Genomic DNA, 144,179 nt, shown 5'->3' on the forward strand with positions numbered 1-144,179 from the left:
TCTTTCAGATATAGCTGGGTAGTACAATAGAGGGAGCATGTGACTTGGAGTCAGAAAGTCCTAAGTTTAAAACTTGCCTCATATTCTTGTTTGCTATGTAATCCAAAGCAAATCTCTTCACCTCCAGCTGCCTTGGTTTCCTTATCTACAAAATGGAGATAATAATAAGTACTTCCTAGATTGCTATGAGGATAAAATGAGATATGTTTAAAAGTATTTTGTAAACCCTAAAGTGCTATATATATCAACATAAACATAACATATAAATCAATAAAGATAAATCAATTTTGCATAATTTGTTATTAATGTACTTCTAGAGCATTTCATCTTTTCAAATAGTCTACACAAACATTTGTATTTTAAATTGTAAATGTCATCTTTTTGGTAAAAATGCATATTTTATATAGATATCAATAAATCTCTGAAGAATAAATCAGTGCTTAATGAAAAATTAGCGATTTTTTAAAAGGATTTGTCTAATGGTCTGAACAATAGCCTGAAAACAATAGTGTTTCCAAAGAGCATGAAAAAACCTGGAAAGCAATAATGGAATGCTCATAATTTCATTATTTCTGGGTTCTCCCATCCCCTTGGTGTGAGTAGTTCTCCCACTAATACAAGTCACAATCCTTCTCTGTGATGATTTTCTTCTTGGTGGATGGTATTCTTCATGAGTAATTTTGGCTTTAATATTCATCTCCTGGTTACTTCTGAGCTGTTGATTAAGATGGATAATTAGACTTTTAGTGCCATGCATCTGGAAAGAGCCTCTGCTTGGAGTGATAATGATGGTGGTAATGATAGTGGCATAGGGAGGAACAAGAGTGCAATACAAAACTGGCTAGCCCTGGCGACAGAGCCATAAGTAAGGCTAGTGTTGGTCTAACCAGGGAGCAATGTTTTAGTGAATCACAATCACTTTGGTTCTTTACTTCACCCAGGTGTTAAGTTGCCATCCCAGCTTTGTAGTATCAGAAAATGCTAAATAGCAGACAGCAAAGCTCAGATTTGAGATACTTCCTTTCCCTGGAGATCTTCTTCCAAGTACCAAAAACACAGTGCCTGGAAAATGTTTATTGTTGTTCAGTTGTGTTCAACTTTTGTGACCATATTTGAGGTTTTCTTAGCAAAGATACTAGACTGGTTTGTCATTTCCTTCTCCAGCTCATTTTACAGATGAGGAAACTGAGCCAAAACAGGTGAAGTGACTTGCCCAGAATCACACAACTAATAAGTGTCTGAAGCTGGATTTAAACTCAGGTTTTCTTGATTTCAGGCTTAGTGCTCCATCTACTATTCCACCTAGTTGCTCCTGCCTGGCATATAGTCAGTGCTTAATAAATAAATGTTTATTGGATTGGACTTGATCTTGTGTCCCTCCTGTAAAAATGAGGACTTTGGAGTGAGACATAAAAACTGGTTTGTTTTCCAAGAGCAATCCCAAAATACTTTGATGTCTGATCTATAACTATCTAAAAAAAAAAAAAAACTTTAAAAATTTTTAATCTTGGTAATTGTTTTCAGCAGGGGGCAGACAATGTCCAACAATGAGAATAGCAAGAAAAAAAAAAAAAAACAAAAGTTAGAAGAGAAAACAACAGGAAGTTTAGATAATTAGTAATTAAAGAACAATGGAAGAATCACCATCAGAGAGGTAGATAAGTAAAACTAGAGACATTTTAAAATGTAAAATTTCTTGACAACAAATGGAAAGTTAGATTCTGTAGCATGGAGGCAGAAAAACAGTATGAGAGACTCTGTTATCATCAAGGTGTTTAAAATGATAAGATACAGTGAAAAGGTGAACTATTCAGATGTTCATATAGGACCTGATTAGTGATGTGGTACCCATCATAAGGGCAAAAGGATCTTCAAGAGCTGGTATTCTCCCTTGGACACTTTCTAGTTGTGTCACCCTGGGCAAGTCACATCACTTTTTCTTATTTGTAAAATGGGGATAATAATAATATCTACCTCATAGAGTTATTATTAAGATCACGTGAAATAATATTTGTAAAATATTTTGCAAATCTTTAAATACTATATAAATACTCATTTTTATTATTATTTAACATTAAAAATAAGAGTTGACATTTTGAGAGCTCTTAAAAGCTTTCAGAGAGATTTATTTATCTACTGAAATAAATGCCTTTATGTAGGCATTATGGGCATGATTAGCCCCATTTTACAAATGAAAAATTGAGGTTTAAAGATGGGCTGAGTGGCTTCCTTTGGATTTCATAACTAAGTGTAAGAAGTGAGATTTTGGTCTTCCTGAGCCCAAATCTAGAGTTGTACTCACTCTGTGCCATGTTCCTTCTTTTTGAGTCAGTTTCTCCAAATATGCAAACTCATTCTTAAGAATGAACAAAGTACTTCTGAAATATAGATTTTCTTTTAAGGTCTGATCTTGTTCTCATTATACCTGGGTATCTATTCATTCTCTTTCTGGGTTTTTCCAGACTGTTCCCCAGGACCATCAACCTCACCTCTCTCCCAAGGGAACCTTGAACTCTGCCTCACAATTAAAATAATATGTTTTTTTTTTTTTGCCTTAGCTTACTTGTCCCCAGGCTTCCTCAATACTTCTCCTTAGTTTTGTTCATATTGAGGATAACCTCCTACCTTGTTCCTTCTCAGCACTCCAAAATGGACAGTTCCCCCAATCCATTAGAACATAAGCTCCTGGAGAGCTTGGGTTTGTATTCTTAGTATTTAGCACAGAGTAAGATCCTTGTTTGTCTTTCATTCTGGAAGAGAAACAATGAGATAAAAAAACTTGATGTCTCAGCTTTCACATAACTTGGATTTGAGTGAGGCACAGAGTCTTTGACCTCCCTCTCTCTTCTAGAGTCATTGGGATCCAATTGACAAGTCAAAGGTCAAGTTGACTGGTGATGGCTCAGCCATTGTTGAGTCACATCTCTTCATTGATTGCGCCTGCTATCTGTTTCTAACAATTAAGAATGACCGTGATTAGAGCAAAGGATTGGATTCAAATTCAGCTTCTGACACTTACTAGCTGTGTAACCCTGCTCAAGTCATTTAATCCTATTTGCCTCAGTTTTCTCATTTGTAATATATGATAATAATAGCATCTATTTCCCTACATGTTGTTGAGTATCAAATTAATTGATATATAAAATGAATATATGACGGACTGGATTTTCACTCAGTCTTCCTGACTCCAGGCCCACAATTCTATCCATTACAGAAGAACTTTGAGATCCCTCACTTCTCTACATCTATGAAACACTATGTGAGCCTAAGATCACAACTCTGTCGTTGAAAGGAGTTACCATTGGAGGATGATCCTTTTTTTAGTATCACATGGGTTCTATTTAATAATATGCATTACGTTGTGTCCATGTGCAATGGACCAAGCAAATAGTAGCAATCTGGGTTTCTTTGTAGAAATGGGACATAGAAAAATCACAAAAATGTTTAACAAAATTATTTTATTGATAAGAAGAAACATATAATATATAATAAGATAACATGATACAATGCATTTAAAAAATAAAAAAGGACTGTGTTTTTAATAGGCTTTCTATTACTTCCAAACACTTTCTTTCAATCATTCTTACACTAGACATGTATTGGTATATACTCAGTTTAAACACTGGGTGAACAAGTAGCTTTCATATTTCCTGCCACATGAAGTTGTTCTAGAATTCTACTTTTCTGGAACATACTTTCAGATGTGGGCCTGGTAAGTTTTTATTGCAGGTCAAACTTTCCCTTCAAGCTTAGGCTTTGGTATCTTAGAGCCAATGCAGAGTTTTTCTTTAAAAAAAAGTTTGTAAATATTTTGATTTAAAAAAAGAAAATAAAAAATCAGCAATTCTAGAAATTTTAAATTAATTTATTTTGAATTACCGTAGGAGAAGAAAAGTATTATTTTGTGGATCTAAATAGAGATTGATAAAATTCTAGATAAAATATAAAACCAAATTAAATATTAAACGTACAGTGCAAAGAACTCAATCATATAACAAGATGTTGACTGAATATTGGACTCATAGAGGAAAACATATATTACCTTTTGTTTGGACTCAACTTCTCTTATCTGTTTAAAAAAAAAAACAACAGACTTTTGAAATGGACTTCTTTGTCTTCCATCTACTTAGTTAACTAAGATTTCCAGATTGGTCATGATTCCAGACAGGTTACCTTGCTGACTGATTTTGTATTTCAAATGAGTCAAGACTTCTTTCTTTTAAACAAATTGAAACAAGTCAATCACCACAAACCTATCATTTAAATTTCATACTCTTTTTAAGTTGCACCACTAGTTTGAAGCAAGAATAAACAACTTATTCTCTCAGCAGGTGTTGTGTTCCTATGACCTTGAGCAACACAGTAATTTTTCAAATAAATGCAGTGAGATTCACAATGAAGGTGTTTTTTAATTTGAATTTTTATGTTATGATTTGTCTTGGGATCTCTTTACAAACATTATCGGAGGTATTACAAATACATTACATTTTTAAGAAAGTGAAACAGAATTAAAATGAGAGAGAGAGCAATGGATAACACAGTGACATTTACATTACTTTAGAAGGGCTTTTTAAAAGCATGAAAAACAACGATAAAACTCTTCTGGAGCTTGTGTTCTTATACTTTAATGCCATGGCTCCAAGTAATAAAAACTAGAATAAAGTTTTCTGGGAAAAACTTCTTTTTGAACCTATAAATAAACATGCATGTATTCAAACCACATCAAATGGTCCCATTTCAATGGTTTTTTAAGAAAACAACATCATTGGACATTAGAACAGAACATTGGCAAATATTTACATAATGGTTTTAGTGAAATATTTTGAAGAAACCCTGTTTATCATTATTATACATTTACACGAATAATATTAAATGGTTATAATGCTGACAAATCTCAGCATGGGTATGATCTAATTTATCCACCCAAAATATACCCTCTATGGACTATAGAATAGTTTCTCAACATATGACTCACGTTTTTCAGGAAGAAAATTCTAAAGGTACTCATTCCTGCCAGGATTTTTTTTCCCTAAAAAGCAGGGAGTGCTGAGCCAGTTTGAAAATTCTGCTACTTTGCAAAGAGTCATTTGGGTTTTGAGAAGCTGACATAATCATTCCCCTTCTCCCCATGACTGACAAACAGAAAACATTCCTTATGGCTATCATCTGAACATGGTCTTCAAATCAGATGTGGGGGCAAACAGAACTGTCAATTTCTTTCTGTTAAATCTTCTAGCAAATAATGACTCAAGGCCTACAGATGGTAAGTACAGAGTTAGAATCTTTTTGAAATCTTTTTGGAGCCTCTTAAGAAAGAGATCATTGACAGCTATCAATGCCACTTTAAGGATTAAAGAATATACCATAAGAAACAATAGCATGGTTATTAGTGGGAGAAAAAGAAAGAGAAGGGGGCTCAGAAACAGCTTTGCATTTTCTAGAAATGCCCAAAATAGATTTTCCAGGACGGAAAAAGTACATGCTTCTATTTTAGCTTCCCAGACCCCAAAGGGATCCAATTTTCCTGCAATAATGAATACATGGATAGAAAATATCTCAACATGAAGAGATGACTAAGTGGGTGATAGATGATTTCCAAAGTCTCCCCAGACTTTTATAATATCCCTTCTGTTTCCAATGTAGCAATTCCTAGAAGGCCCCACTTTTTTTTGTAGACCTATGGGGGAGATCACGAACACGGATTCAGAAATAATCTCGTAAGCCCATTCCTCCAGGTTCTGAATGAGGAATCTGAGGAAATTATCTAATCTAATCAAATGCAATGGACATTTATTAAAGGTCTACCATGGCAAGGTCCTGTGCTAGGCCATAGAGACAAAAACAAAATAGTCTTTTCCTGGGCAGCTTGCCACTGGGGAACATGGTCTTTACAGACACATTATACTGAGGATGAGAGGGGGGTAGCATGCCGTGTACTTCATCTATATAGATGAATACAAACATGAAAACTTGGTGGAGGAGGGAGCAGTAATAACTTGGTTGTGGGGAGGAAATCAGGGAAAGCTTCTAATGAAAAGCAGCACATAAGCAAAGACCCAAGAAGTCTAAGAAGAGGAGATATGTAGGAAGCATTTTCCAGATAATCCACAAATTCTCCTAACTGGAAGGGCTCTTAGGGGCCATTTATTTAACAAAGATTATTTTGAGAGGCAGTCTAGCATAATGGTACTAGCCCTGGAATCAGGGAAGCCTGTATTCAAACCCTGCTTCACATCTTTATTAGCAATATGACCTTAGGGAAATCATTATCCTCATGCCTCAGTTTCCTTATCTGTTAAATGAACACTGGCTTTGATGGCCTCCAAAATCCCTTCTACTTATGGTCTTTCCATGACTCAGCCCAACCATACAGCCATTAGTTCAAGACCATTAGAAACAATCTGAAGGCAGAGTTCTTAGGTTTAAGCTTTGGTTACTCTGACTCTCTATTTCAGTTTTTTCAAATTTAAAACAAAGGGTTTAGAGTAAAGGATCTCTATAACTAAGTCTATGTTCCTATGGCCTCCAAAGAGAATGATCTCTCTGCTCCCTGTGATTGACTATTTTATCCTACTTTGGTAGCGTTCCAATGGTTTGTTTTTCCTGGCTTTATCAATCTTTAATTTATCTCTATATGACTTCTGTCTATTGCTCCTCATTGGAAGAGGAATCTCATGAGCAATATGAGCAGAAAAGATGGTCAGCAATCATCTAGAGACAAAATCCTTTCATTACCACAGGGATAGGAGACGATAGACAAGCCATAGCATTCCCTTCTTCTATGAAGAGCTTTTCCAGAGAGAAGAATTGTGACTGAAGCTATGTATGACTCAAACAGAAATCAAAATCATCTAAGAAAAATCACTGACTTCCAAGTCAGGTGGAGGAGAACATTTGATTCTTGGACCCTAGACAGTTCTTAGCTTCCATTGCCTTCTTCCTCCCGTTTCCTGTAAGCTTTATTTAACAGTTGTATTTCTTCCTGGTAGCCATCTCTCTCCAGATGCTGCTTTTGACTGTTCTGCCTGTGGGCCTCCACGGTGTCTGGAATGGATATATTGATGTCACTGTCAGGATTGTTTGTGGGGATGAAGAGGGAGTAAGAAGCGGTCTCTCCCAAATCGCAGGAAACAAACCGATTTTCTTTGCGAGAATAGCGTAGAGAAGGAGATCTGACTTGGGTTGAGGACTGGCTGATGTTGCTGATGATGGACACGGTGTCCATGGCTTCCTCATTGTCACAGATTTCCAACACTTCCAAGTGGATCTTGACGCTGGTGTCTGGGAAAGTGGTGGGCGAATCCTCTGGGTTTGGCTCATGGCCCACGCTCTTGGATCGATAGACTTCGATTTTCTTGGCCGCCGGGGTTATTTTTTGCCCTTCTGCACTCACCTCATAGGTGGAGAGAGATAAAGTCTTCCCTGTGGGGGCATGGAGAGACACAGTCCCTTGAAATGCACACAGAGGTATAGCAAGAGCACCACCGGATCGCTGGAAAGAAACAAAAATGATCATTATTTAGAGTTATAGCTTATAACACAATTTATAAATCTTATCTCATTTGATTCTCACAAGAACCCCGTCAGGTGAGTGCTACTATTATCCCAGTTTACAGATGAAGAAGCTGAGACTAAAATAACGGTGGTATAATTACTATCTACTATAGGCTTTGAACATAGGTCTTTCTTACTAATTAAAGGCTTCTTTCTGGTTATTCAATCTCTCTTTAGAAGTACAAGGTTTTGGGCTTTGTTTTTGTTTTTGTTTTTGGAAAAGAACATAACTTTATTTTCTAGCTTAGTTTCCAAGGATCATCTGATGACTACTGGAGACAAATTCTGTCATCGGAGTTCCTGGCACGAATACTCATGATCCAAAGCTTGTGCTCGAGAATCATTCTTTCATTGTAAGGAAAGAGAAGAATGTTTTACATTGAGGGACAGGAGCTACTCACTGATAAGAGTCCACAGATATTTTCAAGATTGGTAAATTTTGGTCCTAAAATCCGGTGACCCCTCTAAGGTATTAGTGGAGTTTTAAATGAGTACAAATGTTCTGGAAAGCAAATTAGAATTATGCAAATAAAGTGGCTAAAATGTCCACACTCCGATTTAAGAAGATAACTGCTTGGAAAATATTCTAAAAAGATCAGGGATAAAAAGAAAATCCACATATACATCATCATATTTATAATAGCACTTTTTATGGAATAAAAAAAATAGACACAAAGTAGAGGCACATGATTTAGGAATTTAGTAGCTTAGTAAACACTCTAAAAAGGTGAGGGATAAAAAGAAAATCCAGATATACATCACTATATTTATAATAGCACTTTTTGTGGAATCAAAAAAACTAGAAACAAAGTAAATGCCCATTGATTGGTACATGAATGTAATGGAAAAAGTACTGTGCTGTAAGAGATGAACATTATGAATACACAGAGGAAAGACTGAGAAGAATTGATTTAAATAAATGGGACCCAGAAGACCATACTTGATGGTTACAACAATGTAAATAGAAAAAAAAAACCACTATCATCACATAACAACTGATAATGAATGCATAATTACCAAAAAACATGTTTGGCCCCAAAGGGAAAAAAAAATGATTGTTTGCAGAGGAAAAGTGGGGTGGAATCAATATTCCAGATATTGCCAGATTTTTTTGAAGGTATTGACTAGTTTTGCTGACATCTATATTTTTCTATTCTTTCCCTTTAAAAAAAATCTTTATTATAAAGATTGGCTCTTTGAGTGAAGAGAGGGAGAGGAATAAAGTGGAAAATTTAAGTGATATGAAAACAAAAGATAAAAAAATGTATTTTAAAAAGACAATTCAGGGTCACAAACAAGTTTATTTATGCAAGCTGTCACCTTATTATTCTATTAAAATGCTATACAGGTGAGGAAATGGGATTTAAATTTTATTGAAATTCATTTTTTTTCCCTCTCCTGCTTAATGTGCTAAGGAGGTTTACAATCACAAAACTCTGACTCAGACATGGCACAAAAGATACTTGAACTCTACATTTTAGCATGAGAATCAAATGTCATCAAAGCAGCCCTTACCTTTCCACTAAGAAATCACTGCTGTTAAATGGAACCCAAAAATAGAGAACTCCTCCACAGCAGTGGGAAAAAAAAAAAAAACTTACTTGAAAGTTTGAGCTTTTTGTATGGTAATTTAAATCTCAGGTGTCTTTTCTAGAACTCAATTCACCCCTTAAGCAAAGATGAGCCAATCTGTTAAGAAGCAGGATTTTAAAAGGTTTTTGTTTTTCATTGTGTTTATTCATTTAACTGGAATTTCCTTTTTATTAGGCTGCTTGCTAACTTGGATTTTAATCCCAGGAGATCATATTCCTCATACAGAGATGGAAAAAAAAATGACTCTTCTGTTCAAAAATGTTCAGTGCCTGCCTACTGCCCACTAAAGTCATACTTCTTTCCCCTAGTGTTCAAGTCTTCAATCAATGAATCATCAACAAACAATTTCTTTTAAGCATTTGTGTGAGGCACTGGACTACATGTTAGGAATAGAAAGGCAGAAGGAGAAATGTCTCTCCTTTCAAGAAATTAACATTCTTATTATTGTTATGTAAGAAACGACCAGCAGGATGAATACAGAGAGGCTTGGAAAGATTTACATGAACTGATGCTAAGTGAAATGAGCAGAACCAAGAGGTCATTATAACTTCAACAATGATACTATATGAGGATGTATTTTGATGGAAGTGGATTTCTTTGACCAAGAGACCTAACTCTGTTTCAATTGATAAATGATGGACAGAAGCAGCGACAACCAAAGAAAGAACACTGGGAAATGAATGTAAACTATTTGCATTTTTGTTTTTCTTCTGGGGTTATTTTTACCTTCTGAATCCAATTCTCCCTGTGCAACAAGAGAACTGTTCGATTCTGCAAACATATATTGTATCTAGGATATACCGCAAAATATTTAACATATATAGGACTGCTTGCCATCTAGGGGAGGGGGTGGAGGAGGGAGGGGAAAAATCGGAAAAGAAGAGAATGCAAGGGATAATGTTGTAAAAAATTATTCTGGCATGAGTTCTGTCAATAAAAAGTTATTATAAAATAAAAAAAAGACCAAAAAAAAAAAGGAATTAACTTTCTTTTGGGTAAACAACTTATATTGGTTGTTCATCATTCTCATTTTTTTTTTGCTTGGTTTGTTTTTTGATGAGGCAATTGGGGTTGAGTGATTTGTCCAGGATCACACAGCTGGGAAGTGTTAAGTGTCTGAGGCTAGATTTGAACTCAATTCCTCCTGACTCCAGGACTGGTGCTCTCACTTCGTCATCTAGCTGTCCCTTCATTCTCAAAGAAGAAGAAAAAGAAATTACTATGTTAGAGTCAAGATGTGGTGTGTCTGATTGTGACTGATCAGACCAAATTTGACTTGATACACTTACTAGCTATATGATCCTGGACAAGCCACTTAATCCTGGTTGCCTCAGTTTACTCATCTGTAAAATGAGCTGAAGAAGGAAATGGCAAACAAGTATCTTTGCCAAGAAAACTGCAAATGAGGTCACAAAGAATGACTGAATATCAAAGAATGACTCAATAACAATGAGATAGAAGCAAGGGGATTTTGCTAGGGGGCACTAGTTTCTGGAGGCATCAAGAAAGACTCCACATAGAAACTTGCTTTTGAGCTAAAACTTAGAGAATAGACATTCGAAGGGGCCTAATGCTCCTCTGTGAGTCTGGAACTAATAATCCATGTGAACATTTGCGATTGATTTTCTAAATTTGGGCACCTTCCATTTCCTTGGAGCTACTGCAGTCCTGCTTCACTTAATAGAACACAGAATCTTCTCTGATGTGGGCACGCCATGTTGGGTGGTCCTGTGCCAGTGTCTCTCACATCCCACAATCAATTCTAAAGTTGTTAAGAGAGAGACCTTGAGAGTGTCCTTGCATCACTCTTTCTGACACTTGCTTTGTGTGACTTCTCTATATGATAGCATTTTAGGCAAGTGTATATTTGGTATTGGAACAACATGGCCAGCCCCTTGGAGTTGGGCTTCTTGCTGTAGAGACTGAATGCTTGGCAAGTTAGTTTGAGAAGAGACCTCAGTGTCTGTCCCCTTATCCTGCCAGGTGATCTTCAGAATCTTCCTGAGACAATTCAAATGGAAGCAATTCCATTGCCCTGCATGGTGCTGGCAGATCTTCCAGGTTTCACTGGCATGCAGCCATGAGGTCAGCAGAAGGGCTCTGCAGCCAGGTGGTGCTGAAGTGGATAGAGAGCTGAGGTTGGAGTCAGGAAGACCTGAATTCAAATTTGACTTGATATACTCACTAGCTATATGATCCTGGACAAGCCACTTAATCCTGGCTGCCTCAGTTTACTCATCTGTAAAATGAGCTGGAGAAGGAAATGGCAAACAAGTATCTTTGCCAAGAAAACTGCAAATGAGGTCACAAAGAATGACTAAAAATCTACTCAATAACAATGAGACAGATAAGGAGATTTTGTTGGGAGGCACTAGTTTCTGGAGGCATCAAGAAAGAGTCTACATAGAAACTTGCTTTTGAGCTAAAACTTAGAGAATAGATATTTGAAGGGGCCTAGAGTGACTTTAGACAGCATAAAGACCAAAATAGGAAAGGGAGTGCCATTCATATACATACTATGTAATCTAGCTACAGAAGACTGTTCACTATTCCCGAAATATAATCTGGGCCTTCCTGACAATCTTTTTTTTTTTTTTCATGCTGTTCTAAATGCTTGGAGTTTGCTTTCTTTCCCTTTTTGTCTTTTGAATCCCTAGCCATCCCTTATAGTCCAACTCAACTAATATAAACAGTTATTAAGTAGCTGCCACATGCCGGTGATCTTTTTATGTCTTGGATGCTAATTGCTGATATTTCTATAGCTCTAAAGTTTGCAAAATGTTTTTACAAATCTCATTTTCATCTTGTGGCAGTTCCATGGGTAGGTGTTGCTGACAGAACTATCCTGATTTTAAAGATGAAGAAACTGAGGTTAAAGCAGTTAAATGGTTTGCTCACGTTCACAAAGTTTGTAAGTGCTGAAGGTGGGTTCAAACTTAGGCATCCTTGACTCCAAGTACAGCAATCCATTTCCTACATCATGACAATACAAGTGAGTGTTATCTCCTCCAGGAAGTTTTTTTTTTCTTCTGATCTTTCATTTTGATCCCTTGGAACTCATTTCTTTCTCTTTATATTGCTTATTCGCTTGTCATGTATTATTTTTATTCAAGTCATTTCTGTATGTGTCTTATTGTCTACCAGTCTATAAGACCCATCAAGGCAAGGACCATGTTTTACCCAAATGAATCTCCCTTTGTGCAGTAGCATGGTGTCTCTACATATAGCAAATGATTCTTCAGTGCTTCTGAGTTGAATTAAATAGTACTATAAGGTCATCAGTTCCAGAAGGAAATTATGGAAGGAATGGACACCTTTTCCAGTACTTAATATGGGCTGTCTTCTCTTAATAAAATGTTAACTCCTTGAGAGTAAGAACTGTATTTGTATTTCTGGTGCTTAGCACACTCCCTGGACCCCACTAAGTGTTTAATGAATCTCTTTTTTAAAAATTAATTAATTAATTCATAGAGAATTCTTTGGGTCCTTTCCACCAGGAACACAACAGCAGTCAATTATCAATGATTCTATTAATAAAAGGAAGATGTGGTGATTTCAAAATTGACAAATAGTTCAAAATATTTCTGTTTTGTCTTAGAATATATGACTGTATTTAAATGTGTGTGTGTGTGTGTGTGTGTGTGTGTGTGCACGTGCATGTTTGTGTGTGTGAGATATTCTGGGAATTCATTTCAAAATAGTAATGATTTCAAATTGTGAAGATTAGATTTTAGAGGGACTAAGATTGTGCCCCCTCATTCTCTTCCATCCTTTACTGGTAGATTCCTTCCAGAATTTTACTCTTCTTGTAGAAGAAGAAAATTTGAATTTGAGGATTTAAACTCTATCCAACCTGAATAAAAAGAGCTACAATATTAACAGAGTAAGGAAAGTTTTGCCAAGTACTGTGGATTGTAGTATATTGACTTGAATTTTGAATTTGATTCACAGAAGCTCTGAGTTCCAGTCCCACTTCCAACACTCACTGCTGTATGACTATGGGCTAGCTATGTAATCTCTCTGTAAATCAACTTCTTCATTTCTAAAATAAGGCAAGAGCATATTTGCAAGGTTTGTTGTGAGGTTCAAAGGCAACAGTTGAGTGTATAGAGTACTGGACTGGTCTTGAGATTTGAATTCAAATCCTACCTCAGATACATAGTTGTGTGAATCTGACCAAGTCACTTAAATACTGCCTATCTTAGTTTCCCCACTTATAAGAGGAGATAATAATAACATCTGCCTCTTGGAGTTGTTGCAAGGATCAAATGAAACAATATAAGTAAAGCATTTTGTAAATGAAAAGGGCTACGCAAATGTCAGATATTATTAATGTATGTAAAGCCCTTTGCATACTTCAAAATATTATAAAATGTCATTCATTAGGTATACATAATGGCAAATCCATATTCCAAAGGTCACCTCCACTGGGCTCCACTCACGGGTTGTCGGGTCAAAGCTGAGGATAGAATTGGAAAACTAATTTGTAGTCCTGTATGTCTGCTTCATTTTTATAATAACTTGAGAGCATAAATTGAAAGGGATCCTTAGGTATCTAAATTGTACGTGTAGATGCGAACAAGGTGAATATCATCTCAAATAATGGGACAAATCTAAGTTGTAGAACATAACCTTTACAAGTCATTCAGAGACAAATGACAAATTTATAAGTGAGACACCTTATTTCAATGAAAACCTTCAAAGACAATGACTCTAAATGGTATGGTTGAATAAATTGGGAAGATGGAAAGTGGGAGTATTACCCAAAAGGAACTCCCAATATGAGCCTAATAGAAATATGGAAAACCAGAAATCATTTTGCCAATGACATCATAAAAACTAGGGGTAAATGACATGTTTTGCAATGACTACACTCACTCTACAGATATCCTTTTTCATCTGAGGATGTATAACCAATTTAGAATTAACCGAAGGCTAAGTGTGCCCACATTATAGGAATTTTAAAGTTTACATTTTCACCTGTGTCTTCCTGTCTTCTGTAACGTAAGAATTAAAAGCTCCTGGAGATGACGGGATGGCTATTTAAACTTCCTTATTCTCTAGTAGATAGTATTCAATAGATAGTGTACTGGGCTTGAATTAAAAAAGATTCATCTTTGATCAATTCTGATGGACCTGGCCCTCTTCAACAATGTGATGAACCAAATCAGTTCCAATAGAGCAGTAATGAATTGAACCAACTACACCTAAGCGAAAGAACTCTGGGAGATGACTATGAACCACTACATAGAATTCCCAATCCCTCTATTTTTGTCCACCTGCGTTTTTTATTTCCTTCAAGGCTAACTGTATACTATTTCAAAGTCCGATTCTTTTTGTGCAGCAAAATAACTATATGGACATGTATACATATATTGTATTTAATTTATACTTTAACATATTTTATATGTATTGGTCAACCTGCCATCTGGGAGAGGAGATGGGGGGAAGGAGGAGAAAAATTGGAACAAAAGGTTTTGCAATTATCAATGCTGAAAAATTACCCATGCATATATCTTTTTTTCCATAGATCTTGTAAATAAAAAAGCTATAATAAAAAAAAAAAGATTCATCTTCATGAGTTCAGATCCAGCCTCACATACTTACTGGTTGTATGGCACTTAACTCTATTTGCCTCAGTTTCCTCATCTGTAAAATGAGTTAGACAATGAAATGACAAACTACTTCAGTATGTATGCCAAGAAAAAAAATTCAAAAACTATAAAAAGTTGGTACAGACTCACTGACTTTGAACTGGTTGCAAGCTCCTTAGTGGACTATAGGATGGAGAAACGCATGAGATCTATTTTGTTTTTTATTTTCTTCTTTGTAAAATGATGATAATAAATAGTATTAATATAAAAGCAACAATAATAAATAACATTTATTTAGCATTTTAAACTTTGCAAAGTATTTTTCATATGTGATTTCATTTGGTCTTCACCACAAACCTGGTAGGTAGATATTATTATTATTCTCATTTTAGAAATGAAAGGATGGAGGCAAATTTAGAACACTGAAATAGATGATGTCCAAAGATTTTTCCACTTCTAAATTCGTGATCTTATTACTGACCCTATTTTTTGATAAGCATGAAATACTGTCAATCACCATAGCACTCAATCTCTCATGAGAGTTTTGATGCGCAATGAATAGTTGTAGAACCAGAGAATATAAGATTTTGCTCCCATCCTATCATTGGCAATCAATTTTAAAGTTCCTACTTTAGAAAATGCTTCCAAAAAAGTATACTAACCCTCCTTTCTACAAAGAAATGACTTAAAGTCTGCTTTGTCTGAGAAGAGAAAGATATTCATAAACTTTCCAAATGCTTAAGTTATTGGAAGGGGATGCTATAGGAAAGCTATTGATTCAAAAACTATAAAAAGTTGGTACAGACTCACTGACCCTGAACTGGTTGCAAGCTCCTTAGCGTACTACAGGATGGAGAAATACATGAGATCTGCTTTTTTTCTTTGCTGATATGGTACTTTTATGCAAGGTGAAAAATTGGGTCACTCTTGGAATTGAAGCCAGGAAAAAGAAGAGTAGTTTATGGGCACTTGACATAGAGTAACGTAGATACTTAAGAATTCAGATCAAGTGAAATTTCTGAAAGCTTCCTGCCATGAAGTTCAGCATTCAGTCAAATAAACCACATGTTCCATGAGGCTGAAGATCTTTTCAGAGGTAAAAGGGAAAATAGATGCATATGAGGGTAATTTTGTTAAAGAAACTTAAGCAAGTCCTTCTCTTCCTGGTTCATGTTAGTCTTGAAGCAAGGGACACTTGGGTTCAAGATTTGTTTCTTGATCATATGACCCACGGCAAACATTTAATCTCTCAATGCTCTAGTCAACTCTATAAGATTCTAAGTTATAGAAAAGGTATTAGCCAACATTGGTAAACAAGAGTTTTATAGCCTAGTAGTTTCCTATACCAATTAAATCAAAGGTCCAATTCCCATCCTTATTCCTATGAAAAAAGGAGGAATCCTCACAATATTTATGAGATTAAGGTTTTGTTAATTCTTCTGTAGATTAGATACAAATCAAATCAGCTAGCTATCAACACAGTACATGTGTACTCACATGTATAAACATGTACTTCCCTATGTGTTTCATATGTATACTATGTATTTCTTTCTTAGATATGTAGAAATCTATTATCTATGTATCTCTAGCTCTATTATTATTAAATCTATATTATTTTTCTCTTGAGAAATAATTTCTCTCTCAAGATACATAGATAGATAAGAGATAGATTAATAGCTATGTATTATATATATCACCTATTATATATCCATATATCCATAGATTATGTATATACTATCATATATGTGTTATGCATATAGTACCTATATTATATATATTATCTACATAACATATAGTGTACATACATAGTAAAGGAAATATATAGGAAAGTATATGTGTAGATATTTTTCTTCCTTTCTTTCCTCCTCTCTTGATATTTCAGAGGCAAGACTTGAACCTAAATTTTGCTGACTCCCAGGCTAATTCTCTCTCTACTCATTATATTGTCTCTGTCTATAAGTATGTTCCCCGGAAAACTCTGGTCCTTTATTTCATAAAGGTGCAGTTTTTGCTCATACACTCGACCCACGCATATTTTTTGAAGAGCACAAACTTATCTTCAGCACTAAGGAAAATCGTTGGCTTTCTCTTGAATATTTACCACTTTCAATGAGATCTTTCTCCAGCCACTCAAAGAAAAAATGCCTTAAAGAAATTTTGATATGAAGATTGTTCAGTGGAGAAATTGGTTAACTTTTAAAATTTCCCCATACTTGGAGGGTATAAATTAATTCTGTAAGATTTTGCTAACACTTGAGAAGACTGTGACATAATGACACTATCCCTGATAAAAGGAAGAGCTGATGTGGAGTCCTAACTTTAATGTATGCTGGCTGACCCTGATAAGCTGCTGAACTTCTCAGGACCTCAAGCAACTCTCTAATATTCTTTTTTTTTTTATTTAAAGCAAAAATTATTTTTTCCCCTTCAGAATCAGTGGAAAACATTTCTGAGATCACCAAGTAAAGTACTACGGAGGGAGAAAAAAAGAAGGGCCAGAACCAAGTCGTGTGGGACAATAATAGCACTTACCTTGAAGAAGGGATGTTTTAATATTGGTGTTGTGAGCATCAAATGAGCTAATGATTGGAAAATACTTAGCATAGAGTATGGTATATAGTAAGCTCTATAACAATATAAGCCATGATTTTGATGATGATTATCTGGATGAGGGTCCAGCAAAGGAAACAGAGAACAAGTGATCATATTGGTAGGGGAGAACAAAGAGAGAGAAGAGAATATTAAGGAGTATTAAAAGTGTTAATAGTGTCAACGATTTCAATGAGATCAAGAAGAATGAAGATTGAAAAAAATGTTACCGGATTTAGCAATTATGAAATAATTAGAAACTCTGAAGAAGGGAATGTCACAAGAAAAAAAAAACTGAAGAGATTAAAAAGAAATATTAAAGTCAACTAGCAACAAGATTAGCAGAATGTTGAAGCTCTCTAAAAATCAGTTGAACTTGTAAGTAGAGCTGCGTAATGTTAATGTCACTAGTTTTCCAGAAGACCATAATGAAATCAAGCCTGAATAACTTATTTTTAAAAAAATTGTATTTCCTATAAGCAAAGGAAAAGCATAAATAGAGAGAAGTGATCTTGGAGTCAGGAATATGCAGGTCTAAGTTGCAGGTCTGATATATAATAGCTATGGGACTCTGGGCAAATCACTTCATCTCCTAATTCTCTAGGCAATACTCAAAGATTATAAATTGTAGAGAAGGTGTCAACTTGAGGAAGTTTCCTCACTTGGGAATTACTTTATACCAATTAAATTACATATCTCTTCCTTAACCGCCTACCTCCCTGGAAATATTGGACTTAGAAGACAAATGACAGATGGCTAGAACCCACAAGATGTCATCAGAAAGAAAACCCAAATCCATTAACCCAGGAATGAAGTTACTAAGATTTGAGTTTGGGATTATGTATAAATGAAGAAGAAATGAAAGAAAAAAATGGAATATGATGCAAAAAAATAAAATGATTTATAACCAAAGATTACTTGTTCTACAGAGTGAACTTAATCCTTAAGGGAAAAAAAATAGATCAACAGAATCAATTACTTCCAATAATTCTTCTTGAGAAAATCATAATTGAATAGAGTTTTTAAAATTCAAATTTAATAGAAAAAGGTAACTTTACAAAAAGTTTACAAGTTCATAAAATATGACAAAGATGAGATGATGAGATAAATGATTATTTATATGTTGTAAGAAAGAGACAAACCATTGCCCTTAGGACTCTCATATTGTGTAATAGTCACTGAAAGAATAAAGGGAGAACAATGATGAGCATGGGAATGAGATGACTTATCATTCCTTGAAATAATAGCACCGTAGGGGAAGTTTATTCAAATTAACAATGTTGAAGAATAGGGCTGTGAGGAGTATATGAACCATACTCTTATATGGAGCTGAGCAGTGATGATGTAGAAAAAATAATACATATATATTTTCATATATATATATCAATTATAGTAGGATCAAAAGAATCAGAGCTATATGAAAAAAAGAAAGGTAAATGGATGTTTGTTTTTGAAGTAATAGTGCTGTTTTTAGATTAAGCAATGATAAAAAATAGATGTTGGCAAGAGAAATGTAAATTTTTTGCAGAAATTTAATGTCATATATATATATGTATATATACATACACACATATATGTGTATGAATATGATGAAGAAAAGACAAAAACTTCAATTTTTCTTCCTTAGTTATCAAACTAGTTTAATAAGCTATTGATGGGAAGAATTGTGTACCAAAAAGATTTCAACGAGGGTTGGAAAAGTCCTAACTAATGTTGGCAAAAGCTTCATCATAAATTTTCTACATCAGCTGGTGGGCCAGACATGTGGGCTGGCAACACAGATGGTCTTGCCATACTGTGTGTGGACATTATTTATCTAGATCAACTCTTGCAATGTAATTTGTTCAAACTAATACACAGACAATACACTCGATTCATAGGACCCTACATTACATTTCTAGGTCACTGCTTCAGACAGTAGCCCTTATTTTATGTTGAATTCGAGAAAAAGAAATCTATGGCTCTGTCTATCCTCTGACATTCCAGATAAATAGAAGTTTTATTGATCACCTAACTAGCAGCCAATCCAATTTCTTCTTTTAAGATAACATGAAGTTATTTGAATAAGCTAGAATGGTTTAGTGCAGAAATAGTGAATTAATGAATTATAATTGTAGTTTATAGTTACAAAATATAGCATCCTGGAGCATATTGAGGTAAGCAATGGAAAATAGCTTTACCTCCATTGTACAGATGAAAAAAAAAAGGATTAAAGAATTTACTTGACTTGAATAATAAGTAGCAAGATTCACATTGAATTAAGGTCTTTGGACTTTAAGATCAGTAAGTAGGATTTAGAATGTGAAAAAATCTTTCAGGATATCTAATACAACCTTCTCTTTTTACAGATGAAAAAACTGAATTTACAATCTTTATCCTTGGAGGGATTATCCACATGACTACACTAGAGAATATATGAGCAGCTAGATCTCAGTAAATTGAGTACAAGATTTGGAGCTAAGACTTGAATTCAAATCCTTCCTCTGACACAAGCTATATGATCCCAGTCTCGATTTACAAAATGGGGTTAATAATAGCATACATATAAAGGGATTTGCAAACTTTAAAGTATTACATAAATGTGAGCTATTATCATCACCTTATTATTTCAATACTGTGATCCTAATATTTGAAATTTTGGAAAACATCTAAAATCATTATGCTAATGCTATTTTTTGAGGACAAAGTTTATACTATTAGGTTTTATATCTGTATTTATTTTATTTCTATTGGATTTTATGCTCTCTAAAGTTCTTTACAAATATTTTCTCATTTGATCCTTCCAAACCCTGGAAGATAGGTATTATTTTTATCCCCATTTTCCAGATGTGGACATTTGAGGCAGAAATGGGTTAAATGACTTGCTCAGAATCAACTAGGGTCTGCAGAAGAATTTCATCTCAGGTCTTCTTGACTTCAGGCTCAATGTTCTATCTTCCACTTCATCTTTTTTGTTTGTTTGTGGTTTGTTTTGTTTTTTGATTTATTGTTGGAATACATGGGAGCCACCTGACAGTGGCTGCTGGAGATCCAACCCAGACCTGCAGAATGGATCTCTTCATGTGAGAGGATGATACAAGGAGACTGAGAGGCTATTGCATTTTTGACCTCTCTCCTCTTCCCTCTGCCTCCAATTTATCTCATTCCCAGTCTGCAACACCTATCTCAGCAAAGGCTGCCTTGCAACTCCTTCAGATGTTATGATTCACAGCTGTGAAGGCTCTTGGAGAATTGACCTGTCCCTTAACAGTTTATAATAATAATAGTATCCATCTGGATACTCACTTGCTTCAACTAGATTGTAAACTCTTTGTGGACAGGACCACATCTCATGTAATAACATGGCTTATATCTGTTTATTGCTTTGAGGTTTAGAAACTGCTTTGCATATATTGCCTCATTTAACGTGTGTTGTGAGATAAAGGAAAGGGAGTTACATTTCTCTTCACCATAGAATAATATGACATATTTTCTCTATTGTTTTCTGAATCTTAGAATACAATCTCTATTGCTACTATACTATTTATACTTCGGATAAATGTTTCTTACATCAAAAATTGTCACTTGGGTGTATCTTCTTTATTAGCACGAGTTTTATAACATCTTATGTGTGTAGAATGTAGGTTAGAAACTAGTTTATTTTTTTCTGCAACAAAAGGATTCCTACTTCTCTGAGTTGAATGAAAATGCAATTTTATTTTTTAAATGCTTTAATCAATGTTTTATCCAAGTGTCATGGGATGATAGATCCCTCAATTCCTACACAGGTAAAGAAGGCAGAAAACTTTTCAAGCTCAATTCTTATATAACATGGCCTGATGAAAGATGATCAAGACTTAGCATGAATCCCTATTATCAAATGCAGCTTTGGGCCTCCAACTAAGCTTTTGAAATTAATACATCACTGAAGTGAATTTTTTTTCATCTTTAAGGTGACTAGTATTCTCACATTTTCTCCTGATACTTTTTAGCTCAGAGATGATGATTTATGTATTTCCTCTCTCTTGGCTTAAATGTTTCCACAAAAAAACTTCAGTGGGAATTTGCAGTCTAATTGTGTGATGTTGGGTTAATGGGCATCTTCTGACATTCTCTGATCTAACAGAAAGCCTCATCTTTAATCATGGTCTCACTTAACAATGAATGAGGCTTAGAAGATTTGACTACATTATTACCTTGTCTCAATAGCTTCAGGTACTCCCTGCTTTCGTTGAGATAAAACACAGACTTCTCAGCTCATCATATAAAGGCCTTTATAATATGGCTCTGACCTTTCTAGGCCTATTTCATATTACTCTTTTTCACAATCCTATGTTACAGCTAAAATAGTTGAATCGCTATTTTCCTTCCTTCTTTCTTCATGGGTTTCCTTTACTGACGATACCCTCACTCCTCCATTACTTAGACTCTTTCATTTTCTTTGAGGCTCAGCCTTGGTGCCTTTTCCTATAAAAAAAGACTCTCTAGAACTCTAAATCTTGGTGTTCTCTCAGACCCAAATAATCTTGGGAATACTTATTTATGTATTTCTTCTTCTTCTTCCAGTTGAATGTAAACTCTTTGAGGGAAGAGAATGTTTTCTGTTTTTTTTTTTTTTTTTTTTTTTTTTGCCTTTGCATCTCCAGTGCTTAGCATAGTGCCTCACATAAATTAAGTGTTAAATATCCATTGGATTAAATTGTTCTTCCTTATTTTGGTTGATGATACCATCAGAAAAGGGTAATAATCTTTGAGTCATTCTCCATTCTTTGCTCTCCCTCATCTTTCATTTTTATTCAGTTGCCAGTTATCCCACTCTATTTCCAAAACATTTCTCCTATTTGGCTTCTTCTATCCACCTGAAAAGGCCATAACCATAATTTAGGTCCTTATCAGTTCTTTCCCGGTAATAACTTTTTAACTTGTCACTTTGGCTCAAGTCACTTTGCTTCATTACACCTTATTCTACTGACAACGTGATGTCCCTAAAGTCCAAGTCCTACCAGATTACTCTCTTGCTCCAGAATCTCCAATGACTTTCTATTGACTCTAAGATAAAAATAAAAATTCCTCCGTTTGACATTTATAGTCTCTTACTCTTTTGCTCCAATATACCTTTTCAGTTTTATCTGAAATAGTATTAGTAGAATCAGCTAGGTGGCACAGTAGGGGGAGTCCTAGATGTAGAATAAGGAAGATCTGTATAGGAATCCCTTTTCAGATATTTAGTAACTGTATGTTAGGGAAAATCACTTACTTTCTCTCCACCTCAGTTTTCTCACTTGTAGAAATGGGACTAATTATAGAAGCTACTTCACAAGGTTGTTGTGAGGATCAAATATGTTAACATTTATAAAACACTTTGCAATCTTCAAAGCACTACATAAATGGTTTTATAATTATTTTATTATTATGAGATACTCTGTGTCATTCATGGTCAAATTGACCTTGCTTTTTCTGACATAGTGCTCTCTCTCTCTCTCTTTCTCTCTCTCTCTCTCTCTCTCTCTCTCTCTCTCTCTCTCTCTCTCTCACTTGTTGCTGCACCATTTAAGTTTTTTGAAGCAGACTGTTTTGTTATTTTCTTTAGCACCTAGCCCCACTGCCTGGAACAAGACAGGTGCTTATTTAGTAGTGATTGACCAATTTTCAGACAATAAACAACTATAAAACAATAATATCTTAAAGTAGAGTTCTTGGGCTAAATGTACTTGTAAAAGAAGATGAAAACTCATCAGCAATAAATTGATCCAGAGAATCAGAGTTGTGTCCTCCTGTACACTCCAAATGGAATGATTGGAGTTCATTGTAATAGGTTTGATGACAGAAAATCATTCGAAATCCATCAGATTTTTCACTCACTGCCCAATCTCAGGAAGCATGCTGAATGATTTTGTTGATTCAGGGACAATTCAAAAAAAATCAAAAGCTCATGGTGACATGCTACTTGGAATTTTTCAAAGAAAAATGTCCTGACCATTGTTGTAAAGACTAGTAATCCACCTTGGACACAACTCTCTCTTTGATAAAGATCTAAGTAGACATGTTATGCTACAAAGCCATAGAAATTACATCTATCTCCTTAATGAACTTGTCAGAGTCAATTATGGGTCAGTGATATTCCCAGCATTCATTAAACAACAGTGCCAAGCCATCATTGTCGATGACATGAAATTGAATTTATGGTCTGTATAAATATGGAAAACCTCATGATTTTCCCTCGGGGAAAATTCCTTTTGGCACATTGAAAATGTCAGGAAGGGAAAGTCCAAAGATGCTGTAATGGTAAAAATGAAAATGAATAATAAATTAAGATTTATAAATTATAAATTAATTTTTAAATTACTTGTACATGTCTTTTCCTTTGAGGTTGGAAACCTTTATGGAAGGATCATTTGATGTTTCTACTTTCTTAAATGCAAAACATATTCACTATTTATCATTATCATTCTTGAAAAACATTTACTGAATTATCGACAATGTTCTAGGAACTCTTTAGAACCCTCTTTAAAACAGCATAAAACATGTTTAGAGAGCAAACATATGAAAGGTTTAGACAGAGCAATTACCAGGAGGAGCAAATATAGACTATGAGGGCTTACAGTGCTGGACTTAGAACCAAGAAGAGCTGAGTTCAAATCTTGTCTCAGACATAGTACTCATTCAATAACAGGTGCTTAATGGATGCTGACTGAATTTGAATAAAAACTGTTTACACTTATTTACTGAGGTGATCACATGATGGGCAATGGCTAGAGCACTGGGTCTTGAGTCAGAAATACTGAGGTTCAAATCTTGATATTTACTTAGCTATGTGATCCTCAATTGCAAATTGGGAGAAAAATAATATCAATCTCAGGATTGTTGCGAGGATCAAATGAAGTAATAATTGTAAAGGAGTTCAATTCTGTGTTAACTTCACAGAATACAGTATTGTAACTGAGAGGATAGATGATCAAGGAGTAGGATTGCTATCTTAAGAGTAAAAGAGGATGGAAGAACTGGAAAATGTTCTTCCCCAGAGACATAAAAGAGTCAAAATCATGGCAAGGAGTTCACCTGGGTTCCAATGACAGCCATGTTTCTTGGAAACTTAGGAAACACAAGAATTTTCTGGAAACAGATGCAATTGATGCAATCCAGATGTTGCTGAAGTTTTTTTGGGTACAGAATGGTGTCCAAGAGAGAAAGAAATGGGCAGTATCAGAAATGGCCTAAAAATCAGCACTATCTGGGGAGACTATGAACAAGTTTTTGGTCTCTCTTTAATACAGTTTCCCCATCTGTGAAATAGGGCAAATAACATTTTGATTATCTACCTCTAGGGGTTGTTGGGAGAAAAATGTTGTAGACCTAAAATGTTCAAAATAATGCTATGTAGAGTATTGTTTTTATCATTGATTTTAGCTATAAAGTTGTTTGGTGAACCAAGAGGTATAAGGAAGGAAATCAAAGTGACAAGAAGGAAGGGCTTAGTAGCTCTAGTTCCAATACTGAGCCTTCAACCCTACTTCTTTTAGGTAGCAATGCTTTTTTAAAAAGAAATTTACTGATAATTTTTTTTAACCAATGAATCATTTCTAGATACTTTTTCTGACACCTGCTCCATTAATTAAGAAAAGTGGCTAAACAAGCCAACCAATCCAGAGATAACATAGCTGATAGCATATGCAACATTTTGTATCTACAACCCTTTTTTTATTTCTCTTTTGAAAGGAAAAAATTGCATCCCATTATCTCTCTGCTAAAACTAGGATGAATCTAACATAGTGCAGCTTCCTAATAGTATTCTTTTGTTTTCCATTATTACTGTAATTAATCAAGCAATCAGCAAGCATTTATGAAGAGTTTGCTAATGTTAGGCATTGTGCTGGGAGCTGGATATGTAAAAGCAAAGAATGAGACAATCAAAACTCTCAAGAAGCTTACATTCTAATTGGGGATCCAAGAACATAGAAGCTATAAACAGAATAAATATTATATACTATAGACAGAAATAAATATTATGTGTATTGTAATATACACATACATATATATGTATGCATATATATATAGAGAGAGAGACAGATATGTGGCTTAGTGGATATATTTTATATATATATATGTATATATATATATATATATTAAATATGAGGTAAGTCTATTATCCATCTATGTGCTTATTCATCCATCCATTCATCCTCTCCCATCTATCTATCTATCTATCTTTTGCCATTAAAAACAGAGTAGTACTGGAAGTCATGGGCATCAGGAAAGGTTTTTAATACAAGCTGGTTTGGTAAGAAAAAAAGATATTCTATGAGATGGAAGAAAGGCAATGAAAAGCCTCAATGATGGATGTGAGGAACAGAGAGAAAGTCAAATTACAAGACTGAAGAAAGTCAGAGGAGGAGTAATAACATACAGTGAGACAGAAGATGGATTAGACCAGGTTGTCAAGGGATTTCAATGCTCATCCCAGGAGCTTATACTTGACCCTAGAGGCAGTTGAAAGGCATTGTCATAGTTTTGAACAGAGACCTTAATGTGGTCAAATCCTTGCTTAAGGGGGAAAAATAATAGCAGTGTGTAAAATAGATGAAAATGAAGAGTCTTGAGGCAGGTAGAACAATTCTAACGCCATGGTGATAAACTAGGTGAGAGTGGGTAGGCACATAATTAAAAAGAAAGACTTAAATGCAAGAGATATTAGAGAGGTGGAATCTTGAGATTGAACAACCGATTGGATGCTTGGGCTGAGGGAGAGGGAGGAGTGGAATATATCCTGAGATGAAAGGCCCAGGAGACAAGAAGATTGGGTGGTGCCTCTGACAGAACCAAAGAATTTTGGAAGAGGGCTTGATTTGGAGGGAAAGGTAATGAGTTCCCGGTTTGAAATTTGGAATGCCTCTGGGGATCCAGTGTGAAATGTTCATTAGCTAACTGGTGAAGCTAACTATAGTCAGTCAGTCAGTCAGTCAAGCTTGGTTATCTGTCTCTGTCCAATTAGTGCTTCCTTCCTCCTTCATATCTGTGTGTGTGTGTGTGTGTGTGTGTGTGTGTGTAGGAGGAATGGGAGTGGGAATGGTAGGTGGAAAGTGAGTTTCTGAGCCAAGAGGATCCAGATTTATGTCTGACTCACAATAACAGTTGGGTAATCCTAGGCAATGATTTCATCTCATAGTGTTACAGGAAACTCTCCGAGACTAGAAATAGCAAAGATACTGACCAGCATTGGTAGAGGGAGTTTGTTTATCTGGGAATTCCCCATACCAATTAAATCACAAGCTCAATCCCCAGTTTATAATATATGTATGCATACATGCATATATATTTTTTCTCTTGTTTCTGTTAACTTTAAATTTATGCAAGTCTTCCCACATTTCTTTGAATCCCTCATATTCATTGTTTCTGAAAGGAAAATGGCATTCTATTACACCAATATAGTATACTAAAGCACTTCCCTAACCAATGGACATCCACAGAACTTCTATTTTTTTCCTACCACAAAACGCCATATAAACAATTACCTGTACATATACGTACCTACACATATATAATACATTGGTATGTGTTTATACAAATGTGTACCTGTATATGCATATGTGCATGTATATTGGATCATTCCATCTTTGACCTCCATGTGATATTTTTCAGTAATAAAAGTATCACAAGACAAGTCTGCTACCACCCATTATTGATGAGTGGGAAAAGGGACTCTAGGGAGGAAATCAAGTTTAAATCTACAAATGAGTTTGGGGAAAACATTTTGATTTCTAGTCATTCAGGTTTGCAAACTTTGTGCCATGTCCATTTTTTCCCTTTCTATTAACCCCTTTTGCTCACAGTTAATCAGGTGCCAGGCATTATTACCTGTTTGATGTCCATATCTTTTCTCACCTCTTTTTTTTTTTTTTTTTTACTCACATGGCATTCTAATTCAAGCTCTCAACAACTCTTGACCAGGTTATTTATTTTTATCCATTCATTTATTTATTTATTCATTCATTCATTTGTTTATTTACTTATCCATTCATTCATTCATTCATTCATTTACTCATTTATTTATTTATTTTTGCTGAAGCAATTGGGGTTAAGGTGACTTGCCCATGGTCGCACAGCTAGGACGTGTTAAGTATCTGAGGTTAGATTTGAACTCAGATCCTCGTGACTTCAGGGCTGGTGCTCTATCCACTGCGCCACTTAGCTGCCCACCTCGACCAGATTATTGTGGTAGCCTCCATACTAGAGCTTCCACTATTTCCCTCCCTTGATCCAAAAAAAACTCTTAGAAAAATTTCTTGAAAGCACAAGTGTGACTTTTTCTCTTCTGTTCAACAGCTTTCAGAGGCTCCCTCTGACTTCTAAGAAACATGGATGTCTCCAGTGTCCTTTGGGGAATCCTCAACTTTAATTCTCTGCAAACTTTAGCATTCCATGACCCACAGCCAAATAATACTATCAGAAAAAAGTCAAGGTTAAAAAGAAAGGCCTTAATTATAAGGAGAAGCTTGTAGTCGGGCACTTTCTCAATATCCATTTTCATTGTCCGCCATATATGTGTGTGTGTGTGTGTGTGTGTGTAAATATACACACACACATATATATGTACATTATATATATATCCATATACACATACATCTTCATATACCTTCATCAGTATATAGGAAATGTGTCTCACACACAAGAGATATACATCCATATATACATGCATATGTATTCATACACATGAATATATGTGTACACATAAATTCTCTGCATATAAACATGCATGTAGATATACATTAATGCACTCACATATGTATGTACACTTACATACATATGAATTAATTCAATAATTCTACCCAACTGTATATCTGTCTACTACATTATTCACTTCCACATGCACACTGAATAGTTCCATGAAACTCTTGCAGAATTATGAATCTCATTTTGGAGGCTCTACAATAACTCAGGACTTGATGTCATTAATACAATTTCATTATTTAAATAAGAGCATCTAAAGATCCTTATTACACATTATTCCCTTCACAAGCTCTATTGCAGTCAAACTGGCTTGCATGTTGCTCCCTTCTGTCTCACCAAAGTGAGGACATAGAGTCTGGGTCTCAGGCTTCGAGTGTGCTCCTTTTCTCCCCCTGCCTCCTACAAGTTCTAGTTTCCCAGTTTATGTGCTCTCCTCCTCCCCCCATCTCACCCCCCCCCTGCTCCATTGGAAGGCTTTCCCAATATGTCCTAATTCTTAGCACTGTCCCCCTTCTCTTCAAATCACCCTGCAGAATGAATTGCTGTTTATATGTTGTAAATTCTCAGATGAAAGCAGACAGACAGGAATCATTTTCATTTTATTTCTTTTATCTTTTACATTTTGTCAATATCTCCTATTCATGTTCAGTCATTTTTCAATCATGTTTGAGTCTTGATGGCCCCATTTGGGATTTTTAGCAAAAATATTGGGGTGGTTTGTCATTTCCTTCTCCAACTCATTTTACAGATGAGGAAACTCAGACAAACAGGGGAAGTGACTTGCCCAGGATCACACAGCTAGTGAATGGCTCAGGCCAGACAAAAACCTAGGAAGATGGATTTTCCTGACTCCAGGTCTAGCACTCTGCTCACTATGGCACCATGTAGTTGCTCCTTATTATATCTCTGATGGCTGATAAATACTGCTTTTCACAGAGATCTGCTTCCCACAGATACTTGTAGATTGGACTTGATTTGACCTCTTGAGTGGCTCTCCTCCATGGCAGTGATAACCCCTCTGCCGAACTTATTTCTCTTTTATTCGTGCCTTGTTTGATATCAGTAATCACAGGGTTATTGGACCATGTTATCTTAGATATCTTAGATAATACACTTAGATAATAAACTTTCAAGATATCTTTTAATATTTTGACATATAAACAGAAGACAGCTTGTTGAAAGAAACTTAAACATTGCCTCATTCCTCTAAAGCCAGTAGTTTTTGTTTATTTATTTGAAGAAAACAAGTAAAAAGCTCAATGAGATCTTGCAGTGTCCAGAGCTTTCATTCAACTCTGTAATTGTAAAGATTCAGGCTGTTCCCTTCAAATCTTCTTTATTTCCTGCTAAATTCTTCATCATGGAGGCCCACGTTCTATGTTTAGATTATTCTCATTAACAATCCACATAGATGAGCAAGGAGACATATAGCTCAATAATTATTGTTATTTACTTGCTCTCTCTCTTCCCCTTCCTCCTCTGTCCCTCTCTTTACAGTAAAAATCTTTAACATTTTTTACACACTTTAGGTATCTTCCCCTCTGTCAAATGCCTTAAGTAGTGAGGAATCACTAGGAAATTTAGGAAATGCTTTAGATTAGATTGGATTAGAAACAAAAAACAAATCATCAAGTTTCTTTCCTAGTATTTGTATTTCTTTATTGTTGTGTCTCACTTATATACTATTTATACCATTTTATACTATACTATATTATACTATATATAGATCATAATCTATAATATATTATACTATATTATCTACTATTTATCCATTTATACATTGAATCTATATGTGCTTAATAAAGAGTTGTATTCTAATAGAAAAAGCAATGCTTACCGGTGCTTTCTCCTAAGTGTTGACCTTTGAGTTATGAGATCTGAGTTTGAATCCAATTTATGCACCTTACCACTTTTGTGACTTGAGATATAGCTGGACCTCAATTTCTTTATATCAACCAGAAATAACTATTTATCCATTTGAGAAAATCTACAGGGGCAGCTAGGTGGCACAGTGGATAGAGTACTGGCCTTGAAGTCAAGAGGATCTGAGTTCAAATCTAGCCTCAGTTACTTAATACACCCTAGCTCTGTGACCCTGAGCAAGTCACTTAATTCCAATTGCCTCAATAAAATAAATAAATAAAAATGTAAAAAAAAAAATCTACAAGGAAATGCCAATTCACAATCCCCAAACCAGAGGCCCAGAATGCAACATTCCTGGATCTTAACTCTTAATTTCTTTTTCTTTCCTCTTCTTCTATGGCAAAGAGACATGATGCTGAAAAGAAAATGGTATTTTCCAAAACTGATTTAGGAGGCAGCCGCCTCTTCCCATCCCACACAGTAAATGCTATAGCAACCCTTAAAAGCACCATTACAAAGACTCTTTTTCTTCTTTTAAAGTAACTAAAAACCCTATTGAGGATACTGAATCTCAGAAAAGGAGCTTCCTAAACCAGTATTAGGCTTAGAGCGTTGCCCTTCAGAATTCACCAGGGAAATGAATCATTTGGCTGCCCAAGAAATGAGTGCTGCAAAATAGCAAATGTGTCTTATTCCTTGTGAGACGTGAATGTCCATTGAGAATATAGATAGATTAATATCCAAGATAGCCCCAAATGCTTAAATGAGACTTAAAAGATAAGAGAGCTGAAGGAGAACCTTTGTTAGCAGAGAGTCTCAGGGTAGTTTCATATTGAAGATTCCTTTGAATTCAACTCCTATCTAGGACACAGGAGGGGAAAGCCATTGTACAGGGGATGTGGACTGAATTAAGGGTTACACAATCTGGCTCTGAATCCAGACTCTGCCCCTTATTTCCCATATAACCTTATGGAAGCCATTTAAATCTATGACCTTTTGAATCTGTGATGTATTCACATCCATCAGTCAACATTTATTTGGCATTTACTATGTAAAAGACACTGTGCTAAGCACTGGGGATCACATGTTGGAGAGATGACTCTAATTTTATTGGTCTATCCATAGTAAATATGCAAACAGATATATATATATATATCCTTACTTTACTTCTTTATCTTCTCTTATAGCCCTTTCTCTTCCCTTTTCACTTCTCCCATCCCTTCTTCTCTTATTCTATCTCTGTCTCTGACTCTGTCTTTTACCTATTATTTCATCTTCGTAAGAAAACTATCAATGCAGTTTTGGCAATTGTTCTATAGCTTCAAGTCTTATCAATTTGTCTAGGAAACCTGAGGCTACATCCTTTACCTCGTGTCCCACAGTTCCAAAATAAATGTAAATATATGGGATCAGACTTCAGATCCTCCCAACTCTGGACACGTTTCTCTTTCCACTGTTCCATGTTATTCTGATGCTTCTCATTCAGTTAATCACATGAAAAGAACAAATAAAGAGTTGACCTGTAATTTCACTGATAGAAGGATTTCCCAGATAAGGAAACTCCCTAACTCTTAGGGGGAGGCTTAAAATCCTAAGAAGGTAAATGCATTTCCAGAAGCATGTAGCCATTATGCGTCAGACATAGATTTGAGTCCATGAAATCTTGGCCTAAACCAGGCCCAGAGCCTTTATGATCTGAACTGTTAGAAGGACTTTTTGAATCAGTGAGATCCCAGTTCGTTTTGAGGATTTATATTGTCAGTGAGAGGTTAATGCCAAGAAGCAGTTGTTGAAGGCTCATCAGAAAAACCATCAAACAAATGGATAAAGATTTTACCCTCTAAACCCCATCCCTCCCTGTTTTATGAAGGTAGAAAAAATATTTTGATACACTCCTGGACCTGACACCTTTCAGATTCTGTCAGTTAGTTCCTTGCAAAACTGACAGAATCTAGTATCTGCCTTTAGGAGCTAGTATTATATTATCTAAAGCCACCCCAGTGATCTGATCTTTGACCACAGGGATCTTTCTCCTCCTCAACCTTCCTGATCCTTAACTTCCCATGTGAAGCACTGAGCCCTCTCCATGTTTCAGGCTCTGGAGCCAGCTTGGGCGTACTGTATCTAGGAATCTTCTGGACTCAAACCCTAATTGCGAACCCTCACCCAGCATCTCTGAATACCCTGTCATAGGATCCATTACTATTTCTTTCATGTCTTTCTATCTATTGTTTATTTCCAGATATTCTAGACTACAACATTATATTTTCTAGGGTTTGTGAAAAAAAGAGAAAAAATAGACTCAAATTTGGAAATAATAAAATGAGGTAAACTGAGATATTTATGTAAAATAAATCAATCTAGCCTAAAATTATTGACTTACAAAAAAAACCCTAGCTGAACTCAAACACAAGAACCAATTTTGGTCTGGAAGAATAGTTGATAGAATATACTGTCCTCCTTTTAAGGAATAGATTTAAAGATTTAAAGATGAAGGGTGATGTATATCTTGTCAGATGCACATGTTTTTATTTCAATTTACTTTTTTTTCTTGCTTTCTGAACGAGGAGTTAATGTAAATAGTGGGATATAGGGATTTTTCTGTGATATAAGAATCAAAAGGCCTCATTTTACTTATGGGGACAATCTGATATATTCGTTAAAGTATACTAAATTTTCCCCAGGCCAGTTCCCTCAGGCACTTTGTAGTACTTAGTAAATACAAGTTGACTAAATGACTCTTGATCCAAAGTGGCATTCCATTGTGTCTACTGTACCCAAAGATGGCATCTTCTCTACCATTTGGGGATTCTCCCACATGGGCTCTTCCTGTTTAATCAGGAATCCTTCCCATGTCATGTTTCTACCTATAAACATTACATAATTCCCTCTTAGCTAATAGAATATTTGATTAGACATCATATGTTAATAATATATGTATATGTGTATATATATGCATATATATATAGTGTAACTGGACATCATATAATATAGTGGAAAGAGTTAGTTTGAAGGCTAAGGAACAAGGTTATGATGTTCATTCTAATGCTAAGTTTTAGCTGAGTGGTTTTGAACAAGTCACAATTTTCCTGGGCCTCAGTTTACCCATCGAACTTATAAGTATTTAAAAAATCATTTGTGGCAGACACTACTAGGTGCTGCTGTTATGTAATCAATTCATAACAGTCCCTACTTTCACGATTGAAGGTCAATGACACCTTTCAATCTGTAGTTTGGCCTAGGGGAATGCAACTCTGGACTCTGATGTCAGAGGAAATACATTCAAATTCCACATCTGACTCAACCAAGTTCTTTGACTTTCCTAGGCCTTAGTTTCCTAGTCTGTAAAATGAGGAGATTTCTATAAATGGGCTCTTTCAATGCTAGGATATTTGCAGAGTGATCCTGCACAGCTAGATAGACTAGCTTAGATAAAGGACTAAGCCTAGATAAAGACTAAGATAGACTAAGACTAGTCTAGATAAATTTAGAAAGATTAACCATGAGGGCATGATCTAAGGGGAGGGACTTTTCCCTCTGGGTGTCCCCTACATTTATGAAATAGCAGGTTCTTTAGAGTTGAGAACCAGACCTTTATCTGTTTCTATCAACACTGAGTTTTAGAAAATTGATTCCTTTATAAAAAGACTTTCTTTTCTTTTCAGCAATTTTTATTCCATATCAACATCATATTTTTGGTCCATATTAAATCTGAATAAATTTCTCTCTAGAATGTCCTCCAGCCATTTTGTCTAGTTGAAAGTAGGACATCATTTTCACAGAAGGACTTGATGTGCCGAGACATTAATTTTTAACATGCTGAAAGACTCCTAATGCTAAAAGTTACCACGAAATAAATCACATTATTCTCATAATTCACGTACCATCATGGCAGTCAAGCTAAACAAAGATTTTAAAAAGATTAATTATGCAGTAATTGCTTGTGCATTCAATTAAATCACTCAATGTTCCCTATTATAAAAGTAAACAATGAGACCCTGCCTTCATTATCCATACTTGGGCTTGGCAACCTTTAGTTGCTGAAAGTGACTTCTGCCACGATTCCCATCTGGTGGGTTGCAAAGACTTCCAAGACATGTTCAGTCTTCAATTCTCCCAAAGTGATTCATTTTCTCCATTACCTGTTACCACAAAGTTTCCTAGAACATAGCTCTTGTACCTTTATAAGAATATCATTAAGTTACTTGGGGACTGGATATGGCCAAAAAGAACAGAGTGAGACTATCGAGATTCAACCCAGAGGCCAATAAACCTCCCTAGCTGAGTATCAGAGAAATTCACAAGAAGAAAACAATATACATAGAGATAAAAATCTCCGTAAGTTTTGCTTTCAGGATAAAACTTTAATTTCAATCAATGAGATATCTTTATTCAATAAATGCTTTTTCCCCTGTGTATACTATGTAGAAGGCACTGGGTTTGGGGCACAGTGAATGGAAAGAGAAACTGAAAAATAAGTAAGACACAGTCCCTGCCCTCATGGAATTTATAGTTCATGGGGAAGCTGAAATGCATACAGATGATTGTAATGATGTAAAATTAGAAAGTGATTCAAGAATTATCCATTCCAAGTACATGCAATATCACTTCAAGGGAATAAACACTTATATAGAGCCTACTGTATTCTAGAAATTGTGTGAAGCACTTGGTGGGAAGAACACAGAGGGGAGCTTATCTAGGGGATGGGCATTTGTCCAACTCATCTGGATTGTGGAGACTTGGACACTTTTTACCTGTGGAGGGTCTTCTAATGCATTTTAGATTTTTCCCTGAGTGCCACATGTGAGAAAGGATCATGATAAACTGGCCAGTATCCAGAGGAGGTAATAAGCTTGGCCAAAGGCTTAAGGATTGGGTGGAACAATCAAGGAAAGGTTCAGACTATAAGATAGAAGCCTGGAGGGTGAGAAAGACAGAAACGTCTTTCACATATCTAAAAGGCTGCACTCAGAAGAATATTTAGATTTATTTTGCATGGCCCCACAGGGCACGGAGAGCAAAATGTTGGGTTTAGCAAAGACAACTATTTATGCAAGTAAAAATGCAGAGCAATCAGAGCCAACCAAAAGCAGAACGAGGTAGGGACTTGGCTTCTTTGTAGGATGACTTTAAGTAAAGGTTTAGCTGGTCACTTCCATGTATTATAGAGAGAATTAGGGCTGACATCTGACAATACCAGATGGTTGGACTATACTGCCTGCAAAGTCTCTTATAACTCTGTGATTCAGCAGACAATATATTTTGAGTGGTGGAATGAGACATGGTCAGAATGACACATTGGGAAGATCAGTCCAGGAATAGGATGGAGGGTGGATTGGTGGGGAAAAAGATTGATTGTAGGAAGACAAGTGAGGAAATTATGCCAATAGTCCATATAACAAACGATAGAAAAAGAAAGGAAGGGATGGATGTAAGAGATTCTGTGAAGGCACAGAATCAAAAGAAGCTTTGTATCTGATTTCATTTAGGTATGGAACAGGAAAGAACATGAAAGGTGTCATTCAGATTGCAAATACAAGAGCCTTTTTCTTTTCCCTCCCTTCCTTCCTTCCTCCCTTCCTCCCTCCCTCCCTTCCTTCCTCCTTTTCTTTTTTTTCTTTCTTTCTTTCTTTCTTTCTTTCTTTCTTTCTTTCTTTCTTTCTTTCTTTCTTTCTTTCTTTCTTTCTTTCTTTCTTTCTTTCTTTCTTTCTTTCTTTCTTTCTTTCTTTCTTTCTTTTCTCTTGCCATTCACAGAATAAAAGGTTTGAAAGACAGAAAGGTTTTTTAGGGAAGATAAATTTTCTTTGGCTTCATGAGAAACTCTTATGGAACACCCATTTTGAAATATACAGGATACAGTTAGAAACATGAGCTGGAGCTCAGGAAAGAGTCCATGGTTTAAGAAACAGGTCTGGGAAATAGAAACTAAATTTGAAATAATGGGAAAATGAAATTTGTGGAATGAGTACAGAAAAAAATACATTCAATGAGCACTTATTAAGTACTTACTATGTGTCAGGAATTGTTCTAGGTGCTTCTGACTCAAAGAAAAAAAAAGAAGAGAGTTCTAGCACGCAAATGATCTAATGGGGGAGACATAAGTAAATACATAGGTACATGCAAGATATATGCAGAGGAGATGGAAGTTAATTTAAGAGGAGTTAGGCACTAGTAGTGTGTGTGTGTGTGTGTGTGTGTGTGTGTGTGTGTGTGTGTGTGTGTGTGTTTGTGTGTATTGGGCAGTGGGGTGGTGAGAATGACCAGAAGAAGCTTATTACAGAAGGTGAGATTTCATTTAAGTCTTAAAGAAGCCAGGGAAGCCAGAAGGTGGAGGTGAGAAGGTAGAGTATTGAAGGCATGGAGGATATCTAGCTCAAAGGCACAGAGACAGGAGCTGGGTTTTGTGCTTGAGGAATATTAAATGGCCTGATTAATCAGATCATGCAACATCTGAAAAGCAGGAAAGTGAAAGAAGACTAGAAAATTAGGAGATTGTGAAGGGTTTTTCAGTCCGAAGAGGATTTTATATGTTAGCTGGCATTGTCACATTTTATATCATATCAATATAAACCGGAATGGGCTCAATGGAGTTTATTGAGCATAGGAGATCAAAGTCATACCTATGCTTTAGAAAAATCACTATGATGGCTAAGTGGAAAATTGAAATGGAAAGAGATTTGGGAAGGGGAAACCAGTTAGGAAACTTTTGCAATAGTCCCAGTGAGATATGATGAGAGCTTGAACAGAGCTTGCTGTATTAGTAGAGGAAAAGGGACAAGTAGAAGAAATGTATAAGCAGATAAAATTTGGCAATGAATTGACTATGGGCAGTAAACGAGAGTGAGAAGTTGAAGGTGATAATGAGATTGTGAGTTGAGTGATTGGGAGGATGGTGATTCTCTTGATAGTAATTGGAAAGCAGAACAGGGAATGATTTGTCAAGGAGAAAACCATGGGGAATACCAGTAAAGGAGAAAAAAGGAGCAGTTAAAGAACTAAGATTGAGTAAAGAATATTGGATTTGGCAAGTAGGAGGTCAGTAGTGACTTTTGAGAAAGGAGTCTAATATGTACTAGATAATCAAATATAGATAATGGTTGCACACACATACACACACACACACACACACACACACACACCTGCCTATCTATAACTTGCTTGATGTTTGTTGCAGGAATGATTTTTTTTTTTTGGAGGAGAAGGAAGGAAGCATATGAACCATAAGGCAGTGACATAAAGACATTGGAAAATGTCTGAAGAAATCCCTCCAATCTCTCAACTTTCCATTTTAGCTATCTGAAATTATTGTTTAATAAAACATATGTAGCAGAAGAAAATATAAAAGCTGATATTTATATGACACTTTAGAATTTACAACATACTTCACATATATTTTCTCATTTGAGCATTAGAAAAACAAGCCTGCAAAGTAGCTGTCAAAAAGATGAGGAAAAAGAGATTCAGAGAAATGGTCACACAGAATGAGTCAAAGATGAGATGTGAACAGAAGTCTGATATCAAACTCTGTATTCTATTACTCCACCACTTTATACATTTATATTATAAAGTCATGGAAAACAAGATGTAAACATTTGAATGTTGACAATTAGAGAGGACTAAAGTTGAATTTGGAAGATAGGCGATAAAAGGTGAAAACTGAAATAATAACAAAAAAAATTATTAAGCATTTTCTACTGTAATAAGTACAAAAATGAGTTTGAAGAAATTCACATTCTGAAGAGAAAACCATTCAAAATGACATGGTGACTTGGGAAAGAATATTTTCCTCTTGGAAGTTAAAACCATGGGGATTGTAACAATGGAGCAATTATTTTGACACTTACCAAACTAAATACTTGACATGGTAGTTACAGTGCATGTCAAAAGAGAAGAGAAGCTTATAGCAGAAAGAAACACACAGAAGGCAAGTTATGAGGAAGAAGATAGTCACAAAACTTATGATCTATCAATAAAGGAACTAAATAAGGGTAACAACCAAAATGAACTAGAAATCCTAGGATCACAGATTTATTGCTAGAAGAGATCTTAGAAGATAAGGAAATGGAGGCTCTCAGAAGGGAAGTATCTTGTCCATCGATACATAACCAATAAGTGTCTAAGATGGCATTTGAATCCGGTCTTCCCAATGGTTTAACCTTGTTGACATCTCTGTATTTCTCAAATCTGAGTGCACAAGGAAAATTTGATTTTAAGGCATAACTGACAATTGATGGAAATATTTATGTAATGTGTCTCTGGTTGTTTATATTTGGAAATATATAAATAAAAAGTGTGGGCATGTATGTGTAATGTGTGTATGTAAGATATAGTGCATATAGCATGTACATAATATATTTACACTCATACATATGCAATATATAATAAGATATAATAGCCATTTAAGAAATCTTAAGAATTGAATGGGCCAAGTATATTAGAAATCGTGCACGTGGACAACAATAGAAACAGATCCAGAAGCTGGCAATATTGCTTTGAGGCACATTACAGACCCAAAGGACAAAAAAACAAATGAAGAATTCAGGAAATTGATTAGAAGTCTAATTCCAAGGCATGATGTTTAACTGATTAGCAATTATCTAAACATCATTGGGTGTTCTAGCTTTGTCTAAAGAATAAGAGCTAATAATTTTTGACTCATCTTAATTGATGATTTCATCTTTTAAAAGATAAAGGAGTTGATCAGAGAGGAAGTCTCATTCTTCCTTTGATTCTGGGCAACAAAGTGAAACTGGTTACTGAAGTGGATTGATGAGACCTTTGAAGGGAAATGATCACTATTCTATTTTGAAAGAGAGGAAAAATGAGCATAGTTTAATTTTTGGAAGTGAATTTATTTGAAAGTGTTCAAAGAAAGGATGGCTAGGATCCCACAACCTAAAATTATACAAGAAAAAGATAGATTGGGTGGAAAGCTCTCTAGAATAAAAAAAAATCTGAAAACACAAAGAGAAACAATTTAGATAAAGAGGAAAATGGGAGTTAACAAAAGACTGTTGCAGATACATAAAGCATCAACTAACTCAGATGTTACATATCTATGTAAAGAGAATAAAAATGGAGAAGGTAAGAAAGGTTGAAATAACAATGGTTCAGTACTGTAAAATATATTATACTGTAAAAATAAGTACAATCAGAAGTTGTACTTATCAGAAGTACAACCAAAAATGTAGGATAGCTAGAAATGAAAGTTAAGACCAAACAAAAAGATTCATTTTAAACTATATTGGTGGGGGTAGAGTAACACTAAAGAAGAGAAAGGATTTTTGTTTGGGATACATGGAATGATGATAATGACTGATGGGTGATGGACGTGTTCACTTTTTAGTTTTCCTGAGTCTTATTGGAGGCCCAACATCTCAATGCAGCCTCAAATCACAGATATTTCTTTTTTTTTTGCCTGTCATATCAAACTGTTATCCCTTTTTGAGTATTCAATTCCCTAAACCTCCAGATCTTTTTCAGACACACTTATTTTGCCATACTTTCCTCACCTGGTAGTCATTTAGATGAATCTTAAAGCCGAGGGAAATACTTTTCATTTATTCTGATTGACTTTCTTTTTTCTAGACTCAGAGAAATGATCTAGATTGACAAGATTTTTCTGCATTCTGTTTCTATTAATGAAAGTGTTACCCATTAATATGCTCAAGGCCTGTGTGAGAAATAGTTGAAAGTGCTTAAGATATAGAGTCTAGAGAAAAGGAAACTCAAGAAAAAGCCCTGGATGCTGGTTTTCAGCATTTATGTCAGGGAACATCAGGAAGAAAGCTGTGCTATTGGGACTCAGATGGTCGAAATAGGAGCAATGGGTACAAATGACAAGGAGCTAGATTTAGACTTACCGTTGGGAAAAACCATGACAATTCTAGGTGGTAATGTATTGGTAAATGTTTAAAGTCCAGCTTTTAAGAAAATGTATCTCATGATATGCTTTAAGTTTAATCTACATTACCAACATCTTCTTTATCACTTCATTAAGTCCAGATGATCAACAAAACATTAAGTCCCACCCTAATTTGTAATGTGGCTGATTTTTGTGATGAAAATTTAACAATTGGTTCACATGAATCATTTTAAGTTAACCCTACCACATGTCTGACATGTATCCTAAATAATACCTTGTCTATAGGTTGGGTATGTATTTTTACTTAATATATTTTTACTAATTGATTGGTTAATGATGTTCAAAAATCAAAAGGAGGATCAAAATAGAGAGGGCCAGTTTTCTAACTGAAAAACAAATACTGTGGTGAATGACACATGATCCTTTTGGAAGGTCATTGGAGACTCATCCTGATCCTACTATTGCCCATCTCTTGTTCACACTTGGGTGGGCTGGGAATTAATGGGAATAATTGGGATCTATGATTTATTGTTTTTGTCTCTCATGTTTTTGCTTTTCAGATGATCTGTGTATGAGGTGGATGGGAATAAGCACACGTATGGGGATTTATAAATTGGAGATTATCAGTTGAATTGGAAGATTTCAGAAAGGTAGAACTGCTCTTAGTTGGTAACCAGGGCAGTGACACAAACAAAAACATGCTTTATATTCTTTGCCATAGATTTCATAGAAATCCTTCAAGCTCTTTTGGCTTTTGGTGTATTATGCCTTTGGTTATTCTTAGGAACAATAATTGTCTTAAGACGTGTCATAACACACATCTTTTATTCAATTGTCTGAAAATATTTTGCACAAAATACATTATGGGGGAAGGAACATGTTGTAGATGTTCATTGTAATATGAAGTTAATAACTCCTACAGACTAACCCCAGGTATAAAAGTAATGATTCAGGGTCCATTTGCAAAACAGTAGGGAAGATGTCTCAGTAAGTTATAGTGCTCCAAATTGGACTTGGGAGTGAATAGGATTTGGGGAGCGGGGGGTAAGAAATACAACTACCAGAAAGGACAAGTGTTCACAAAATGTGTTTAGCAAGATTTCCCTACTTTGACAAGGCCTTTTCATTCTCAGAAAAAGCCAAGTCAAAGGAGGGAGTAGAATGCTAAACTGTCTTGTATTAAAAGGGTTGACTATCTTTTAACAAAATGCAAATAACAAGACTTTCACAAAATATGAAAATTCTTCTAGAATGAGTCATACACCTCTTTCTTCCATCACTTTCTCTTTCCCTCCCTCTCTCTTTCCTTTCTTCCTCGTTCCTTCCCTTCCTCCTTTCCTTTCCTTCCCTATTTCCTTTCTCCTTCCTTCTCTCTTTCCTTCTCTTTTACTTCCTTCTTTCATTTCCTTTCTTCACTTCCTTCCTTCTTTCACTTCCTTTCTTCACTTCCTTCCTTTCTACTCTTCTTCCTTCACTTCTTTTCTTCCTTTCTACCTTCCTCCACTTTCATTTTTCTACCTTTCTTCCTTCACTTTTTTCTTCCTTCCTTCCCATTTCCTCATCTGCAAAATTAAAAAGGCTGGACAAGTTGGTTTCTGAGATCTCTTCCAACTCTAGATCAGAAGTTCTTAACATAGGGTCCATGATTCCTATAGATTTAAGGGGAATGTGTTTTTGAACTTGGATGAGAAAAAAAAATCACATCTGTATTTTAATACAATTGGCTTCTTTTGTAGTCCTCTGTATTATATATTATACATTTAAACTATGTATGTTACTGATATGTTTTTGTTTTTACATTCTCTATATTCCTTACTATATCCTCTCCCTTCCGGGGAGGTATCCCTTATAAGAAATGATTAAAAAAAAAAGAAAATGACAAAGAAAAGAACATTTCAGCAAAGCTGACCAATATACTGAAAAAAAAATGAACACACTTTAAAACAGTTCCATGGCCAAGAATATATGGTAGGAAAATATGATTTCTCTCTGAAGTCTCAACATCTACAGCATCTTTTCCCCCAGCTACATCAGCTCATTTAATTTTTCTGGCCCTTCTTGTTTCTGATTTGTAAAATGAAGGGGCTCAATTGGATGATGATGATCCATGAGGTCACGTCTCAAACTACTATTTACTTACTCCTTGACTTAGGGAAAAAAATCACGTTAGCACCCTGAGTCTCATTTGTCTCATCTGGAAAATGAAGCATTGTATACAGATACTCCTTTTTTTCAGTATGATTGTTAAGGTGCAGTTTTGCAGCTCTAAAAGTGCTCCCCAACAGTGAGTATATTGTTGGTATATATGTTACTTCAGACATGTAGACTTTTAAAATCATTGGCGCACAAAGAACATGTCCCCCCTCAAGTGATATAGGATTTCTCATTTACTCTTTCAGGGATACAAGAGTCTTCAAGGTCATCAGTTCCAATTTCTTCATCTTATAAATTGAGCATAATGAAGCCCAAAAAAGTCTGGTGATTTGCACATATTAGGAAACAGAGAGCTGTTTCATGATAACAAATGGTTGAGATGGGACTTGAATTCAGATTTTCTAATTCCATTTTGTTTCTTTGAACTTCAGTTACTTCACCTGCAAAGTGAAAGGCTTAACCAAGAAAATTTGTGAGATCTTTTTCCCACTTTAATATTCAATGATCATTGAAAGCTAAATTGACATATCAAGAAAATAACATGCTGGAACTTTGGAGGGAGTTTAACCTTTGACAAAATCCCTCATGGTGTTCTTTCCAACAAGATGCACAGACAGCTCTCAGATGTAATATTCTTAAATGTCGTGTCACATACCCCTTGGACCATCATCTAATACAGTTTATGGATCTTTCTTCAGAATTATGCTTTTAAATAATCGAGAAAATGTCAAATTTCAGTTAGAAATTTAAGATTTAATGTTTTTCTCCTTCAAATTTATGGGCCATTTGAGCTCTATCCATGAACCTGGTGAGTCCCTGATTAAAATTCCTTATTTGCATGATGTAACTTTTGGTTGGATTGGAGTTTAATGATTGAAACCAAAGTGTAGTCATTAATGGCTTAATATCAACTTGGAGGCAAATCTCTAGTGACGTCCATAGAAATCTATTCCTGGCTCTTCCGTTAAGCATTTTTCATCAATGACTTAGGGAAGAGATGGAATGCTTGTCAGATTTGCAGATAATATAAATTGAGGCCATTTATCTAGCATATTGATTGACAATGAAAAATTAGATTTGAAATGTTTATCAGAATGATTGAATAAGATGGATCTAATAATATACAATTTAGTGGTAGTTATTTTAAAGCTCTATATTTAGGTTTAAGGAGTAAAATTCCCAGATATACAGCGGGAGAGGTATAACTAGGAAACAACTTATATACAAACAAGGTCTTAGTGGACTATCAGCTCAAAATGAGGCAATGATATGATGGCAGTCTGCAAAATTGGCATTATCCTTAATATCATCAAGAAGCATAGTATCTACTGGGCTTATATCCCAAAGAGATCATAAATAAGGGAAAGGGATCTGTATATGCACGAATGTTTGTGGCAGCCCTCTTTGTAGTGGCCAGAAACTGGAAACTGAGTAGATGCCCATCAATTGGAGAATGGCTGAATAAATTGTGGTATATGAATATTATGGAATATTATTGTTTGGTAAGAAATGACCAACAGGGATGATTTCAGAAAGGCATGGAGAGACTTACATGAACTGATGCTGAGTGAAACGAGCAGGGCCAGGAGATCATTCTATACTTCAACAACAATCCTATATGATGACCAATTCTGATGGACCTGGCCATCCTCAGCAATGAGATGAACCAAATCAGTTCCAATGGAGCAGGAATGAACTGAACCAGCTACACCCAGCGAAAGAACTCTGGAAATGACTAAGAACCATTACATTGAATTCCCAATCCCTATATTTTTGCCTGCCTGCATTTTGATTTTCCTCACAAGCTAATTGAACAATATTTCAGAGAACGATTTTTTTTGTACAGCAAAATAACGGTTTGGTCATGTATATTTATTTGCGTATCTAATTTATACTTTAATATATTTAGCATCTACTGGTCATCCTACCATCTAGGGGAGGAGGTGGGGGGAAGGAGGGGAAAAATTGGAACAAAAGGTTTGGCAATTGTCAATGCTGTAAAATTACCCATACATATAACTTGTAAATAAAAGGCTATTAAAAAAAAGAAGAAGAATTAAACAAAAAAAAAACAATCTAAAAAAAAAGAAGCATAGTATCTAGAAGATGGAAAGTACTGTATCCTGGTTAGACCACGGCTGTGATGTATTTCTGGTGCCATTGAATCCATTAACCTCATTTTACAGATGAGGAAACTGAGGCTGAGTAATTTGGTGACTTTCACACAGCTAATACATTTCAGAGATGGGATTTGAATTCATGACTTCATAACTCTGTACTCTATTTGCTATACTACTTAATGACATTATTTTTCCCTTTAGTGCTTTTATGTTATCTTCCATGCCTGAAATATGTTTCCTCTTTATCTCTTCCTCTAAGAATCTCTAAATTCTGTCAAAGCTCAGCTTAGCTATCACCTTCTCTGTAAAGTATTTCCTAATCTTTCTAGCTGTTCATTTTCATTCTTTTCTTAAAATTAACTTAAATTATTATTCTAAAATTAAATTATTAAATTATTCTTAAACTCATCCACTTTTATTCACTCCCTGTTACTTTCTAAAACAAAATATGTTTTCCAGGTTACCACTTCCCTATATGTGTTATCTCCCCTAAAAGAATACATGCTCCTTGAGGGCAGGGACTATCTTCTAGATATTACTGTAGAATGCTGAGTCTGGAGTCAGCAAGATCAGAGTTCAAATTTGATCTCAGACACTTATGACTTTGAGCAAGTCATTTACTCTCTGTCTCCATTTCTTCAACTGAATGATAGGAATAACAATAGCACCTAATACCTAGGATTGTTGAATGCAAGAGATAGTATCTGTAAAAGGCCCAATACATAGTAGATACTTAAATGCTTGTTATCTTTCCTCCCTACTTTTATATCACCTTCCACACTTAGCATAGTATTTTACACATAGTAAGCATTTAATAAATACTTTTCTATTCATTTTTTACTAATCTGTTTACATGTTGCATCCTCCTAACTATGTAAAAAAGTAGATAGAGGGGCAGCAAGGTGGTACAGTGAATAGAGCATCAGCCCTGAAGTCAGGAGGACCCGAGTTCAAATATGATCTCAGACACTTAACTCTTCCTAGCTGTGTGACCCTGAGCAAGTCACTTAACTTCAATTGCCTCCTCCCCCCCAAAAAAGAAAAAAGTAGATAGAATATTGAGCCCAGAGTCAGGAAAATTTGCATTCAAATTTGAGTTCAGATACTTATTTAGTCTGGAGCACACTTCCACCGGGCTGGCCACATGGTCTGAATGCCAAATATATGCTTGCCAAAAAAATAATTTTATGGAGAACTCACATAGGGCAAGTGCTCACAAGGGGGTCAGAAAAAGCAATCCAAGTTCACTCTCAAGGTCTCTCTTAAGAACTTTGGAATCCATGGTAGGCCATGGGAGATACTGGCTCAGGACCACCCAGCGTGGTGATCCCTCATCAGAGAAAGTTCTGTGTGCTCTCTGAGCGAAGCAGAACTGAATTAGCCCAAAGGAAAAGCAAGGTGCACAAAAATTAGAGAAGTTACCCTAAATGTTCAAATGAACTATTCATGTTCGACCTATGGCAGAGCATTCTGGACTTGTTTTGGTCTGATCGGCCACAGTTGGATCCATTGGAACTCGACTCGAACACTGTAATGGTCTCTCTCTCTCTCTCTTTTTTTTTTGATCCTTTTTAAGAACAAAGGACAACAACCAACCAATCTGATTCTAGCTAAATCACTTAACTTTTGTCTGTCTCAGTTTTCTCAACTATAAAATGGATATAATAATAACTCATAAAGTTGTTGTGAAATTGATGAAATAATATCTGCAAAATGCCTGGCCCTTAGCAGGTGTTCAATACACATTGGTTCCCTCTCCCCCAAGTAGATTTCAAGCCTCTAAGAGGAAAGGATAGATTTTAGTTTTATCTTTCAATCCGTACTGTATGCACTCAGTGAACCTGTATAAAATTTATAGAAATAATTCATTCATTCAAAATCTATTAAATACTGATTACTCACAATGTACTGTGCTGATTGCTAGAGGAGGTGGAAAATAAACAATCTTGTACAGATTCTACAAAAGAACAGTATGAGGGCCAAACTTCTTAGTTCACCTCTAGAAAACCTGCACAGTGGTAGAGAACATGCTGAGAATAACAGAGGAGTTTTCTGTTTGTTTCCAGTGATTTTTACAATCTGCCTCAGGGGCTTTTTTTTTTTTTTATAAGAAGAAAGGAACACTTTTTTTGGCCATTTCTCAGGTACAAGGAAAAAAAAAGTATTGAGGTGACAAGCATACAGTTTCCAAGAAAATAAGATTTATGAGCATTATCAAAAATCCAGCTAATTTTACAAACCTGTTTTACATAACTGACATCTTTAGCCCCAACTGGCCAATTCTTATAAACCTTTTATACCGAATCTATGTGGGTGATATTCTAAAATCTTGTATTAGATAATTCTGCTTTGATACTTGGAAAGGTTCACGATTCCTTCTGGGCAGGTGTTCTTTTCCCAACTCAGGTTGTTTCACTAGCAGCTATGCTGAAAAATTTATTGACTGGCTCAGTCTTTTGCTGCTGAGTCTCTCTCCATCAATCTTAGCTGAGCCATAAATGGCAGACACATGTTCTATCCCTAGCCTCCCACAACTGAAGCCCTTCCACCTTGGTCTGAGCATGTGGTCAGCTCACACAGGCTGGAAGAATCCAGGGTCATCTTTATGCCATGATGAATGATCAAAGGAGAGCTTTAGTGGAGGAAGAGCATTCTAGTTTTTTAAACTATCTTTGTGTTTTGATAAAAACACCATGGCCTGGGAGAATAAAAAGATGAAAGGGAATATAGTAAATACAAATGTAGCCTTAGCCAGTGACTCCATGATTTATGTTGTGTAGGTCATAACAGTTTCAAGACAGCTTTCTCTTATTTACAAAATGAGCAGTGTAAACAGCTAATAACTGCTAAATAATTCATGTAGATTAGTGTGAAGTAGTAATAGATGAACTCTGAGTCAGAAAATCCAGGTTGAATACTGAGAGGCAAATGCAAAGATTAGGATCATTTCTCCATCCCTCAAAAGAAGCAGAGGATACTTTCCCCTGACAACTTTCTGCATTTAGGAAGAATTAGACTCCTTGTTAATGAAAAAAAAATAGATGATGATATAAAGTGATCAGACTTTTCCTTTTAATTTGGAATAAAGGTAGGAGAGGGGTGGAGATCAGGAAATGGGAAGTGGTAATGTGGGGGGAAAGGTAAAATAAAAGAAAACGAAGAAAGGATCCTGGATTCTGAAGAAATCAGTCTGAGAAAGAATGGCCTAGCTCCAGGTTAAGTCCATTTCAGAAGAAATCCAATAGCCTGAGAAATAGCCTCCAACTGCAGAGCTGTAAACATAAGGCTGTAAAAGTCCCCAGTGTTGCTGAACCAGATTAAATGTAATTGGGAATTGTTTAACAAAATAAATAAAAATACAATAAAACATAAATAATGTTAATTTGTCATGCTTTAAGTCAATAAGCAGCCTTCACGGATCTGTTTGAATCGGACACCACTGGTCTAAGACATTTTATAAAGAAATTTGCTAACTTGGATCCACGGTAGATCTGAGAAATGCTGAAATCAAATCAGGGAATCTGAGTAAAAATGAACTGTCTAATCCAATTTATTCCTAAACCATAATTCACCCTTCACAACATCTCTGACAAGTGTTAGTTCAATTGAATTCAATTCAAAATCAGTTCATTTCAATCGAATTGCACTGTCATTCTATATAGCTTCTACTTTGATTAATGTTCAGTAGAACCCCTTTTCTATCTCTGCTCTGTTTTAAAAAAATGAAATTCATTAAATTGATAAAAACTATCTCCAGGTAATTTCAACTTGTTACAACTTGCTTAGTTTGTAAGAATTACTTTTTTATAGATTGTAAGCAAACAGAAATATATTAGAATGAAATAGTGAGTAACTCAAGAGACATACTCTGATGAAAGATTTCTCTTATACACATATAGATACACATACTATGTGTGCATTTACACATATACATAGATACACATATATGTTGTATATGCATGTGTGTATGTATGTATGTGTGTATATGTGTATATATACACAGAGTTGAGCATGACCACATTTGTGTGGCCACACTTCTGGCAAAATCTCTTTTCTCTTCATTCCCATTCACTGCTAGGGTCCTTGGTACCTACTTCTATAACAGAGTCTGAGTCAGTAAAATCCTCTCATCTCTTTCCTGCCCCAGAAGGCAGACTAGGTACCTCACATGGTCAAGAACTTTTGCTGAATCTTTATGGGGTTGAGTTTGAACAATGCACCAATGCTCATTTCTCCTTGCAATTTCCTTGTCAGAAGCCAAACCTGGACCATGTAAACTGCATTAAAGCTCCAATAACCTCTAGATGGTACAATGGATAGAATGCTAGGCCTAAAGTCATGTTGTGTGAGAGATTTTCTTGCTATATGACCCTGAGCAACTAAATTAACTCTGCCTCAGTTCCTCATCTGTCAAACGAGCTAGACAATGAAATGGCAAACAAGTCTAGTATCTCTATTAAGAAAACTTCAAATAAAAATGACAAGTAAACCTCCATGAGGCAGAACATCCAATGTGAGGGACTAACTAGTGACTTTTGCTTTTCATTTCTGCCATTATATCAACAAGTCTCTGCCCTGCTTACACTGTGACTGATTGGCTTACATGGCAAAAGTGATCAGTGGTGGCCACGTTTATGGAAAATTGCTTAGACAAATCTTAAAACTTCTGACTGTTTTGTTACTCAGCAGGCCATTCTTTTCAAAACAATTTCCATCATGATGGTTATAAGTTTAAGTTGAAGAAAATATTGATATTCTCCAAAGTAAAGCTATTATATAAATGAAATGTTATTTAACAATGATATTAATAATAATAATAATAACTTGATTTGTGAGACAAGAACACAGAGGTAGAAAAGCAAGAAGCAAATTGAAAGAAAATTTCCTTAGCAAAATGCTGCCCAAAGCTTTAAAATATTTACTCGGTAAGAAAGATGTGTATTTCTTACAATATTAAATATTTTATTATGATCCTCTTGAATCAGGTAATGACAGTTCCTATCAAGAATGACAAATGTACCAGCATTTTCTAGTCGGGAACATAAAATGTGGGAAAATATCAAGGTACAGTCTATGCTCAGGAAAGTTCTTACCAAAACATTTAATCACAGACAAATACTATGTATACTGGTAGAGACTGAAGCCCATAGAAATTATGCTTTAAATGATAACTGATATCTTTTTTCTAACTGAAAAATCATAGATATATGTGTTTACCTTTAGAACATTACTTTTAAATAGAGAACCCACATAACCACTCCTATTTTACAGAAGAAAACAATTCATGCAATCAATTAATTTGCCTTGGAATAGTATCATTAAAACAAATGTCTAGACTCCTAAGAAAACTTATGCCAAGTAAACTTTACATATTTCTCTATCTTTACTAGTTTATTTAACTTGCTTTTCAGATCCCTCTTTTCTTTTTCTGTATTATCATTTTCAGTCCAAAGATAACTTTTTTCTTGCATTCCATCTGTTAGCCCAACTTTTCATTTCTTTGTTTCTGAAATCACCCTTTTTATTATTCTAAACTTTGTCAGATATCTCAGATAATTCCGAGCTTTATTCACTCCTAAAACTATTCTAGAACCAGGTCACACATTTGTTTTCAGTCTCTATTAACTGCATTTTTTCTACCTCTGACAATTTTGGAATCATTGGAAAAGAGATGCTCAAATTTCAACCTTTCTATGTCTTTCAGTGTAGTGTTCTAAAGTCTTTGTTGTATCTTGGATTCAAGTTGTCCATCCAAATGAACGACAACCCAAGGAACTGATAAGATTGCTTCAATTGTGGATTGAAAACTCTGCCACAAGCATATAAACAAACATGTAATATTCTTATTGAAAACAAGATTTTTGAATCAATCATATTACAAGCAAATCAAAACATTTCTTTAGGAAGAAAAAGATCAAGAACAAGAAGGTACTAATCCCTCTATACTCCCTCCATTGCTGCATTCCATTTGGGTAATCACAGTTTAAGAAAGACATAGAGAAGTTGAAGAGTACACACTAGATGACAAGCAGAAAGGTGAATTTTTGCCTTTTGAGTTTCATGGGAATGTTTAAACTGATGAAGAGAAGATAGAAATGTTCAAGTATTTCAAGGGATAGCATGTGGAAGAAGGATTAGTCTTGTATTGTTTGGCCACATAGCATCAAACAGAGGGAGCAATGGATAGAAGTTGCAAAAAAGACAAGTGTATGCTTGATATCAGGCAAGTAGAACAAAAAACAACCAAATAAACTTGCTTCTAATTAAATCTGTCCAAAAGCAGAAGGAGTTGTCTTGAGTACCAGTAGGTTACCCCTTCTTGGAGGTTCTTTTAATGAGCCAGATGACTCTTCTTAGTATATCCTAGTGGGGATTCCTGGGTATAGGTTGAAATGTATGGTTAATGAAGTTCTTCCCAACATTCTAATTCTGGATTCTTGCATAAACTACTAATCTCCCAATTCTGGGAGTTTTCACTGGCTCTTCCCTATCTCTGAAATTCTCTTGTTCTTCAATTGTTTCTCGTGGCTTCCTAAAGTCTCAGCTAAAATCCCACTTTCTGCTAGAAAAATGTCCTGGTATCCCTCCAGTACTATTCCTCTGTGATTATCTTTGACCTTGCATTTAGCTGGTTGTTACATAGCTATTTGCATGTCATCATCCCCATCAGTCTATAAGTTACATGAACACAAGCGCTATTTCTTTGTCTTTCTTTATAAGAATTGGGGTTTAGCACAGTACGTGGCACACAGTAGGAACCTAAAAATACTTGATAATTTGGCTTTACTTCTCTTATCTCTATGAAATAGAGTTGAAATGATTCTTACAGGCTAATGCTTCTTTCTGGTTCCTGCTCCATCAATCAGCTCTTTTCTTTCTTTCTTTCTTTTTTTTTTTTTTTCTAGAGGGCATTAACACTAAGGATTTTAAAGCCAGAATTAATTCTGCCATTTCAACTATACTTGCATGTTTGGTAGTGGAAATTAATCATTGTAATACATGAGAAAGCTCTTGATACTGTCTATTAGAGTTCTGATAAAAGTTCTCTCTACTTTTAGAGAAAGTAGATCATTTTCCCTCAATTCTAAAGCTTCCTGAGACCTTTGAGTTTAAAGAATCCTTTTTCTTTTTATGATATCACTATGAATAGTCCTATGACAGTTACTTTAGATAATATCTGGATAAAAGAGTTGCAATCTTGATATTTGGTTAAATGATAATTTTCTCAGTCTTTCACTTTTGACTGTTTACAAGTGGGTCTTAAAAATACGATTTTAAAAACTACTTTAAAAAAAAGACTCCTAAACTCACTCAAAGATAGATCCAAATTCTCCAAACAGTAGCCTGGCATAATAGAAAACAGGAAGCTGAGGATATACATTTTTTTTTAGTAAAACTATATGGGGAGGTGAGACAAACGCGATGTAACCACTAAAATGGAAATTTGGATGGGATGATGGGTTCAACCAATTCTTACCAAATGTGTCCCTGAGATTTCAAATAATTAAAAGTGGACATGACTCATTTCATCATCAACAGAACTGACTCAGAGGAAGAGAGATCATGTGTTTGGGACTGTTCACCATCATTACCATTGATGGGTTTGGCAGACTCTCACATAAAGGCTGAGTCAAACCAAATTTATTTAATTTTCATTATCTGTATAGCTCAATGAAAAACACAAAATGGCACTTTCAACTGAATAAGCATATACTCTCTCTTAAGCACTAGTCTAACACATATATAACAAAACTGTCAAATGTGCCATTTTATTTGAGAGTTCATTGATTTGAGTATCCTCTCTTGTATTATACTTTGTAATTCAACTCTACCTGCTAATTTTATTTGATTCTTGTCCATGTCTCTCTATAATTTCAACATACGGATCTAATATGTTCAGTGACTTCTTCACTTTCTTTTGACATAGAAAACATACAAGAAGAGCACATGAACTATTCATTAGTTGTCATTTATTCTTGCTATGTGACCGATCACTATCTTTTTATTTTTGCTTATACATTTTTTTGTGACATCCTTTCTTCTATTTCTCCCTCAGTTTTCCTTGTTTGTAACATACTGCAGCCTCTTTACATCCACCATATAGTTTTCCATTGTTCTCTTTTCAGATCTTCAGAGATTATTAGATTAGATTAGATACAGAGCCATATATTACCACCAGTACAATATTGATAATGAATAATCTTTAAGGAAGAATTTTTAGCTTTTTAAAGAAACTTTGAAATTCCCCAAAGATAATCCAAACTGCCCTTCTCTTCCTGTTCAAGGAATGTGTGTCCAAGAATGACATATGCCTATTGTGCAATTTATCTTATGTAGTTGGACCAATCTCAGAATTCATCCATCAGTTATATGGATGAACTCTATAGGCTGCCATTTTGTCTATTATGATCTATAGGATAATCAGTCTTCATCCATTTGTCTTTTCCTGGGATCATGGGTGTGAGTGAGGCAATTTTTTTGATTGACTATTGATCTCCTATAGAAAATGTAATGTTCTGTGGCTTGAAGCCAGTACATTATCTGCATGTTACAGATCATCCCCATTTACAGGAAACTCATTTTTGACTTGAGTTTCATGCTGAATTTCCTCTGAAACATCTTAGGAAAAATTCTCTCTCCAATATATGCAGCATTTAATAGTAATAATTGAATGAGTTTCATTGAAAAACATGTAACTCTCAAGATATCTTTAAAAATTCTTATGTACTTCTCAAGAAGGACATCATTGAAGGACAAAGTTACATATGGCAACATTTCATCCTGCAGAATCATTTTTTTTTAAAAGTTAACACAATGAGTACATATATATTCTTTCTATAGTTTAGCCATTTCTATGTTAGTAAAAATACAGTCAGCTGTGGAATACAAGCACTTGAAGGCAAGGATTGTGTTAACATAAAATTCAGGATAAAAATTTAATATAGGGAGGAATGAAGACATATATACTCTACTAGTTGCTGATATTCTCTCATTTAACTTTTTGTTTTGTTTTTAGTAATAAAGTTTTTTCTCACTTCTTTGGTATATTTCCCTCCTACAAATAACTTCAAAATTGATTTCCCAAGTCTTCACAATTGCCTTATTTTTGACATAAACTTCCTCTGTGTACACTAATTCTACTCAGCTGCTTTTTGGCAGCTTTGTTTTCTTTGGTGCCATTTCTTGCTCCTCTGTAAACACACCTGGGACTTTGTTTTTGGCTCCAAATGAGGAGGTGACTCAACTGTCTGTGTTAGTGATTTATAGTTTGTTAGAACAATCTTTGTAGAAGTTTTAAGCTTTCATCCATTTGTTGACCTCCTTCCAGTTTCATCCTTAAACATTCTGAGGATGGCTTTGATTATGGATTTCTCACTAAGCTTTTTTTTTTTTAAGTTTTGCTCTCCATTGATTTTTTTCTGTTTCATGAAATGATTTTACTCTCCATTGATTTTTTTCTGTTTCATGAAATGATTTTACTCAAAATCTTTCCATCATCCTTTCTCAAAATATTTTGTTAATAATTTATATGCATCTCCAGCATTATATTTGTTTGTCACATCTTTCTGTTTGCAATTTATTTGGTCACTAATGTGCTTTTAAAGATTCATTTTGTTTTATGATGGCAATTAGTTTACATTAGTCAAACTTCCCTTTGATTTTATTTTAAAATATTAAGATACAAAACATGTCTTGAGAAAAAATAATTGTAAGAAAGGGACTTGATTTGGTATCAATTTAGCACTTTTGATTGGCAAATTCATTATTCCTATGCCAGATTATAAGCTTTTTGAAGACTTACTGAAAAATTTCCCTCAGGACCTAGCAAGCTAAACAATAAAGTTTTGTTGAATTAAATGAATGAATGTGTCTAAGAGGCTATTTTCCTTTTTCAATCATGGCATGGTGGTGGTAGATACAGTGGTCTCATTCCCAGCTAAATAAACATTCTGAACTACAAGATGAGGTTTGGCCCAATATCTTTTGATTTTTCACTTGCCTCTTCTCAAATATCGAAATAGAACATATATTGATGAGAAAAGCAAATAGTCATATAGAATAATATTTAAAGAGATAAATATTTGTATGTGATTTGGTGGCCACTCTTGTGATCTCTCAATAATGTTCAATTATAGTTTGAACTAACTCTATATTGTTCCCAGACTTGGTGCAGAATGGTACTTTCTAATTTAACTGGAGCCTGTCTTTGGCTCATATTCCTCCTTGGACTGAAACTTCAGGGCAGCTTGGATCAAAGTGCTGCCATATTGCTTTCTGCTATCAGTGGCTCCTTTGCCCTAGATACAGGCATGGACATCCAGTTTAGACTCTTAAAACTAAAATGTGCCATTTCAGGCAATCTCAACATTAAAAAAAAAACTATCAGGAAATTATGCTATACGACACAACAGCATACACTATATAGAATCTGAATTTGGTTATCTACTGCTGTTAAACAGAAATAGAGGAAATCATATGACCATGATCTTGAGTTCACTAAAATCAATTATTTAATTTCAATGAAGCTCTCTCTGTTCCTTTTACTTTTCTCAAATTAATTTTGGTTGTGCAAAACTGTCTCTCTTCTCCTCAGCTTCCTTCACAACCATGCCCTCTTAGTAGAGGACCTTACCTCAAACTTCATTAAGAAAATGGAGGATGTTCACCATGAACTTCCTCTTCATTCGTATTTTACATCTGTTTTGTTTGTTCCTTTGAATATGTGCTCCTCTTTATTCTCTCCTCCCATTTTATACCTCCTCACGCCTTTCTTTTCCCTCATTCTAGAAGAAAGGTGTATTTTCACATTGCTTCTTCAAGATCAAACTGCCAGTCCCTTTTCTATGTGCTATCTGTTACTGGTTTCATCATCTCCCATGGGTTCTGTTTGGATCTCTATGCAGATGACTTTAAGAGCTACTTTCTCTCTTGAACTCCAATTCCATATCATCGAGTTCCTTTGAGACATTTTTCATTGAATGTTTCATAAACACTTGAAATTAACATGCCCAAATTAGAACTCATGATTACTCTTGCTAATTTACTCCTCTATTTAACTTTCTTTAGTTTTCTTCTGTGTATTTTGTTGACTAATTTATGTCCTCTTTTTCTTTCTCTCTCCCCTCCTTCTTTCTCCCCTTTCTTCCCTTCAACTATCACTTCTTTCCTATCCTCTTTTTCTCTCTCTTTTTAACCCACTGCTCCTCTTCTTTCAGCTAAAGTATACTAGCGTCCTCTGCCTCTCCTTTCTCCCTTTCCTTTCTCTCATTTCTCTAGGAAGGTGCTATGCTGTCAATGTCTGTCTGTCCTAAAGAGAAGTAGAGGGGAGACCTTCAATCAAATAGCCTGGGAGCCAGGATCAGGCTTTTAATGCAAAGGACAATTAGAAACATAAGAAAAACCTTATAAGATACCATTGAAAGAGCCCTGGATTTTGAAATATGAAGTCAGTAACATAGCAGCCTGGGGTCCTGGAAAGAGCACCAGATTTCAAGGATTCAAGGCCTGGTTCACTTATATGACTTTAGACTTTTTGCTAAGTCTCCATTTCCTGATCTGTAAAATAAAGATAATAACACAATGATAGGAATAATATCCATCCCTATCATGAAAGCTGGACTAGCTCTTTTGAAGTTTTTACCTCACTTAAGTTAGTCTAGTTTTTGTATTGAAATTGTCTTGGAGACTTAATTGGTTCAGAGGGCTAAGACTCAAGTATGAGCCTTCCTGGTAGCCTAAATACAAAATCCAAGAGTAGTCGGGACCTCATTGCTCAGACTTAACTGGTATGCCAGCAGACTAACACAGATATAGAAAAGATATATCCAGCTGAATCAGTGTCTCTACTGACTATCCTTACTATATTCATTAAGTGAATTTTACTTTGTTAACTGCCAGAGGGACTATGGGTATCTCACATCATTCCAAAGCCAACTTCGAGCCATCAGAGTAGCTTGAGCTAGCCTCCCTTTAAACAAACACTGACAATCTTAGAGGGTATTTATGAGGAAAAAAAATATTCCATATACTTCAAAACACTATAGAAATACAGACTTTTGTTGGTAAGTGACTAAGGTCTATCAGTGTTGCCTAAATTTTCTTGGATCACTATCCTATGACATGAGAAACTTTGAAGCTTACCTACATTTTACAAATTCTCTTTAACACAAACTCTCCTAGCATCTGTGTAATTATCATCACCATAGTCAGAACACTTAAATAGATTTCTTAGTATTATAGATAAAGCTCATCACCAAGGAACTGGAAACCTCTGCTTTTGAAGACTACATTGGACACTTATTAGCCATGTTTTTCTCTACAAATCTCAGCTTTTCTGACTCAGTTTGTTTATTCATATAAATGATACTTAAAATATCCTCACAGGCTACTAAGGGTGAAATTAGGCAACATATCAACCCAATTAATTAATACCCAATCAGTAGAAAGCTGTAAAAGACTTTAATGATCATCTAATCCAATGTCCTAATTGTACGGATAAAGAAACCAAGGCCCAGAGAGGACAAATCTTTCAGTGAATATCAGTCAATAAACACACTTGTCAAGATCTTTTCTATGTATCAAGCACTGGATTAAGTTTGCAAAGAAAGGGAAAACCATGGTCCCTGTCCTCCGGGGATTCACATTCTAATAGAGAATGCAACAGAGAAATAACTATGTATGTACAATAGAAAGATACAGGACAAATGGGAGCATGAAAAGTCTGGAAAAGTGATGTGAAAACTGAAAGACACCAGCAGGCAGAAGTGAGGAGAGAGAGCATTCTGGGCATGGGGAACACACTGTGGAAAATGTTTTACATCATAATGTCATGCAGCTGATGAAAAAGTGAAACAGGATTTCAAGGTTCTCTGACTTCCAAATCCAAGTGTCTTTCTACAAATCTCAGAAAATATTATTGGAAATATTGAGAGTACTGTGTCCCAAACTTTGGTCTATGGAGGTGGAGAGTTCTACATAATATAGATAGTGCTTCTGTGAGAATATTGCCCTTGAAATGATTAAGCATGGGTTAGATCCCCTTTCACCCATATAATTCATATTTTGTATATATGTCAATGATATATATATATACATATATATAGTGCATCATATTTTTTACATCTTTCTTTTGATGCCATCATAATGCTGCTGAAGACTCTCATTATCTCACAAGTGAGCTATTTCTTTTTTTTAAAATTTTTTATTGAAGCTTTTTCTTTTCAAAACATATGCATAGATAATTTCCAATATTCACCCTAGCAAAACCTTGTGTTCCAATTTCCCCCCCGCCCTTTCTTCCCTCCCATTCCATCCCCTAGATGGCAAATAATCTAATATATGTAAATCACATGCAATTCTTCTATACATATTTCCACATTATCATGATGCACTAGAAATATCAGCTCAAAAAGGAAAAAGAAATGAAAGTAAACAACAACCAAAAGAGTTCCCTCAGTCCTCTCTTTGGGTGCAGATGGCTCTATTCATCACAAGACCATTGGAACTGATCTGAGTTACCACAAGTGAGCTATTTCAATAGCTTGCTAGTTGTCTTCTCCACTTTAAGTCACTCCAGTCTACCCTCCACTCAGCTGTCAAATCCAGCTTCCCAAAGGGCAGCTGAACACCTTATCTTCCTATTCAATAAACTCCACTGACTCTCTGTTAACTCCAAAATCAGGACATAAATAGAAGTAGTGTAAATTTTTCTTTGAAGCCCTTCATGTCCTGGTCTCTTCCCATTTTCTTAAGTCTTCTAACACCTTACACTACTACCATGTACACTTCAATTTTGTAAAGTCAATAGGCTTCTTTGCTGCTCCTCACATGAGATAATCCATTTTCAGACTCTGGGCATTTTCACTGACTGTTCACCATGCCTCAAATGCTCTCCCTTCTCATCTCTATCCATTGACTTTTCTGGATTAATTCCTACTTCAACTAAAATCCCCCTTGTAACAAGAAGCTTTTTCTACTCCTTTTTAATATTAGCACTTTCCTTCTGTGTTTATCTATGATTTATGTTATACATATCTTGTTTGGTTTTTAATCAGTTGTTTGCATATTGTATTCCCCATTAGACTGAGGTCCTTAAGAGCAGGAACTGTTTTTGCCTTTGTTTTTATCTCTAATGCTTAGCACAGTGTCTGGCACATAGTATCTGATTAATAAATGTTTCTTGACTTGACATGATTTCCATGGGAATATTCTCATATTGCAAAATTTCCCCTTTCTAGCTTTTCTTCATAGTGGGATCCCAAGCCTAGACCACAATTTATCAGTCCTGGGAATTTATTTCAAGTGTTAAAGTGTTTTGCTGCCAAATTAGTTTGAGAAATGTTGATTTTGGACTTCATGGCTGATAATGATATCTCAGAAAATGTTTAAGAAACACAGCTCTGACAGCCTATGATTATAAATTCTATAGTTTACATTTTACTATTCAGCAGTAGGATTGAAAAAAAAACTTGGAAAGCCCCAGGCTTACAAACCTCAGAACAAATGATCTGAAGTATAGAAATAATATGCAATCCTCTAAAATTAAACCTTAAGAAAAAATAACAAACTGACATTACATTTTAAAGAAAAGGATTATAAATCAGTCTTGGAAATGGGATCTCCAATTTATACATTAATTTATTGCCTCATTCTTTAAATAATAAATAATAGTTTGCATTTATAAAATGCTTTAAGATTTTTAAAATGTTTTCCAAATATCATCTTATTCAATTCTCACAACAACAGTGGAAGATAGATTCCATTACTACCCTCATTTTGAGGAAGAAAAAATTAGATACACAGAAGTTAAGTGATTTGCTCAGTATCACACAGCTTGTAAATGTCTAAGACTGAATTTGAATTCATTTTGTGACTCCATGTTCAGTGCTCTATCCACTAGCTCATCTTAGCATTTAATTAAACATCAAAAATCTGTGTCTAGAGCATTTTGTTAAATGCTGAGGAATGTACAAGGTATAAGTACACTGTGACCCCTGTTCTCATGCATCTAACAGCCAATTGAAATAATGACAGTGGTTATGACAGGTATATCACACAGCATTTTATGATAAGAGACAAAGGGGGAATTGAGATAGGTAATATAAAGCACGAGAAATGAGTTGAAAGAGGTAAATAAAGTAGGAGGATTATTGAGTAGGAAGGCTTTTGCACATGTTCCCCATAATATAGCACAATGAGAGTTATTTTTTAACTGAAAGGTAAAGAGAATATAAGAAGTCACCCTTAAAATATGGGTAATATTTCTAAAAAAGCCCATGCTTTGGTAGAACATAAACTACAGCCTCCGAGGCTCTCTGCAAACAAGATATCGCTCATGTGTATCATAATATTACATCAGATTTTTTGACAACCGCAACCACAGAGATCATTGTGTTCACTGACCCTTTAGTTATTAACATCAAATAAGATATAGAACATAGAGCAAACGTGTTCACCAGTGCATTGCAGAGGGATAAAAGGAAGGAGGGATTTCTTAAAGATGATGGAGCTTTCCTGGTAATCCTTCTTAGGGGTTTGGAGGAGAGTATCAAGCCTCAGAACGTTACAGGGTTCCTCCATGACATAGCAAAAAGATATCAGTCAAACTGTGTGTATGGGGAAATTTAAATGGATTAAAAATGCCAAGTATGATTTCAGAGGACCAGAGATGACTGAACTATGGTGCCCATGTCTTGACAGAAAGATGAAGACTCAATATACAGAATGAGACATATATTTTTGGACAGGGTCAATGTGAAAATATGTTTTACTTGACTGTATATATTTCTAACACAATTTTTTTTCTTTGCTGAGGCAATTGGGGTTAAGTGACTTGCCGCAGGTCACACAGCTAGGAAGTGTTAAGTGCCTGAGGCCAGAGATAAAAGAACAAGGAAAAATGTTAATTGAAAAAAATAAGATAAAATGATTCTAGATTATGATATGCACACTTGGAGAACCAGTTCACTGTATTGTTACAAGAGCATACATATTTAGGTCAAAAATTTCATATAGACAATGAGCTGAGGCCAGGATTGAATAAATGGAAGATAACAAGACTGAAAAGCATTTGGGAAATTGTTCAGTGCTTTTGATGACTTCATTTTTCTTTTTGAAATAAAGGTCCATCTTTTAAACATCAATATTCTTCTAGAAATGTCATATGATTGTGTCATGGGATGACAGAACCTTTAAAAGGTTACAGTTGCTGATAACAGGGTAATGGAAAGACACACGTTCAGCATGAGTGGATTCTACCATATCACCAGAAGTAGACTTATGATCACCAAAAATTTATAACTGAAAGAAAAGATAGTCTCTTCATATATTGAAAATGAAGGATTCACTTACAGAAAGCCTTTGTACTTTACTGATACCCACCCATCTGAGAACATCTAGATATGGAAGACTTTAAGAATGATGTTATTGGATCATAGATTTCGAGATATAAACAATCATAAAGGTTGCTAAATTCAGTTCCTTAGTTTAATAAATCTAAGGCAAGTGTCAAGAGTCACATACACTGAGTCTCAGACCTGGGATTCGACTGCAGATCTTCCTGACCAAGTTCACTCCTCTATCCACCAAACCATACAAGAGTCCCACGACATGAGAAAGTGCTTAGAGGTTGTCATCTTCATCAATTAGCAAAGAAATAATCTTGATGAGTTCATAGACCTATTGAAGCATTCAAATCTAAATCTTTGTCTAAAATCAATGAACACATCATGGGTTTCTTAGAAGTAGCATCAATTACATCATGTTCATAGGGACCACTTGTGTCCAAACTGAGGCAGAGCGTTTCAAGCTCATATTGCTCTGATTGGCCACAATCGGACACACTGGAACTCAACTTTAACATAGTGATGCCTTTAAGAATGAAGGACGGCATCTTAACCTAAGCTAACCTAATTATATCAAGCAAACAAGTTGCCTGATTTAAAGGAAGTACTCATGTTTGTTCATTTTTTACCTGGGGATGATTACAAAACCAAAGACATTCAGAGAAGTGTGTTACGTAGTCAAAGAAGCTACAGACCCACAATGTGAATGGTATTACAGATTGCAGTCTGATTACATCAACCCTTCTCAACGACTTTGTCACTTGATTGAAGGGAATTCAAGGAAAAAAATAATTAAAAGATGTAAAAATCTGTTGCCTTGTGGGTTCACCCATAAGTCCCATTACTGTCTAAGTCAAAGATTCTCTCCCTAGCTATCACATCTCATATTTGTTAATTCCCTCAATAGAATTTATAATTCTTTAAGGCCAGGGACCTTTTCACTCTTGCCTTTCTATCACTGGTACCTAGAACATAGAAGGTCTTTAATAAATACACAATACTTGATTGATTATTAAAACAAAGTAGTTGATTAATTGTGTAAAATAAGTCCTTTACAATTCATTTATTTAAACATATGACTTGTTCTCTTTTCCTTTCTCTTTTCATGGAATATTTATGGGTTACATGAATTGTTTGAAAACTTAGATAGCTCTTGTGAAGAAGGGTCCAGAATAATCCTTCCCTTACACTAGAGTAAGCAGCAGAATTCAACTGGTGATGGTGCGCCAGGAGGCCAGACACTTCCATGTAGATTAAAGCAGGCAGAAAATAACTTCTTTAATAATAGGCAGAACTTTTAACTTTTTTTGTCTCAGTGGAGGCACTGCTGGTAATTATGGCTTTAATTATCACTTCTTACAAAGCTATTTTAGATTCACTAATTTTAAAAAAGTTGCATGATCATATGCAATGGGGAAAAACTGGAACCTTTCCCGGTAAGATCTGGAGTGAAGCAAGGTTGCCCACTATCACCATTATTATTCAATATTGTATTAGAAACACTGGCCTCTGCAATAAGAGTCGAGAAAGAGATTAAAGGAATTAGAGTAGGCAATGAGGAAACCAAACTATCACTCTTTGCAGATGATATGATGGTATACCTAGAAAACCCCAGAGATTCTACTAAAAAGCTATTAGAAATAATTCACAATTTTAGCAAAGTAGCAGGATACAAAATAAATCCCCATAAATCCTCAGCATTCTTATACACCACCAACAAAATCCAAGAGCAAGAGATACAAAGAGAAATTCCATTCAAAATAACTGTTGATAGCATAAAATATTTGGGAATCTACCTACCAAAGGAAAGTCAGGAATTATATGAGCAAAATTACAAAAAAGTTTTCACACAAATAAAGTCAGACTTAAATAATTGGAAAAATATTAAGTGCTCTTGGATAGGCCGAGCAAATATAATAAAGATGACAATACTCCCTAAACTAATCTATTTATTTAGTGCTATACCAATCAGACTTCCAAGAAAATATTTTAATGATTTAGAAAAAATAACAACAAAATTCATATGGAACAATAAAAAGTCGAGAATCTCAAGGGAATTAATGAAAAAAAAATCAAATGAAGGTGGTCTAGCTGTACCTGATCTAAAATTATATTATAAAGCAGCAGTCACCAAAACCATCTGGTATTGGCTTAGAAATAGATTAGTTGATCAGTGGAAAAGGTTAGGTTCACAAGACAGAATAGTCAACTATAGCAATCTAGTGTTTGACAAACCCAAAGATTCTAAATTTTGGATAAGATTTCATTATTTGATAAAAACTGCTGGGATAACTGGAAATTAGTATGGCAGAAATTAGGCAAGGACCCACACTTAACACCACATACCAAGATAAGATCAAAATGGGTCCATGACCTAGGCATAAAGAACGAGATTATAAATAAATTAGAAGAACATAGGATAGTTTATCTCTCAGACTTGTGGAGGAGAAAGAAATTTGTGACCAAAGATGAACTAGAGACCATTACCAATCACAAAATAGAAAATTTTGATTATATCAAATTAAAAAGCCTTTGTACAAACAGAACGAATGCAAACAAGATTAGTAGGGAAGTAACTAACTGGGAAAACATCTTTACAATTAAAGGTTCTGATAAAGGCCTCATTTCCAAATATATAGAGAACTGACTCAAATTTATAAAAAATCAAGCCATTCTCCAATTGATAAATGGTCAAAGGATATGAACAGACAATTTTCAGATGAAGAAATTGAAACTATTACCACTCACATGAAAGAGTGTTCCAAATCACTATTGATCAGAGAAATGCAAATTAAGACAACTCTGAGATATCACTACACTCCTGTCAGATTGGCTAAGATGACAGGAAAAAACAATGATGAATGTTGGAGGGGATGCGGGAAAACGGGGACATTGATGCATTGTTGGTGGAGTTGTGAACGAATCCAGCCATTCTGGAGAGCGATCTGGAATTATGCCCAAAAAGTTATCAAACTGTGCATACCCTTTGATCCAACAGTGTTTCTATTGGGCTTATACCCCAAAGAGATACTAAAAAAGGGAAGGGGACCTGTATGTGCCAAAATGTTTGTAGCAGCCCTGTTTGTAGTGGCTAGAAACTGGAAAATGAATGGATGCCCATCAATTGGAGAATGGCTGGGTAAATTGTGGTATATGAACGTTATGGAATATTATTGCTCTGTAAGGAATGACCAGCAGGATGAATACAGAGAGGCTTGGAGAGACCTACATGGACTGATGCTAAGTGAGATGAGCAGAACCAGGAGATCATTATACACTTCGACAACGATATTGTATGAGGATGTATTCTGATGGAAGTGGATTTCTCTGACAAAGAGACTTAACTGAGTTTCATTGGAGAAATGATGGACAGAAACAGCTACACCCAAAGAAGGAATACTGGGAAATGAATGTGAACTATTTGCAATTTTGATTTTCTTCCCGAGTTATTTTTACCTTCTGAATCCAATTCTCCCTGTGCAACAAGAGAACTGTTTGGTTCTGCAAATATGTATTGTATCTAGGATATACTGCAACATGTTTAGCATATATAGGACTGCTTGCCATCCTGGGGGGGGGGGAGGAGGGAGGGAGGGGAAAAAACGAAACATAAGTGATTGCAAGGGATAATGTCGTGTAGAAATTATCCTGGCATGGATTCTGTCAATGCGAAGTTATTATTAAATAAAATAAAATTTATTATTAAAAAAGTTGCATGGATGAGCAATTAAAAACCATTAAAAAAAAATTCAACACTGCTTTTGTTTACACTAATTTCTTCAGTCCAGGCTAAAGAATCAACTCTTTCAAAAAGGTTTTCTTAACTAACTCCATCAAAGAACCACAAAAACTTTCATCTCCAGGACAGCCTATGGGGTTAGGGGTCTGAGTCCGGAAGACAGAAGGAAGCTTCTTTGATTAGGAACACCAAGTCCAGTTGTGCTGTAGTGACATGGCCCTGGGCAAGAGAGAGTGCAGAAGGAGTGAGGGGAACAGGGAAACTGCTGACTGTCAGAACTTGTAAGAAGAGGGAGTTCTTATTTTGGGCTTCCAAGTCAGAGGGGAAAACTAAAATGAAGCTAGAAGCATCATCCCCAACCCCAGGAATACAGATGCTTACACTAATATTTCTTATAAAAAATAAAAAAGAGCAGACAAAGAACAAAGAATCCAATCATAGAAACTTGGTATAGGAATAGGGAAAACTGAGGTTCATCTTCAAAGGAGGATAGTGAAATAAAAAAAAAAACCCTCTTCTACCCCAAAAAGCAATGTTAAATGGTTACCTGTCCAAAACAAATTTATAGGAGAACTCAAAAAGACCAAAAATCAAATGAGATCAAAGAAAATCTAAAAAAAAAAATCAAAAACAAGAAGATTATGGAAAAAGGTAACTAACAAGAAAAGGGGACACAGAGTCTTAAGGAAGAAAATAATTCTTTGAAAATTAGAATTGGGCAAAGAAAAGCCAATGAAATTATGAGACCAAGAAATGACAAATCAAAACATAACGAATGAAAAAAAATAGAACAGAATATGAAACATAAAAAAACAACAGATCTAAAGAAAAGATTAAGAAAAACATATATGACTTTAAAAGATCAGAAGCAAATATAATTTGCAAACTAGAGATTATTGATCTTGACTGCACTCTTGGGCAAAATCCTAAAAGAAATTATTATTAAGAGGACAAGTGAATATCTTTAAAAAAAAAGAAATTATCTCAGAAATTTATCAAAAATATGTTATCCTACACGAATTTTATTTTATTTTTTGACAGAGGAGTGGTAAAATTTATGTAGATTTTAGCCAATCATTTAGCCAATCAATCACTTATATTATCATCATGGACCAAATAGAGAGATATGTAGATCTCCAAATAAAGAGATCTGGGTGTGTTCAGATGCATGAAGTCAAAGAATATACATTATTGGTTCATTATCAACTTGAGGAAACAAAGCTATCTAGGCAGTTTCCGCATATAGTTAAGTCCTGAATTCAAGAAAATCTGGCTTCATATCATCTCAAACACACAAAATGTGAGCAACCTTGGACAAGTCATTTAACTTCTGACTGCCTCAGTTTTGTCCATTGTAAAATGGGCATAATAATAGCATCTACCTTTCAGAGTTGTCACAAAGAGCAAAAGACATAAATTTGTAAAGAATTTAGCACAGTACTTGGCATACTATAATCAAAGCACCTAATAAATGTTTTCTTTGTTTCAATTGAGTCAAGAGATTTGTCTCTTGCCTTGTCCTCTTGAACATTTTTATTACTGACTTGGATAAAGGCCTATCTGGCATTGTTATTAGATTTGTAAGTCATATAAAACTGGTAAGTATTTCTAAAATATTAGATAACAGAATTAGAATACAAAAATTATTAAGAAACCCAATTTCTGGTTAATTAATCATTAAATTTAATAGGAATAAATGGACTTCACATTTGGATTAAAAAATGAACCCTGAAGTGCAAGATGTGTAGAGGGGAAGTGAATAAGTAGTAGTCTGTATGGAAATGGCTTGAAGGTGTTCACTGGATTGCAAGCTCAATATGAGGCAACTCTGTGTTATAGTAGTTACCCCCATCAGTCCTAATTGATGTGATCTCAGGCTACATTAATAGAAACAAATCCCAGACTAAGAAAGGGTTAGTCATGCTCAAGTTTGGGTATCATATTATAGGAGGGCTATTGGTTTGAGAGCTCCCAGAAGAGGAATTTCAAAATTCTAGATTATGCTACATGAGAATGTATGCTACATGGTTGAAACAAATGACAATGTTTAGCATAAGAAAAAACTAAGGACCTAATGACTATTTTTGTTAGGTGGAAGAGATATTGGATTTTGTCTTCTTGGACCCAGAAGAAAAAACTAAGAGAAATAGATGGAAGTTATAAAAGAAGAAAATCTAGGTCTTGATGTACAGGGGGAACCTTCCTAAAATGGGAGGTGTTTCAAACTAGAATGGTCTGCCTTCAGAGTTCATTAAAGTTCTTCAAGCAAAACAAGATGATGAATTGTTATTCAAAATGTAAATGGAAGTCTTGTTTATAGATGATCTGAACTTAATTATTTCTGCAGTTCTGAATTCCAAAGAGATAGAATTTATCAAATGTGTATAATAGGAAGTATAGAAGCACCATTCATAACTATTGAATGAAGGATCACCAGTAGACATTGCATTTGTTCTCATGTAATTTTTGCTCAATAAATTTATTTCAATGTAAGATAACAAGAGTTTAATGGATTCAAATAATTGACTTGGAGCTGGAAGAGACCTTGAAAGCTATTCATTACAATTGCCTTATTTTGTAGATGATGAAATGGGGGTACAGAAAAATTTTGGGACTTGTCTGACTCATACAACTACTAAGTTTTTGAGACAGGATTTTAACTCAGATCTTCCTAACTCCAGATTCAGCCTTTATCTACTAAATCACTTCTTTAATCTCAAGAGTTTTTTTTTTTCTTTTTCAATATTGTGAGACAATCAAGACAAAAGTATTCTTTCATACTCCTGATGCTAACATGGAGACAGTTTTTAATGAATAAAATGAATTAGCCTAACACAAGGCTTCAAGCTATTCCTTGGTATTTTCAAAAAGTGAACAATTAGACAAATGGATTGTGCTTCATTACAGTAAGTGATGCAAGGCTACTCAGATACATTGAGGAACTATTCTAATTAGCTGAGGAAGAAATCCCTAGAGTATTAATTTCTATGTCTTTAATTACTTTGAGGATAAACATAGATATTACAGATTGAGTATGCAGTCTAAACTGGCATGAGTCAAGGAGAGAAGAGCAGACTTTGAATCAATTAAAAGAATCCTTCAAGTAATCCAACAATCTCCTCTTTGGTTACTATCTAGAGAACCAGCCTTTCCAGATGTATTGTTGTAACAAATACCAATGAGATGTACAGCCCATTATTGATGATATTTAGCAATTGTTCCTTGTGGTAAAGCATTATAGAAAGACATTGATTCTGGAACCAGAAGATATGGGTTAAACTCCATAGAATTCCCAATCCCTCTATTTTTGGCCGCCTGCATTTTTTATTTCCTTTGTGGGTTAATTGTCCACTATTTCAAAGTTTCTTTTTGTACAGCAAAATAACTGTATGGACATGTATACATATATTGTATTTGACTTATACTTTAACATATTTAACATGTATTGGTCAACCTGTCATCTGGGGGAGAAGGTGGGGAGAAGGAGGGGAAAAGTTGGAACAAAAGGCTTCGCAACTGTCAATACTGAAAAATTACCCATGCATAAATCTTGTAAATTAAAAGCTATATAATTAAAAAAAAAAGATTAGGGTTAAAATCCAGTCTCTGATGCTTTGTTGTCTGTGTGACTTTGGAAAAGTCATTGTACTTCTCTCAATTTACTCTCTTTAAAATAAAACTTCAGTTCTAGAGCTATGATCTTCCATATGACTGTTTAAATGATATTCATTCACCACAATTCTGACTTTATCATTCAGTAGTGATATGTTGTCTTCAGGGAAAAATGCAAACTCCTCTGTTTGGCATTCAAATCCTTTCCAAGAAACTTTTCTAGACTTACCTCATATTTTCTTTCCTTCTCTCCCGGACTCCATGTTCCAGCAAAATTGGCCTAGGTGCTGTTCTCCATGTATGGCATTCCACCTCATACCTTATTCCCTTTTTTCAGGCTGCCCCTCATTCCTGGTCTCCCTCATCACCTTTGCTCTTTCAGATCCCTATCTTCCCTCATAGCTCAACTCCAGTGTCACCTCCTAAAAGAAAGATTTTGATTCCCCAGCAGTTGCTAATGCAAAGTTACTAAATGTGTATGTTGTATTTACTTATCTCTACCTAGGTCAGATCTTCTCAATAGACTGTAAATACCTTGAGAGCAGAGACTATTTCATTTTTCCCTTAATATTTCATTATTTGACACAATGAGCTCCATCAATGCTTATTAAATTGAATTGAGGATAACCACATAAGGCAATGGATGAACTTTTCCATCCATCTCTTGCTTAGAGGCTGAATTAAGCAGCTGCTATTATTTCAGTTCAAAAAAACATCAACATCTTTGGGTCTAAATTACTTTTTATACAATATCAGATTTTTATTTGAGAGGGATTGGGAAAGTTTTTTTTTTTTTTAATGAGGGGGATGTATGCCTGAATTATTCATACTTTTGCCCAATAGTTCACTTGATTCAACTTTATAGAGACTCAGCCTAAAAGAAATAATTTCCCCCATATTCTTTGAAATAATGCACATCATCTACAATGTCTGAGTTGCCAAAATCTAATTTTCATCTCCATATCCTTCTATGAGAATTTTTTTAAAAGAAAAAGAACCCAAATTAGATGGGGAAAATGTCATTATTGAATATCACTAGCAAATAATTTTTGTTAGCCTTTGGCTTGGGGAATATTCTGTAGGCAGCTTATTAAAATATTACAAAATAATAAAAATGCCACTTACCTGAGGCCCAGCTGGTACAACTTGCAGAGGACCTGAAATTTTAGTTAAAGGTCACTTTAAAATTAGTTCCTGCTGAATGCCCCCACCCTTCATATTATTGAGTTTATGAGGCCAAATCCAATTACAATCCTTCCTTCTGGTCACATGCTTTAGGAATTCTGTTGCCATGAACTGCCCATTATTATACCAAAAGTGTAACAAGGAAGCTGACTAATTCTAAGATTTAGGTTTCTATAGGAAGATGGACTGTCTTGCTGAGTGGGACCAAGTGGTAGAGTTATAATGTCTTTTTTTTTTTTCAGATACCCCCATTTATACTTCAGCAAGAAAATTAGACTGACGAGCTAATTGGGTTTTTGGGAGCTTGACAATAGAAAATTATAGGGAAAGTATCAGTGTTTCTTTATTTGGATGTGTTCAGCTCAGGGTGCCATATTTGGGAGAGGACACTGACAAGATGGAGAGAATTCAAAGGAGAACATCCAGGATGGTGGAAGGTCTTGAAATCTTTATAAAAGGAATGGGTTAGGAAAGGAAAAGCCTTAGGGAGTATCTGGATAATGATTGTCAAGTATTTGAAGGGATGTCATGTAGAATTGAAATGAGGATGGTTTGGTGCCAGAAGGCAGATCTGTAGATTTTTATTGCATTAGATATTTACATAGGATGAGTTATTATAGGATGAATCCACCATCATTTTACAGACAAGGCAAATTTGACTTAAAGTGGTGAATTGCCCAAGGTTGCTGAGCCTGTATTGCTGCTAGCATTGAACTCTGACTCCAAATCCAGAGTTCTTTCTACTATATTACACTGTCAATGGATAGAAGCTGCATAAGCAAATTTGCCTCGATTAAAGGAAAAGCTTCCTCCCAAGTAGAGGTATCCTAAGGTGGAAGGGGCTACCTGTAAACATAGTAACTTCTACCCTTCACTGGAGGTCTTGTGGTAAAAGGACTAAATGACTGTTGCTGAATGTTGTAGGGTAGATTCCCCTTGGGTATATGCTGCCTTGGATGGCCTCTAACATCCTTTTTAATATCTGAGATGCTCTGTGGTTCCTTTATAATAATTCTCCTATTCACCAAGTTATCTCCTAGATCCAGTTTCCTTTCTTCATGAGCACCAATACTAAGGACTTTTGGGAACTCACCACTACAAACCAGAAAGCAAGACACACTCTAAACATCTTCCCCTTAATATTGGTGACCAAAGAACTTCAGAACTATGGCAATAGCATGCTGAATTGCACTTAGGAAACTTAGCAAAGGACCATCTCAGACCTCAACTATTGCTGACTGGAGACCAAATCCTTTGAAATTCCAACACACCTGAGAGAGCCCAGTGAATACCAGTGGCTTTCCAGAAAGACAATCTTAATGTGAAAATCCAGCCTTGTGAACATACTCTACTACATTTTTATTGGTTCTTTCCACTCTTACTTTTTTTTAGTAGCAAAGATTTTATTCTCATATCCTACGAGTTACTTCACTATAGCCATTCTATCTTAATTTCCCATATTTCCCTACTTGACATAATTCCCCACCTATACCTGTTCATATCAATAGAACAAAAGAGACATTGATCAACATACAATCTCATAAAATCTTAACCACAAATCTTTTGAAAGAGGAATTGCAGAGGAAGGGGAAAGAATGAGCTGTTTTTGAAGAAAGAGCTAGAAAATGAATACAGTTATTTCAGAGGCTGCTACATTAAAAAAGAGTCCTATTGGTCTCATTGAATGAGCCTGACTTTTTTTTTCCTGGCTGGTGGAGCAGAGGGAAGGGATAAGAATAAAGAAAGCGTCCTATGTACAGAATATGAAGAGAAAAAAATTCTTAAGTTATTACTTGCTTTGTGTAAAAAAAAAGTCAACCTTTTACCTTTATCCCTTAACCCATCATTTGAATGTAATATATGCTTTTAAATTTAAATTCTAAGGAAAAAAGCTACAATTTCTCTGGTCAGACAAAAAATTTTAATTAGATTGCAATAGCAACACTATTGGGGGGGGGAGACTGCATAATGCTAATCTTAAGAGTACAAAGGGTTTTCAGAAAATAAGAAAAGGTCATGTCAAACAAGCAATATATTATTTAAGATGTTTTAAAATGATCAAATCTTAAAATCTAATAAGTTCTAAAAATTGTGCCTTCCCATTATCTGGATAATGACCAACTTTATCTAGATTTTTGTTCTTTTTCCTTTAAAGCTACACTTTCTGGCAAAAAGAAGTCACTTTCAGAACACTATGACAGGAAAAACAATCAAGTAGGTTGATACACTGAATAGGGTACCTTTAGAGCAGAGTTGGATATCCTTTCAGAACATTCTTAAGGAAAATCTTGATTTTTCAAGTTTACTCTCTAAGACAGCTGCTCAGTTTAAGTATTTTTATATTTATTTAAACTTATTTTATATTTAAAGCTGTGCACATCTATGTGTATACACATAGAATATTCTATATCTCAATAAATTATTTATTTATTTATTTTATTTATTTAGTACCTAAATATTTTTAGGTACTTCTGTCATCTAACTTGTTTTTCTGAACATTATCATTAAGTAATACTTTTAAGATAGAAAGAATTTTTACAAACTTTTGGGAAATGGTTGGAGTAGAAATAATTTGCAGGAGCAGTTAGAAGACCTACATTCTCATTCTGGTTCTCTTATTCATTTCTTACACTGCTATGGACATGTCACTTCACCACTTTGGAGTGTGTTGCCTTGTGGTGAATTAGATGCTAAGATGTAATAATCTTGAAAATAATATAATTCTGCAATGTTAACTCACAGGAAAATAATAGTTAAATTGTAGGAATTTTTATCCTTTATCTGAAGTACCACATCTTTTTTGTGAATACCAGTTAGGAATTAATTTTTTCCCAGTTTTTCACTGTTAAAATTTACTTTTCAATTATTTGATTTAAACATTGATACAATTTTGGAGAACTTTTAGAGCTGGGAATCTGGAGTCTCCAATGATTTCACAATATAAAGGATGTCTTTTGTAGGATAATTTCTTTTGTGTCTGAATTTGTTCTTTAGCTTATTTTTTAAGGAGTAATGATACCATGACTATAGGACAAGATTTCTAAGGGATTTAAGAGATCATCTCATTCAGTTTACTCATTTTACAGAAAAGGAAAATAAGAACCGGATATATAAGTGAAATAACTTGCTCAAGATCACACAAGTAGTATGTGGAGCAGAATTTCAATACAGTTCATCTAACTTTAGAGCCAGTGTTCTTTTCACTGTACTGTGGTTGTTATTGTCTTCTTCCTGTTCTAATAAATTTGTATTTATATATTGTTATCACTTAGTAAAATACATATTTCTTAAGAGCAAGACACCATATGTAGTATGAATCAGAGAAAATAATACTGATCTTTCATTTCTCATCTGGCTGTTCTTTACACTTATCTACCATATTCTAAAAACTACTTCATTCTGGAAGATTTTGCAACTCTGGAATATATATATATATCAAAGTGTCAATCAGTCCTTCAAATTGTCCCTCTGATTGGATAGTTCTTCCAAGAGTCTCCATTTAAGGAAGACACCCATGCTTTCTTTTTCTTTCTTTTCTCAACAGGATGCAGTCTAGACTTTTCTGTCATTCTCCCTTTGCTGGGTACTTCCATTTTCTCCTTCATTTCAGCTCCTTTTTATTTATTGTCTTCTCCCATTAGAATATAAGCTTCTTAGAGGGAGGAAATGTTTTTTCCTTTTGCTTATATTGTGCCACAGTTCTCTTTTATTATCCTGACTCAGTTTCCCTAATTGTCCTGACTCAGTTTCCCTAAATTGTCCTGCTTTGGCTTTCCTGAATTGTTCTGTCTCAGTTTCTAATCATTCTGCTCAATCCTGCAAAATCACCCCTTTCTCCTAATCATTATGATCCAGATAAGGAGAAAATCCTTCTATCTTAGACATCATAACCCCAGCTCTTCCCTACTTATCAGAATGCCTCTCTCCATCCCAGAATGTCCGGTGCCCCTGACCACCCTGTCAGAATCAGATCCATAGTCCTGTTCCCACTCTCAACACTGACTCCGCCCTTGCCTCAGTCTACTCCATCTGAGCCACGTTTATATATATGTCATCGAGAACTCACATTGTTGGCTGGATTCTTGGAGACGATCGTCTCATTCATCCCTGGGATCAAACCATGGATCCATTTGGTCCATAAATCCCTTTCAAATAAAATTATTATAACTCTCTATCTCTATCTTGCCTCAGTTTCTCCAGCATTACAATATTTATATTCCAAATACATATCACAGTGGTGACTAGATAGTAAACTTATAATAAACTCTTTGTTTCTTTGTTTGCCAAATGACTCATGTCAAAAGACAATTTCACATCCTACCTCTGATTCTTTATGAAATATGTAATTTTGGGAAAGTCATTTAGTCTCTTTGGCTACTGGGATACTTAGCTATAACATAAAGGATGTGGATCCTTTGTAGCTCTACCTCTATGATACAAAGAAAATCTTGGATTCATCTTTGCATCCCCATAACTTGCTAAAGTAGCCTACATATAGTAGGTATTCAACAGATGCTTATTAAGTTGAATAGCTCTTTGCATCATTAAATTTCAGTTTGGTAATCAAATATATTGCTTCCAGCAGAAAATATTCAAGGAATAATATTGTAAATGCCCAAGACTAATTGAGAATATAATTTGTTGTTTTAAAATTTTAATTATAGAATATGACTAAAATTACAGTGTAGGGAAAGACTAATTCTCATTAGCAAAGCAACAATGTGAAAAATAAAGGCCAATTTAGATTATAATTTTCTGATAGCTTGAAGGAAAATAATTTTCACATCATCTCACAGATAATGAATCTTTTACTGAAACAATTAGACTTTAAGAGCTTCACATGTAATTTAAGTTAAAGAAAAAGGACTCCTGAATTACATAACCTGATTAAATGTAAGTAGGCATACATTGCTATTTTTTTAAATAAAATTTAAGTAATTCTTCAAGAATAATATATATGGAAGAACAATAGTGCAGGAGCAGAGAAAACCCAGATTTGAATAAATGAATGAATGAGTGACAAGATTAACAGGTACAACATCAACATAAAAAAAAAACTAGTGCTATTAGAGACATTATATGATAGCTCTCACTTTTAATTTCATGGAAAACATTCTACTTTACCTGACGAGGAGTCCTTTCTGATTTGCTTCTGCACCACTCCCAGTCAGAAAGTTCTGGTTTGTGACTCTCCTCATGGGAAAGCCTTCTTTCTGCTCCTTCCAAAAAGGTAGATTTTTCAAAGTTTCTGGCATCTTCTGTTACAAATACTCCTGTCTGGTCAGTCAACCCTTGCTCAAGGCTCTTCTCTCTGTCCGAGTCCTGTTTAGTCTCAGTACTGACTGTGTTTGTGCTTTTGTTGATACCTGGCAGAGTGGAGCTGTCCTGAGAAGATGCGGTGCTGAATTCTACTTTTATAGCATGAAGGAAGTTGCTGGTATCTTTCTGTGTGTCTCTTAAGGTTTCACACTCATAGTCCATTAAGTTATGATATGCTATGGAGTTTTCATCATCATCTTCATCATAATGATTCTCATGGGCTATCTTATAAATGCCATAACTGTGTTGGAATGATAAGTTGAATTCAAAGCCTTTTCTTTTAGCTAAGGAAAAAATAGGAGGAAAATGAATGTAATTGATATAGACAATGGTTTATTAATTAGCTAGATACATATCTCTTAGTTTGCATCATTTGAAGTTATAATTATGTAAAATATGATAATTAGAACCATCCCAAAAGAAATAGGTACTACAAATTCAAATAATATGACCATTTTACATGATTCAATATTTGAATTGTCTTAGCTTGTTATGAATTAAAGTACACTATTAACTTACCTCATAGTCAATTATACAAAGGTACTCTCACCCCCAAAAACAAAGGAAATAAAGCTATGAATATGTAAAGTAACAAAAGCAAATGTAACTTCTTATGACTCCCACTCTGAGCTCTGCTCAGCAAAGACACTGAAGTAGTTTATCTTTTCCTTCTCCAGTTCATTTTATAGATGAGGAAACGAAAGCAAATAGGATTAAGTGACTTGACCAAAGTGACTCAGTTAGAGGCTGAATTTGAACTCAACTCTTCTTATTTCCAGACCTACTTTATACACTGTGCCACCTAAGTACCCAAGCAGTTTTAACAGTCATAAAAAAGGTTTTCTAAAAAAAAATTAAGCCACTAAAGTTTAAAACTTCATAAAGACTTCAGAATAATCTGTATTTTGTTACCAATCATCATTTTTTTTTCAATTTTGCTGTTCTGCACCTATGATTTCATTTGGTATGGAGAATTCTCAGTAATAAACTGATTCTCTGATAAAAGGTCAACAACAATTCTGCAATTTGGCCTTACAGAATTATTTCATTCATTAAGGGATTAAGTGACGTAGGTATGGTCACACAATCAGGATGTGTCAGAAAAAGGATTTGAATCCTGGACTTTTTTCCTTCCAAAGCCAGCCTCCTACTCCCTGCATTTCCTCCCCAGTGCATCTCTGATGCTGCTAAGTCTGAAAAAGAATGGAAAAAATTAATAGGATAGTACCTAAAACACTCTATCTGAAAGCTTGGAAAATTACTTTCATTCTTTAACAAGATTAATTTTATTACTGTATGATCATATTGTTGCCCCATTTCAGGACCTTCAGGATTTAAATCAGATGAGGTATCACAAGTTATCATACCTTTGTTCCGTGAACAGTAAAAAGATAGGAAATGCACTTTAAATCATAGGAGCATTGGATAGGTAGAAATGAAAGAGATTAATTGCCTTTTGTCCCACTTGAACATTATTTTACAACATTTAAGATTCATCTCTTCTTCTCTTCCTCTATCTTTTTATTTCCCTTCCTTTTGCTTCCTTTCATTTTACTTCAATAACAACTATTATATACCTGCTGTGCGTATTGCACAATCCTAGTTATTCAGGAAAATGCAAAGCTCAGTGAGATAACTGATATAGAGGAAAGAGAACCCAGACAGGATTCAAAAGATTTATTAGTTATGTGACTGCAGAGAGTGCTTAGTTTTTACATCTATAAAATTAGTACAATCATAATCATAATATTTACCTCATAAGGTTTTAGAATCTAGAACATCTGGATTTGAATTTTACTTCAGAAATTTACTTATTTGTGTGACCCTGAACAAGTACATAATCTCTCTCAGTGTCAGTTTCCTCATTTGCAAATGGGGATAATAATAATACCTACCTTTCTAGATTTTATGAGAATCAAATGATAGTATATTCATAAAATCCCTTGTAAAACTAAAAGTACCATTTAAATGCCAGACAGCTGTTATTTGAGGAGGAAGGTCTCAAATGAGATATTTTATTAAAAAATATTTGTAACAGAGTTCTTTGTAAAGATCAGTTATTATTCTTATGAGGTATCATTCCTGCCATGGAGAAGTTGTGAAGTTAAATGTAATCTCAGGAAAGTTTTCAGTTTTTTTCTTTGAAAACATGGTGGTTTTCTGCACAGAATTCCATTCTGCGGGTTACATGTTTTATTATTAGACATTTAGCCATTTCTTGATGGAAGTTTAAGTTTATATGACAGTGGAACAGCCAAAATATGATTCATTTTCCTGCATACCACTGTGCCTTCCATAAACGCGATTCTATTACTGAAATGATCCCCAAAGTAAAGATTTATAAGCTAGTCCTGCCACCTAACAAAATGGGATTTATAAGTGTCATTCATTATTGTTTGATGCCAGAACACAAATAAAAAAATGTTTTTATTCAGAGATAATGGAAAAAGGGACCAATTCTATTAACAATGTATGAAACTATCTTTGGATATTTCAATTATTTATTTTTAAATTGATGTAGTAATGATTATTGAATTATTACTTGTTAATTAAAAGGGACACAATTTAAAGTAGACTAATCTTAGTCCAGTAATTAGTGGCTCACTGTTGGAATGTAAAAATCTATTGAATAGGTTAGAAGAAACTACTTTTTGATGAGTATGGGCTTGGTATATACTTCCACTAGGTTTTGTTTTGTGTATCATTTTCTGATTTCAATTACATGTATAAGATCCTTTAAAGAATATATCCATTGAGAATACACCTCCATTTTTGAGATATACAGGATCTACTGAAAAAGAAGAAGAGAATAACAAGTGAAACTGATAGAGACTGCAGGGAGAGAGAGAGCTATAGCCATTTTTACTAGGTCAAAGAGACAAAAACTCTGAGCCAAATATATTAATTTAATTATTTTAAATCTTAAACTTATCATATTCAAAATCAAGCCTATTCCCTTTCCTCTTAAAACTGCCCATCCTTCTGATCCATATTTTTCTATGACATCACCCTTCTTCCACTCTTATCTCTGACTCGCCTCTGTTCCTTACTTCTCCTACCCATCAGTTATTAAATTCCATTGATTTCACCTTGGCAATATTTTTCATATGCCCTCTCATCTTTTTTCATGACATGACACAAATCTAGGGACCCATTACAGCCAAAATAGATTACTCAAATAACTTGACTAATTTTTTTTCTGCCCTTACTCTATTCTTCAAAACTCATAAAACTGCTGGAATGATCATCATTTTTGCCAAAGTTTTTTAAACTGTAGCTTGTGACCCCATAGGGGTTGTTTACATGAATGTGGGAGTAATGAAAAAAACTGTTAACAGTAAATTGTTTCTGAATACAATGATCAAAAATTAATTCAAAATTAAACACATAATGAATCCAATGTGTTTCTGGCAGCACTTGTCCATGTTACATCATACCACTTTACTGCAGTCTCAGTTCAGAACATACAACATTCACACTTTGCGCTGTGTAGTGTGCGTGCACAAATATTGCTAGAAATACCTCAGCTCAGATTCCAGATGGGAATCACATGAAACATATCTCGGGCGCAAAAAAGAAGTCAGGAGTGGAAAAAGTTTAAGAAGTCTTGATAAATGTGATCATGTTACCTCTCTATTATTAAGGTTTCAATGACTTTCTATTGCCTCCTAATTAATATTCAAACTTCTCTGCCTTCTATTTAAAGCCCTCCTCAATTTGCCATGACCATACTTCTCCAACTTTACTTGATATTATTCCTATCCAAATTGCCCTAATTTGGCCCCATGAACATGTATCATATTCTGATATCTTTATCTCTTTATTCATACTATTTCTATGCTTGGAATATATGTCTTCACCCTCTTTAGCATTTGAATTCTTACTATCTTTTACACATCTGAATTCAAATGACAAGAAATTCAAATTCAAGAACCCCCCATTGATAAACCCAGATAACCATGACCTCCTTATTTAGACTTGGCCCTTGATTCAAACTTCTCTATGTATTTTTTGTAATATCATATATTATAATTATATTGGTAATCAATATTCACATACCACACTGTAAGTTTTATGAGGACAGAGACCATGTTCTATTGAAACTCTGTGTTTTCCTCAGTCCTACAAAAAGAGTTCTATACAAATAAAGTGTTAAAGGAATGTTTGCTCAATGTTGAAATGAAGTTAGACAATGGTGTTAATATCCCACTACACAAATCTTTTTAATGCAAGTATATTATGGTCATTATTATTGCCAATAAATATACAGTTAACATTAAGAGGATGCTCGAACTAAAAATATTGAGAAGGAGAATCCTTTGGAAAGGACTCTATAAGGAGGATCATGATAGCACTGGTCATTGTGGAAAACTCTGGGTCAAAGATTAAGCCATTCTCATTGCAATTTCTTTTGCTTTATTAAGTTATAACTCAACAAGCATCTACTACTTAAAGGGTAGTCATTGTGCTGTGGATGAAAAGACACATATCTGCTAAAAGTCTAAATTATTTTAACTTCAGTAATTTTTTTTCGGAGGCAATTAGGAGTAAGTGACTTATCCAGAGTCACACAGCTAGGAAGTGGTAAGTGTCTGAGGCCAGATTTGAACTCGGGTCCTCCTGACTTCAGGGCTGGTGCCCTATCTACTGCACCACCTAACAGCATCTCTAAATTAATTTAGACGGGGTCTATTTTAGAATATTTTATATCAAATTTCTTCTTAATAGGAACAATGTGGTACGATGAAAACAGCCTTAGTCTTAGCATCAGAAAAAAAAAACTTACAAATGAACCCTGGTTTTGCTACTTAGTGAAGTTCCAATTCTTTGTATGTCAAAAGGGGATTAATAGCTGTATTACTTCCTTCATAAGATTCTACAGAGGAAAATATCTTGTAAAACCACATAAATATGAATTATTGTTCTTAATATTCCATAGTAATTCTCTTGGTTTTGCTTGAAAGAATAAACAACAAATTTATTTATTGTCTTCAGAACAGCTATTACTATGAAGAGCCAAAATGAGTCAATTCGGTGCACATTATTGGACATGCTTCACCACATGTCAATCATTCATCTCTATGAATCTAGAAAACACGTTTTTTTTTTCCAAGAGAAAAGATGTAACTTGAATAAAATGTTGTTTTGTGCTCAGTTGAGAAAGAATATTAAAAGGTCATGAATAAGCAAAAGGAACCAAAAAAAAAAAACACCATAGCCATCTTGCAGAAAGTATTTTTACTTTCAAGTAGTAGCTGATTTAAAGTTAGACTGTAAAAATGAAGCAACAGGGGAAGAAAGAGAGAGAGAATGAGAGAGAGAGAGAGAGGAAGAGGAGGAGGAAGAGGAACAGGGAGAGGAGGAGAAGGAGGAGGAGGAGGAGAGAGAGAAAGAGGGAGAGGGAGGGAGGGAAGGAGGAAGAGAACTATAGGTATAGGAAATGACAGAGTATATTTTTTAAAAAGTTGGGACCTATGGAATGATCAAAGAATTATTATACCATAAACTTACTAAAAGTTAAAAATAAAGAAAATACTTTTATTTTTTAATAATCTGATTTTTATTCTCTACTTCTATTATGTATAAAACCTTAGAGAATTCATCAGTGCAGGGAGCACCTGGGGGAAAATGAAGAATAACTTCTTAACTTCTCTGAAATTTATGTTAGAAAGTTTTCTTAGGGCAATTACAGGCTAATCAACCTGCTCAAGATCACAGTGTCTGTTGCATGTACTTGAACTCTAGCTTTCTATTAATCCATGAATCTTAACATAACCAAATATCTGGATTATATTTTTATTCATTCATTCATTTATTTATTGACAAAGTATTTTGAATTAAATGACTTGCCTAGGGTCACCATCTAGTCAATGGTAAGTGTCTGAGCTAGAATTTGAACTTAGGTCCTTCTGACCCCATGGCTGATACTTTATGATCCAGGGTCCTCAAATACGGCCCGTGGACCAGATATGGCAGTTGAGGATGATTATCCCCCTCACCCAGGGCTATGAAGTTTCTTTATTTAAAGGCCCACAAAACAAAGTTTTTGTTTTTACTATAGTCTGGCCCTCCAACAGTCTGAGAGACAGTGAACTAGCCCCCTATTTAAAAAGTTTGAGGACCCCTGCTCTATACATTCCCCTACCTAGCTACCTCTGGACTATATTTTGAATTATTTTTCATTTCCTCAAAAAGCTCATCATAATTTCTCTGGGTACTTCAGTTTTTAAGAATTGTTGCAACAATCTACATATTCCATAAATAGCCAAATAAGACTAAAAGAGCAGGCTCAGGGTTGTCTCTATATTTCATTCCAGCTCATGGGAGAGTGAGCTCATCTCAGTAAATCCAGAGCTCCCTCAATTTTTGATGTTACTAGAACTTGGAGCTCCAAGTAAAGACTTCATTTTTTCTGTGTTCCTTTCAAAATATTTGAAGTTTCTTGCAGGGTTTTAAAATGAAATCCAAATGTCTACAAAATAATCCAAAGTATATCCTCATGGTAAGCCTTTTAGGGACAGTTTGTTAGAGAAACATGATTTTGGTATTTGAAGTAATTTTTGGTTAGCCTTGATCTTTCTCCTCTGAGACATTGATAAATACAATTCATGGTTGGAAACAGGGTAGAAGGATCATCTCTGCTAATTATTTTCTTGTTGCCTGAAATTCATTTTCCAGTTTCAGTTCCAATATTTAGCATTCAGTGAAAACTGAGATGCAAAGTCATGTTTGCATTTTCACAGGCAGCTAATGGGCTCAACTGTGCCAGGACAGGAAAAAAAAATCCCAGTTTTGTCTTTGTAATTGGCTGGTATGAGTTGAATGCACAAGAAATGATATTTTACTTTGTTAAAGTAAGAAGGTCTTGGAAGTAGAACTGTTGATCCCTTCTTCCAAAGGATGGTAGGACAATAAGGAATCTGTCATCTGGCCCACTGGAGCCAGGATTTATTATATGCAGACATCGAAAGGGGCCAGGTTTCCAAATTCTGGTTTTTGGTCACCCCAGCAACAAGCATATTTATGGCAGCCCTTCCACCAGCATAAATATTACACACTTTGGCCAGAATCTTAGGAATTCTTTTTTTTTTTCTGGCACTCTGGAGAGTCATGAAAGGATCACTGCACTGTCAACCTAGCGTTAATCAATTCCCTGTAGACTTTTACCCTCACTACAAGCCTGTCTTCACCAGAATCTCTTAAATGGGAGGCATGGGAAGCAGTGTTCTAAGTCAGAAAAATTTATCCTTTCAGTGGTAGTCTATGATTTATAAGAAAGGGTCAGAACTTTGAGCTACAAAGAGAATAAAAGTGAGTGTTTTTTTTCATATGGATGTCAATTAAGTATTTTCTTCCACTCTTCAAAACCTACATGTTTTCCTGAGGTCTCTGGACTGCAGCAGATAGCATCCTTATCCCTGCTTTAATTGACACTCCTCAAGAACTGCTCTAACAAAACAACAACAGTAACAACAGGTGAGCAGCCTTCTGGTGATGAGCCTTGATGTGATTAATTAGGAGTCTGGTTTTTGGATAGAAAGGCTCTCAGTCAGGCACTGGCTCAGATTCAATTGTATTTTTTCCCTAGCCTAGACCAGTGAGATTATTGGTGATATGGGTAATTCTGAATGAGAACATGCCACTTCCCAGTATACTTCTCTGAATTTCACTGTTTTAGATTATAAGGACCCTGCAGGTTAGTTTGTAATTTTAGGTCCCTGGAGGGAAGATGGCTTGGCTGGGGTCACAAAATAAGACTCAGAGGCAGGATATGAAACTGGGTCTTTTTAATTATTAGGTCATGTGCCCTAGTTCACATCCAACCAATGTTTGTAAAACTGCTCCAGCTATTGAGATAGTAAATGTCTCAAGATGATTTGAGACTAGTTTGCATCTAATTAGCTACAATGCATTGTGATATAGGGGACCCCATCCTTCATCCTTCCCATATCCAGTCAATTGCCAGATTCTAGTTTGACAATATCTTTCCCATCCATCTTCTCTCTCTGATCTCATGATGACCATCCTTAAAATCTGTTGCAATAATCCAATCTCTTAGCTTCCAGTCTATTCAATCTCCTGCCTATTTCCCAAATCCTTAAGAGAAATAATCCCCCTCCAATCCAAATATCTGACCAGATTACTCTCATCCTACTGATGAAAGTGTCAATGGTTCTCTCACTTCAGGATTTCCTCAAGGAAAGTACAAACTCTTTAGCCTAATGTTTTAACTCCTTTAGAGTCCTGTTGCTACTGACCTGCCCAGATTTGTTTTATATAACTTTCACACACTTTACATCCCATTTAAATCAGCCAACTTGCTCTATCTGTACCTGTTATTCCATCTCCCATCTCCAGCCCTTGATAAAGATCATCTGTCACCTCCAGAATGCACTTTTTCCTTCACCTATTCCTCTTAGCATTCTTAATTCCCTTAACACTACCCTCAGGCACTACGTGCTCAAGATCCCCTCAGCTTGGAAGTGCTCTTTCTTACGTTGACTTGACTGTTCATATGTTATTTTTGTCTTTGGGGCTAGTATAAAACCTTACACATGAAGGGAATTCAATGTTTGTTAAACTGAAGTTGGTGTTGGTGGTAATGAGATGCTTCTGGATTGGTGATGTCACTGATGAAGAAGAAAAATCCACTATGGATGAAAATTCCCTCAGTTGATGCAATTCAGCAAATCTGAGAATCTTTGAGAATTTCCTGAGACACTGAGAATTTCACTGATTTACTTATAGTAACACAGCTAGCATGTGTCAGTGGCAGGACTTCCTGCTCACCAAAAATCTCTCTATTTACCTCCATCTATGCAGAGGGATCATAGGACCATAGATCATCTGAATAGGTCCTCAGAGGTTAGTTCACCTATTGGCCATTTTACAGATCAGTCAACTGAGGCCCAAGGAGATTAAGTGTTTTGTCCAAGTCACACAGATACAATTAGAGAATAACATGTGATAGAAATAAATATTGTAATAATCTAGTATATAATAATGGCAGCAATAATGACAGTCATTTAATAATAATTTAAGTGATAGTAATATGATTAATAAGGGGAACTGGAGATGTCTACATTATAGATTATGTCTATTTAAAAGATAAAAATGACTTAAAATGAAAAATTTGTCCATACAATTCCCAATAATTAGTTTGAAAGTAATACAATCTATTTTCAAGTATCAAAACAGATATTTGAACCCTTCTATATGTGGGGGAAGTTGTTCTTTTCCTTTTGACACCATCAAAAGAGAGGCTCCGTTTCATTAGTTTTTATAACTTGTTAAAAAAAAAAAGGGTGCAATCTGGTCTATCCTTGAATAGATGGCAACTAGGGTGTCACAAAACACAACTGTGGAAAATTGTTCTTTCAATTGCAACTTTCCAGCATTAAGATACTCTTCCAGCAAGAATGGAAGGAAGATTCTTTCTGGTTTTTTCTTTCCTTGGATCTTGGCCATTTCTGTCCTGCTGTTCTCAAAACCTTTCCAGAGAGAGGCCTGAGCTTGTCCTTTTCTTTTAAATTAGCTTTTTCTTTTGTCTTCTCCCTCTTCTGCTTACTTCCCAACCCAGGAAAAGAACAGAAAGTCGTGGAGCCCTTTGTTTTAATTGGCTGCTCCAAGAACAATAATTTGTGCCTGGGATTTTCGCTCACGTCTGCTTCTGCATAAGAATTTGCTATGCACACTTGGTAGCTTGCTATCCTCCCTTCCCTCCCAATCCAGGAGAGGCTTGGGAAGAGAGAAAAGTAATGAGGGCCCCATCAATGGCAAGCTGTAAGGAATACAAATGAGCCCCCAGCCTCTTTGTGTCTATCTCAAAAACTTTTGTTGCAAAGTCTGCTTGGGACCAGCTTGAAAGTTGCCTGAACTCTCAAGTGCTTTTAAAGCCTTGGAGAAAAAGGCCCCTTATTTTTCCTCCTTCTACATTTGATATTTAACATGGGTCCATCTTTCCTGGTCCTCAGTACCGCTTGGGAAATGGGATAGTAAGGTCCAGTCTAGGATGGAGGAAGTTACATGGAGAGGGATCAAACCTTGGATTAAAAAGAAAAGTCATTTCTCCTTGCTCTGTATCCTGTATTCCAACACGGGATGCCCTACTCTGATTCTTCCAAACTAAGGAGGTCTAGGATGGGAATAGGGTCTGATAACTAACGGACTCTGGGATTGTTTCCTGCACTCGTGCTCCATCAATCCCTGTCCCAGCAGCCCCTGTCCCAGCAGCCCCTGCCCACAGAGCCCCACTCTCTGGGCCCCGCCTTACTTTTGGTCTCCTCGGAAGTCGCAGCATCTGCGCCCCTCGGGCAGTTAATGATGCAGCCACAGGGCAGGTGAGTCCAGCGCTCGGACAAGACAAATACTGGGGTCACGGTGGTCGCCAGGGTGGTCAGCAGAAAGCTGAAGAGTTCGAAAGGGAGGCTCTGGAATTCTGGGGTGTTCTGGGCCACCATGTGGATCTGCAAGGACACGGGCTTCAGAATTCGAGCGCTCACAGCCCTGTGGCCTCCATCCCCCACTCCCGGCCTCCACCCCTGGCCTCGCTGACCTCCAGGGCACCCCGAATCCTGCCTGACGTTGCTCTTCCCCGAGTCCCCACCGTGCACGTTCCTTTGCCAGCTCTCCCGCCCGCCTTCCCAACGGGGGTCCTGCCCTTCTTCCGGCCCGGATAGCTCCGGGGCAGGCGAGGCTGAGAAGATCTCTACAGGAGGCACCTCGACTCCTTCATGGAGAAGCAAAGGAAAGGAGAGGCAGGCCGGAGGCAGTGGGGGAGGCGGCCAGGAAGAGGGTGCGCTCCCACCCAGGCAGTGCAGCCCAACCTGGCGGGACTTGTTCCCCGCTTGCCCAACCCTGGCCCGCCAGACCCTGAAAGCCCAGTGTCTGGAAGGGACGGTGTAGTGTAGTGGGTGCTTCCGCCGCCAGGCCTAGGCTGGGTTAGCGGCACTCGGAACCAGCTTGGGCGGCCACCGGGTTGGGCTGCAGTCCCTCCCGGGCTCCACCTCCCTAACCGTAGGAGAAACTCGCGGCACCGGATAGCAGCCTGTCCCGGTTAGCAAGAGACTAAGGAGGGAATCCCCGGTATCTTGTCACCCCTTCTGCCTGCACCGTCTCTTCCCACCTGTCCGTTTGCTCCACCGGCCCCGGGGCGGTCTCCGCGAGAGCAGGGGTGCGGCTAGGAGAGGCTGGAGATGGGGATGAGCCTGGGACAGCTCTGGGGCCCGAATCGGGATGGGAACTGAGACGGAAATGGGATCGGGAGGAGGACGTGGATGGGGATGGGACGCGGAATGAGGGAGGGATTGAAGTTAGGGACAGAGACGGAGACGGGAACTGGGATGGTTCCGGATATGGGTCCGGGACTGGAATCCGGCAGGGCCGGGGATGGAAATTGGGATAAAGTCAGGGATAGAGATGGGGACTGGGATGGCTCCGGATATGGGTCCGGGATTGGAATCGGGCAGGGCTAGGGATGGAAATTGGGGTAAAGTCAAGGATGGAGACGGGGACTGGGAAATTGGGGCAGGGCCGGGGATGAAAATGGGGGTAGGGTCAGGCATGGAGATGGGGATGGGATAGAAATATTGGGAGGAGGCAAGTTCGGGCTAAAAGGACAATCTCCTTTCCCTCCCCGCCACCCTTGCAGAATCCCCAGAGCTATCTCGGGAGAGGGAGAGGAGTGTCTTGGGTGGGAACCCTAACAAGTTTGGAAAACGTTAAAAACACACGTACACACACGCCAGAGCCTTCTAAGCTGACACATTCCCACAGAGACTTACGGCCCACCGGTCAGGGAGCGACTCTGAAGGAGGGATCCCTGATGGAACCCCAGTGACACTCAAAGAAGCGTCTTAGTGACCCGCCCGCAAGCGCGCACGAACTCAGACTTGCACGTGCATCCATCCGTCAGTCCATCCACCCACCCACCCATCCACCCATCCATCCATCCACCCATCGTTACTTGCTTCATGCTTTCCTGCTCCCCCCCCCCCTTTTTTTTTTTTCCTTTTTTGGTTACCATCATTGGAAGCCAAAGGACGACCTTGGTTAGAGCCAGAATCAAGGAGAATCTCTTCTGGGCTATGCTCACGCTGAAGCTTCGGCTGTCCCGTCGCACGTCCCCTGGCCCCCGGCCGGGCCGCCTGCAGACTCCAGCCCCCGCCTCGGCCCCCGTCCCGGGCCCTCGCCCTGCGGCCGGACCCAGTCCAAAGGCAGCCTCGGAGCGCGCGGTGCTCCCCGGTCCCCTGAAGAACTGCGCCGTCGGGGTCCGAGCATCCTCCGGGGTGGCGGGGAGGGCGCTGCCCCCGGACGGAGGGGTACACGGCGTGAAGCCTCCTCCGCGAGAGATTTCCTGGTAATTGAGCCGAAAGCCGGGCAGCTGCTCGGAGCAGAGCAGCTGGTAGGTGAGCGGCACGGAGAAGCCGGCCAGGACGCAGAAGCTCAGCGCGTAGACCACAAAGAGCGGCAGGGAGCTGCTGCTGTCGGCCAGGCACCCCCAAGGCGTGGGGACGAAGCTCCCCCAGCCCCAGAGAGGGTGCGTGCAGATCAGCAGGCTGCCCCCCCAGATGGCGAGCAGGACTACCAGCAGAGCGCGGGGCTGGCTGCCCGCGCCGGGGCTCGCCACGCTTCTGCGCAGCGTGTAAAAGTTGTAGGAAACTATAACCGCCGCCTTCAGGTTGCTGGAGATGCCCTGGAACAGGTAGAGGAAGGCCGACGTGGCGCACAAAGGTAGGGACTCCCTGGGGCTGGCTCTGGGCCACTGCAGGAACAGGAAGATGCTCATGGGCAGGACGCTGATCAAGTCGTCCGCTGCCCAAGAGGCCACCAGCATGGAGAGCACGGTCTTGTGGGGCATTCTGAGCAGGCACACTAAGGAATAAACGCTTCCCAGCAGCGCTGTGATGGTCATCACAAACGTCAAGCAGAGGAAGAAGACATTGAAAGGTCTTGCTCTCTGGGGGGTCGGGTCCTTAATGGGACTCTCCATCCCCGAACTTGTCCCATTCATGGAAAAGTTACTGGGGATCAGAGACATCGTCCCGGGAAGACAATGACTTGTTCTTATCAATGACTCTGCAAGTTTTCCCCAATCAAAGCATGGCTAGGAATGGCCAGATGAAGCTTTTCTGCTCCCCCCGCTCCCCCCAAAAAGAGATTCTTTTCTGCCTTTAGAGATGAGTCTATCTGTTCAAGTCCTTCAGAATACGTCAGGCAAGTGGCCCATTGGTTTGCCAACTCAAAAATCGGGGTCCGCTTAAGGGAATAGTAGCAGAAAACCAAAATCCAGAATAAAACCTGACAACCTCCCCACCAGAACTCCCACCCCCCAAGTTTCAGGCAAGAAAGCGGTTCGTCTCGGATCCCGTCTTATTCCTTTGCGCGCGGCCAGCCATGTTCCCTGATTTTCCGAATCCCCAAACTCCAGTCACTTTGGGGAGTAGTTCAAGGAGAGCCTTGCTGGCAAGCTGGGTCGCAAAGGAAGGCGGATCTTCAGGGACGGTTCGAGCCTGCTAGCTCAGCTACAGAAAGAGCACACAACGAAAGGCTCGGTCTTGGAAGCAAGCTGCTGCTGCTGCTGCTGCAGGAGGGAGGAGTCTGCTCCGAGCAGGCTAGAGGCAGGGACACGAAAGAGGGGGAGGAGGAGGGAAGGGACGTGTGCGCTCACAGAGAGAGACCTGGTTCTCAGCCGGATCCCAAGCAAGACACGGTCCTGGCTCAACCACACCCTTAGGACTCCTGGGAAATGCTGGGTTAAGCCAGATGTCATCCTTCGGAGCTCGGAACTGCTCCAGCAGCTCGGATGCTGCTTTCGCTAGGATCGCCGTTTCTGTTTCAGGATGGAGAGGAACACAAACCTACGGATTCCTCTTGGGAGGGGAGGAGTGGAAAGATGAAAAGAAAATTCAGTCTTATTAGGATGAAAAATAATGACTATTTTCATTTGTGTCACAAGCTAAAAAAAATCCTAGAAGTAAAGAGTGCCCTGGTGGATAGCGGGCAGCCTCAGCGTGAGAAAGGCTGCCTCGGCTCCTCTCTCTGTCTGGCACACGCTGACTCTCATCCTGAGAAAGTCCTATAAACTTCACAACGTCTCCAGGCAACTCTCTAGATCAGAAATTGCAGAGCAGTCGGTTACCCATCGGCATTGACAGAGGGACTTTTCTCACTTGTAGTTTGGTCCATAGAACCAAAAGGTCTCCTAGAAATCACGGCTCTCCATCCACTTTACCAGCCCCCCTCCCCATTCCCACCCCCACTCCAAGACTCAAAATAAAAGCAAATGTGCTTAAGTTTATTTTTTAAAAATCACATGTGCGATCCCCAAATCCAAACAAGTCATTGGATATTCACCACGATGAATTTCTCAAAGGACAGGACAGAAGCTATGTACAACAGCAAGAAGCCATTGTGGTTTGTATTTTTGTTTGTTTGTTTTCAGTAAACAGGGCCATTTAAACATTTGCTATCTCCAGCAGTTTCACTGCTGCTTGAAAATAAATACAGGCCCAGTTTGAGAGCACATCTATAATCCTAGCTCCTGGAGAGGCTGAAGCTACTGGGTCATTTGAGCTTCAGGAAGTCTGAGCTGCAAGGCCTGGGACACCTGGGCTTCAATAGAATGATCCCCTGGAGGGAATGGGCACCAAGTTGATTAAAGAGAAGAAAAGTGATCCATATGGGAAAAGGAGATGATCAGAGTTCCTATATGGAACAATTTACCACAGGGATTGTAGCTAGTTCCTGAATTTTCAGCCTGGGTGAAATAGTTTTTAAAAAAAAAGGAAGAAAGGAAGGAAGGAAGGAAGGAAGGAAGGAAGGAAGGAAGGAAGGAGGGAGGGAGGGAGGGAAAGAAGAGAGAAAAAGAAAAAAAAAGATAAGAAAGCATGCTTTAGTGGAAGGCCTAATGGATCATCAGTTAGGAAGCCTTGGTTCTGGTTCTCTCCTGTATATTAACTCATTTGGAGTAATCACTTTTCTGGGCTTATTTCCCTTTTATGAAAAGGAAAGGTTTAGACTAGATGTCTCTGCGATCCTTTGACTTCCTATGATGCTGTGACACATTGGAAGCACTACAACTAGGATAAGCTCTTTTTATGCCTCTGGAAAGATTTGCAAATTTTCTTCCTTTCTGGAGGGGAAGAAGAGGCAGCTTCTCCTTCACTGTTAACATGTACAACTTTTCTTAGCAAACCTATTTGCCGTGGAGAGTGTATTTGGTAAAACCTGAGTTAAAAGCCTGTCTCAGACACTAGCTTTATGATTCTGTAAATAAGGATCACTTTTAATATTTGTCTCACAGAGTTGTTCTTAAAAACATCAAATGAGGTAACATGAAAACAGTGTTGCAAAACTGAAGGCCCTACTATGCTATGTAAATAGCAGCTATTATATTAATAGAATCAAAGGATTTAGAACCTTTGAGTTCATCTATCCTGACCAGCTCATTTTCTGGAGGACAATGAGAAACAGAGAAGTTTAAATCACACAGCTAATAAGGGAGATGCCCAACTCTCCCAGGCCAGTAGTATGGTTCAGTCCAAGGTTCCCTATGATGATGACTCCATCTCTGGACACAGACAAATGTGAACATGAACATCAGAAGCCCCTGCTTAGAACCAGACCACTGGTTCTACTTCTGGTCATTCAAGTTCTGGATATCTGGGTTGAATCCTATTACGTGGGGGAGACAGAGAGAAGTTGATGAAATATGTGGCTTTCGAGTATCATGTTGACTTAATTAATGACTAAAACTGCATTTGCAAGCTAAGTCAAGAAGCATTTATTAATTACTTATTATGCTGCATTGGAGATACAAAAAAAAAAAAAAGCAAAAACCCAGTCCCTCCCTCAGAGAATTTACTTTCTAATGGGATACACAATGGTAAATAATTTGGTAAATACTTAGATATAAACAGAGAATGTTAAAAGTGAAATAACTAATAGTGAGGGGACTGAGAAAGGACTGTGATTTGAGCTGAGTCTTGAAGGAATTCACGGAAGTTTTTGTGCTCAGCATTCCAGCCACGAGAAAGCAGTCGATGCAAAGACATCAGAATTGGAGACGGAGTATCGTATTGGAGGAATTGCATCAAGACCGGTGTTATTGGGATCCGGATCTATGGAACCAAAAAGAGAAAATAGGACACTTAGTATTGTTCATATGCTATGGATATAGTCAGGATATGTCATCCGTTTCTCTTGTCATCACTCTCTATGGACAAACAATCAGCCTCCAGAGTGATTTTGAAAGCAGATTCATCACCAGCTGTAGTTCAACTCTGGTTCCAAGAGAGCAAATTATCCTGTGGTATTGTGTCAATACAAAGAAGGTTTGGAGATTTTCTGCTACCTAACCAGTAAATTTCAATGTATTTTAAAATTGTACTGCTTCATAATCTCTAACGTGGTAATCAAGTCCAAATTCATTTTGATTGTCATGGTAAAATTGTACTATTTCATTGGACCTCTTCTCACTTTTTAATTTTTTTTATGTTTCTGAAACTTGTTCTGTGCTATAATCCAATTCAAAAGGGGCAACTTGATTTCTGACTTTTGATCTTTGGATTAGCCAGACACATCTGTCACACAGTTATGAATCAATGACTATTCACTGCTATTAATAATGGTTGACAATATATTTTATTTATTGATTTTTACTTAAAGTTAAATGTTATTCTTCAACTCACCCTGAAGCACGGCTCATATTCGTCTATCTTTTATTCTCTGGGACATGTCTTGAGCAATGATAATGATATCAACAGTGACAACAATGATAATAAAACGTGTAAATCATCTTGAATTGTCAAATTTCAAATGATACAAAGCTGGGAAGAATAACTGTCATTGGATTAGAATACTATAAACAATTTAGGACTAGAAACAACCTTAGAGAATATGTTTTTTAACCCTCTCACTTTTTTAACAAGGAAATTGAGGTCGAGAGGAGTTTATTGTTCTTGTGTCACTTAAGCTGTGAGAGACACAAGATTTGAATGTGCATCCTTTGAATCCAAATCCCATGCTTTTCCCTCTGGATCACACTTACCTCTGATTAAGATCCACAAAAACTCAACAGGTTATAGACTGAACTGAAGCCAATTAGACATGATTAATAAAGACTGATTTAAGGCCTTTAGTTTATAAAAATCAATTTCACTCATATGGCATAAGGAAGATGAGGCAGAGTTCATTTCAATATAAAGAAAATTTTCTGCTCTCCAAAAGTGCATTAGGTTGCTCCCTATTATGTAGTATATCCCTTTTTAAGTAGTAGCATCCCTTCACTTACACATTTTCAACTAGATTTGTACTGCACACTCTCTTCTTTGGTATATTAAAGATGAGATTCTTAATCATGGTATTGAGATAAGATTGGATGTCTCTGAAGTTACTTCCAAGTCTCCAACAATATGAGTCAATCACAGTTTCATGCTGTTTTTGCCATTGTGTCTGAATTTAACATTTTTCTTTCCCTATCTATTATATATTACTGACACTGAAAAATCTGAAGTCATCCATTGCATCCCAGATCATCACTAGTTGCCTTGACTTTTGTCTTGCCACTGGACTTTGATGATTCTGGAAGAGATTTTTGACGCTGACTATTTCATTCAACTTTGCTTTCCTTAAATCTAGTTTACATAGGAGTCAAGCTATAAACCTGTGGTTCTACTGGTCCTCTTCAAAAATGAAGGGCAAATGACAACAACAACAATATTCCTGCACATTTTTTAAAAAGTTCTCTTCCAATTTCATTTTTTCTAGGTAAAATTATTTAAAAATATTTTTGAAATCCATTGTCCCACAAGTCAGACAGTTATAGGATTACTTTCAAAAGACACTATTAAATTGTATATCCTTTGACCATTTATCAATTGGGGAATGATTCATATTCTTATAGACTTGACAAAATTCTTCATACTTTGACCTGATAATCCCTGATACCTCATGTATTGTGGGCAAGTGGTATGGACTTTGGATGTGCTATTTATCATTTAATATGGTATAAAAAATAGCTCAGTGTAGTCACTAGATAACTAGCCTTGGAGACAAGAAGACTTGTCAAGGCATAGCTCTAATGAACTCTCTCAGTACTATGGGAAAGTTAATTAATATTGTAATACTCTCGGTATCCTTCTCAGTAGCCTTTAAGTTATAGACAAATTGTCATTCTTAATTGGTGAAGGAAGTTTCTGCACCAGAAGTTCCCTGCACCAAAGATACTTGAAGTGTGTATATAAATGTATAATATGAAGTGTTTATATATGTATACAAATATGTATATATGTATATTCTTATGGTATGATTTTTACATGTGGCCTCTATAGTAGAGCATATTGTCAGCCAAATGGTATCTATCACGTCATTAGGGTTCAATGGTTATTTGCTGATAAGAATGATATCTGAACTTTATATATAATTTTAAGTTCTATATAAATATATGTAGAAATATGTTTATATATGCATTTATTTGTGTGTCATATATAATATAGGTATTTTTGGAGAGAATGAGGGTGATAGACAGAGAGAAGATATAGAAACAGAGACAGAAAGAAACAGAGAGACAGAGAAAGAACTGTCATGTAGGATATTTCTGTAAATAATTATCATCATAAAATACATTGTAATTATTTGTACTTCTACCATAAAAGAAGACAACTGTGCAATTTTGAAATCACAAAAGCAATTCCTTAAGTAGTGATCATTTACTTTACATTCTTCATAAGATAGCTATTTTTTTATTTCTTTGGTTTTTGGTGAGACAATTGGGGTTAAGTGACTTGCCCAGAGTGTTATGTGTCTGAGGTCAGATTTGAATTCAGGTTCTCCTGAATCCAGGTCTGATGGAACACCCCATAAGATAATTTTAAATGACAAGCTTTTCTAATGCATTTTAAATATGATCTAATTTACAATAATTCAATTTACAAACTTCTTTCCAGGAATATTATTATTATTATTATTTTTGCTCAAGAGAATTGCAGCTGCCCTCTGGTATCCTGAAGAGTTCCAGTTATTGTAAAAGCACATAGTCCATTTTCCTTACAACATCCCTCTGAACAACAACAAAAATTGCCCCGAATAGAATTCTGAAATAATCAAAGAAAGATTTCTAGGAAGGACCTTTACAACTACAAAGAACTCATTCATCTCTTTGGAATGACCACATCACAGTGGCCCCCATTTACTTTACTCACCTGATATAAGACTTAGTGTCTTTGATTATTTCAATTCTGCATGCTATTACCCAGTGAGTAGGGAAGGCAAAGTTGGCCTTAATGTCAATAAAAATTCCATTTGCCTCAGACACAAATAAACCCAGATGAATATCTCTTGAACTATTGACATTTTAAGTTACCTTGAGCATAAATTATCTCTTTCTTATAGCACCTGAACATCTCAGACAATAAACACTGAGCTCCATGACAGTATTTTTTCTCTTTCTTTAAAAAATTAATTGTCATTGTTGGCATAGTCATTTCTGAAAGTCACTGGAGACAATTCATTTTTCCAAAATTCAATTCGTGTCTAGAAATTACGAAAGACAAGTTAAGTGTTTTTCATAATAAAGTGAGACTTTGATCTTTTATGGCAAACACACGATCAAACAAAAAGTGTTTAGCTTTAACTAAATTTAATGCTTCAAAGCTCAGTGATCCATTGACGTATCAGTGAATCACTGTTGCCAACACTCCCTTTACTAACAACAATTTGCAATCCCACCATCCCTGGTAAATTATCTTCATGAGTTACTGAGGCAAAAAAAAAATTATTACCTAATAGAAAAGTCTCTAGGGATAAACCTTATTTAACTTAATTAGGCTTATCTTCATGTGAGAGTTATATAGTCCTTCATTGAGACTGAACATTTAAAAATGCTTTATGAATATACTCTTCTTTTTAAAACTATCACAAACACTTTCTGATGAGTCCTCCTTTTCAATGAAGCTTACATTCTTCATTAGATGTTTACTCTTCAGAGTAGACTCTTGAGTATACAGTATCTTAGGGCAGGTATTATTTTCCCCCTTTCTTTATGTCCTATCTCAGCACAGAGCCTAAATCTGATAAATATTTTTAAAGTGTTTGTGGTTGGATAAGAGATTGGTGGTTAATAATAGTCAAATAAAATAAATCAACACATTGTTCAATTAGGAAAATCATGCCTCATTCCATACTTACTGTGGAGTATTTCTTTACAAAAGGTGGGAGGCAGTCTTAGTGATCAAGGTGTTTGAAGGGGAGATAGTTCTCTGTGCTGATCATAATTCTGAAGTCTTAAAGTGATGTTTTCTTTTATTTTGGTCATCAGATAAATTGTGATCTTGATTTTGTTTAGTTCATTCTGAATCAATTTATGCAAATTTTAAACTTCTCTGGATTCTTCTTATTTATCTTTCCTTTTGGCTTAGTTTTATTAATTCTATTCTTTTCTCATTTGTAAAATAGGATACAATAATAATCTTTACTCATAGGATTATTATGAGGATTAAATTATATGATGTAGGCAACATACTTTGTATATAAAAATCATAAATGAGAACTAGTGTGACTTGAATCTTTGTCCTTTTGTTCAAAATGATGAAGCTCCTGCTCGACTAAATAACCATTAGCTTTTCTTACCACACTGAATCAGTAGAGTGAGTCCTTAATATTCTAAGGACATGCCTGGAATTAGCACAAGTACTAGGTACAAGATAAATGTTTGGTGTGATCATTTATACCACAGAAATTGGCAAATGAGGAGGTAGATTCAATATGGTAGAGAGAAACAAGGAAGTTTCCTGACCTCTCTCATTTCCTTTGGAAACAACATTAAATCAAGCCTCCAAATGGATTCTGGAGTGATGGAGTGAAACATTTTTCCAGGTTACTATAACTTAGAATAACTTCAGGAAATGTCTTTCTCAGGTCAAAGGAGATCCCAACTCAATGCAGATGGTGTCCAGGCAAAACAAAGGGAAGCCCTTAGCCATAGCACAGATCAACAACTGATGTCCCTCAATATTTTTAATATACTGTACTTGTTTTATTTTTTATTTTTTTATTATAGCTTTTTATTTATAAGATATATGCATGACTAATTTTTCAGCATTGATACTTGCAAAACCTTTTGTTCCAATTTCCCCCTCCTTCCCTCCATCCCCTCCTCCAGATGACAGGTAGACCAATACATATTAAATATGTTAAAGTATGTGTTAAATACAATATATGTAAACATATGAGGAGGCAGATTCAATATGGTAGAGAGAAACCAGGAAGTTTCCTAACGTCTCTCATTTCCCTTATTTTATTGCACAAGAAGAATCAAACTTTGAAATAATATACAATTAACTTGTGAAGGAAATCAAAAATGCAGATGGACAAAAATAAAGGGATTGGGAATTCTATGTAGTGGTTCACACTCATTACTCTGAGTTCTTTCACTGGATATAGCTGGTTCAATTCATTATTGTTCTATTGGAACTGATTTGTTTCATTTCCTTGTTGAAGAGGGCCATGTCCATCAGAATTGATCATCATATAGAATTGCTGTTGAAGTATATAATGATCTCCTGGTCCTGCTCATTTCACTCAATATCAGTTCATATAAGTCTCTCCAGGCCTTTCTGAAATCATCCTCCTGGTCATTTCTTACAAAACAATAATATTCCATGACATTCATATACCACCATTTATTCAGCCATTCTCCAATTGAGGGGCATCCACTCAATTTCCAGTTTGATGTCCCTCAGTCTTAACTCAACAGGCCAATGGAACAGCAGGCCAGCTTTGAGTTCCAGCCTCAGCCCAGAAGGAAAATTGCCAGCTCTGGTACTCAGCACAACAGACACAACAGAGCCTAGTAATCACCTTACTGTGGTGAGAAATCTGCAAGCTCCTGAGGCGCTGACATGGAAAGCCAGTGACCAAACTTCTGTCCACCAGACAAAAAAGCTTGGAACAGTGCTCCTGGTGCCACAGGATCTGAATTCATTTTTTTTTTTTAATGAGCAAAAAACTAAAAAAGAACCTTGACCATAGAAAACTACTACTGTGACAAGGAAAATCAAAACAAAAATACAGATAAGGACAACAATGGCAAGACACTTCCATATAAAACCTCAAAGAAGGTTTTTTAAAAATCAAGTGAGGGAGAAAAATTGGGGGAAAATGAGAGTTATGCAGGAAAATTAAGGGAAAAAAGATCATTTTCTTGGAAAGGGAAGACCAAAAATTGACTGAGGAATACAAATAGAAAAGGAGGTACAGAAATTGATTGAAGAAAATTATTCCTTAAAATTAGAATTGGCTAAGTGAAATCTAATGACTATGAATATCAAGAACCAAACAAAATCAAAATGATATATTTTTTTTAAAAGAAGAAAATGTAGAAAAACAACTGATGTAGAAAATAAATCCAGGAGAAAAACATCTTAAAATTATCAGACTTAGAACCATGATTTAAAAAATAGTCTGGACAACATCTTTCAAGAAATTATCAAGGAAAATTTCCCTGATATTCTAGAAGTAGAGGGTAAAATAGTCCTTGAAGGATTCCACTGAATACTTCCTGAAAGAGAGCCCAAAATTAAAACTCCAAGAAACATCATAGCCAAATTCCAGAATTAGCAGGTCAAGGAGGAAATTCAAATATCAAGGAGCCACAATCAGAATTACATGGGACTCAGCAGCTTCTACATTGAAGGAACTTAGAATATGATATTTTAAAAGCAGCTACCCAATCAAGAATTAGCTACCCAGCAAAATTGAGCACAATTTTTCATGGGAGAAAATGGAATAAAATAGGAAATTTTTTTGTGGTATTTGCCAATTTTCTTTTTTTCATAATTATAACTTTTTATTGACAGAACCCATGCTTGGGTAATTTTTTTTTACAACATTATCCCTTGCACTCACTTCTGTTCTGACTTTTCCCCTCCTCCCCCCACCTCCTCCCCCAGATGGCAAACAGTCCTATACATGTTTTTTTTTTTTGAAAAATAAAAAGCTTTAATAAACAAAAAGAAGTTAGTTAAATTGATCATCTTTCTCTAAACTAACAATATTAAAGGGACTAAATAGATGTAAGTTCAGCCTAGTACTGACTTTCTCTAAGGAGAGCAGAGAAGTCAAATTATCCAGCTTTAACTTCTCCTTCTGGCAGGAATTAAAATCTCTCTTCTTTTTTTTTTTTAAATAACTTTTTATTTACAGAACCCATGCCAGGGTAATTTTTTTACAACATTACCCCTTGCACTTACTTCTGTTTCGATTTTTCCCCTCCCTCCCTCCACCCCCTCCCCCAGATGGCAAGCAATCCTTTACATGTTAAATAGGTTACAATATATCCTGGATACAATATATGTGTGTAGTACTGAACAGTTCTCTTGTTGCACAGGGAGACTTGGATTCAGAAGGTATAAATAACCCAAGAAGAAAAACAAAAATGCAAGCAGTTTATATTCATTTCCCAGTGTTCTTTCGCAGTGTTCTTTCTTTGGGTGTAGCTGCTTCTGTCTATCCTTGATCAATTGAAACTGAATTAGATCTCTTTATCGAAGAGATCCACTTCCATCAGAATACATCTTCATACAGTATCGTTGTTGAGGTATATAATGATCTCCTGGTTTTGCTCATTTCACTTAGCATCAGTTCATGTAAGTCTCACCAGTCCTCTCTGTATTCATCCTGCTGGTCATTTCTTACAGAACAATAATACAGAACATAACGTTCATATACCACAATTTACTCAACCATTCTTCAATTGATGGGCATCCATTCATTTTCCAGTTTCTAGCCACTACAAAGAGGACTGCCATAAACATTTTGGCACATACAGGTCCCTTTCCCTTCTTTAGTATCTCTTTGAGGTATAAGCCCAGTAGTAGCACTGCTGGATTAAAGGGTATGCATAGTTTGATAATTTTTTGAGCATAGTTCCAAATTGCTCTCCAGAATGGCTGTATAAAATAGGAAACTTTAATGAAATAGGGGGCTTTCAAACTTTTCTGATGAAAAGATCAGAGTGAAACAGAAAATTTGATCTTCAAATATAAGGCTAAAGACAAGCATAAAAAAGGAAACAGGAAAGGGAAAAATTTATTCATTAAGATCAAACTGTTTATATCCCTACATGAGTGGATAATACTTATAATTCTTAAGAACTGTATCTCTATTAGGACAGTTATAGGGAGTATACAAAAACATAGGGTGTGAGTATAAGCTGAATTTGATATGAAGATATAAAAAAATTAATGAAAAAAGAATTTTAGTGGGAGAAGATGAAAGGAGGAGCAGAACAGGGTAAATTACATCATATGAAGAAACACAAAAAACCTATTATAAGAAGGAAAAAAGAGAAAGAATAAACATCATTTGAACCTTACTCTTATTAGATATGACTCAAAGAGGGAATAACATACACAGTCAGTTAGGTATAAAAATTAACTTGCTATTTAGAGAAGTAGGAGGAAATCATAGGAGAAAAAGGAAAATAAAAGGGAAGAGGAGGTTGATAGAAGGGAGGGCAGAAGTACAAAGGAAAGGAAGAAAGAAAAGAGTGGGCTGATAGTAGGAAGGACAGATTGAGGGAGGTAGTGATGAAAAGCATATTAGTAAGAAGGGACAGGGTGAAAGGAGAGAGAAAAGTATAAATGGAGGGATAGGATGGAGGGAAATACACAGTTAATAATGATAACTGTAAATGTAAATGGGATGAACTCTCCTATAAAAAGGAAACAAATAGCAGAATGGATTAAAAACCAGAATCCTGTAATATGTTGTTTACAAGAAATACAAATGAAGCAGAGAGATACACACAGGGTGAAAGTAAAAGTCTGGAGCAGAATATATTGTGCTTCAAATGAAGTAAGAAAAAGCAGGGTTAGCAATCCTGATCACAGACAAAGCAAAAGCAAAAACAGATCTAATTAAAACTGATAGGAAGGACACTAAATCTTGACAGAAAGTATTGAAGACTATGAAGTAATATCAATTCTGCACTTAGTTGCACAAAGTAGTATAGCATCTAGATTCTTAGAGGAGAAGATAAGGGAGTTACAGAAAGAAATACACAACAAAACTATACTAGTAAGAGATCTCAATCTTTTTCTCTCAGAACTATATGAATCTAACCTCAAAATAAGCAAGAAAGAAATTAAGGAAATGAATCAAATTTCAGACAGAGAAAAACAGAGAAAGAAAATTATAGACCAATTCCACTGATAAATATCAGTGTTTAAAATTTAAACAAAATATCAGCAAAGAGATTATAGAAATTTATCATTGTTATAACCAGGAAGGATTTATGCCAGGAAATCACAGCTGGTTCAATATTAGGAAATTTACTAGTATAATTGAACATAGCAATAATAAAACTAGCAGAAATCACGTGGTGATCTCAATAGATGCAGAGAAATCTTTTTGACAAAATAGAACACCCATTCTTATTAAAAACACCAGGAATAAGGTAAATAGGAATAAGTAAAGCAGTATCTATCTAAAACCATCAGTAAACATTATTGCAATCTCTATTGCAATGGAGATAAGCTAGAATCATTCCTAATAAGATCAGGGTGAAACAAGCATAATCACAAGAATTCTCATCACCACCACTTTTATTCAATACCATACTAGAAAAAGTTAATTATAGCAATAAGAGAAGAAAAAGAAATCAAAGGAATTACAAAACTCAATGAAGGAAACAAAATTATTACTCTTTGCAGGTGATGTGGTGGAATACTTGGAGAATCCTAAAGAATCAACTGAAAAACTACTTGAAATAATTAACTTTAGCAGAGTTGCTGGATATAAAACAAATTTCTAAATCATTAGTTTTTTTCAAATATTACCAAATTCTACTTAAATTACTTAAATTCTACTTAAATTAAGTTTGGGAAATATAAACTATTTGGGAGTCTATCTGCTAAGATAAACGGGCATTATATGGTCACCATTATAAAACATTTGTCACACAAATAAAATCAGATCTGAACAATTAGAAAAATATCAATTGCTCATGAATATATCAATGTAGTAAAAATGACAATTCTGTCTTCATTAATTTACATGTTCACTGCTTGTTGGAACACACAATCAAAAATTATTTTATAGAGCTAGAAAAAAACTAACTATAAACAATTCGTTTGGAAGGACAAAAGGTCAAGAATATTAAGGGAATTAAAGGAAACAATGCAAAGGAAGGGGATCTAGTTGTATCCGATCTAAAGCTATACTGTAAAGCAGAAATCATCAAAACTATTTGGTACTGGATAAGAAATAAGGTGGAAGATCAGTGAAATGGGTTAGGTACATAAGACATAGTGGTCAGTGACCAGACTAATCTACTATTTGAGAAACCCAAAGGCTCTATCTTTTAAGGTAAAATCTCACTTTGTGACCTGAAAGACTTACATGAACTGATACTGAGTGAAATGGACAGAACCAGGAAAACAGAAATATTGTGGGATGATTATCTATGACTGATATACCTCTTCTTAGCAATACAATTATCCAAGACAATTACAAAGGACTCATGGTGGAAAATGCTATCCACACTCAAAGAAAGAACTGTGGATCCTGAATGCAGATCAAAACATATTATTTTTATTTATTTTCTTTCTTGTGGGTTTTCTCCTTTTGTTCTGATTCTTTTTTTTTTTTTACAACATAACTAATGTAAAAATATATTCAACATGATTGCACAGGAACAACCTACATAGAATTGCTTGGTGTCTGGGGAAGGGGGGAGGGAATGTAGACAGGAAGAATTTAGAATAAAAAATCTTACAGAAATAAATGTATTTACATGCAATTGAAAAAAATACTATTAAGTGGAAAAGAATCAACAAATTATACTATCTGGCCTGGACATATTAGTAAATTGTTAGATTTAAATTGATGGAAAATTTGTTAATAAGGCACTTTAAACTTAAAGATTTATTCTGCAGCCATTTTGAGGGAGAATCATTTAGCAGCATACTCCTTCTTGTCTCCCCATACATCACACAACACATACACACACACACACACAGAGAAATACATACAGGCAAAATTGTATTATGAGGCAAGTTTTCATTCACATATGCTTTCACTTCAATGTTTCTAGCTGATTGCTATTGTATACATTATATAGCTTTGACAATTTAAGATCATGTCCATATGGCACCAAAATAATTATTTTTAAAAAGCATGTTGAATGCTATTGGAACAGCACTAGATTTGGAATTAGGGGACTTTGGCTTGAATTCTAGCACTGCTACTTGATAGTGTGATTTTGGGCAGATAAATTTATGTTTGTGGACCTCAATTTATTTTTGTATATTTATAAAATGAAGGTGTTGGATTAGATAACTTTCAAAGTTTCTTTTAACTAAAACCTATGAGTTTAAACTCAATCAATTATTCAATCAATGTTTTACATATAGACATCAAATTATTTTTTCATGGAATTAACTTGTATTTTTCCCTATAGAATTAACTTATTGTTTTGGCCTTTCAGTGACATAGTCTATTTAGACTATTTAGTGACATAGTATATTTTTCCTTTAAGTAGGAGGAAGGGAAGACATAGAAACAGGTAGAATAAATGCTAAGATCATAAATGCTGTCCCCAAGGCCAATAATTCTACTAAGTTCTATGTTTATCTTTCCCTGGCTTGTCCATGACTACAGGCTTCCAAAGGTTTCCAAAGGTATGTTTACCCTGAATTCATACATCTTTCAAAGGCTGCAACTCCCTTTGAACTTGAGGATAAAACAGTATATCCCCCAACTAGATCAAACCTCTTGAATATAGCTTTTATAGCCTTGCATTCAGGACAACAGAAACAACTCCCTGATGTGTGTTATCATCCTTCCTAGGACTAGAGATTATAAATGCAATCCAGATTTATGAAGAATGAAGAGAAATAAAAAAAGATAACATGTAACATGCTTTACAAACTTTAAAGTACTATGTACATCTCCTCCTATTCCTTTTCTTCCTACTCTTCTTTCTTCCTTCCTTTCCTTCTCCTTCTCTTTCTCTTTCTCCTCCTCCTCTTCCTCCTCTTCCATCTCTTCCTTCTTTTCCTCCTCTTTCTCTTCATCCTCCTCCTCCTCCTTCTCATTTTTCTTCATCAAGTATAGAACTTCAAGTTCTCTTCATTCCTTTCCCTTCTTTTTTTTAGCTTTAACTTTAAAAATTATATCTAATGGATTGAGAATTTTTTTTACTTTGAATCCTGGTATATATACAATTTGTATTACATTTGTTAAAAATCCTTGTACATTCGGGATACCCTACTCTATAAAATTTTGCTTTAAACTTCTGAAATGTGTTATAGTGGGCACAAATTCAGTCAAATAGTATTATTTATTGAATACACACTTTGTGCCAGGCACTGTGCTAAGTACTGGGGATATAAAAAGAGACAAATCTATTAAAGTTTCCCTCTAGGAAAATCCCTCCAAAAATGTGCTATATTGATGATATAAGGGTACAGGATCAGAACTGGACCTGGAGTTTCTGAGACTTGCGTTAAGGAAACACCCCCTCCCCATTGAAGTCAGTAGTTGTTTGCAGTTTCTAATCTCTGTGAGCTGCTTAGAGCAGAGAGAGATTAAGTACCTGTCACAACAATCAGTATTTGCAGAGATACAATTCTGAATCCAAGCTGTCTTGGCTCTGAAGTAAGCTTTCTACCTTGATGTCTTTCTTTTGATACTCTATTGATAATTAAGAAGGGAAATGATTTTGGAGTTTGAGGGACTTTTTGGATAGAGTTCCTCTTTTTCTTCCTTTTTCTCTATCTCCTCTTGTTCAATCATTTAGATATCTAGGGCATATGTTGATCAAAGTAATTTTAGTGGAGTGTCTGGATACAAAAATGGATATATATATATGAATGTATGTAAATGGCTGATCAATATTTTTAATAAACCATTCATTTCCTAATTGCCAAGTTACTTTGCTATTCTTGTTCAAAATACTCCTCACTTCTGATCTCCTGGAGCAATTAGAATATTAATTTTTTTTAACAGTAGGTCACATAATCAATATTTCTGATGTGTGTGAGATGCGATTAAAATAATAACAATGACTAATTTAGCTAAGACAGGACATATAAGAAAAAAGCTAAATGGAAGGTCATTGAGTCAGAATGGCCTGGGTTCAAGTTATATCTCTGAAACATATAAGTTACAGGATTATGGACAAGTCATTAGTGTCCCAGGTCTTAAGGATTATCAGTTACAGATAGGTTATTATTGTTGTTTTTGTTGTTCAGCCATGTCCAACTCTTCATATTCATGGGGAGCACAACAAACCAGGACCTTAAATCCTCCACTATTTCTTTCAATATGTTTAAAATTTATTCCAAGACACCATCTTGTTTTCTGCTGATCTACTCTTTCATCTTCAGTCCTTTTCAGCATCAGGGCCTTTTCTAATGAGTCCTGTCTTATTTGATAGGCCAGAGTCTTTAATCTTCCACATCAGTATTTGGCCTTAAAGTGAATATCCTGAATTAATTTCTCTGAAGTATTGACTAATTTGATCTTCTTGCTATCCAAGGGAGTATCCAAAGTCTTCACTTTTACTACAATTTAGAAATGTTGATTCTGCAGAACTCAACTTTATTTATAACCCAACTACCACTAACATACATCAATAGTGAAAAAAAAAAAAACATGGCTTTGACCATATGGATCTTTGTTAGCAAGGTGATGTTTCTATTTTTAGTATGTTCTCCAGATTTTCCAAAGCTTTCCTTCCAAGGCACAAGCATCTTTTAATTTCAGGGTGGCAGTGATCTTTGCACCCAAGAATATAAAATCGGACACTGCTTCCCTATCTTCTCCCTTTACTTGCCAGGGAGTGATGAGTCCAGTTGCAATGATCTTAAGTTTTTGATATTAAGCTTCAGGCCTGTTTTATGTTCTTCTTTCACCTTCATTAAGAGGTTTCTTAATTCCTTTTCACTTTCTGCCATCATAATAATATCTACATATCTGAGATTGTTGATATTTCCCCCAGAAGCCTTAATTACAGGTTTTGATTTATTCAAGTTGTTATTCTGCTTGATGTCATTCTGAATATTAATTAAATAAATATTGTGATGATATATAGCTTTTTCAAACTTCTTTTCTAATCTTAAAGAAATTGGTTGTTTGAAGTTGTTTCTTGGTCTACAAACATGTTCTTCAGGAAACAAATAAGAGAACTGGTGTGTGTGTGTGTGTGTGTGTGTGATCCATACAGTCAAAGTCTTTAGTATGGTCAATGAAGCAGAAGTAGATTTTTTTTTCTGGAATTCCCTTATTTTTTTCATAATCCAGCAAATGTTGGTAAATTGGTTTCTATTTCCTCTGTCTCTACAAAAACTAGCCTGCTCTTCTGATAATTCACAATTTACTGAACTGAAATCGAACTTGAAGAATCTTAAGGATAATTTTGCTGATTTATATACTTAGTTCAATTTTTGGACAATTAGAACATTCTTTGGCATTGCTCTTCGTTAGAACTGGAATATAAACCGATCTTTTCCAATCTAGTGGCCACTGTTTGCTGGAATATTGAATGTAGCACATTAACAATCTCATCTTTTAGGGTTCTAACTAGCTCAGTGGGAATTCTCTTACTTCCACTAGCTTTATTGTTAGAAATATTTCAAAAGGCCCACTTGCTTTCATTCTTTAGGATGTCGTACTCTATAACCACTGATGTAATTATTGGTGATGTTCAGATCTTTCTTGCATAGTTCTTTTGTGTATTATTGCCACCTTCTTTTTTGTTACATTTCTACCATTTTTGCCTTTTATCATGTGCATTCTGCATGGAACTTTCTCTTGATAACTCGAATTTTCTTGAAAAGATTGATTGTCTTTCCCATTATCTTCTTATTTTCTTCTATTTCTTTGCATTGCTCATTTAAGAATGATCAATTCTTATCTCTCCTTGCTATTCTCTGGAATTCTTCATTCCTTTTCTCCTTCCCCTTTTGCTTTTATTGTTTTTCTTCTTCAGCTCTTTGTAAAGCCTCATTAGACAGTCATTTGCTTTCTTGCTTTTCTTTTTCTTTGAAACTTTTTATTGTTGTTGTTGCTACTTCCTATATAATATTGAGAACTATGGTCCATAGTTCTTCAGATATTCTTTCTACCAGATCTAATCCTTTAAATCCATTCATAACCTTCCGTTTATATTCATTAGGGATGTTATTTAGGTCATTGGAAAAGAAATTGGAAAAAGCATACATATATCGTCTGATAATTTCCCATGCTTCCTTTAGTGTAAGTTAGAATTTTTCGATAGAATTTTTCAATTTTTCAATTTTCAATTTCATGATCTGACCCACAGTCAGTTCCAGTTGGCTTTGGTTGCAAAATATATAATCAATTTGATTTCTGTGTTGACAATCTGGTGACATCCATGTATTGAGTTGCTTTTTTGGGTTGTTGAAAAGGAGTGTTTGTGCTTGACTATATCTAGCTTACCTTCCTTCAGAGATCTTCCATTCCAGGTTCCTATGAAATATTGATCTTTACAACATTAAGCTTTCCTTTCATCACCAGATGCATCTGTAGCTGAGCTTCCTTTCCATTTTGACCCAGTTACTTTAGTAGTATTGGAACTACTTATAGCCATCCTCTGCTCTTCTTCAGTAATATTTTAGACACCTTCTGACCTGAAAGACTCATCTTCTAATATCATCTCTTTCATAATTTTAGTAGTATCTTTTGAGGGATTTTCTTAGCAAAGATACTAGAGTAATTTGCTATTTCCTTCACCTTTTGTGAAGGGTCACCTTTCGTTAGACCTCTCCTATAACCATATTTGATCCAATGAACAGGATAGTCAGAATGTAGGAAGTTGAAGCAGTACCCTCAAAAACTAAAAAAGTTCTGGCTTTCTGTGCAATTGCATTTATTCCTAAGAAAACAGAATCTGTTTGTAAATCTTTTGCCTAGCCTTAGAGGAAAACATGATACTAACTAAACTGATTTACATTGAGCATAAGACAACTTTGGGCCCTCTGGCTCTTACAGGTGTGTAATGACCACGTATTTAAAATCAGCTGGAATCAGGAATTCAGGTTAAGGGAAAAATCTTCAATCTTTATTGACGTGAAGAGGTGAATAAGGATTGTGATAGAAAATATAGGCAAGAAAGATTGTGATAGCAGTTGCGACAGGAAGCCAGCTAACAGAGGGGGAATCTGAGCTGAAAGGTCGTCGCAATGGCAAAAGCAAGCAGTCTCTCCTCCCCTTCCTTTCCCACTCCCCTGCCTCCACCCACCAAAATCGTCATTTCCTATACAACACATCAGGACTTGCACAAAGAGTGGGCGGGGGCCATTCTTTCTCCAAGCTTATATATTAATAGAGTATGGTCCAATTACTATTTAGCCTCATGTGCTTGGGACCTCAGTGCATCATCTCAAGCCTCAGCCCATTACACAGGTGAGACCCATAGGTAATCTTTCTAAAAAAAGTATGGGAAAGATTTGAGCAGATCCCTATTTGATCTACTGGAATGAAGAAAAGTGTTCAATGTCTTGGAATATTCTTTCAAAAAGGAATTTTTTTCTTTAATCCCTATGATTCAGGTGGAATAAAGAAATCATTCTTTCAAAGGAAAAGCATATTTAAAGCAGACTTAACTGCAGCTACAAATGAAAGAAGCTCCACAGGCTCTTGCTATTGCAATATATTGAATCCAATGACAAGGCAGTGATCTGGGGGTGGATACTAATGTGTACTAGTGAAGGACATTTCTATGACAATAATTCTCTCAACACATGACATCACAGATCCAGATCAATGAAAAGAAAAAAAAATCTGTCTTCTATTGTAATCCCAAGTGGCTATTCAGATGCCTTTACAAGATAGTCATTGTTGGTGGCTGTTTAGGCTTAATTATTCTATTAGTTCTTAGATACTAACAACTTAATTTGATTTTTCCAAAAACCTCAAATGACATTGCATCATTGAATGATTTGGAGGTATCTAGATGACTCAATGGGTAGAACACTGGGCCTGGACTTTAAAAGACTGGAATTCAAGCCAGGCCTCAGGTCACTACATCTCTTTTTGTCTTAATTAATTGGAGAAGGAAATGGCAAATCACTCCAGTATCCTTGACAGGATACTGTGGTATTATGAAGAGTCAGACATGACTGAACCACTGAACTACAATAGTGAATTAGTAATACCTTGCAGTCAGGTATTACTCCTTTGATTTAAGGACTATTTGCCAAGAGCATATAAAAAATCATCTTAAAACTATCCTAAATATTAGCTTAATGAGTTGATTTGAGATTCTTAAACTACATACACATAACAAATGGAAAAAATGGAAAGGTCAGTCAGTTAGTCAGAGAGTATTCATTAAGTGCTTATTATGTGGCAAGCAGTGTGCTAAAGGTTGGGAATACAAATACAAACAAGAAAAACAATTTCTGGCCCTAAGAAGCTTAGTTTCCAAGGGGGAAAGACACATAAAAGTATTCTGGAAGTCATGGTGAGATAATGGGGAATGAAGGTACCAAGCAAAGGGATATTGTAGAAGAAGGCTAGAATATAGTTTTGTGAGAAATAAAGGTATTAACAGCTAGGCAAGAAGTACAACATAGATAAGTTGGAGACTATCCAGAAAGGAAAGGCAATGGCAATGCTTGGATTTATGCCATAGGAGGATAAGTTGAAAGAAGTAGGGATAGCACGGTGGGTAGTGTGTTAGACTTGGAAGTCAGCAAAACCAGGGCTGAAATTACATCTCATATACTTACTAGCTACATGACCATGGACAGATTATCTAACCTCTCTGAATCTCAAATTCCTAATCGGAAAAAGGGGAAATAATAATAGCACCTCATGGGGATGCTGTGAAGACTAAATCAGTTAATTTTGCATTGCATTTTGTGAACCCTAAAATTCTGCATAAAATACAAGTTATGATTATCATATTTAGCCTTGAGAGGATAAAACTGAGGAAGCATAGAGAGCTGTCTTCAATTATCTGAAGGACTCTCATGTAGATCACAAATTATATTCTTTCTGTCTTGAAGGCAGAACTAGCTACAAAGGCTATAAGTTACAAAGAGTGAATATTCCCTAACAGTGAAAACTGTCTCCATGAGGAGTGGGTTGCTCTTAGCAATAGGGGGATCCCTCTCTTTGGAAATCCTTAAATAATGCCTGAATGACCCCTTGCCAAGTACTTAGAAGAGGGGAGTCTTGTTCAGGTAGGGGTTGGACCAGATGGACGTTGAGATCCCTTGCACTTTTGACAATCAGTGATTCTGAGTGTGCTTCTGGAAAATCAATGTGTCAAGCTGATAGCATGGCTAAAAAGGTAAGTTTATGCATTCTGAAACATGCTTGCACTTGGCATTCATTATTCCATATTAGATTATAAGCCCCATGGGAGCTGAGGGCACATCAGATATTGTTTAGATCAGCTAGCATTTAGGGTTATAAGCTTGGAATAACAATGAAAGAACATCCGCTTGAAAAACAGAATGAATTAATTTAGATAAGCAGAACCAGAATTTCTGAACTTTAGTCAACACAAAGCAGACTTTGCTTCCTATAGAAAAATAGAGCAAAATCAAAATTGAAATCTATGGAGTTTTCTCTTTTGCAGTAAAAAGGGGAGAGCCAAGAATTATATTTAATTAAAATATATTGTTCATCTTGTTCAAACTACAGAAAGTCCTATTAAATATCTCTACTCCCAGTACCTAGAGTGTATTTCCTCTTCATCAACTCTCCATCTTGGAATTTTTAGCTTCTTTCAGGACTTGGCTCAGACACCATTTCCAGGGCTGGGCTTTCTTGATCCCCCTAGATAGTGTTTTCTCTTACTCCTTTGAGTGGAAAACAGAGTCAGCTAGGTGGTACTGTGGCTAGAGCACTGGGATTAGAATAAGAAGAGCTGCATCCAAATCCGGATTCAGATATTAAATAGCTATGTCTCCCTGCACAAGTCATTCTGTTTGCCTCAGTTTCTTCAACTGTAAAATGTGGATAAGAAGCAAATCTACTTCAAAGGGTTGCTATTTTAGATCAAATCAAACAATATTTTTGAAGTTAGTTGCACTTCTATAGGAGATGCTATAGAAATGCTTATTCCCTTCCTGAAATTAATTTGAAATTATTCTGTGCATACATTGTATTTCCTTAAGTTTGTACATTCATGTCCCTGTAGTGGAATGTAAACTCCTCAATGGTAGGGTCCATATTTCCCTTAATCTTTATATCCCCTCCAGAATGTCTGAGATCTTGAAAGTCACAAATTCCTGGAATTATTCCACTCAAATTCTTCTAAACCTAAAACACTAACTCACACATAGTAGGTATTTAAGAAATATATGTTCAGTTGAAGTGAACTTCATAGGAAATTCAGGTATGGGTTGGACAGGATGACTTTCAGGTCCCTTATAAGTTGGAGAATGTATGAGGTTATGAGTGATGGCTGAATTATCTGGACAGCAAAAGGACATTTTGTTGTAAAAGGACACATTATCTGCAACAAATTTTAGACAAAATATTATCTCTCTGTTCCTTAAGGATTTTTTTGGCTTCTTAACTGTTCACAGATTCATTTTTTGATACTTTGACCAAGAATACTCACAATCTTGATATCCCACCTCAATATCCCATACTGGATATATGCTAATAAATGTTTAACATTGACTCTATGAAAAAGATGTACTTATGATACACATTTTTCATTTAGTCTACATTATTGACATTTTCCTACATCACTTTCTTCATGTCTAAACTGAAATGATAGATCAAGGCCAGAGTTGTTTGATTTTCTGATTTCCAATGTACAAATATTTCCAATGAAAATGTCATGATTGGTTATCCTGAGCTTCTTAGGTTGATTCCAGAATACTCTTGCCCCTCAATCACTTGGATGAGTGATCTCAGTCTTGCCCTTAATTTATGCCTGCCATTTTCTGGGTGATCTGTTGAGAATTATTCTGTGTCTGCCTCGAGGTTTCCAAAATAACTGGTGTGTTTTGCCTTTGCCTTAGGTGACACATGATGATATCATCTGAAATCCCTCAAACAGAACTTGCAACTTCAAGGCCAGTATTCCTGCAATAATTAATTTCCTACATTTGGGAGCTTCAGAGACTGCTGAGCTAAAACAACAGGTAGCTCAGGCTTCTAATTAGTTGCCTTACAGTATGTAGGAAATATTGAAAATTACAAATTTCTGGAAGCATCCCAATGTCCTCCTTGAAATATGTATCTAGTAAGTAATGGATCTTTTGGGGGCAAGTCACATGTTAGTGATTTTATTTGCATAATCTCAAATTGGTTTCCAAAATGGTCATGTCACATCATAGCTCTATCAACAGGGTAATAGTGGGTCTATTTTACTCCAACCCCTTAAGCAACATGACTATTCCTATATTTTGTCATCTTTGCCAATTTGATGGGTGCAAGGTGAAATTTCAGGGTTGCTTTACTTTGTGTTTCTTTTATAATCAGTAAATTGAAGCATTCTTTCACATAGTTATAACAATTTGATCTTTTGACAAGCAGGGAATTCTTTCATCAATTTAAATAGCATTTATTAAATGCCTATTATTTTCAAGACACTGTGCCAAACCCTGGGAATAAAAATTAGGAAAAAAAAGACACTCCTTGCCTTCAAAAACTTGCAATTAATATACGAGATAGCTTAAAAGTGGGAAGGCATAGGAAATGATAACCACCAGGACATACCTGACATATGATATTCAGTGAAGTCTTGAGAAATCTGTTGTTCTGCCCTCCAGCCCTCTGATTAGAGAGGAAAAACCACTGGGAAAGTTGAGAAGATCTTAAGTTTCAAAATCTGATACAGTCTGCATGGTTATGATATTTCAGGTAATAAGCTTGTTTTGGGGGAGGCATGATATCCCCAAGAAATACTGATGGAAAATAGTTAAAATTTTGAAATATTATCAAATGAGATAAAATTGATAAAATGTTTAACAGTGTCTGGCATATGACAGTACTATATAAATGCTATTGATATTATTATTTATTAAGTAATTTTTTTAGGGTTTTAGAATACTGGGTAATTGTGTTTCATCATTTCTGATTCTTCCCTGTTTAGACTGTTTTTTGATCTATTTGTATGCTTTTAAGGCTTATTTATAATATGATATAAATAAGTTTTATAATATAATATAATACCTGAAATAAAATATAACAATATAATATAATGCCTGAAATAGAATATAACATCATATCATATAATATGATGCCTGAAAGTGCTATACAGCCCTTGATTTCTGCCATTTTCATTATTTCCCTTAAAATTCTAGATTTTGTTTTTCTAAATGGATTTTCAAACATAATTTTTGTTGAATTCTATAAATTATTTTAATGGCTTGATTGGTATAGCATCAACACCAAAAATTAATTTTGGTAGTCTTGTCATTTTTATTTTATTGGCCTAGCAATGAACACTGGACATATTTTTTATAACGCTTTTTATTTTCAAACAGTTTTCACTCTTTTTACCCTTTCACCCTTTCAAAAACTTGTGTTCCAAATTTTTATGTCTCTCTCTTCACCTGCTCTTCAACTAAACTGCAAAAATCCAAATAAATGTTTGATATGTGCAATTCTTCTATACATATTTCTACAATCATCATGCTACATAAGAAAATCATATCAAAAAGAAAAAAATGAGAAAGAAAACAAAATGCAAACACACCACAAAAAAGTGAAAATACTATGTTGTGATCTACACTTAGCCCCCACAATCCTCTTTCTGGATGCAGATGGCTTTCTTTATCACAACACCATTGGAACTGGCCTAAATCACCTTGATTTTGAAAAAAGACGTCTATCAGAATTGATCATTGTATAATCTTGTTGTGTGTACAATGTTATCTTGATTCTACTCACTTTACTTATGGATGCATATTTTTAAGGATATAATTTCCCCTCAAGTATTGCTTTAGAATTCCAGAAACTTATTTATGTTGTTTAATCATTATTATATATGCCTTTCACACAATTATAAAAGGGAAAGGAAAGGGGAGAGGAATTAACATTTATATAGTTTCCATATGAATGTTAATGTGCCAGATGTTGATCTCAATGCTATTCAACATTTCATTAAATCCCTCCATTTGAGCATATGACTTTTGTTATGCTTTTGAACAGATTATTATTTTTATTATATTATGGCTAGTAAAGATGTGTTTGAAATTTCTGCTTTAAAAAGGAAAACCATTTATTTGCAATGTCTCTGAACTAGTACATGGTCAATTTTTTTGGATATGTACCATAGGATACAGAAAAATACATTTATATTTTCATGGTCCTTTTTGATAAATGTTATAATTTTTTTTTAGCTTTAGCTTCTCACCCCTTTTTTGAATTGCTTTTTTTGGAAGCAATTTGCTTCAATTCTATATATTCCCTTTGTTCATTTTTTACTTAGATTCAAATGAGAGACAGAGAGAGATTCACACACACACACACACACACACACGCACTCACACACACACACAGCCTCCTGAAATAATTTTGTCACTATATTTTCTCATTACAATTAAGTTTTAATTTGTTGATTTAGTTGCTAAGACATTTGGAAGATATAAATTTAATACCAATATTGGCTCATTTGCAATGATGCCTTTCTGCATAATCCAATTTCCTTGTTAATCTCAATATTGGGACTTTTTTTTTCTTTCTCTGATAGCATGACCGTGACTTTTACTTTTCTTTTGATTTATATGGTGCAATTTTATTCCCTCCTCTCATATTTATTGAGTATATGTCTTTGTTTTACATGTTTCTTTTAAGCAAAAGCTTCTGATTATTCAATAAATTCCTTTTTCTTTTTATGGGATTTTTTAGCCCATTCACATTTAGAGTTATAAATTAAGTGTATATATTCCTCCCAGTTTAGATCTACTAGAGGTTTTTTTTTAATTAGGATTTTTTGGCACCTCTTATTAAAAAACAAAACAAAACAAAAATACTATTTTTGTCTCCAGCTTTTTTGTTCTTAACTTTATTAAAGCTCCTGAAAGGTTCTCTTCCATTCACCAAAATACCTTCCCTTCCTCTTTGCCACCTTTCTCCTTACTTTGGTTGAGTTTTCTTTCCCCCTTCCCTTTATTGGTTATCTAATTCTTCACTCTTTGTTTCCCTCTCAGTCAAATAGTTAATGAAAATTCTTTGTCTCCTACTTTCTTTTGTTTTTCATGGAATTCAAGGGAATCATGGAGAGCATCTAAACTATCTAATTTTAATTCCCTCTCATAAACAGTTATTTTATTATAATTGAAATCTTGCCCCCTCTTCCATTTTTTTTCTATTGTGTCTTACTTTTAAAGTGCCAATTCCTGCAGATAACACAGAATAGAACCATTGCCCTATGGTAGAAATTTCCTGTGTCCTGTACTGTATGGTCCAAATCTACTTCTTTTCTTCCCCATGGCTATTTTGTTTTTTTATTCATCATGAAACATTGTTTTTGCATTTATGTTTTCACATCTTTTTGGATGTCAATTCCTCCAAGAACCAATTTCCTTTCTTCTGAGGCAGAATTTTACTCATAATGGCACAGTAGTCTCTCAGAAGCAGTGGTCTCTCTGACCAGGAAACCTTTGTAGATTATGCACATTGCAGTCTCTAGAGATGGGATAATTCATTCTGTTATTATTTCTTATTTTGGTAGTTGTAATTATTTTTAAAGTTTCCTCTAGGTTTGTAATATTCTGATAATGAGTATTCACACCCTCAAATATATTATATGCTATGTATTTCTTTTTGTATTTTTGGTCACCTTTCTTTTGTGAGTTTAATTAAAAATATATATCTATAAATTTATAGATATAGATAGATATAGATTGTTAAATATCATTATGATTTGTCTCTTTATCCATTATACAATCTCTTTATCTGATTCTTTTGATATTGGGGGGATCGAATTAAACTTTACTTGATCTTAGTTTTACCGCTTTTGCTATTTTAAAAATATTCATATTTGAATGAGATATTTTAGGTTAATCTTAATCTAAATTTGAGTTAATCCATGGATGTTCAAAATTAATTGCATTTAATTGATATTTTTCATTAACTATAGTTCCCACCTTCATTTTGTAATTGTTTTCTTTCAATAAGAGAAGTGAAATAATTTACATTTTATAAGAAGTTATTAATTTTTATTTGGATTCTGGCATTTCCCCCCACTTTTTCTTGGTGTTGTCTAAAGGGAAAGAAAAGTCTTTTTCTTCTGTAATTTTTTAAATTAATAACACTATATGCTAAACCAAGATAAATTTGCCTTATATACTCCTAACTATTAATGATTGATCTTGCTTTTGTAAGACAAGACTTGTTCTTCTAAGATTTAATTCTATTCAACAACAAATATATACGTATATAGATACATATATGTACACACACATATATCATATATCTCTATCAAACAATCTTCTATTCTTCCATCATCATTATCATCATCATCATCATCATCATCACTCTCTCTCTCTCTCTCTCTCTCTCTCTCTCTCTCTTTCTCTCTCTCTCTCTCTTTCTGCATGTGTGTGTGTATGTGTTTAAGAGAGACAGAGAGAGAGAGAAAGAGAGAGAGCAAAACTTTCAGATTTAAGAGACTGCAGTTTTCATCAGATTTAAGCCTTTGTAGCTACTCTGCAATATTTGGGAGATATCTGTCAAACTAACACATCTGCTATTTTTTTCAGACACTACTTAATAAAAGTAATAAAACATGCCTGTCCCACTTAATCATACCCACAGCAAAAGATTATTACTCTACAGACAACATAGCTATTAACCATGCAGCAACTCCTACACAGTTTATTGAAAAGGTAGCATACTTCAGCCATTTGATAGTAGGCTAGTGGAATTGGCTTTTCTGTCTATTGTCCCAGTTCTTCATATTTACATGGTCAGTATATAAGTATTGTCTTCTAGTAGCAGATTCTCTTCTTCATGTCACATTAAAAGCATGTAGGCATATTTTACTTTAAGAAAAATCAGAAAACACACACATATGTATCCTCCCAAACATAGTAGAATATAAACTCTCTGAGGGAAGGAATTGCTTTTGGTTTTTCTCAGTAGAACAGTGCCTGTCACATAGTAGGACTTATGAAATGCTTACTTACCTGAGCAAGATTGAATAGGTGCCATGAAGGTATGATCCTGGGTAAGTCACTTAATTTTGTTTGCCTCAGTTTCCTCTTCTGTGAAAGGAGCTAGGGAAATAAATGGCAAACCAATTCAGGTTCTTTGCCAAGAAAACCACAAATAAGGTCATGAAGAATCAGACATGAGTGAAAAGCAAATGAACATATGGCTAAATGGAAACTGAGGTGCTAGTTGCTGAGCCCCTTAAAATTAGGAAAACATACTGGAAGGAGCCATATTAGCTAATGGCAATAGAGAAAAACCCATTCAGTGCTTTTGGGAGGAGATGGAACCTGCTTCTCCTGAGAGAGTGGGGCCAGAGTATACATGCTACATTGGTTTTTTAATTTTATTTTTTATTATAGCTTTTTATATACAAAACATATGCATGGGTAATTTTTTAGCATTGACCCTTGCAAAAACTTCTGTTTCAACTTTTCCCCTCCTTTCCCCCACCCCCTCTCCTAGATGGCAGGTAGTCCCATACATGTTAAATATGTTAAAGTAAATGTTAAATACAACATATATATACACACATTTATACAGTTATCTTATTGCACAGGAAAGAGCAGATTTAGAAAGAAGGTAAAAATAACCTGAGAAGAAAAAAAAAACAAAAAAGTAACAGAAAGAGAGGAAATGTTATGTTGTGGTCCATATTCATTTCCCAGTGTTCTCTCTCTGGGTGCTATATTGGATTTTAAGGAGACTTTTGACTTTTTTAGAACTCACAAGGTCACAGATTTATTTCTTCCAGTCACTGAACTCCCTGAATCATGCTAAGGTAAGGAGCAGGAGGCTGAAACTGACAGGCCTTTGACAACAGCTCCACAACCAAGTAAAAAGTCTCTCATTCACCATGTGGTGGCAACCATAGCCAGATGCAGAATGACTAAGTGTGTTCCCTAGTATCATTCAAACACCTCCCTCACACATTATCACAATTCTTTTGAAGCAGCCCCCTAACCTCTTTCAGGGGGAGAGACATCATCTCAGGATATCTGGACACAGGCTGGAGTTTCAATACAAATGGAGAAGGCCCAGGATTCTGAAGATGTGAAATTGAATTCATGTGTTGCCTCTGTGATGCTAGATAAATATTTTCTCCTCTTTTAGCTTCTTTCTTTCTTTAGAAAGTGGTGTGTGTGTGTGTGTGTGTGTGTGTGTGTGTGTGTGTGTGTAATGTCAAAGTTCCTTTCCAATGTAAATACTCTGATAGTAATTGTAAAATAATCACAGCTCCGAATTATTATGAAGTAAGTGGTACTTATTGAATAAATGCTTTCTTGAAAAATAAACAACACTTTAAGCAGTTTGAAGTCCTGGACTACAAATACAAAAGTGGGACCAAATCTGTCCTCAAGGAACTTCCACTTTGATGGGAGGTTATATCTCGCAAGAGGGAGTGCTGGTCAGAGAAATTTTCATTTGGAGAGTCAAAGGTTTATGAAGAGATTCACAAGATAGTCAGTTGACTTGCCTTTGGCATAGCAAAATGGCGATAATTTTATTCTGCTTATCAAAAATGGCCAGACTGAGATGTCTCCACTCTGAAGTGATCTTCCTTGTGATCTAGCTCCGGTCTTACTTAAAGTTTTCTTTAGCAAGTCAGGAATATATCCCTTCCTCTTTTAATGTCTCCATGAACAGGTGGGGCCATATTAAAATTTATAATTTGTTTCCTTTACTACTTAGGTGGTATTTTTCACATGAGTTTAAAAGCTTGGAAAATGCCCTCCATTTTCCTCCAATTGTCTTTCATCCCCCAGGGATCAATGGAGAAAGTTTAGTCAAGTTTCTCTGTATTATATCCCTCATTACCTTAGTCAGAGGATGACTTGGGAAAGTCAAGCATTTTCTATCAAAGCTGCTTTTCCAAGGAACAAAAATGTCTATTTAGATCATAAATAACTGTTGAATTAACACAGCCACAGAGTGAATAGTAGACTGCCTTCCCAACTCTGATAGTGTGACTTTGAGATTGGTCTCTTGGGTCTCTTTTGCTTCAGAGCTTTAGAGTACCTACTGGTTTGAGGATTTAAGAGAAGAAAATCATTCTAAAGGAATGATCTGATTTTCTGAAACCAGAGGACATGTGTATTTTCTGAGTTATTCTGTCAGTTTGACCTTGGAACTGAGATATCATTTGAGGAGAGTGCCAGGCAGCAGTGCCAGGCAGGGTTTAGTAGGATTCATGCAAAGGGCTCAAACCGCTGATGTCTTTTTGCAATTAGTTAAATTGATTACTGTAAAGGACTGGGCTTTGGTGAATTAAGAAAATTAGATAAGCCCATTTCTATCCTTGAAATGAAAAAGTTTGACGCAAATCACAAGATGTTATGCTTGTATTTTGCATCTAAACATGAGAGTCATAGAATTGTGTGACTCATCATTCTTACCTTCCTACTTGAAAGTCACAAATTTATTAACTGAAGTTTATAGTTCAGAGAATTATCACAAGTCAAACGATGAGAGCTGACTGCATAACCTTTTCCATAATTAATAACAATGGTCCTAGCACTGAGTTGTCCCTGGTTCGTGGTTACAGTTTGACTTTTGCAAAGACTTTTGATTAATATTTTGATAATACTTTGGTTATTTCAATGGGATTTTGAATGTCTCTGTTAAAAAAAAATTATCTTGCTTTAACATAGGAAGTTGCTGTCGGTATTTATCCTGAAGGGAACTGGAATTCTCTGTTCCTGTCATCATGAATAAGAGATGGAAATGTGATAACTTTTTAAAAACGAAGAGCATTATCGACTTAACTTTGCCACTGTTCTTGTGACAATGCTACTAAACCAGATGTGCCCTTCAAAAATAATGACTAGGACTTAGAAATAATGAAATGAACATAAACCTCACTTTTCCTTTTTGGAATAACAAAATGAATCTTAATTTTCAGAGTTTTTTTTTTTTGCCTGATCAGAGCTGAGATATATTTTAAATTATGCCAGATGCTCAGAGTTCTGAATCTGGAGTTAAGAATACCCAGGTTCAAGTCTTGCCTGCAAGTGGGTCTCTGAATAATAACTTTATCCTCTTAATGTTTCAGTTTCTTCTACAATAAAATGAGGGGAAAATACTTTTATTCCTACTTTACAGAGCCCTTGTTTATTTCTCATCAGGCTGAACTTTGAAATATACTCCAGGAACTTCTTTCTCCTAGAAGCTCCTAGAAGCTAGAAGCTTTCTCCCCACTTCAAATCTAGAATTCATACCTTGGAAATACCCTCCATCTCTTGGGCCCCTCCCTTTGGTAAGAGGGCTCCTCCCAGAACTTCCATTTTTTTTCATTTCTCACCAGACTGATCTCTGGACTTCCTTATGATTTCACCATGCCTGAAACCTTAATTTTTCCCACCTCCTTTTTCAGCTTCCTTTTATGTGCTCTTTTTCTGAATCAAGTTTTTTGAGGGCAGGGGCTGTTTTTGTTCATTTGTTTGTATGAATATATCCTGTGCTTAAACAGACACAACAATTGGCTGATTGACCAAGTCAGAAACCTGACAGCTAACACATAAAATGCTTTTCTTGTCAGTTATGAAATTAGGCCTTCCTCTTTTTGGATCAGGTTTCAGAGTGTCTGCTCTCCTCCTAATGTGCTGATCTATTTCCTTCTTCAGAGTTACTGTTCTAGTGCTGACTTGTTAATTTTTCAGTAACCATTTATAGGCAGTGAGGTTTGAGTAGGAGAATAGTCACAGTAGTCCATGTTTATATAATATTTTCATATTTAAAGCACTTCCCATACATTAATTCATTTAAACATCCCAACAATATATGAGATCAATACTAGAGATATTGTTTTTTCGCATTCTGTAGATGAAGAAATGAAAGCTCACCAAAGAAAAATGACTTGGGCAGAGTCCCAAAGCCAAGAATAGCTGTTAAGTGTCCAAAGCAGTACTTAAATCAAGGTTTTCTTCATTCCACACTTAGAACTCTTTTGAGAGGCAGCATTGTGCAGTGGGAAGAATGCTGGATCTGGAATGAGAGAAGCTGGGTTCAAATTCTTGGACAAGCCATTGCTTCTGAGTTTCAGTTCCTTCCTTACAAGATATCTAGCTTGGGCTAGATAGTCTTAAAGGGTTTTTTTTAGCCCTAAATCTAGGATCTACTATCCCATGTTGAGGTTTTGAGTTGACTAGCTAAATATGAGACATCATCCTCTCCTCTGGCACCCCTTTCCCACACTGAATTTTCACTAATCACTTAACTTTGCTGTTTCCCCCCCTCCCAATAATGAGGCAACACTGTCAGGTCCAGTGTTCATTCTCTGTACTGTTATCAGGGACAGACAAAGTGGGGATACTGGATATTGCAGTATCTGGAAGCCTCAAGAGGTAATTAGGTAAAGGTCATCCTTTGATCTCCTCTGGGTGCTTCCTTCTTGTGATATTTTCCTCTACTTCCATCTAGATTAGACTAAACTAGGTTTCACTGAGTATCACAGGACCTTTGGTTTGGGATTGTAAAGGACTTAGACTGGAAGTTTATTTTATAAAGAAGGAAACTGAGACCCAGAGAAATTAAATTCAAGTTTAGAGAGCTAGTATAGTAAGGAGGACTTAGGATTCTATCTCTGCTTCCAAACCCAATGTTCTTTCTGCTATGCGAGATACAGCAAATCTCCTTAGCCAAATTAGCTTTTTGAAGCTTCTCCCTTTGCACCCAAACAATTCATTTTATGACCTTGCCCTTTTGAAATCTTTCTTTGCACCTGCCAAGTGTACCTTGCATTTCATGCTGTGCTTTGGGAGTTCTGGAGAAGGCTCCGTGTTTCCCTGCAACCCTTTCTCATAGAGCTTTTGAAGATGAAGATTACTTTTTCTGATCTTTTGTCCCATTCCTTTCCTATGACTAATTCAATGCTCTTTCGAAGGTGAAGGCTCAAGAGCTTCTTGTGGCTGAATGATCATGTGTCTAACAATTCTGATATTGTGAAAGGGAGAGCAAAACTAGACAAAAAGAGAACACGATTAAGAATATGATTATAATTATACTATGATCAATTCTGATGGATGTGGCTCTTCAACAATGGGTTGATTCAAGCCATTTCCAATGGTCTGGTGATGGAGAGAGCCATCTGCACCCAAAGAGGGAAGTATGGAAACTGAGTGTGAATCACAACATCGAATTTTCACCTTTTTGTTATTGGCTTATATTTTGTTTTTTTCTCATTTTCCCCCTTTTGATCAGATTATTCTTGTGTAGCATAATAAATGTTGAAATATATAGAACATATATTGAATTACTCACTATCTAGAGGAGGGAAAGGGGAAAGGGAGGTAGAAAAACTTTGGAACAAAAAAATTTGCAAGGGTGAATATTGAAAATTATGCCTATGTTTTGAAAGAATATGATGGTAGTTTATGCTTAACAAAAAATTAAGATATTTTACATTAGCTATGATGACCTTCAACAATTTCTTTTCATATTCAATTCTAATCTGTCCCCCTTATCCTTTTGACATAGAACCTAAAAGGCATTGTTAATAATTTCTTAAGTCAAACTTTTTCATCTTAATGTTGTGAAGCTATAAATTGTTGCCTCCTTACCCTTAAGTAGTGATGAAGAAGTGCTTTCCTCCTCTCCATTTCCTTTGACTTTTGAGAAGCTCCTATGGATGGTTTTATTACTGCTATCCTGTTTCCCTTTATCCACAGAAGCTAGAGAAATGCCTGGGGAAACAATAAAGTTCTCTACTAAGCTTCTATATTCATATGCTTATAAAGATGAAAAATATACTCACTGCCTGGACATTGGAGAAAACTTCTTCTCCATAAATTGGGATATCACGAAGAGCCAACATACTGGGCAGAAAATGTATGGGGGGGGCAGTATGATGAATAGAACAGCAGGTCTAGGGTTGGTAAGATCTGAATTCAAATCAAGTCTCAGATATGTGACCCTGGGGACATCACTTAATTTGGTTTGCCTCAGTTTCCTCATCTATAAAATGAACAAGAGCAAACCACTGCAGTATTTTTGCTAAGAAAAAAAAATAGTCATGAAGAATCAGAAATCACTGAAGTGATACAGCAATAACAATCCTTGAGTGCTCTTACAACTATATTGTGCATGAAGTCACCCTCATGTGTGCATATACATGTATTATACACATACATATATGCATATATATACAAATGTGTACATATAAATTACACACACACACACATATATATATAACAAGTACTGTCTTCAAGAGGTTCTTTATTTGTTCTTAGATAAATTAATCATAGCAAAATTTTCTTGGACCATCACAGCCCCCTGCTCAGCAATTTTTAGTCAGTATAATCAAGTTTTCAATAGGTATGGTTAACTGACTGGTTTTAACATGTATTTTCATTGAATTATCCTGTTGGGGAACCAAAAATGTAACTGTTCACTCGTTTTAAAATAACCTCATTAAACCGAAAGAATACTAACCTTAAAGAATCTATGGAGAGTGACTGGACAATTTCGGAATCTAAATAAATATTTAGATATAATTTGATGCTGTTCTTAATAATCATAATCATGAATCACTATTTCTTAGCCATGGCTCAATTCTAATTTGAATATGGAACAAATCTGCATGAATTTTTCAGCTCAGACCCAGAAGCTCTACCAGCACAATTTTCATGGCTCTGGTGCCTCTCCAACTTCACATGGTGTCAAAGATGATGCTGTCTTTGTTCCTGTGGATCCAACAGGTTTAACGCCTCATAAAGAGGAGTTTATTTCCTTCCTTATTTAGTCAATGTTAATCATCCTCTTTCTACTGAAATTTTGAATCCATTCTTATCTCTGCTAGCACAGGGAATTTCAGTGTAATAAGACATAGATTATCACCCAGCCTGTTCTGCTGAAGCAAAACAGAATGAATTTGACTGTCTCGTCTCCTGATTCTGGTTTTCTGACTTTTTTGTCCATAGCAAAAAAGCAGAAAGAATTTATTATTTGCTTACCAACCATTCATAACTGTTTCTCAAACTGTTTTACTCAAGTTTGAATTGAGTATTTGTAACTCAACCTGAATTGCTCCACTACAAAATAAAATCCCTTTTTGAGGTATATTCTCAGCCACACAAATTTTATATATTTTATAATTCCAAGTATTAAAATGACTGCTTTAGTAATAATAACTTGCATTTATATAGTGATTTAAAATTTGCCACTTTTACAGATATTTCCATTTATCCTCCCAACAAGATACCTAAGAAGGTAAATGATATTGTTATCCAAATTTTACAGATGAGAAAAATGGTGCCAAACAGAGATTAAGCAGTTTACCTAAAGACATACAACTTGTAAGTGTATCATGAGAGATTTGAACCAAGCTTTAATGACTCCATGCTTAACATGATCCACTGAATCGTTGCTGCCTATATCTTTTAATAGGTGATTTTTTGATCTATAGGAAAATTTGACTCTATAAAAACTATCCAAATAAAAACTTATTGGATTTAACAGAAAAACTACCAAATAACAAATATTGTGATTTCAAATCTTTATTTAAAATTTGTATTTCTCTAAAATTTATAGCAATTATACTGTCATGTAGTCAAAATGAATTATCAAAATTATGGAACAATATTAGTCACATGCTGCAATACTATAGACTAAAACTTTGATTAATTTTACTGTCTACTATTGAGAGGATGGAGTAATTGAATTGTTTGTGTCCTAACAGAAACCTCCCCTTTTACTTTTAATATTTTTTAATCTCTAAAAGATATTAATATTATGTACTGAACTATTAAATTCAATGTAGTGAAAATGACTCCATCTTTTCTTGACAATTGAAACTCTTCCAGTACCTCAAGGTTAACAGCTTTCCCATTAAGGATCATGGAACATGTTAAAAGCTCCAAAGAAGAGCTATATTTGAATTAAATGTAGATCTATATATGCTGTAAGCTCTAGTACAGCATATCTTAGAAGCTGATTTTTAAAAATGGAATCTATGATGCAAGACTAATTACTTGTCAAGCACATTTTCTTGGGATATTTTTTTTTCACAAGATTTTGTAAGGATCCAAAGAGCTCATAGATTTAGAGCTGGAAAGGACCTTAGTGTGACATCTCAAATCTTCATTCTTCAAGTGAAAAAAAAAACTGAAACTAAATGATCTGTCCAATATCACAGGCAGTTAGTGGCCAAGCATTTGAACCATAGTCCTCTGCCTCTATATCTAGTACTCTTTCTGCCCTGGCATGAAATGTTTCTCTCAAGGTTAACGTATTCAAAGTGCTTTGTAAATCTTAAAATGCCATACAAATCCATCTATTAAGACAATGAAAATAAGGGACTTTTTTTTAAATAAGCAAACAGAAAAGCTCAATAAAGGCTTTTAAATCATATTCCAGTTAATTGAAGTCTCATTGTGTTTAAATATTAGGCTGCATATAGTGAAGGGCTCTTTAAATCTCAGTCACATGTGGGAAGTTACCTTCATTTCAGCAAGAAATGTTTGGGTGTCAAAGCAATCGACCATCATTCTCCTTGCCTTAGGATGTAACTCAGGGCTTCCTCCATGATCTCAGCTTTTTAATATTAATCCTGACCTTAGTTGTTTTGCGTTATCAATCTTTGTCCCCCTGATAATGTGACTGTCTCTGGAGTTTAATTGTTGATTGATCGATTGCCCTTTTTTGATCAATAGCCACAAATAACCCTGAACTGACGCAATCTACTTTCTTTTTCATTTTCTGGGGCTTCTTTCTAGCACTTCCATCCACAGTATTTTGTTCCTGTGCATGGTTTATGTGACTGAATTAGATATGAGGCTCTTTCCTTGCTGGGGGCAGGGTCATTACTGGGGTCCAGTTGATCTTTGCATATCATTTCGCACAGGTTTATGTATCTCTCACTTGCAACTGACTCTTAGGTCTCTCTAGTAGCTGCCTACAGAACTACCTTACCCAGAACTGCTCTGAAGGAGAGGCTGGAACTGACTACATTAAAATTAAACTGACTAAAATAAAAGATTATGATTGTACAAAGGATCCACGGTCTCATTGGTATGGTTGCTCTCTACATGAATGTGGATAAGGACCAAGCTACATTTCCTTTTCCTATGGGATCATTGATTTCCATATACTTTCCCCAGAGGATAAACCCAATACTCTTGAAGACTGAAGAATTCTTTAATTTTTTAAATTAAAAAGCCTCATTCATTCTACCTGATTTGTTTTCCTTCACTCTCACAATACAATCAATACAAGATAATAAATGTCTTGGAAATTTTTTAAAATTAAAAAAAAATTAAAGTACTATTCTGCTAAATTGACTAGAAATCTTTTAATTCTCATTGGGCTCATAGTAATTAATGGTGTATAATCATATAGCATCACCTGGATAATGTTGGAATTTTAAAAATGGATCTTTGTAATACTAAGCATGGAAAACATTATTATTTTCCGAAGTGTGATCCAGCATCATGTCTTATTCCTATTCACTTCTGGGTTTGAGTAGTTGAGCAGCTACAATGCCTGCTGAAGATGTTGATAGATTAACTCAATGAGTACTTATCCAAGTATGTTTTATGTGGTTAGGTACTATGTATTTTCCAACCACTTTGTTTTTGTATCTAAATATAGCATTTTATATTTACCTACATATAGATACATTTCTATAAAATTTTGCTTTCTCTCTACACATACAACAAATATATATGTTTGTATAACACACATGACATATATAGTTTATATAATACACAACATATATATATATATATGTATATATATCACATATAACTCTTGTCCTTCACCTTTAAGTATGGCAGATAACTAACTATACATCTTATATATGTAGCTTTGTGTTTAGGCCATACATATATGCCACATTTAAGGGGAAAGGACAAGAATTTGGACCAAAGGAATCCAGGTACAGTGTGCTATCACCTAATTACTCTCTGTAACGTTTGATTCTCCTTTCCCCCTTCCTGTTCAGTTGTATGGCAAGGTCCAAAAGTCCCCAGCAGGAGCCATATTGCCAAATAAAACTCAACAGTCCTTTGAAGTCTGGCTGAAGGCAGAGCCTGAAATAGTTTGGGGGGGAGGCACAATTTAGTAATCAAGAATCTTTGAACTTGAGCCAGAGATACTAGCAAGAGGATTTGAGGTAAAAGAATAGAAAATCTTCATTTTGGCAAATTTGCTTGCTTGTCAATCCTTTGGCTCAGCGTGCCGGTTGATAGTTATGACTAATGAGCTGAGCTGTTCTTGTCAAGGAGGGACTTTAAAAAAAAGTCAAACTCACCGTTCTGGCCTGGGCCTGAGTCAGGCCAGTCCCTGGGCAGTTTAGGTTCAATATGGGAACAAAATGAGATACTTGTGTGTCATTCAGTATTTATCCAAAGGGTATTTACTTACCCAGAAAGAGACTAATAAGGATAGACATCGAGAACCTCTTGAGCTGATTCACCTTAGTGCAGCTCCCATCCTGATTCCCTAAACCACATTTGAAAACTTCTCTAGTTGTTCTGGATTTAAATAATAAGGAAATGACATCAGCTGTCTAAATCCTTAGATCTCTGAGCCAACCAAGTCTCCAGGAATGTTTCAACACCTTTTAAGGAAAACCTTGCTCATATCACAGCACCCTGGCTGAGATGTTCAGCAGTTTCTGTGAATGAATGAATGAATGAATGAATGAATGAAAATGCATTCAAAAAGCACTTATGATGTTCCAAGTCCTGGTCTAAGTGTTAGGATACAAATATATAATTAGGAGTGACAGTATATAGGGAAGTTCAGCTTCAGAGCAGATGGAAAGGGCCAGAAATTGTAAGAACTAAGTGGCAGGAAACATATCAAGGCAGGAGCATACCTATTAGATGGTCAGGTAATAATGAGAAAGAGCTCAAATGGGGCAAAAGCAGGGCTCCCACTGGAAGAATCAGTAAGAGTGATTTGCTTCTCATCCAAGTAAAGTGAGTAGTCATGTGGCTCTTGATCTTTTTTTACAGAATTCTGGGATGGCCAGATGTTCTTTTTATTGAATTCTGAGATGGTTCAAGGAAGAGGGGAAAGGAAGGAAATAGAAAATATCACATCAGGGGCCAGGCAGTATAGGGTTGAAAGAAGGGTGTGAAGACAAATGGAAAGGAGAGATCTTAGTGATGGCTAATATTGCCAAGCAACCTTGATGGGGTCTGAGCAATAGGAAGCAATCAAACCCAGAAAGTGGTCATGGAGAAAATGTCTTAAGTTAGATACTCAATAGAGAAGCATAAGAGTGATTATAAAAGTGGGAGAGCAACATCCAGGAGAGACCCATGTCCAATAGGAAATGGTTCTATTGAGAGCAATGTGTTAGCACCAGGGGATATAGATGACCTCACAATATTAGAAGCATGAATTAGCCTTTCATGATTAGATATGCTCTCTGAACACACAAGTTTCTTATTTCTTCTCTTCTATTAGTGTCCTGGTCACAAAGGGACCCAGTATGGGCTTTTTTGTTCAGATGCCCAATTGTTGTATGCGTCCTCCAAACTTAAACTCTGCTTTTATGGGTTCTTTCTATAATTATCTCCTTTCTTAATGAGGGATTCACACGTATGGTCTTCTTCCTACAAATCTATCTATGGAGGAGTCTTTCCATGATTTTTTTCCAAGTTTGAATCATTTTAATATCCTATTCTAGAAACAATCTACAAATCTTAAAATTAAAAAAAAAAACAAGTCTGTTCTGATTTTAAAACATAGTTTTTTTTTTTTTAAATGAAAATGTCCATTTTGTTAACAGGTACATATTTCTTTGTAATGTTTGTTTGGGGTGTATGTGTGTAGTGTGTGAATATGGATGTTCTGTCCTTGATTTATAGTGGTGGGGGAATGTTCTATTTCTACCTTTCTTAGTAGACTATTTTAATTATAAGATCTTAGATTTAGAGTTGGAAAGAACCTTAGAGTTCATCTGGTCTAACCCTCACATTTTATGGATGAGGGAAGTGGGACCCAAGAAGGTGAAGGAATTGACCCAAAGTCCCACAATTAATATTGCCAAAGGCAAGATTTGAATTGAAATCTTCTAGCTCCAAATTCAGAATTCTTTCCACCATCATTGTCATTCATTAGCTTGGCTTTCACACTTCTCTCTCAGCTCTACTCCTGACTCTCCTGATTGTTTTAGCTTCTCAGCAGCAGCCTTTTCACTCTGGAGACCCCTAGACTTCTATAATCATCTCCCTCATTTCTAACTGCTGAATGAATCTCTAGCTAAGGTCACCACTTCATGAGGTTCTCAGATGAATCATCTTTCTCTCAGTTGTAAATTCTCACTGGAAAGTTGTCTACTGTTGCAATCTCAAGTTGAGTAAAAAATAAAAGTTACTAAGAAAATTTAGCAGTCTAGATTGTCTGGACTTTCCCAATTCTTCCCTACAACTATTCTCTCATATGGTTATTTTCCTTCTTCCCTTCTTTCTATATATTTTTCATATATTGTTTCTTCATTACAGTATAGTTTCTTTAAAATAGAAGCTGATTTCTTAAATTTGCATTTCCAGCACTTGAAACAATGTACCTAAACACATAGTAAGGTCTTAATAAAGTATGCGTCTATGTATGCATACATGCATTGTGTATATATATATATATCTATATATCTATATAGATATAGATATATATGTATGTATATTTATATATATCTATCTCTATTTATGAAGTAATTGTATCTTCTGGCTGATTGGTAAAAATAATTATAGTAGAGAAGATATTGTGAATTGTTTTTGCTTGGATGCTCTTCTGCAGAGAACCATAAATTTGAGTTAACTTTTCTAGGGTCAATGTATTAGATGGGGGTGCCTTTAATACTAAAACTAGGAAAGCAAAATTGTTATTAACTGTATTATTTTAAAATGGATCTCTTACTGAGCTGTGACAGTGCAATTAAAATTACTTAGCTGAACATATTGAAAAGTCACTCATGCAAGAGTCTAGCATAATGTTTAATCACAATTTAGTGTAATAGATAGTGTTTTCCAAATATAGGAACATTCTCAAATTTAGCTACAAAACGATGTTGGAGATGTTGAGCCTTGACTATTTCTTTCATCTAAAGCTTAGGTTTTCATTGCTTGGATTAGCTAAACTTTTTTGTTTTGCTTTGATATCGCCAATCACAATTCACTCATTTATATTTGTATTTTTTATTTTTACTTTTTTGTAACCAAAATTATTTCCCCTTGAAACTGCTTCTCACATCGACTCCAATTAAGCCATTCCTTATAACAAAGAAAAAATAATGGTGGTATATGATGGAGTGTACCACATTTTGTATCCATAGTCCCCATCTCACTATGGATGGGAGAGGCAAGTGTGTTTCCTTATAAGTCACTCTTGGCAAAGATAGTTCATTATACTTTATCAGAGTATGACAACTTAGTATTTTTAAAAATTTTACCTCATTGTAATTTTTATGATCTCCTATTTCTCATATCTCTTATATATCTCCAATCTCTTATATCTGTCTGTACTACTTCATATAATTTTTTAATATATTTCTCTGAAATCTTAATATTTGTAATTTCTTAAATGACTGAAAACTTTTGGGTCATTTTTGCTATATTGTGCCCTGGTTATATGTTTGAAGATGGTGCTAATGAGTAACCTCTCATGACTGTCACATTATGAATCAATAGATTTCTTATCTAAAAGAGATATGAGATACAAGCTAGAATACTTAGCCTTTCAGAATTCTTAGTTCCAGTATTGTCTTTATGGACTATTTCCTATAGGAAATATTTCCTGATTCAATTATTAGTGCTTCTTTTTCCTCTTCCTCTCCTCCCCCATTTCTCCCCCTTTCTCTCTATTCTTCCCTTCCTCCCCTCTCTCTTTTTCTCTCTTTGTGTGTATGTGTGTATGTGTTTGAACAGTGTTTTGCATATAGAAGATTCATAATAAGTGCTGATTAAATCTACTCCAACTCTCTCATTTCACAGATGAGGGAGCTACTGTGGAAAGAGGGAAATAGCACTATTTGGCATCAAAGAATTTGAGTATAAATCCTATTTTTTCCCATTCATTCTCAGTCATCTGCTTGAATCACTTTGTCACTTTTAGGTCCAGTTTTCTCATCTTTAAAACGAAGAAGTTGAACTAGATGGCCTCTAAGGTCTCTTCTAGATCTAAATCTATAATCCGCTGTGTCCCAGAGTAGATTACGCAAGGTTGCATGGTATATCAGATCGTGGAATAATCTGGATCTCTTTATTCTTAATACACTGATCTCTATCACATCTTGTTAACTTTTTCTGAACTGCTTTTGTAATGTGATGGATTTGTGAGTATCTTTTATCTCTCAACCAGTTCCCCTGGAGACCACGTTCTCACGTAAGGAACCTGAGTGTCCAGGATTGGGGTTTGGTTGCCATGGAGCAGTTTTTCCTCTCTGAGAAACTACTTGGTCAAAAAGGAGATCAGAGCTAGGATTTTGTCCTTGGGGACATGATACTCTGACAAGATATCGGACATGAAATTGTGGGTGATCAGACTGGAATATTAATTAATATCTTCACTGTGTTGAGAAACAGAATGGAGATCATGGAATCACATCATATTAAGCCAAAAGTACCTTGGAAACCATCTACTCCATCTCTCAAAACAAGACAAAGAAAGTTTAAGGGGTCATACAAATAGTGATATAACCAGCATTAGAATCCAACTCTTCTGATTCCCAATCTATCCAGTCTTCTTTCCACTATCTCCATCTATTTTTCTTAAATTATAGCTTTTTATTTTCAAAATCTATGCAAAACAGTTTTCAACATTCACCCTTGCAAAATCTCATATCCCCAATTTTTTCTCCCTTCTTTCCCCCCACCTCTTTCAATACATGCACAGTTCTATACATTTCCACAAATCATCCTGCTGCACAAGAAAAATCAGATCAAAAAGGAAAAAAAATGAGAAAGAAAAGAAAAAGCAAGCAAATAACAACAAAGGTGAAAATCCTATGTTGTGATTCACATTCAATTCCCATAGTCCTCTCTCTCTGGATGAAGATAGTGGTTTCCATCACAAGTTTATCGGAATTTCTCTATCTTTTATGTCAACTTGGCTACTTAAAAATATTATGAAAAAATAATATTGCAACAGGATAGGAATATCCTTCTCAATAAAGATATTTATTTTGCCAACACAAAGCAAACCCTATTGTGCAACTCATTGTCTTAGAAGATTTCCTGGTGGTACTGAGATGCCAAGGGACCTAGCCAGGCCCTCACAGGAAGCTTGAAACAGAAATAAGAGTTGAATGCCTCTTTTTCTGATGCACGAGATAATTCTCTGTACAGTACATCAGAGGACTTAAACTCATGGGATATGACTATCTCCCAGACCCAAAATATAATTAGGAAATTCTTAACAAGAAATAAAAACAAATGCTCAATAAATACTTATTCATTTATTTCACTGGATAACTACTTTCTTTGCTGCAAATGTTAATGGATGAACATAGATTAAAGCAAGAAATTCTTGTTTTTCTTAAGAAAAACCAGCACAAAGCTTTTCTCTGGGGAGTTGGAGTAGTATTGACTTGTAGCAAGATGGAGAATTACACTACCAGTTACTCATGGTGTATGTGATGTTCAGGAAAGACAAGGAATTCCAGTATGAGGACTTACTGAGCCCTCTTCAGGGTTAACCATCCACCTTTCATGTCCACCCTTCACCCAACTCTCATCTGCTTCTATAAGAAATTGTAGCATGCAAGGCAGCCACACCCTGGTAAAATCATCTTGGATTCAACCAGTTTGAAGATAACCAACAAACCTTACACTTGTTGGTGAGTTAGGAAGATATCTACCTGAAGCATGGAAGGCCTTCCTCCAGTAGAATGACAACTGAAAATGAATGGTTCCAAAAAATCATGAAGACAATTGAAGTAGAGGCTGGGAATACTCAATTTGTAAAAATATCAAAGACACCAGGGTATGATATTTCATTATTCCTGATGTTGTATTTCCACTGAGTTTCAATGATTCTTGAAGAGATAGTGAAGGTGTCTTTTTGTGTAACTTTGTCCGACTTAAATTCAATTCATTCACAAGTCATCAATGTGATATCACCTGTTGCCTTTGAAAATGAAGGATAACAAAGACCTATCCAACTGTGCAAAGTCTCTGATCCAGCCCTTTTTGTGGTGGCAAAGAACTGGAAAGTGAGTGGATGCCCATCAATTGGGCAATGGCTGAATAAGTTATGGAATATGAACGTTATAGAATATTACTGTTCTATAAGAAACAACCAGGGGGATGATTTTAGAGAGGTCTGGAGAGACTTACAAAAACTGATGCTGAGTGAAGTGAGCAGAACTAGGAGATCATTGTATATGGCAACAAGATTATGCAATGATCAATTCTGATGGACTTGGATCTTTTCAACAATGAGGTGATTTAAGCCAATTCCAATAGATTTATGATGGAGAGAACCATCTGCACCTAGAGAGAGGAATATGAGGACTGAATGTGGATCACAATGAAGATGTGATCCTTTTTTGTTGTCATTTGCTTGCCTTTTTTCTCACTATTTTTTTTTTCTTTTTGATCTGATTTTTCTTGTGCAGCATGATAAATTTGGAAATATGTATAAAAGAAATGCACATGTTTAACATACATTGAATTACATGTTGTCTACAGGAGGTAGAATGGGAAGGGAGGGAGGGAGAAAAATTTGTAACAACATTTTGCAAGGGTGAATGTTGAAAACCATCTTTGCATTTGAAAATAAAAAGTTATTACTTAAAATAGAAAGACAATAAATATTTGCTTTCAAAAAAAAGTATTTGAAAACACTAAAAAAAATATAAAAAATGAAGGGTGAACAACAGTCAGTTACTGATTGCTCTGTATTCATATCATTCAGTTTAGTGAAAAACAAAGATAGAGCAGACATGCAGGAAATTGTTCCCACTTATTTATGGAGGGAAAGATTCTGTTGTCAGATCATACATTCTAAGCAGGGATTTAACTCAATTTATCCATTTGAATGAGTATTGATATAATGTAACCTGAGGACATGGATTGTTTCATTTTTTATTTGTAGCCCCATCCTCCATTATTGATCACACAATAGGCACTTAATAAATGCTTTTTGATTGTTAGATTTATTTTTGAGTCTTGATCTCCTCATCATATCCAGGCTGGAAATGTGAGGGCTTTTTGATCCCACTACTATCTACAGAAGCTTTGACCTGCTATTTCAAATCTGAGCTGGGCACATCTCTCCTTAGGTAATCTGTTTGGCCTTCTGCTCCTGGGAGTCACTCTGGGAGTCATGGGAATCACCAGGTTTGTGCTAGATAGTACAGATCTCTTTTAGTCCCATTGAAGCTCAGAGTGATCCACTTCAGTTCAACTGATCCACCAGCCTCAGCATCTTGAGTAGCAGGGATTAGAACCATGTGCTCACATGTCCACCACATTACTTTCTATGTGAAAGATGTCACGCTAAGGACAAAGGGACAATAATGAAAATAAAATCAAACCAAACAATCTCTGCCCATCAGAATTTACATTCTATTTAGATGAACAATGATGTGAAATGCTAAATATTTTTTTGAGAAAGGAGAGTACTAATAACCAACATTAAAGAGCAAGGTTTCTTATGGAAGATGTCACCTTAGAAGAGCCATAGGAAATGAGGAATTCTTAGAGACAGAGGTAAAGATGGAGGGCATTCCAAATACAAAAAGCTGAAGACCGGATATGGAATGCCAAGTTTGGGAAACATTGCTGAATCCATCGGAAAAGGACAAACAAAAAGGGGCAAAAGTCTTCAAAGCTTTTTCAAAATAATAGGCTTTGCTCTGTATCCACCATCTTCAGAATATATCACTGGGAATCTATTCTATGGAAGTGGGAACCATGTTTATCTGATGGAGTTTATGATTGAAAACTCAAATGACTCATATGATTTCCTTTCCCCCACCTATATAACCAAAGAGTGAAAACCTAGACCAGCATTTCCTCCATTTTTTTAAACCAGGAAATTGGACTAAAGATAGTACATGTAGTATACCCCAGAGATGCTTATAGTTGTTCTCTGTTCAAAATGTGTGCTTATTTCCATATGTTATTAAGTCAGAGGAAAGAGGAAAAAACAGGTGCAAAGAGGAGAAGCGTAGGTTGGGGAGGAAAAGCTAGAGAAGCAGAGGAGAAAGCTTTTGTGTTCGTACTTGTCAGAGGGATAGCTAATTTATATCATCAAAGATATAAATGGCTTTCAATTATGCACTGTGTGCATGTCGCAACTCCCAAATCAGCTTCTGTTTAATGAGAATGTTTGCCATGCAAATAACATCATTTTTATTAATACAGCACAGATACATTGCACCTACAGTCCCAAGCATCTCAACCCTCCTCTTTTCCCAGCAGGATGGGTGCTCAGAGAGAACAGAGAGAACAGGGAACAGGTTTTTTGGTCCAGTAAGGAACCACAGAACAACATGAATAATCTGCTTTATTGAACCCATGTTGGAAAAATAGAGACATCTATAGGTAAGGTTTTTGAGAACAGCATAATCCCCCAGCATAACAAGCCATGTTTAGGTGGTATGGAAACAAGCTCCTATTCAAACCACCCTCATCATGTTTTGCCTTCCAAACTTAATTGGCCAATGGGAAAAAACATGGAGATCAAGGACTTCTTCTCAGGAGAGGTGAGTGAGTAGCAGCCAAGAACTGTCCCTGCTTGAGATAAAAGGGATGTTGAGTCACAGGATTTGTGCACCTGTCCTCTGTGACTGCTCTATGAATAATTGATGTTGAAGGGAACGATGGTTGCATTGTGACATCTGGGCTGAGCAGCTGCCAGAGAAATATCAAACTTTGCCAACTCCCCACAAAGGAAAGAGTTGAAGAGAATTGGAGACCTGACTTTTTATACCCTAGCTTTGATTAAGAGGGAACAAAGAACTTCTTCAGAAACATGAACAATGCTTCAATAATCTGCTAACACACTTTTTCTCATTGTGAATTCAGAAGTGGACAATGTGGAGATCTCACAAAAAGATGCAACATCGCTCTTGTTTGGGGGGAATCTGATGGATGAAACAATCAAAGTCTTAAAAGCCTTGGTATGATAAAGATGGTCAACATGGGAAACCCCAAGGACGCACATATGGTGTCAAACATGTTATTTTATGGTCCTTGCCTTTAACAAAAGAGATGAATTTTCTGGATTACAATGACTTTAGAGAAATATAATTGCTCTTCAGTGAGGACAATGTCAAAGTCTGTTAAATTTAACAATACATCAATCGATAAGTTGAAGAAATATCAAAATGATCATCCTAAAGCAAGTCAGTTCCTGTCAACCTCTATTCAATAATGTCATGAGCTCCCTATTATCTCCATGTCACACATACAATTTTCTATTTAACTTTTAAAACCCTTTATAACCTGGATCTTTCCTGACTTTCTGGTCTTCTTATAAATCCTCACTTGTGTACTCCTGGGCCTCTCTGGTTTCCTTGCTGTTTTTCCCTGAATATATTCATCATCTCCCAAATGTAAGCATTTTCACTGGCTGCCTTCTCACCCTCCTCCTATCAGCCTCCAGATTGTGTTGTCTTCCCTCTCAGTTAGTTGCCAATGATATTATCTTTTTTACATAGAAATAAAGAAGCAACACATAGAAAACCATCCCAGCTTGCTGATATACTTAAAAAAAAACATATCTGTCATCTTTTAGTGAATCTATGTGCCACTTAGACTAGCATTTATGTAGTGTTTTGAGATTTGCAAGACAATTTACAAATATTAGATCATTTTATCTTTATAACAACCTGGAAAGGTAATTATAATTTTTGCAGATTAGAAAACTGAGGCACAAAGAGGTTATGTGAATTTTCCTGGGTCACACATCTAATGAATAAATGAGGCAGGATTCAAATTCCAGTCTTCCTAATTCTGACTTGTACTCTAACCACTGGCCAGCCTAGCTGCCTCATAAATACATGACAATCTACATAATGAGTTGGATCTATCAGAAATGATATTCATCAAGAACATTAATGTGACATGAAAATATTGTCAAGGAAAGAGACCAAGAAGTTATGAATGGTGAAAGTCTCTGAAAAAGGAGATAATCATGCTCCAGAATATAAGAATCTTGGAGCTGCAAGAGAAGTTGAAGGCAAATAAGTTCTACTTATCCCTGGGTCAAGAATTTTCTCTATGGCAGCCTACTAAGTAGTCATCCAGTCTCTGTTTTAACATTTGTTATGACAGAGAAGCCTCTTTCTGCTGAGGTAGCCCATAGAAACATCCCTTTTGATTTCAAAGAGAAATTCTGGTTGAATTGTAATTGATTATTTGATATTTTACAATGCTTCTGATATTTTTCTTGCTGTGTTCTTTCTATTCTTTTCACTTCTAGTCAGTGATAATATGACATGACTAACCTTCTGAATTAATCATTGATTTTATATATGCCATAATATGTATGATGAAGCCAGTATTCAAAGTCGATATCAATTTTAGCATTATCTCAAGGATAGTTGAAGTATCATTTAATATCTTAATAATACATACTTACATTTATTCTCTAAATATTTTCGGGGAAGAGATCAAGATGCTCCTTTCAAAATAAAGCAGCAAGCAATAGCTAGCTGTGGATAGAACTCCTGCTCTAAAGTCAAGAGGATCTGAGTTTAAATTCGACCTTAGACACCACTGGGCAAGTCAGTTAACCTCACTTGCCACACACACACACACACACACACACACACACACACACACACAAATTAATAATAACAAAGCAACAAGCAGTAAAAGAGTGTATAAAATGTTGAGTGAATCATTGTCTTTAAAGGCAAGATATATCCTGATGTCACAAATAGAAGAGGAACTTGGGCTATTTTTAAATTTATCCTTACAAAATCAAAATTTACTAGTTTGAAGCAATGAAGCTTTGAGACCTACATTGTTACTTGCTAAGAAATACTATTTGCTTAAATAGTGAAGAAGTAGGGAAATATAATGGAAAGAACACCAGATATAGAGTCAAAAGTGCAGGGATCCTGTGATACCTACTGCTCAGGGATGCTAGGAGGAAAGAGTCTTGTAAAAATGAACATAAATATGATTTGCTTATACTCACTATTATTATGGTACCTGTTAATGTAATGAATACAGTAGGACAAATTGGGCAAGCTGAGCTTCTCTCCAATAGTAGCAACAATGACAAAAACAAATCTTTTTCCAGGTTCCAACAGTCAGAAATTCTAGATTTTCTATGCAAATGTGATATAAATTTGAACCCTTCAGATGGTGGCCCATGAAATCAGTGCTCAGGAAATAAGTATGCTTTGGGTCAGCATCTATTTAAAATTTCTTCTTTTTCTCTATCTAAGTCCTCTTTTTACCAAACCATATAAGATGACATATTAGCTGAAAGCAATTAAACAAAAGAACAGAGTAACTAGAAACCTTCCAGCTCTCTTACAGAGAATGGTACATTTTCTTCAAGGTTGTTTTGTAAAAAAATCTTATTGATGTACTTCATTTTTACATGACAAACATTTCCAGATTACTTGATTCAAGAAGTCTCTTAAAATAAGGTAAAACTGTTAAGAAAAACAAATGATGCAGTGATTTCATCTGAAAGTACAAGCATTGTTTCTACATATGTAAGTACTCCCTCTCACTTGTCTATCTCAAAAAGAAAAAAAAATTTCTTTTCATCTCAACACCAATCTATTAAAAACCCAATCTTTATAGCAAATATATATAGTCAAACAAAACAAATTCTCTCAATGTCTATACAAATGTACCTACACCTCATTTTATACCATATATCCATCACCTCTCTGTAATGGAAAACAAGTTTTATTTACAGTCCTTTGGAATCATGGATTATGACAATCTTTAAAGTTTTTAAGGTGTTTTGGTTTCAGTGTTACAGTAATTGGATAAATCATTTTGATTTTGCTCATTTCATTATTATACAATTTATCAAAGTACCCAAATAGTTGATTTAAAAAGTAGTGATGTTATAACATACATTGTTCCTCTGATTCTGCATATTTCACTCTGGATCATTTTATACAAGTTTTCCCATGTCTTTTTGAAATCATTTATTTCCTCGTGTTTTACAGCACAATGGTAGTCTATCATTTTATATGTCGTGATATTCAGCCATTCCTCCATTGATGGGTATCCTCTTAATTTCTAGTTATTTGTCTCCACCAATAAAGGTACTCTAAATATTTCTCGTATATAAAGATTTCCTTTTTTTAAATCTCTTTGGGATATGGGGCTAGCTGTGGTACAGTTGTGTCAAAGACACAGTCAAAGCTGTGTCTTAGAATTTTAAACATATTTCCAAATTTTCTTCCAGAATAATTGTACCAATTCACAGGACAACCAATAGTACCTTAATGTTTCCATCTTCCCATGGCCCCTCTAATAATTATCACTTTCTCTTTTGGTCTCTTTTCCCCCACTCTGATAGATGTGAGATGAAATCTGAAAATTGCTTCAATTTGCACTTCTATTATTAGTAGTCTCTACAATGGGTATCACCAGATGGTCAATATAATAGTCAAATTGATTATATACTTTTCAGCCAATGGTAGAGAAACTCTATACAGTCAGTTAAAACAAGGCCTGGAACTTACTATGCTTTAGTCATGAACTCTTTATTATAAAATTCAGACAAATTGAAGAAAGTAGAGAAGACCATTGGACCATATATGTATTACCTAAATAGTATCCCTTATGAATATGAGTGGACATGATAAATAGATTGAAGGAATTAGATCTGGTAGAGTGCTTGAAGAATTATGTACAAGGGGTTTGTGATATTGTACAGAAAGCAGCAACAAAAAACATTCCAAAGAAAAATAGGAAAAAAGGAAGCAGAATGCTTCCATTTCTCACAATTATACATTGCTACTGGGAAAACCATGGCTTTGACTTTATGGAGCTATATGTTGAGGCTTTACAAATAGCTGAAAAAAAGAAAGAAAGAAAAAGGGAGATGAGAAAGGGAACGATACATGTAACTAAAAGCAGAATTCCAGAGAATAGCATGGAGAGAGAAGATTTTCTTCAATAAGTATACAAAGAAATAGAAGAAAATTATAGAATCCAAAAGACAAGAGATCTTTTCAAGATCTCTTGCAAATTTCATGCAAAAAAGAGATAGAAATTGTCAAGACATAGAAGAGGTTGGCAAGAAGAGGTGGCAAGAACACACAGAAGAATTATACACACACAAAATCTGACTGTCACTGATAACCATGATAGTGTGACTACTGGTCTATAGCTAGACATTCTGGAGAATGAAGTCAAGTGGGCCTTAGGAAACCTTCTAACTAGAAGGCTAATGTAAGTAATGGAATTCCAGTTGAGTTATTTAAAATTCTAAAATATGATGCCGTTAAAGTGCTCTGTTTAATGTGCTGGCAAATTTGGAAGACTCAACAGAGATCACATAATTTAAAAAGTTTAGTTTATATCCCAATTCTAAAGAAGGGCATTGCCAAAGAAGTTTCAAATGACCCCAGAATTGTACTTATTTCACTTGCTAGCAAGCTTATTTTTCAGGTTCTGCAAATTAGGTTTCAGCAATATGTATTCTGAGGATTACTTGAAAAAGTAAGCTAGGTTTTGAAGAGGCAATGGAATTGGAGACCAAATTGCTAGCATTAGCTGGAGCATGGAGAAAACAAGAGAGTTCCAGAAAAAAAAATCTGCTTCAGTAACTACTTTAAAGCCTTTTACTGTATAAATCACAACAGATTGTGACAAGTCCTCAGAGAAGGGACTACCAGATCATCTTACTTGTTTCCTGAGGAACTTATAAGCAGGTCAAGAAACAATATGTAGAACCAAAGATAGGACAGATGATTGGCTTCAGATTGGAAAAAGAAAATGACAAAGCTATATATTGTCATCTTATTTACTTAACGCATATGCAGAGTACATCACGTGAAATGCTAGGATGGATGAATCAAAACCCAGAATTAAAGTAGTTGGGAGTAATATTAACAGTCTCACACATAAATGCTACCACTGTGATGGCACCAAATACTTTTGATGAGGGTAAAATAGAGTCTAAAATTTGATTCGAGGCTTAACATTAAAACAATAACAAAAAACCCCTTAAGATCTTGGCAATTGAGTTCATCATTTACTGACAAATAGAGGAAGAAGAAGTGGAAGCAGTGTTTTATTTCATATTCTTGGACTTAAAGATCACTGAAGACTGAGACTGAAATCATGAAATTAAAAGGTGATTGTTTTTTGGAAGGAAAGATATGGAAAATCTGGATGGCACACTAAAAAAACAGAGATATCACCTTGCTAACAAAGATCCATATAATAAAGCCACGGTTTTCCCAGTAGCAATGTATACTTGTGAGAGAAAGCCCATAAGGAAAGATGAGCACTTCAAAATCAATGCTTTCAAATTGTGGTGCTAGAGAGGACTTTTGAGAGTCCCTTGGACAGCAAGGGCATTAAATCAATTAGTACTCAAAGAAATTAATTCAGGCTATTCACTGGAAGGTCAAATAGTGAAGGTGAAATACTTTAGCCATGTAGAAAGAAGTCAGTATTCATTGACATTGATGCTGGGAAAGAATAAAGGGAAAAGGAAAAAGGGACAGCAGAGGATGACATGGATAGATAAATCCATGGAAGCAAAGAACATGAACTTAGAATTTGAGAGATAGTGGAAGATAAAAAGGCCTGGTGTTCTAAAGTCCATGGATTCATTAAGAATTGGATGTGACTGAATGCCTAGACAACAACAACTACAAAAACTAGTAATAATTTAGAATATTTCTTTTATATCACTAAAGATAATGTGGATCTCTTCCCTTAATAACTGCCTTTTAATTTACTCACAGTATCTATCACGTGGTGATAGAATGACTGGTACTTTCTCTTATAAATCTCAAATGGTTCCTTACAAATATTGAAAATGAGGCTTTTATTAAAGAAAATGGCTGAAAGGCTTTTCTCCAGTTATTTTCATTTTTAATCAAAATTTCATTAGATATGTTCATACAACATTTAAAATGTGATCAACATTATTCATTTTTTTTTATTCTTTGGTTTTCTCTATTCTTTGTTTGGTGATGAACTTTTCTTTATTCCATAGATTTGATACATAATTTTCCATGTTTCTCTTTATTCATGAATTAAATTTTCATATCTAAATCATAGATTGATTTAGTTTATCATCATACAAATTATGAGGTGTTGGTCTATATCTAATTTATTCCACATTACTGTCCAAAGTCCCCTAAAGTTTTGTCAACTGATGAATCTTTCTCTCAGTAGTTGGAATCTTTATGTTTTTAAATACTATTTGTTTCTGTACATGGTTAAACATGGTTAACCAAATCTGTTCCACTAATCAATTTCTCTATGTCTTTAACACAGACCAAATGCTTATTTAAAAAAAAATATTGATTTGTACTAAAGGGTGAGCTCTGACATTGTGGACCCCTTCATGTTCATTTCTTTTCATTATTTCTCTTAAGAACCATGAATAAATTTCCTCTTTACAAACTTGTAAGTCCAGAATTCCTGATAAAAGTCCAATTTTGTTATAATATATGATCTTTGCCATATGTTGTTTTAATCTCTCCTAATATTTTGTTTATACTTTTTTGTATCTATGTTTAATAGGTATGTTGTTCTATATTTTCCCTTTTCTGTTTTGATGCTTCTTAGATTATATATCAAGGCCATATGCATCATGGAAAGGGATTCTTAGTTTTTTTTTTTTATTTTGTTATTTTTGCAATTAATTCACATAATTGTGAAATTAGTTATTCTTTAAGTATTTGACAGGACTCTTTTGTGAATTCAAAGATTATATTTTCTCTTATATTACTAAATGAGAGTAAATCCATGTAGTTTAATTTATGCTCTCAAGTTTGAATTTAACTTATGATTATTTTTCTCCCTCAAAGCTGCCATTTGCTATTTTTTCCAAAGTGATATCAAGGCTATCTTCTTGACTGATTTTAACTTCTGAAATGTGAAATGCTGATACCATTGACTGTGCCACTTTTTTGTTGTGTTACTACTTACAGGCTCTCCAATGATCAATTTCTAATATGAATTGATTGCCCATCGAAATTAACTTATTAGATAGACGTCCCAATACAAGAAGGTGGTGACATATCTTTGGAAAAATATCCCATAAACTGAAGGTTAAGTCAAGTCAGCTAGTTTGTGAATCAGATTCACAGCCATAACCACTTAGTTGAAATGAATTTCTCTCACATAAGATCTATCTTATAAAAAATACTTTACTTTCTTCTCCTTCCAGTATATTCACATGGCAATTATATCATGTCATAGTGCCATTTGACTTATTGCAAATAAATTCTATATGAAGATTATCCTAGAGAGGCCTTTGAGAAGACTGACTGAGATAGGAGAGAGGGGCAACATTTGCCCTGAATTTTTATATGTCCACACAATCATTTCTCTCTCTACTACTAATTAGATATCAACTTTAAGTAGACATAAAGAGATGATTTTCTTTCCAGTAACATTTGGTCTATTTGAATAACTTTCCAACTAAAACTATATGCATTGAAGCTGATTGATGCCTAAACTAAAGAGAGATATTGCTTAACATTATAAAAACATATACCAGCAGGAACAAGATCAATGTTTTATTAAAAAAACAAATAAAAGAAAATATGCTTTTGGGAATTCATAATAATAATTCATATGCAGCAATGTTCCTGATTAGGTTACTGTTCTATGACATAATACTATGCTGAAACTAAACATGAAATGTGAGAAACTCCATAATAATTTTTTCTACTATAACAGTCAATGAACAATTGCCAAATATTTTGAAATGATTCATTTAATGCAATTACATTATCCCCCCCCCCAAATCCATCTAAAGTGATGAAAAATAATTATTATGATTTCCTGCTCAAATTTCAGTGAGTCTCCATTTTTTTCCTTGAATATAACAGAACTGATAAAACAACCCAAAGACTGAATCCATGCTAAATTCATCTTTGTTACCACATAAGTTAACTTTTCATTTGTATTTTAAAAGAATGAATAAGAAGAATCTTTTTTTTTGTAGCAAAGTATACATAAATATGAAAATGAAATTGGGTGATTTTTTTGGTTGTACTCCATTCTATTGTGGTTAACATGCAACATGCTGCTTAATAAATATATGTTGCTTGAAATTGATGTAATGGAAAGAAAAATAAGCTCAGGGCTAGGAAACCTGGGTTCAAGAAAAAGCTCAACTACTTACTATTTGTATTTCTAATTTCCTCTTGGACACTCCAAACTGTATGTCCCATAGACATCTTAAATTCAACATTGTACAAAACTGAAGTTTTTAATCTGTCTTCCAAAGAATTTTGATTTAAATTCACTTCCCTTAGACAACAACTTAGAGTCCTTGTGACAGTTTCGTGCAGATTCAACTAACTATACTGATCAATCTTTTGTTTTGAAAATTTGCCTTTTTTAACTGATTTATTTACAACTTATTTTTCTTACCAACTTGTTTTATTTTTCCTTCCCCTGAATTTTTATTCACAAATTTAATTCTTTGGTCCCTTTCTAACTTCAGTCTAAATTTTTCCCCTTAATATCAGCTTATTCATTTTTGGCTTGACTTTAAGTCTTCCAAATATCTCCTACCCCAAATTTCATTTCTGACTTCCCTCACAAATCAACATTGTTCAAAACTTTCTCCTTCTCTGAGTTTAGTCTTTGTTTTCTTTCCAGCTCTTTCCCCTCAAAGCTTCTCTCACAGACACTATCAGTACAAATTCAACCAGGAGGTTTTTTTCCTCCTATACTTTTCCCTTGATTTTCCCAAAGTTTCCCCTGACTTAATTCCATTTTTGACCTTTCTTATGAATCTAGATTTCTTCATATAAGTTCACAGTTTCCTTCTTATTCTATTCAAGACTTCTCTTGCTACTTCATGTCTTCTCCCATGAAAGTAGGAAGCAGAAAGATGAATATACATGGATGAGAAATATATATACACACACACATATACATGTATACATACATATATAACGTATATGCAACATCAGAGAGGGAAAGAATAGTAACAATAGGAAAAGAGTAGTTGAGTCATGAAAGAACTCATTTAGAAGGTGGCACTAATGCTATGTCTTGAAGGAAATTAGGGGTTTGAGAAGCAGAGGAGATGGATTTCAAAGATGGTGAATTGTCCATGCAAAGACCAGGAGGGGAAGACATATATCAAATTGACATAGAGAATGGCTGACTATGCAATTAGGCTGGGAAAGAAATTGCATGACCAAATGCATAATATTGCATCTGTTTCTAGAAATGACTAATGTGGGAATTTGTTTTGTAGGACTACACATATTTCGTATCATGGTTTTTCTTTTTTTTAAATTAATTTTGATATAAGTGGGAGTTAGAGATAATAAATATGTATAAAAAAACAAAAATAAATTGAGAGATTTCCAAACACTCTTAATGAAAAAGTACAAATTAATGAATACGTATTCTCTTGTAAACATATTTTTGATTAATATTTTACTGTGTGAAATTCATTTTGAATGATTGTTTTTGTTTCCCAGTAATCTTTATGTTTTCACGATCTTTGAAACATTCCCTTTGAAACACCGTGGGCTCTAATGCTGAAATATTTTGTAAATCATTCTGTTTTAATACAATTAAGCCTTATTGGAATCTTTTAGTTTCCTTTTTGCTAGAGGACATCTTTTTTTAAAAGCTTTATATTTTCAAAACTATGCATAGATAGTTTTTAACATTCACCTTTGCAAAACCTTGT

General features: G+C 35.5%; 1 protein-coding gene across 1 annotated transcript; it reads right to left on the reverse strand.

The window, feature by feature from the left end:
* Positions 1-3,440: 3,440 nt before the first annotated feature.
* Positions 3,441-91,026, reverse strand: GPR149 (G protein-coupled receptor 149). Its single transcript, XM_051991801.1, has 4 exons — positions 86,257-91,026; positions 84,508-84,700; positions 74,040-74,518; positions 3,441-7,492 (listed from the first exon to the last, which is right to left on the reverse strand). Exons 1-4 carry the CDS (start codon positions 87,271-87,273, stop codon positions 6,920-6,922), a joined length of 2,262 nt encoding a protein of 753 aa, XP_051847761.1. The 5' UTR covers positions 87,274-91,026; the 3' UTR covers positions 3,441-6,919.
* Positions 91,027-144,179: the final 53,153 nt, after the last annotated feature.

This window comes from Antechinus flavipes, chromosome 3 (assembly GCF_016432865.1).
Source record: "Antechinus flavipes isolate AdamAnt ecotype Samford, QLD, Australia chromosome 3, AdamAnt_v2, whole genome shotgun sequence".
NCBI lineage: Eukaryota > Metazoa > Chordata > Mammalia > Dasyuromorphia > Dasyuridae > Antechinus > Antechinus flavipes.

Coding starts and splice junctions, on each gene's coding strand:
- GPR149 (XM_051991801.1), bottom strand. CDS start 87,273: ATGTCTCTGATCCCCAGTAACTTTTCCATGAATGGGACAAGTTCGGGG. Junction 84,701..86,256: donor TCCTTTGGCTTCCAATGATG/GTAACCAAAAAA, acceptor GTGTCCTTGCAG/ATCCACATGGTGGCCCAGAA. Junction 74,519..84,507: donor GACTTCCGAGGAGACCAAAA/GTAAGGCGGGGC, acceptor TTTTTTCCTTAG/CTAAAAGAAAAGGCTTTGAA.